Consider the following 108874-nt stretch of genomic DNA (forward strand, 5'->3'; position numbering starts at 1 on the left):
TTAATAGATACACGTCCACGACTCCGTGGAAAACTACTAGACAAAATTGAAGATGCTTGCAACAACAGTTATTTTGTTTCACGTCTCGAGATGGCTTTACTACAACTACATTGGTAAGAAATGTTTGTGGCTATAAAAAGTAAGCGAAAAAACTTTTATTCAGTGAGAAATTGTCAAAATATTCATGCATTTTCTGCATTTGTTTAATAGAAACAAGATCACGACTCCGGGGAAGACTAATAATAAACCCAAGTGATCCTGGGAGCTCTGTAGATCCCCCAAGCTAGGTCGTCCACAGAGGCCCAGGAGGAGACCATTAAGGAAAGAAAATAAAAATGATCGGTAATAGAGAGAGAGGGGGTGTGTTTGTATTAATATTAATTATTATTATTAAATAAAGTTTAAATTTTATTTATGTTATTCGAACCTACGACGTAAATGAGCAATCACAAGATATATAGAAATTTCAAAGTTCCGCTTTTATCGAAGAAGCAGAAGTCTTTGTTGTAAAGGCCTAGTGTTTACATCAATTGTACGAGGGTTGATCCAAAAGTAATGTCACAGCTTTGATAAAATTGCTATAAATCGATGTAAAACAACAAAATAATACCTGATGGAAGCTTTATTTATTTCAAGTCAGACCTGAAAAATTCAGAGGAATATAATGTTTACGTTCTTAAATATCGGATTTTAAACAATGTGCGTTTATGATAGTTGCCGCACCTAAATATCACGTCATATGACGGATATGGACCGTCATATTTTTGAGCGTTTCCCCTTCGTTTCATTAAAAAAATATTTGTGATTCGCAAACACTTTCACCAATTTTACTTTCAGTAGTCTTGGTACCATTATACACTCACTCTTTTCATAATTTAGCCTTCTGTTAAAGTTTTTTGAACAGTAGCGTAAGACAAACTTAAAAATTTACATGTCATTCTATCCGTCTGTCTTTCTTGACAACGTCAGACGCCATTGAACGTTTATGTCCGATCTCCTATCTTTCGGTCTTGTCCTCTGCTGATCATTCAATGACCCATCACCCGCCCAAAAATTGCTGAAACTATCTATAAAGAAGTCTCTTATTTACATTCTTTAATATGTGAGTCTGATTAATTAACGTAACTGTCGCCAGTGATGATTCCCATATTTTGAAGCAAAAATGCATTACAACTCGTCGAACTGTATTGTCTCATTTCGACAATTCCTTTGTTCAAAATTCAACAGAGTAAAACATCAATGTTTATAATCACAAATACCAGTGCCGTCATTTAACTAAAAAATGACGTGAATTGTGTCTTTAAAAAAATTGGGAGATTAGGTGCTTTTTTAAGAATCTTTTTAATGTGTTTGTCTTTTTCATTCTTAGAAGAAAAAAAACTTTAAAACGTGACGTTCAGTTGTGACGCGGCGACACCCCATATGCTCTATGTTTTTAACATCTATAAAATAAATTAAAATAAACATCATTAAATGACAGTTTCAATGTTAATTAGATTTGTATTTGTGCATCTTATGGAATATTGTATTTGATAATATGACGCCAAATATGAAGAAATGGACACTGTGACATTACTTTTGGATCAACCCTCGTATGTCAAACCTGTACTCTCTAATGTCTATGGGATTCTCCAAACAAAAATTTAAGGTCTAGATCTAGTAAATGCCTTTAGACTAACTTTTTGGTGCTAGATCCATTATGCCGCCATAATCATTTTCAACTTTCTTTTTCCCGTACTTTACGGTTCCAGTAGAATTATGCAGAAAATAAGATATTTTCTTGGAATTCAATTTGAAATCATGTGAAAAGTAATCCCGATACCTATATTAAATTTCATATTATTTAAAAGAAGAGACCAAGAACATACAAAATACCGTTTTCTGTTAGACTGTAGGCATTCTGAATACATTTCATTTGTCTGATATGGGAAAACTTCCAATATTCATGCCTGGTTTTCTTAATTTTTCATTAAAAATTACAGTTTAAAATATGGTTTTTCTTCTTATTTACCTACAAATTATGCCCCGAAACACCTTATTTGACCTAGCTAAAGTTATAAAGCATCATTAAAGGAATTTATTTTTTAAATTTGATAAATCTGTAGGCACCTCTCATTTAGTAGATCTTGACCTTAACAGATGTGTTTCTCGTTACAATTTGGTGCCGTGGCTACACCGTCAATTAAGTTTAGCAAAGAAATGGAACTACGTAAACTAAAAGTATGACGTACTAATCTATTCTAAGAATAGATGAACGGAACCCCCATTTTACGTGACGTCATATATGACGATTATGTAATGGATGCACATGACTGTCAAAACTTGTTACTTTCAATTTACCGAGATATAGAGAAAGAAAATGCATGTTTATTTTTTTATTTTTTACGGCCGCCATTTTGCGTACTGTATTATGGCCAGGTACTGTACGTAAACTAAAAGCCACCAGGGCAGCGAACAGAAGTGCTCGCTACACGACAAGAGGCACAGGGGCATTATATATAGGTCACCTGAGTATCATTCAATTGAAATTTGGTTCTTGTTTTAATCCAAAAGCCATGAAATTCACAATTTTGAAAGAGGCACCATTGCTTATTATAATTATACACTTAGCATGCTTACTTTGGTTACTTAATACCCAGAGGTAGATCAGAGTAACAAAGAGAAAAATGCCACTTTATAACCACCAGTTGTGCCCCCACCTCACAGGAACCACTGACCCTGCGGCCACATATTTCGAAATTTTATCATTAATTTTATTTCATCATACATGGTTGGTTAATACCAAAGAGCAGATTTCAAATCATTAATTTATTTACAAACAAAGTACCCTACCCCCTCTACCCCTGACCCGGGAGCCCTAAAATTAACCATTTTGAAAGAGAAACCTTTCTTTGTCATAAATATGTAATTAGATCATTGGCATATTAACCAGGAGCAAATATAATCATTAGAGCCCCGCCCTAACACCAGAACCCCTGACCCAGGGGCCCTGAAATTCACAAATTGGGAAGAGGCAGCCTTATTCAACATAACTATTGCTTGATAAGTTTATTTAATGCCCAGGAGCAGAGAAGAAGATTTTTGAAGAATTATATGTATTTTCACTATATAACCAATAGAGCCCCGCCATAACACCAGAACCCCTGACCCAGGGGCCATGATATTCAAAATTTTGGAAGAGATATTCTTGCTCATCATAACTTTGTACTTGGTTAGTTTATTTAATACACAGGAGCAGAGAAGAAGATTTTTGAACAATTTATGCAGTTTCACTATATAACAAATAGAGCCCCGCCCTAACACTAGAACCCTGACACAGGGGCAATGAATTTCACAATTTGGTAGAGGCAGCCTTATTCAGCTGCCTATGTACTTCATTAGTTTATTTAATACCCAGGAGCAAAGAAGATTTTCAAAGAATTTATGCATTTTCACTATATCATCTTTTTAGCCCCGCACTAGAACCCCTGACCCAGGGAAAAAATTTCTCAACAGGGGCGGGGGGTTGGGGGGTTCAACTTCAAGGTGAGTGGTGGAGTCGTAGAATAACCGACCTTGAAGGAATTCTACAATCGAAAACAACCCTGGCTATTTGTTGTAAAATACTGACCCTCCGGTCAATTCCACAGTGGTCACTGTTCGGCGTTACCCTTGCAAAATAGGTACTTTTCAAACACTGAAACATATCAGTATCTTAATAGCGAGCGCAGCGAAGGGGCGTAGACTAACGTGCAAGAAAAGAGGAAATTCCGAATTAAATTTGTACTTACGTCAGGCAAATTTTCCTGTGCAACATTCCCAGAATTCCTTCGCTACCAGAGTTCAATGCAAAATTGTTTGAAGATAAACAAGAGACGAGATTAACTGCATATTGTTTAACGTTCCTCTCTAGAATTTTTTACTCATATGGAGAAGCCACCACTTGCAGGTGGAGAGCTGCAAATTTTGTACTATATACTCGGCACTGAGCAGGGAGGGATCTTTTTCGTGCCAGCACCTACTGCAACATGGGACCTGGGTCAATACGGTCTCATCCGAAACGCACCGTGGGATTCGAACCCGCGACGTAAAGATCATCTCATTACTTTTCGACTCTAGAGCAGAAGCTCTACCCACTACGCCACGCGGGCGACTACAAGAGACGAGAATAGTTGCTCTTTACCAACTTTTTACTTTATTTATGTGCACATAAAAGTAAAAGCAACAAAAAATCCTGGGGTTATGAGATTCACAATTTTGGAAGGACAGCTTTATTCAACATAACTATGTATTTAGTATTTATTTAACGCTCAGGAGTAGAGAAAATTTTCAAAGAAGTAATGCATTTTCACTATAATATTCTATTTAGCCCCGCCCTAGCACTAGAACCCCTGACCCAAGAGCCATAACTTTCACAATTTTGGTAAGAGGACTCAATGCTAATTGCAGTCCGTTCAAATAGGTTTACTCAGGTGACTTAAAAAACTTGAGTGAGCTGCAGGAATTCGCCTCTGGCTAATCAAAATGACAAAATTTTCAGTCCTTTCATTAGAACTTAATGTCCAAAAATGGATAGTCTGTGATCATTGTCACCTACATATTAATTTGCCACACCCCGTGGATCCAGATTCTCTGTCTCTTCTCAATATACGTGAAAGATTTTCGGGTTATTAAGCTAAGTCTAACTTGGGTCATGGTTGACGGCAGACACGATTTGATGCGGCATAGTGAACATTCTTTCGTTTGTGCCATTTGTTGCTGGTATTACAGTGGGGAAATTAATTACAACTGAAATTTCGCTTTATAGTAATATGCCTTCTAATCTGTTTGATTGATTGGTTCGAATCCCACTGTGGGACGTGGAGACCAGTCCTTCAGACGGTCTGTCTAAACCGAGGTCCCGTGTCGCAGTAAGTGCTGGCACGAAAAACATCCCTCGGATCACTGTTCCATGGCCCCGAGTGTCGAGTCTAGGACAAAAGAAAAGATAGGGTAATGGCCAAAACTGGTCACTTGTGATATAAAAATCAGAACACTGGTAAAATTGTGATAGTTTGTAGTTAAGAAGTTAAAATGATGCTTACTTTGAAACAAGGACTACTTTAAATTCAAAACTTACATGGAAGCCACTAGAGGGTGCAGAAGTAGGACATTTTCCAGAATTTCCTCAATTCAGGTGGAATTTCATCATATTTGAGATACTTTTCTCTTCGGAAAACAGAGCACAAGCTTGCCTATCTGAGATTTTTACACATAACTGCATCTGATACTAGTGTATAAAATATATAAATTTGGTACAAAATGTGCTGTAAAATCGTTGAAAATTTGCATTAAAATGGGAAAATTCGAAAATTGACCTATTTCCTCACCTCTCTGTGACCTCTGTATATTCTTAGAGTCAATCTTCATTTTGTGACAGGGATGACAGCAGCTTTTTATGGATAAACTGTTGGATCATTCTGAAAGACACCCAAAATCGGGGGCCAAATAAGGTTCTTACCCTATCTTGTCCTTTGTAGCTCTCCATCGAAAAGTGGTGGCGTCTCAATATGAGTAAAAAATTCTTGAGAGGGACGTTAAACAACATACAATCAATCTTAGAGATTCTACAGTTTTTGTTTGTCTAATGGGTTTGCTAAGAGTATCGCTAGGGTCGTGATCGCATGGATCACTTTGTTATTTCACTCGTTACGTCAAGGGCATCTCGCATAATTGTAGATGCTTGAACAGCATCAGAACACTTCAAGTTAAGAACATTACCAAACAGTGCGAATTAAGAACTTTTATAATTCCACTCTTTGACCCTGCCATTGAGGCAGCCATAACATAACGTGTACTCCGTAAGTTATTAAAAGGAATATTGAACCTGGTCAAAATAGAAGTGATTGTAGAAAAGATCGTATCAGCTTTAATGTCGTCTTCTTCATAAAAGCCAACAAAAATTTGCTGTGGCACAAATTGGTTATCGATGTATCGGAGGCAAATAACGAGCTGTTCTCTATTAGAAATGCTAATACTCTCCTCAGCCATTATGGATAGAAATTTGACATTCTTTAAATCTCTCATATTTCTCAGAACATGATTCGCCATGACTTTAGGTGTGTCCATTTGAAATTGTACTGAACTGTGTTTATTTAGTTTTTTCTCTGAATCCATGTCTGCAAAACAGGATCACTCTGTCTACAGTTTAACCAACTCGTGAAAATTAGAACTCTCATGTTTCCCCCTGATAGGAATATTTTTTACTAGATATCTTCAACTCCCACGTATTTTCAGGAAACAATCTCTGTTGTCTTTTTTCTGTTGCGAGTGTTGTTTACTGAGAGATTCGCCAACATCCTTCAATACCTTTGGATTTATTGATAGTATATTGTTTCACGGCCCTCTCGAAAATTTTTCACTCGTATGGAGACGCCACCACTTGCCGGTGGAGAGCTGCAAATTTTATCCTGTACTCGGCACGTAGGGCCATTGAGCAGGGAAAGATCTTTTTCGTGCCAGCACCTTCTGTGACACGGGACATCGGTTTATACGGTCTAATCCGAAGGATCGGCCTCCACGTCTCACAGTGGGATTCGAACCCGCGACGTAAGGACAGGACTCTTACTGTGCGATTCTGAAGCAGACGTCCTACCAATTGAGCCACGCGGATCTCTCAACTGCTTCTCTGTGACACTTGCTGTCGGCATGCTTCTCTAAGCGCATTGTAGCTTTCTTCCAATTACGGAATCCCAATGACAAAAATGACTTCTCTTTATGATTGAAGAACATATAAATACACCAACCACCCTTGTAAGCTTGTCACAGCAAAACAACAAAATGCTGCATCTAATGACACATCTTAGTGAAGCCATTTCCATTTCTTGTACCAAGATCCCTGAAAAGATCCCCCCTAAACTTGATAAGAGAAATTTGAATTTAGTGAGTTAAAAAGATTTTTATATCAGGTGTAGGCCATCTGACAGAATGTTCCGAAGTTTTCTTTCCTGTTCTTGTCAAGTTTTCGCTTTTTTAAGCATTACTTGGACTATCTTCAAGCTCAAGTCCTCCCTCTTTTCATATCTCCATCAACCATTGTAATCGCCAGCGTGGCGCAGTGGGTAGAGCGTCTGCTCTAGAGTAGCGAAGTAGGGAGTAAATCCTTACGTCGCGGGTTCGAATCCCACTACTGGACGTGGAGGCCGGTCTTTCGGATGAGACTGTACAAAGCGAGGTCTGTCGCAGTAGGTGCTGGCACGAAAAAGGTCCCTCCCTGCTCAGTGGCACTGAGTCCCGAGTATAGGACAAAATTTGCAGCTCTCCACCGGCAAAGGGTGGTGTCTCCATACGAGAGGGACGTTAAACAATGTACAATCAATCAATCAACCATTTTAAATGTTATTTATAGAAGGATTTTTCGTGCCTAAACCGAGACTCCGCTTCATAACCGCTTTCCAAATCAGAGCCACTAGAGTCTCTTGAATCCTGAGTGAGAACAGCCGACACAAAGAACATCAAACATATTTCAGTTGAAGACGCATCGTAGTCCTTGACTCGCTTTATTAGCTGATTATGGCAGTCTCTTTTGATATCAGCATTTATTGTTTCTGGAAAAATGCTTCGGATGGAGCTACAAATTGCATTGCAAATACTATAGCATAAATGTGCAGCAATGTGGAATACTCGCCTAAGGGTAAGACTTTACTCTGCCGGTTCCGAGAAAAACGCGCCAACATACACATGATACATGCCGCCGAAGAACTTTATTTGAACTGGTTCATAATGAGAAATGATATTTGAACGCAGATATTTTAGGCAAAATGTCGGAAAGTGCATTCTTGATGCCGGATGGAGTATTTTAATGAGCATTCATTTTGAAATAAATGCAGGGTAACTGGTAATGAGACAAAATCTCTGCAGAATGAAAGACTTAAACCTGCAAAGAGTTACAGTGAGTAGAGTTTAAGACAAAAGTTATTCTCAAATCAAATATGGCCTAGTGTGAACGACCACTTTGACAGGACAAATGACGTATACGCAGGACAAATGACGTAGGCGTGTGCATTGTAGAATATAGAATGCCTCTGCTAAGGTGATTTTTTTCCGGATTAAACAATGATGCGAATATTAGATATCCTAGACGATAATTGATTCAGAGAATTGAGCTTCTCTCAGCCAAAAAAAGGGGGGAGCTAAGCCCCAATTTTCAATTCCTATATTCTTATGTCTAAACCCCGCCCCCGTTACGACACCCATGCGTTTACTTTTTTAAAAAAACTCATGCTGAAAAGTAACAAAAAATATTTTCATCTTCTCTTGCTCTGGAACGTATATCATTAAATTTTGCACAAGACCAGCGGCAGGTCAAGAAAACACAACCATTAACATAATTTTTAGTATTCCGCAATGTTTAGGTGACATCATGATCGGTTTTTCAAGTAGAACATTCTTGTTTACGCATGCGCATTCCGTTATTTACATCCTGACAGTATAATGCCCTGATTGACCTGATTACATATATACAACAGGTTGCATCAAAATTACTTTATTTTGGCGAGTATTGTAGATATTTTAGTTGTCAAAATTTTAAAGATGATTATATTTTTTCTGCCGTGGGCTATTAATTGGCACATGTCATTAAGTTAGATGATTGAAAACAGCTGTAGAATGTCATCGTATTCTGGATTTTTCTATGTCTGTATATTGCGATATTTCTTGCTGGGCGAAAACGTAGGGTGGTTGTAACACTAATTTTAAATTACGAAGCATGCATATTGAAATTAACTGATTTATTTTCTCTACACAAGCCCCTTTGGTCTTATGCTTCAGTGAAATACTGAATCAGCTGTGAAAGACAGTCAAAATCATTAATAACGGTTGTAGATTTTCAAACCATGCATGCAAGTGCATGGGGTCACGGGCTTTGTACGTTAATGTAAATATTAAGTAATTGCATATATGAAAAGAACTCTTTTATACATGCTCACACTCAATATTTACATTAACTCCAGGTGCCCATGAGTGGACCCATACTGGATTAAATTTCTGCATCAGGATTGTAGTGGCTAGAGCTACAATGTACATACAGTAAACTGTGGATAATCAATGATTAAATGTACCTAATTAGTATATGTTTGATTGTATTTCTCTGTTTATAGATATTCTCCTATGTATGTATGTTTCTGTTATTTTAGAGTTATCGATCCTTTTTGCAAAGTAAGTTTTGTTTTTGCAAGAAGACACAATAGTAAATTGCATGTTTTTATTGATACATAGATCTTTCAGAAGCTAATCAGCTAAAGTAGATGGCATCATCTGATTCATCTCTAGAGATTGCAAAGGCGGGCTGGCTTTGGAGACAGAGTATGTATAATCTGAAATGTATTGATTATCGACCTTGAAAAACAAGCAGATACAAGGCTCCAAGACTCTAAACTGAAAAAAGTTGGGTCAAAATTTCGATCTGGATTACCGGTACCTAGATTTTATTTGACAAAAATGTTGCAAGTTTGTAGAATATATTCAAGTACTTATAAAAGCTTTTAATTTTTTTCAGAATTGATTCAAATGTTAAAATAATTAGAAATTTTGACTTGAGTCTGTTCTCATTTTATGGTCTGGAAGTAATGGTGAATTTTTACAATTTTGCACACCATACAACAGAAATAATTTTAATAGCCTTTCAGTTGGTTTTAGTTTCAGGCAGTTTTGATCAGATACTGTAAACTAACTTTCATTCGCATGCAAGAAAATATACTATAGTGAATTCCACTTCCAACTTCAATTCGCAAATATTAATCTCCACGATTCAGTCATTTTGCTTAATTAGTATTTGTTGAGAATGTTACCTCAGTTGCGAAAGATTAATCATCATGAATTGATTTCAAACTGACAAATCGCAAAGAAAGGATGATGCGAATAATAGTTGGTTTACAGTACCACAGGGGATATTTGGCATTTGTAAATATGAGAAAAAAAAAATCGAAGTTTTCATTGCATGTTTATTTCTTTGAGCTGTCATTTTTGTGTGTAATTTCCATTTTAGCTTCTTTTTTGAAAAGATGGAAGAAGGAATGGTTTGTGCTGTACCAGAACGGTGATTTACGATATTTTGAGAATCCTGATAAACACGAATCTGAGGCCAGGATTTCAGTTCCTGGAGTTTGTAAATACATATCTACTGGACCAATGGTAATTTAGTACATGTATATATATATAGTTTATAGTAACTCAAAAATACCACATGTAGTAATATACACAAATATCTCAATGATTATTACTTATATAGTCCCATGATATAGCAATTTTAATGATAAGGAAATAAATAATAAATTGATTTCAATGAAACACTTATTGAAACACTTTGTATAAGTGCAAAATTCTGACAAATTTATATTACATACAATATGTCATATTGTCTCTTAAAATTCTAACTTATCAAATTTTGTGTCAATTTTCAGAGTCTTGCAAAATATAGACACATTTTGATATTAATATATACTACAGTAGCTTGCATATTGTAAACATATACAAGTATCCTGTATGTTGATTTAGGGCAAAAGGAATGTGTACTCACTCTCCCATGTACAAAATATGTGTTTATGCATTACAACAATATGTACATATGTATTTATATACACATGTAGCTGTGTACATTTGATATTATCTTAATCCAGGTTGATGCCACTCCCCCAGATGGTAAATCCAAGGACAGCCTGCTAAGTCTGGTGCTGAAGGATGGCGAGATGAATCTGTGTGCGGAAAATGCTGACGACATGAAGTATGTGGCCACACAATTATAGCTGATATATATTTTGTTGTTTGTTAAAAAAATTTACATTGGTCTGTAAAAATTGATCATTATAGGGCCTAATACTGCACCAACTTTACTTCATTTTATGGAAGATCGAAATTATATTTGTGTATTTTTGAATTTATGCTGTTACTTTACACTGGGTTGCAAATTGGTAATATAGTAAATGAAAATAAATGTAAGTAATAATAGCAACAATTAAGCTGGAGATGGCATTGAAAATCTTTTTTTATTTGCAATACACATGATATCTGATTAAATTATGTACATTTGAAATTGATATTTATTTTGTTGTGTAGGGCTTGGCAGATAGCATTGGAGGAAGCTCGTACTATACAGGGTGTCTTTAGGCAGCCTCCCCCCTATTCTAGTGGTATAATGTACCCAGGACAGCAGGAGGTCCAGCACCATTACCCTATACAGGTGGGAGGTCCATCTAACATTGTGTACACTACGTCCTACCCTAATGGAGGCTACCCGGGACAGATCATAGCTCTGCCTGACGGAACTCAAGGTAAGGTGTCATCAAAAGTCCGATATCCATTTCGTGTTTACAAATAGGTTGTACATGTATTTGGATACTGTATACATGGAATCAATCTTGTGTTTGCAAATTGATTGTATTTGGATATTTAAAATAGAGGAGTATTAATTGGTATGGGTGTAGAATCAGTGATTTTTTTGCTTGCGTATTGTGTTTACATTAGGACACTGTAAATGAAACACTGTGAGTTTGTATAAAAGTCAATTCAATCTTAATTTCACATGGACATGCATATATAGATCCATAAACTCAAAAAAGTGCAAAACACTTAACAGGAGTAAAATGCCATTTTGTATATCGCAAAATTGTATTTCAGTAAACGGAACCATCTTAATTGTTCAAATGTATTCTACATCATATAATAACACTGTAATGTAAACTATTTTTTTAATTCTTTTGACATTCTAAGCTCAAAATCTTACACTGTATCTTATAATTTTCTTTTCTTCATTTTATCATTATAGTAATGAGACCTGCGAATACAGTTTACGTTACCGACCCTTACTATTACCGGCGACGTTACGATGGATCAGACGTGGCACTCGGCATGTTGGCTGGAGCCGCCGTCGGATCTATGATGTGGGGACCACTTCTGTTTTGGTGATAGGGGAACCATTCAGAGCAATGAGAATTGTACTGGAGAAAGAATTTATCATAAAAATATGGGATTTATTAATTTCCAAAAGAGTAATTAATTTTTTAACAGCATATTTGCCATAGTGAAGAAAACATTTATTCTGGAATGCTATTTTCCAAAAAAAAAAAAAAAGGTTATAATACTTTTCACATGGTTTTTCCATAGTGAACATGGTGAAGCTAATTTGTTCAGTTAATTATGCTATCACAAAATTTTCAACAAACCATATTAGTGTTAAAATATGTAGCAAAGCAGTTAATGTGCAATATTCCAACTAATTAGCTTCTATGAGATTCCCATATATAGTTTTTTTTTGTGTGCTCATGTTTTTATATGATCTAGACTACGCTTTTTTAGCTCACCTCAACGAAGTAATTTAGTACATGTATATATATATCGGCGTTTATCGGCGTAACCCAAAAATAAGGTTAAGTTTTTTGGAGCAGTTTTCTTTTTATTACTTATGTGTCCATGATACTGCAATTAGACATGCATGGAAGATGGTTTTAGTGTGTTTTATTGTACCAGACAAAGTTTCAGATGCTGCAATTTCAGCAAATTTAATTACCAGGTTAATGTTTTTGGTCAGGTTAACATTTTTATCAATTTTGGTGTCAATTTTCATTTCCAAAATATAAGCACATTTTATATTAATATAACTTGCATGCTTGATATTGTAAACATATACAAGTATCCTGTATGTTGATTTAGGATGCAAAAGGAATGTGTACCTACATTTTCCAGTTGAGTGAACAAAAAGTTTTTGGTGCATTTCAATTTCCAAGTAACTATAAGCCCTGTGTTGACAAAACTTGCATGGATGATACATCTAAGGCTGCATACTACCGGGCTTGCTTCGGATGCTGAATCTGACCTACATTTTCCGGAAAAGTGAACAGGTTAAAGTTTTTGGTGTAGGTTTCATTTAGTGATATATAATTTTATGTTGACCAAACTTGCATGGATGATACATCTAAGGATGCATTCTACCGGGCTTGCTTCGGATGCTGAATCTGACCTACATTTTCCGGTTGAGTGAACAGGTTAAAGTTTTTGGTGCAGGTTTCATTTCCAAGTAAATATTAGCCCTATGTTGACCAAACTTGCATGGATGATACATCTAAGGATGCATAATACCGGGCTTGCTTCGGATGCTGAATCTGACCTACATTTTCCGGTTGAGTGAACAGGTTAAAGTTTTTGGTGTAGGTTTCATTTGAATTAACTATAAGCCCTATGTTGACCAAACTTGCATGGATGATACATCTAAGGATGCATACTATTCGGGCTTGCTACCCGGATGCTGAATCTGACCTACATTTTCCGGTTGAGTGAACAGGTTAAAGTTTTTGGTGCAGGTTTCATTTCCAAGTAACTATAAGCCCTATGTTGACCAAACTTGCATGGATGATACATCTAAGGATGCATACTACCGGGCTTGCTTCGGATGCTGAATCTGACCTACATTTTCCAGTTGAGCGAACAGGTTAAAGTTTTTGGTGCAGGTTTCATTTGCAAGTAACTTTAAGACCTATGTTAACAAACTTGCATGGATGATACATCTAAGGATGCACACTACCAGGCTTGCATTCGGATGCTGAATCTGAAAACATTTTCCGGTTGAGTGAATAGTTAAAAGTTTTTGGTGCAGGTTTATTTCCAAGGAACTATGAGTTTTTAAATGACCAATCTTGCATAACGATCTAAGGATGCATACTTCCAGGCTTGCTTCGGATGCTGAATCTGACCTACTTTTTGTAGATGAGTGAAAATGTTAGTTTTGATGCATGTTTCATTTCCAATAAACTATGAGCCCTATAATGAGCAAACTTGCATGGATGATACATCTAAGGATGCACACTAATGGACTTGCTTCGGATGCTGAATTGGACATACATTTTTCAGATAATAGACAAGGTAAAAGTTACGGTTGCAGGTCTATTACCAAAAACTATAAGGCTTATGTAACATTGTATAAACCAAACTTGCACAAATGCTGCATCAAGAGATGAAAACTCGCAAATTTGCTTCAGATGCTGGATTTTCATTACATTTTCATGAAGAAGAAGTAGTTTAAATTTTTTATGTAGGTCTATTTTAAAGTATCAGATCAAAATTGCTTTTAAAAATATTTTCATTTTTGGAATGTATACTTTTTGTTGGTTAATTGTGTGACTTTGCCTTACTTAAAGACAACATTCGTTGAGGTGAGCTCTGTAATCTCTGATTACCTATGTTTTTTTCTTATAAAGAATTTATTAAATGATGTTATATAATGTTACTGTTTAAATATATTGTTATGATGGTTATATGCTACTAAAACTTAATTGTTTCATTCACTTATGTCATGTAGATTTTTAAGGATTTTTTTTTGCTCAAATAGTGCACATTCAGTGCTAACAATTTTTTTTTCATTTGAAACATTGCTTAAATGAATCCATTATGTCATTTACCTTTTTGGATTTTGGTATTCAAAAATTACCTGTATATTTTTGAATGCATGGTTATAAAAAAGTATATTGGCATTATCACACCCAAAGAGTCCAATTATAGGCATAATAATTTTTTTTTTCTGCATCAGTGTGCAACAAAAGGAATACTATATTTAACTATTATTCCATTTCTCAAGTGGACTGTGGTAAAAGATGAATGGAAGGATTAAATATTTGAATATATAATGAAATAAAGGAAAAAAACAAACATTTTCAAATGAGATACATATGTAATCATTTAATTTTTGTGGTACATGAATTCATTTGTAAAATACACAGGCTGATCTCATTTGTGCTAGTAATTGAAGTCCATGAAGAATAGTGATAAAAGAGTTTATCATGTACAATGATGAATAAATTATTACCAGATTGCATCTTTATTTAAAAATATACCATAATTTGTATGAGAGGAAAGATAATGCATACCAAAGGGTATATATTATTGATCATCCTAGTAAATTCAGCTTAGTATACAATACTCTGAATTTCAAGTTCATATGTTATAAAATATAATTTGTTTCTTTTGTAGACCACTCGAGAGAAAATTTTGTTGCATAATTTTTTTCTAACGTGCACTGGAGTAGTGGTCTGTTTATATTTTGTTTATGTATACATTGAATGTGCCATATGTTGTATTTTTATTTTGTTATTTGAAACTGGCATGACAATATTAAATGTTAAACATTAAATCTGAATTACCTTGATATGTAATTATACATTACTTCATTGTCACTTAAGTCATTAAGTGAGAAGTGTGTCTTCCTCTACCAAACTTCCCATAACATGTGGCCGTAACTTTTGAACAGTTAGCACTACGACTTTCATATTTCACAGGTGTATTCCTTGTGACAAGACCTTCCTTGGAATACCAATAATTTTGACCTTGACATTGGACCCAATTTTGAAAAAGACAAACTTTTACCTTGGTCATAACTTTAGAACAAGAAGAACGGTGGCTTTTATATTTCAAAAGTATGTAGCTTATGACAAGCCCTGGCATGTCAGCTTATGATGAAGATTGAAGGTTTTCAAAAGTAAGTCAAAATCCAAGGTCAAAGTCAAAAGGTCAAAATTGTTGGTATCCAGAGAAAGGTCTTGTAACCTGTGAAATATGAAAGCCCAGGGGTAGTACTAACTGTTCAAAAGTTATTTTCAGGTTATGGCCAAGGTTAAAGTTTTTTTAAAAAAGTGGGTTGAACTCTACTAAAGGTCAAGATCAAAAAATATTCATACCAACTGAAGGTCTTTTTACAAAGAAAACACAGATTCTGTTTCTAAGAGTTGTCAATGTTAAGAGGGAAACAGTGCCTTATGCCAGTTGACTCCGGATCAACTTTTATAATACTACTATTTTGAAGAAAAAAAATTAAGTGGCTAAATTAACCTATTTATTAAACTTTTATAAACATAAATATTATCTTATATTTACACGATTTTAAAAAATAAAACACGTAAAGTTTGTTTGTATCAAATGACCTAAAACAACCTTTTATTCTTGTTTCCACTGAATATGAATGTGAAAAGGAACGAATTGTTTCGCATCTGTTAACCGGATGTTTATTGCAGATGGTCGTATGATTTTCATTTTGATGACAATGAGAGTGATTGGATTTATGGAGTGTGCATAATCAAAGACATTTTTTATGGGCAGGATCTGAGAAAATGAAGTGCGAATTGTAACATTTATGAAAAATTGATGACTGAGATATTTTGAAGGTAAACATAAACATATTCTGACGTACAGTCGCATAACGTACGTGGTGATTGAGCGTCTGATACTGTATATTGGTCATCGTAAAAGAGTCCGACACAATCACTGGAGTAAGCTTGAATTATTTAAGTTATTTGAAATGACTTGATTTAGGTTTTGTGTCCCTAAATACGCATTTTTAAACGTGATTGGCGTGTTAAAAAGGCTGACATAAATGGCGCAGTTAGGTTTGAACCGATCTGTAAACATGAAAAAAAAAAAATCACTAGAAGATTTGTTTCCTTCAGGGCCACTGCAATCAAAGTTTCAATAGAATTGAAGCCAAACACAAAAGTCAATTGGTGAAAAAAGATCAGGTCATGATAATCGATTGCTTATAACTCGGCACAAAGTGAAGAAAAAAATAATTACATGTGATATAGATAGTGTTCAGTAGAAGTGAATCTAGTTAGAATAACCTACATTTGTCGTGGAACAAGACCTCACCAAAGTCCACAGTTAGAAATTATGTTCCATATACTTGCAATGTAGCAAATAAGAGCAGATCTGCTCTGAAATTATTTTGAAAAATATAAAAGGGATATATATAGTGCTGAAAATATATACCTACCAATTAAATTAAAACAATTTTTTGAGATTGTGTATGCCTTTTATCCCAAAAACAATCCAAATAAAGTTGAAAATTCAACTAATTTTTAAACAATTTTTCTCGCTTCAAATTTATCTTCATGTTTACATAAGGAACTATTTGGAGAGTTTGTAATAAATGCACTGGGCCAGGAAAGATGAATCTCGATTGGAAACATTCCCAGGTTGTTTAAATTCAAGTTTGTTCTAATCATGATCCCCTGGGGATAGGTTAGAGCCAAAATGGACCATCAAAGTTTTACATATGATTCACCATGTTCACGTAGGAATATGTAGGAAAAATCTTTAAAGAACAGCAAAGCAGCCATTCTAGTTTTGTCAAATCATGACCCTCAGGGGTAGGATGGACCTACAAAGGACATTCAAAGTTTAACCTAGGAATATACTGTAAGTGTAGTTTTAGTGTACATAATTTGGTATATTAAAAATTTTGATCATTGTAATCACTGCACAGGTATGGAGTTGTTGGCGTAATCATAAATTAGCGCTACACATGTCTGTTCAGTGTGTTGTAGGGGTGCAACGATACGCCTACCCCAAGATATGATAATATCACAGTATACAGTTCATGATATGATACGTATCACGATACATGACATATTGGGTTAAAAAGCCACATGTTTGTCATCATATACTTTAAACTTAAAAGTTTTATTAAATGCTCATTACACTAACACTAGAAAAGTGATAACATCCTTCGACCCATTAAATATGAGGAACGAAACAAGTTTAACTGCCATTTCTGCAGTTTAATTGACCTCATATTTTGTGCGGAAGCCATTTTGAAATTGTAAACAAGGAACCAAAATGGACGATTAGGATAATTACGGATCGGGAAAGGCGGTTGAACCAAACTGTGATATCAGTTTCACATATCATGAATTGAACCATGGAAAAATTAACCACGATATACCATCAAACAGTTTATCGTTGCTCTCTTAGTGTGTTTTATATGTAAATGATTTCTTAGCGGTATTCTGGAATTAGCGCATTGTTGTCTGCACCAAAGCTGCTAAAATATGAAGCCCCCTTTTTAAAGCACACATACAGTATATTAAGAAAAATCTTTAAAAATCTTCTTCTCGAGAAAAGCAAAGCCATGATTGGTTACATTTATATGGAAGTATACTCTGACAGTAAGACATACTCTGACAGGAAGTGTACATTCAGATTTGTTTAAATCATGACTTCCCGGGGTAGGGTGGGGCTGGGCCACAATGAAAGTTCAAACATAGGGACCCCACATGGCACATTTTGTTAGAGCATCTACTCTAGAGTTGCAGAGTAAGGAGTTGATCCTAACATTGTAGGTTCAAATCGCACTGAGGGACATTAAAACTGGTTCTTTGGATGAGACTGTATAAATCGAGGTCCCATGTCACAGAGGGTGCTGGTAGGAAAAGATCCCTCACTGTTCAATGGGTGTAAGTATTGAATATAGGTCAGAATTTGTTGCCGTCCACTGGCAGGTGGCGGCCCCTCCATATGAGTGAAAATTCTCAAGAGGGATGTTAAACAAACAAACATTGAAACAAACTAATAGGGAAAAGCCACAGTTAGTCAAAGAAATTGGTAAGCATCCTTACTTAGTGTAGATTCAAGTTTGTTTAAATCCTAACCCTCCTCCCCATTTTTAGCTCTACTGGTCAGAGACCAGAAGAGCTTATGCGATAGTAATGCGTCCGGCGTCCGTCTGTCTGTCTGTCTGTCCGTCTGTCTGTAAACAATTTTTCAAAACGCTAATCCTCCTACAATTTTAGTCTGATTTCAATATAACTTAGCACACAAGTAGACTACACTAAGATACGTAAAATAATGCATCGGTTTTTGATTTCGATGAACGGTGTTGCCATGGTTACTAAAAATAGAATTTTCTGTGAAATTCCTTTAAAATGCTACTCCTTCTACAGTTTTGATCTGATTTCAATATTACTTGGCACAAAAGTAGACTACACTAACTTACATAAAATAGTGCATCGGTTTTTGATTTCGATGAACACTGTTGCCATGGTTACTAAAAATAGAATTTTTTGAGAAATTACTTTAAAACGCTACTCCTTCTACAGTTTTAGTCTGATTTCAATATTACTTGGCACAGAAGTAGACTACACTAAGTTACATAAAATAGTGCATCGGTTTTTGATTTCGATGAACGGTGTTGTCATGGTTACTAAAAATAGAATTTTCTGTGAAATTCCTTTAAAATGCTACTCCTTCTACAGTTTTAGTCTGATTTCAATATTACTTGGCACAGAAGTAGACTACACTAAGTTACATAAAATAGTGCATCGGTTTTTGATTTCGATGAACGGTGTTGTCATGGTTACTAAAAATAGAATTTTCTGTGAAATTCCTTTAAAATGCTACTCCTTCTACAGTTTTAGTCTGATTTCAATATTACTTGGCACACAAGTAGACCACACTTAGATACATAAAATAGTGCATCAGTTTTTGATTTCGATGAACGGTGTTGCCATGGTTACTAAAAATAGAATTTTCTGTAAAATTCCTTTAAAATGCTTCTCCTTCTACAATTTTAGATCTGATTTCAATATTACTTGGCACACAAGTAGACTACTCTAAGATACATAAAATAGTGCATCGGTTTTTGATTTGGATGAACGGTGTTGCCATGGTTACTAAAAATGTGAAATTCCTTTAAAATGCTACTCCTTCTGCAATTTTGATCTGATTTCAATATTACTTGGCACACAAGTAGACTACACTAAGTTACATAAAATAGTGCATCGGTTTTTGATTTCGATGAACGGTGTTGTCATGGTCACTAAAAATAGAATTTTCTGTGAAATTCCTTTAAAATGCTACTCCTTCTACAGTTTTAGTCTGATTTCAATATTACTTGGCACATAAGTAGACCACACTTAGATACATAAAATAGTGCATCGGTTTTTGATTTCGATGAACGGTGTTGCCATGGTTACTAAAAATAGAATTTTCTGAGAAATTACTTTAAAACACTACTCCTTCTACAGTTTTAGTCTGATTTCATTATTACTTGGCACATAAGACAAGTAGACTACACTAACTTACATATAATAGTGCATTGGTTTATGATAATTACAAACCAGTAGAGCTACAGTCTCGACAGAGACTTCTGGTTTAGAGTTTTTATGGTACGGTTTGTACTTTTAATCTTTTCAATACTGCACTGATTTTTGCTCTTTTCTCAGCCACAGTCCTCAGGTGAGTGATGTGGCCCATGGGCCTCTTGTTAAGATGGGCTGACCTATCTAGACAAACTGAATCTCAGCCTAGGTTAAGGGTGGGAATAAACTGTTACAAGTTTACACCTCATCAACTTTCAAGTCAGGTTTCTAGCTAAAAATTTCATGATTGAAGATTACATATATCCTGTCAATTTGAAATAAAAAAGTGTGATGCATCTTTGCTCACTTCCTTCAAATAAATGTCATTTATTGATTTTTAGCTCTACTGGTCAGAGACCAGAAGAGCTTATGCGATAGTAATGCGTCCGGCGTCCGTCCGTCTGTCTGTCTGTCCGTCTGTCTGTAAACAATTTTTCAAAACGCTACTCCTCCTACGATTTTAGTCTGATTTCAATATAACTTGGCACACAAGTAGACTACACTAAGATACATAGAATAGTGCATTGATTTTTAATTTAAATGAACGGTGTTGCCATGGTTACTAAAAATAGAATTTTCTGTGAAATTTCTTAAAAACGCTACTCCTTCTACAGTTTTGGTCTGATTTCAATATAACTTGGCACAAGTAGACTACACTAAGATACATAGAATAGTGCATTGGTTTTTGATTTCGATGAACGGTGTTGCCATGGTTACTAAAAACAGAATTTTCTGTGAAATTCCTTTAAAACGCTACTCCTTCTACAGTTTTGGTCTGATTTCAATATAACTTGGCACACAAGTAGACTACACTAATATAGATAGAATAGTGCATCGGTTTTTGATTTCGGTGAACAGTGTTGCCGTGGATACTAAAAATAGAATTTTCTGTGAAATTCTTTTAAAACGCTACTCCATCTACAGTTTTGGTCTGATTTCAATATAACTTGGCACACAAGTAGACTACACTAATATAGATAGAATAGTGCATCGGTTTTTGATTTCGATGAATGGTGTTGCCGTGGTTACTAAAAATAGAATTTTCTGTGAAATTCCTTTAAAGCGCTACTCCTTCTACAGTTTTGGTCTGATTTCAATATAACTTGGCACACAAGTAGACTACACTAAGATACATAGAATAGTGCATCGGTTTTTGATTTCAATGAACGGTGTTGCCATGGTTACTAAAAATAGAATTTTCTGTGAAATTCCTTTAAAACGCTACTACTTCTACAGTTTTGGTCTCATTTCAATATAACTTGGCACACAAGTAGACTACACTAAGATACATAGAATAGTGCATCGGTTTTTGATTTCGATGAACGGTGTTGCCATAGTTACTAAAAATAGAATTTTCTGTGAAATTCCTTTAAAGCGCTACTCCTTCTACAGTTTTGGTCTGATTTCAAAATAAGTTGGCACACAAGTAGACTACACTTAGATACATAGAATAGTGCATCGGTTTTTGATTTCGATGAAAGGTGTTGCCATGGTTACTAAAAATAAAATTTTCTGTGAAATTCCTTTAAAACGCTACTTCTTCTACAGTTTTAGTTTGATTTCAAAATAAGTTGGCACACAAGTAGACTACACAAAGATACATAAAATAGTGCAATGGTTTTTTGATAAGTACAAACCAGTAGAGCTACAGTATCGACAGAGACTTCTGGTTGATAAGAGTGTTGATCATGTTCATAAGATAAATGTTATTGACTCATGGTATATTTGATCTCTTTATCTGTACACCTTTACTGTAACTCACCATTTGTTGCAATGCTCCATCTGTTATATTGACATATTATGATGGATTTTGAAAACAAACGCATTTAGAATTTTAGAGATGCCACCTAAGAGAAAAAGAGGAAGCAGAGGTTGTTTTACTATAAGTTGGATTTAGTGTATTATTTACCCAGTCAGCTGATTATCAGCTGATTGACAAATTATAACTATACTGATATTATAAATGCTAAAAATATCAATCAGTTAATCATGGTAATTTATCTATTTTAGGAGGTGGACACACTTCAGTGATGAGCGCAAGAAAACGAAATCGGAACGGGGATGTCATTGGAGATGAAAATCATGCTGTGAGTTTAATATAATACTATTTATTGCATTCAAATCAAATCTCTCAAGATATATTTTCCTAACATTTTAAAATTTATTCTATTATCTGCATCATAACATCTGTTGTACACACTTATTGACAAGCTGTTAATAACAAACAACTAACAGTTTAAAGTTTTAAATATCATATTTTGGGCGAATTTTCAGTCAATATAAAGACCTAATGAAAATTTTTTTATTCTACTAATCCTTTAAAACATACATGTAGATAGTTTTTGTAGGAGTAGTTAGGTAATTTTATGTATTCCTAACATTCTCTCTCAAATTTACTTATTCCTGTTCACTCCTTGGGGAGCATTAAAGGACCTGGATAGAACACCCCTCTCTCCTTCTGGCCAGGTCCTATATGCTTTTTGGGCTACATTTTCAATTAGGCCCAGGTAAACCAGCCTCTTTTGCCTCCATTTTCCAAGGATCTTCTTTAGATTTGGCTGAGTCTTCTGACCCTTCAATTTCCACGTGGGTTCCAAATTCATGAGACTGTTTTATGAGCCTGTTGTGTGATGTCCAAGATTTACGTAAAGTGTGGCCTATCCATTCCCATTTTTTCTTCTTTAATTCATGAAAAGGAGCTGTAATTTTTTTTTGTCCAGATTATAATTTTTTTGAATTAATCCTTAAATTATATACATGTATACAGACTCACTGTCTGATTTTGTGGAAAATTAAATTTTCATATATAGTTATCAATTAAACAAATTCAATTTTCTGGGCACATTTATATACCATGGAATGTCATTGTTCATGCTTTATGAGAGAAAAGAAAATCTCCAACAAAGAAATGCCAATAAATAATTGCTAGTAGCAAAGCACAATTAATAAAAAGAAAGAAATCACTGCAATTGTAACAATCATATATCATAGAAATTTCACACTTAACAGACATAACGTGTGCATCACTGATTTCCTGTATGGTATGTTCACTTCACTTTTCTTCTTTTCCTTAAATTCTAATTTCACATCGTAGTACACTGTAGTAGCCCATAATTTATTTGGTGTTGACGAATTTAGCACATACTCCTTTTTATATTTAATTTTTCTATAAACATACTCAAATCATAACACCTATTCTCCCCTTAAGCATTGATAAAGTACATACATTATTATTATTTTTAATACCTTCGAATAAAAAGTTTATGCCCCTATTGAAAATGCATTCTGCATCTTTTTTTATTTGACTAATAAATGTACATGTGAACAATGTCATCACCATATTTTTGAGGGAGTCACTGTGAAATCATTTTTCAGCACATGTAAAACTGATTTATTGGGAAAACCCCAGAAAGTAATCATTATTATAATTGTCCTACCTTTCAAAAAAAAAACACATTAGTTTGACAGTTGTAAGAAGTGTTCACTAAAATACCCTGAGATATTAAACCTGTGTCTTGCATTGTCCTTAGGAGCTTCTCTGAACCCAGAACAAAAGATGAGAAAGTCCAAAATACAATGCCCCTAATCACAGGTGATTACAGTGTATATTTAGAGACAGACTATTTGACCTAAAGGGTACCCATTATAAATGATGATATTGGACAGATGTCACCCAGCAAAGAATGAAAGTTCAGGAGATAAAAGTTAGTTGACAGGGTAATTGAACCTTGGGATTTTGATGTTTGCACTGGGGTTCAATATTCATCTTTTTGGACCATAAATAATATATTATCACCAACTGTTTGAATACTGCACATATACATATAAAGTGCATCATTAGCAGGAGGGGTCTATTAAGTCAGTGAATTGTGTTGTGAGGGAGTTATTTCTCCATAATAAGACAGGGATGAGTGTCGTCACAAATAAACTGTGTCCTAGGCTGGACAAAATGCAGATAGAAAATCAAGAGAATAAGGAGAATATTCAAATTAATGGCAAAATCCAGCATAGTGATATGCGGGTAAGATGTTTAGATTGTTTTGGCTGATTTTGCTCATTTTGTGTATAACTCATTGTGTTACATGCAGCTTTTTAAATACAAATGAGTTCCTCTTTTTATAAGCAGAATGTTGGAAAGAAAGATGCATCCATTATACCTTTAATAGTTTAAATTTTTGATTGGGAAGGGTTTAATTTGCTTTTAGACGGAGATTTTGTATTACAGTTTTGTGACACTGTTGTGTTTTGTTAGTTGTCATTGATTCGTTGGTCTTCCTTGTGTATTGATTTGCATTTGAAATGTTCAAACCTTTATGTCTATAAAAAGCAATGTACACAATTTCTGTCCAAGAAATCTACCAAGAGTCCTGGGTCTAAGAAGGTCCCTGTACCCAGAAAACAAGTGCAGGTAACAATTTCTTTATAGAGAATGCTGGGGTGAAAAGTACTTGGTATTGGAGCTTCATCGCAGAATACTAGCTTTGTTTTAATATTCTGATGCATGCTGCATGTATTCTTTCAACTGACCTGAATATTTGTTAAAAGAATTAGTTAATTGAGATAACCTGCATTGACTTTCTGAAACTTTTTTTTTATTTCAGTTATTTTGACTTAATCTGTGTACAGTTGTACTGTACAGTTGTAGATAATGAAAATAGACATTCATAATTTTGTTGCCACTCATCATGCTCATCAAAAAAATTCGATATTACATGGTAACTACAGGGAGAAAAAATTATGAATTACCATTGGAATTTGATCTATTTGATATCTTTAATGATACACAAGCTACTGAATATTTGATAATTGTTTATCTCACATGTTTGACATACTTTTAAACCCCCAACGTGGGTATATAAATATAGCTGTGCACATGAGTAAATAATCCAAAGTCCAATTGCTGAATATGACTACATGTACTATGACATACATTACAAAGTTCTCAAGATTAACAATTGATAAATTTAGTGAAACTGAATGGAGCACTTTATCGTAGCGATAGTAAAGGCCTTTTTGTGACAGATACAGAAGGTGACGTTTACGCATGTTGAACTTTGTACTTATGGTACTTGGTGATTTGAGCTTTTACATGTACAATGTAGTATGCTAGATTAATTAAAAAAAACTATGTTTATTTGTATTAGCTCAGTGCAAGCTTGTACAGAAAATAAAAGCTTTTCGACTTTGCTAGTGCATCATTGATTTTTTTCTATCATCATGCAGTATAAACTGTACAAAAATATTGTCTGGTTTGAGCTCTACACCAGAAGAGCTTATGCGATTCTAAATATTTCCGTCCGTCTGTTGATTGTCTGTTATCTCACGTCTGTTTCCGTCTGTCTGTAAACAATTTTTCAAAATGCTACTCCTCCTACAATTTTAGTCTGATTTCAATATTACTTGGCACACAAGTAGACTACACTAAGATACATAGAATAGTGCATCGGTTTTTGATTTCGGTGATCGGTGTTGCCATGGTTACTAAAAATAGAATTCTCTGTGAAATTCCTTTAAAACACTACTCCTTCCACAGTTTTGGTCTGATTTCAATATTACTTGGCACACAAGTAGACTACACTAGGATACATAGAATAGTGCATGGGTTTTTAATTTCGATGAACGGTGTTGCCATGGTTACTAAAAATAGAATTTTCTGTGAAATTCCTTTAAAACGCTACTCCTTAACAGTTTTGGTCTGATTTCAATATTACTTGGCACACAAGTAGACTACACTAAGATACATAGAATAGTGCATCGGTTTTTGATTTCGATGAACGGTGTTGCCATGGTTACTAAAAATAGAATTTTCTGTGAAATTCCTTTAAAACGCTACTCCTTCTACAATTTTAGTCTGATTTCAATATAACTTGGCACACAAGTAGACTACACTAAGATACATAGAATAGTGCATTGGTTTTTGATTTCGATGAACGGTGTTGCCATGGTTACTAAAAATAGAATTTTCTGTGAAATTCCTTAAAAACGCTACTCCTTCTACAGTTTTGGTCTGATTTCAATATAACTTGGCACACAAGTAGACTACACTAAGATACATAGAATAGTGCATCGGTTTTTGATTTCGATGAACGGTGTTGCCATGGTTACTAAAAGTAGAATTTTCTGTAAATTCCTTTAAAAAGCTACTCCTTCTACAGTTTTGGTCTGATTTCAATATAACTTGGCACACAAGTAGACTACACTAGGATACATAGAATAGTGCATCGGTTTTTGATTTCGATGAACGGTGTTGCCAGTGCAATTTTCTGTGAAATTCCTTTAAAACGCTACTCCTTCTACACAGATTTCAATATAACCTGGCACACAAGTAGACTACACTAAGATGCATAGAATAGTGCATTTGTTTTTGATTTCGATGAACGGTGTTGCCATGGTTACTAAAAATAGAATTTCCTGTGAAATTTTTAAAACGCTACTCCTTCTACAGTTTTAGTTTGATTTCAAAATAAGTTGGCACACAAGTAGACTACACAGAGATACATAAAACAGTGCAATGGTTTTTGATAAGTACAAACCAGTAGAGCTACAGTCTCGACAGAGACTTCTGGTTTGTTGTTGTTGTATGTGCATGTAGATGCTCAAAAATCAACATATAGAGCTTATCATATTCAGAAACCCTCAATTCCTGTTGACAGATAGTATGTTAAGTTAAAAAGGAAATGTGATAGTGACTGGGGTTTTAGGATGTGCATTATCTCGCTATGAAATATTTAAGGCTTTTTAAAACCACTTCTGAATTTGAAATCAATTATCTTGCAGACTGAGACACATGTATATATACATCCCGTATCATACTGTTTGTCTAGACTACAACTTACTTGTTAATATTTAAAATACGTGAAAATACCATAAAGGACATTTTGGACATTCATGAATGCAGGTAGACTAGTGTTAAAATGTTTATTATTTTAATATTATCTTACGGTATACCATAACTAGACTGCATTCATAAGTTGGTGCACTAAAGATGAGTTGCATCATACAGAATATATTATTATTATATGCATGAAACTGTTGTTTAAAAAGTTTAAAAGTGATGTGATATGTTTACATTTTAATTGTGTCAAAAAGTACCAAACTAGGTTTTACTGTAATATTTGCATTAATTTTATTCAACAGCTAGCACTAAGTAGGCCAGCCCCATTCTCACATGATGAGGAGGCCATAGCAGAAAATGAGAACTGTGACTATTCCATAAAAATTAGCCTGGAGTTGGCAAAGTCCGGAAAAGGTAACAGCAGCAGCAGGCATTTAACTACAATGATTATTTATAACTTATCCATAGTCATTTTTAAAACAGTTATATGTCTAATATATATATAATAAATTATCCGGACGCTTTGGTTCCCAGTCAATTTGTCCGGATATTTGAAGCGTCCGGATACCTGAGTCACCAGTTAAACAAGACAAAAGGACATATAAAAATTCTGTGCCGATGAAAAATTGTCCGGATACTGAAGCATCCGGATATCTGGCCTCCGGATATCTGAAGGTCCACTGTATATAATAAAATAAAAAACTTTCAAACACTTTTTGAAATATTTTGACCGTGCTACCGGCCTTCATCAGTCGTGTTTATTTGAATGCATAGCAATAAATTATACATATAAAAGCAATCACAGGCATCTAAGAAGTTAAAGTTTTGGTATTTTGTAAAGATTTGTCCTTGGTGTGCATTTTGCAAAGATCACATTTAGTAAATGCCAATTTTACAAATTGTCTGTATGTGTGTCATATTTCAAGTGAAAATGCAGAAAATGCACTTTTGAGGAAGTCACAGTTGAAACTATTGTTCTTTTTGTAGCCCCTAGACCAGTTCGGGTGTATGCTGATGGTATTTATGACATGTTTCATTCTGGACACGCCAGACAACTAATGCAGGTCAAAATGGCTGTACCCAATGCTTACCTCATTGTTGGAGGTAAGGGAAACAACTCAGGATGTGGAACATTAATTTGAATTCTCATGACATTTTGATATTCATTATATCTTCTCTGTTCCATTTTCGTGAGGAGTCGTCAAGTATTGTGAATCAATATTTATGTTCTGGCTTTTCAAGCTATGCAGACAACCATTAAGTGCTAGTATTGGTAAAATTAATTGTTTGTATTTAACAATATGTTGGTATGCAGATTTTGCTCATCAATTTTCATCATGGAGATATGCAGAAGGGATTGATTTTATCACTGTAATTTGAACATGAATTGTCTATACAGTATTGCATCATTTAATGGACAACAGGCTATAAATTTTCTACCGAGACTAGCCGTAAGATGGTTGTAGGACAAAAAAACTTTTCTGTTTTACCAAGTAAAATACTGCAGTAATTATAGAAATGGTTTGAGATCTGTGTAATTTCAGAAAGTCATATTGTTAATGAATTGCTAAAATGTTCATGCAGAGGATAGATAACTTTGGAATGGATAAACAGTAGGATTTGCAGTCACAATATGTGACTAGGAAGATGATACTTCTCTTCTTAAAGTTTATTGGTTCTTGGGAAGTTAAGACTTCACATTTTTGCAAACATTAATTTTTGTATCAGGAATATATTAGATTTCGGGGTTTTTTTGTTTTATTTAATGGGCTGGTAAAGGATCTGAAATTGCAAATATTTCCACTCCAGAAAATTCTTAATTCATGAAGGCTTCTTCAAAACAAACCCTTAAGTTTAGGCACAGGTATTAATCTTTGTATGTGAAACATTAAACATAAATGTCCACAGTTTGTGATGATGAACTGACTCACAAGATGAAGGGCCGTACAGTTATGAATGAATCGGAGCGATATGAGGCGGTACGACACTGTCGTTATGTCGACGAACTTCTCACTGGCGCCCCATGGACGGTCACAGACGACTTCCTAGAAAAACAAAAGGTATCTTATTTATTAAAAAAAGAGTTCATTAATTTTGTAATGAGGCAATTAGAAAAATTGTTGCTTGGAAAGTTTACTGTAAAATGTAGAAATGTGATTGTACATGTATTCTTAACTATATAAAGAGAATAAAACGTGTCTAAAGAGAAGAAAATGTATGCAATTTGAAATACATCTATGCCAAAGAAGACTTCTGTTACAGGAGAGATAACTCTGCAATTCTTAATAATTCGTAATTTTGGAGTCCAAGGTAAGACATCCTTTCAATTTGCTTATGTTTTAACTATTGGTGTTTCAGATTGACTTTGTGGCACATGACGATTTGCCCTATGGAGCAGGAGGCACAGAAGATATCTATAAAGGTCTTAAAGAAAAGGGCATGTAAGTTTATGTATACATGTATATGTATGAAGGCATATTTATACCTGTATGTTTAAGAGACACCATCTCAAAATAGAAAATTTGCATGACACATGCAAATTTTGTTCAGTTCTTGAAGATATAAGGTTTCAGAAAATTACAGGTTTCATAATCTTAAAAATCTTTAATGGAGAAAAAAGTGAAAATAATTTTTGTTTATAATATACTCATATGTATGCACATACTTTTACAAGTCGAGTTAAAGTTTAACATATCTCTTGTGTGCTCAACTCTTCAGAAATTTACAGGTTCCTTGCAACCCAGAGGACAGAAGGAATATCTACCACCGATGTTATAGCCAGAATTATTAAGGATTATGACATGTATGTACGGAGAAATCTCAGCCGCGGCTATTCTGCTAAGGATCTCAATGTCAGTTATATGAAGGTGGGTTCTGGGTTGTTCACCATGTCACACTGTTTTAAGTTTAACTCTGAAGAGTAAGTTCATCAATAACAATATCCCATTCTTAGTATGTAGAATGATTTCAATTTAATTTCTTGTTGTGCAGCTGCACCAGAATAGTAAAGTTGATAACAGGAAAGTGAATGGGAAAAATTATGTACCCTCATACCACTCATTGATTATCCTTTTGATAAAATCGATAAACAGCTGACATGAGCATTATCCTGTTCTTGATAATTCTAGCTGTCAAAAAGAATGCAATTCATTATTATAAATCAATTTTAGCTCTGATGGTTAAAGATTACAGAGTTACCTGTAAAATCCTGTCAATGAGTTTTCATTTTATGCTTTCCCAATTTTTTCCTTAACTTGTTAAAAAATTAAAGATGAAAAGAATACAATTTATTAAAAATCTTTAATTTTATTTACAGGAAAAGAAAATTCAATTTGAGACCAACTTCAATTCTATAAAAGACAAAGGAAAAGAACTAATAGATAAGACCAAAGATAAGGGGCATGAACTCTTACATCGGTGGGAGGAAAGGTCGAAAGATTTCATTGGAAACTTTCTAGAAATGTTTGGAAGAGATGGTAGACTGGTAAGTGAATCTTTTAACAGCATTTTCTTTGTGACTCTGGGACCATAAAACTTTGATGAGCTCACTTCTGATCTCAGTCTCACTGTTTCCTTAAGTCAGAGTGAGGCTGAGCTCAAAATTGAGCTTGTTTAGGATTTATAGCCCAGAAGCCTGGTCTTTCATGCTTTGGTCACATTGCCTGCATATCCAGTGAAACAAATAGCAAAGTGCCGGGGATGAAAAATTTTTGATTCCTCATAAATGTAATTTATTATATCTGCAACAGTTTTTCTGTATGGTTTAAAACTGCAAGTAATGAAAATTTATTTTCTGTAAGAGTTGATTCATTATGACCAAATTCACAGTTACCATGTTTTTAATGTATAAAGATGTTTACACAGATGTTGGTGTAGTTTGTCTCATTGGTTTAGTGTGTTACATGATATATAATAAAGAAACTGAATGTCAATACGTACATTAAAATGTTTTTAAAAATTATACAGTCTTTTGATGAAATTATTTGTGTTTCTTTTAATAGAAAATATGAAGATTGGAGGTCAATCAAGTTTATTATTTGCTACAGGAAATCATTTTGTTTTAATTACATAGTCATCCCAAAGAAACAAGAAAATTACCCCCTCCCTTTTTTTTTTGCTTTTAGACAAAAAAAACGATGGAAAATATGCTTTAGGAGAGTGAATATATCATTTGCTAATAAAGAATATATAGCACAAACAAAAATTTAATGCATGGATTGATATATATTTTTTGACTGATTTTGAATGGAAATGACATAAATAAGCAATCACAAAATTATGAAGAAATCCTAAGTTGTGGCTCTTAGATACTGTATATTACTTTTATATGGTTTTCTATGAAGTTCTCTACAAAAATTTGCACATATTTTTGACATTGTGACAAATCTTACTAAAGTCTTCCACATAACCTGGAAAATATCATTCAGGCATCAGTGGATGAGAAATCTTGCTGATTTCTGAAAAAAGTTGGTTTGTATTATTTATCCTTACAAGTTCATCTTAATCTCTATCCTTCCAGTCCACATGGATTCGAGCCATTTCCCCTCCCGGCAGCCCCACCCCTGACATGGCAGAGGGAGACTTTGACGAGGAGGAGGAAGATATGGAGGAGAACTTTCTGACCCCCAAGTCATTTTCCCCGACCGCTAGTCCTCCCCTCAAACGGGGGCGCAAGTCACCAACAGAGGAGCTAGATGAAGAGACTTAATAGCTGCTGTCTAGTTTATTTTATATTATTCCAGAATCATTACGTGTATTATCTGTTTTTTGACATTTATTTATTGACATACATTTGTTGTTATAAACTTGAAGCATGAACTTTTAGTTTTCGGGTAACACAGAATTATTTTTTATTGTTTGAAGCATCTTGCCTAAGCTCTTATGCTTGCTGTCTCATATTTAATATGTAGCAATATTCATTGTTTTGTTTTATTTGTATTGTGTAACAATGGCTTCCAATTAGATATGTAGCTACATCTGTACTTGTAGAATACACAAATATATGTCTGAATATAATTTAAAACAAAATCAGTAAATTTTTATACAATGTGTGATATAAAATTTATGATAAATATTGCCTACAAAGCAATACAGGTTCACAATTTGATAAATTTTGCTTGCTTTGAGAAAATATTTGACACTCAATCATAGCTATGGATTTATATTTTCAGCAATAACTTGTATGAATAAGATTTTTATTTTTTTTATGCCAGAAATCAAACCTACATGTAGTCCTGAAATAAGGCTATCGTATATAATTGTGTTGAAAAAAAATGTTTCACTTTATACATAGAAATGGAAAGAAAAACTTTAATTTTCCTGAAAACTGGTTTTTCATGTCAAAGTATTAGTAATGCATGTATTAACATACTGGTCAATTCCTCTTTATGTTACTTTTGTGTATATACTTGTTATAGATTTGTAAACAAAACCTGAATATCATTCTTTTTAATCTGTTATTAATTGTACTTGGTGCTGATTTATAGTCTTTTATTGTCTAGTCAGTGATGATAATTTATTTCCTACAATTGGGTTATGTTGCATTATATAGAAAAGAGGGGAAGGGGGTTATCAACAGAAAATGTCTTCTCTGCTCTGAATTATGATGTATTTTGGAAGTAAAAATGACCTGTTTACATAAAAATACAAAATTGTTGCTTATCATAATGTAATTACTTAATTCACCTATATTACATTTTAAAATGAGTCAGGAAATGTACTCTATCAACTTTTTCACTATTACTTATACTAAACGTGAGAAAATGTATTACTGACTAGAAGAAATACATATATATATATGCATCACACACACAAAATGAAAAGATTACACTGGTTTGCAGAAACTGCTCATCATTCCGTGATATATGTATTTGTTTTATTAAGGAGAAATTGTATGCATATTAAATATTCTTGATGATGGCATAAATGAAAAACAATTTTCCTTCCTACTTACAGATAAATTTATTATTCAAATAAAAAAAAATCAATATTCCATTTAGTCATAGTATTTGTTTACACATGTGCATTTCAAATTGTGTCATAATACTGTAAACTATATTTTATTTGCGACGTCTTTATTTCGCGATTTACTGGAGTAAAAGTAGTTTGCGATGATTAATTTTCGCACTCAAGTCTTTTTTTAATCTGTTTTTAATAGACACAGAGAATTTAAAGACTGGTTTCGCGGTAAGGAATATTCGCAATGATGAGGCTCTCACGAACTTATCGAAAATTTCTAGCACACAAATAAAAGTTGGTTTACAGTAATTGATTTCTTTGCTAGGTTGGTTCAGTTTAAAGATTTTAATAACAACCATGAAATTCTCAATTTGTAAATTATCTTGCCAAAGTCAGGAGTCTCCTATGTTGGGAACAGATTGTAGAAGTGAAAAAAATGCTTTGTAAAGGGGAATAACTCCTGTACCTCTCTATGGAAAAGTGCAAATTTTTAATTGGATTGTCAAGTATTGGAATTTTTGAAATTTTTTACATTCAATATCAATCAGTGTGATATTTTAAATACTTTATATGTCAATTTGCAATTCAATTATTGTTGAATATTTCCTCTAAAGAATAAAAATCTAATGTTTGAAACTTGATTATTGTTTTCAATTTTCATTCAAAAGACATGTTCTTTCAAAAAACATTTTCTATAATATAATATTTTCAAACATAATGTTTTATAAAGGTAAAATGCATCATAATTTACACCATATCACTGAACCTTTTTAATCTATACATTTTGTCTTAATGATGAAGTTGATAGGGTCGTTGTATACACACAATGACAATCAGCTCTGAAGACAACACAGATGGGAGAAAAGGAAGTATTACTACATGTAGGTAAATATTAATTGAAATAAATATCAATATTGACTGACACAAATATCAGTAATGAATAATACAGACTAAACTTAATATCTCAAACTCGATGGGAACAAGAAAAAAATTCAGATATTTGGAGATTAGAGAAATCCATGTTAAAATAAATGTCATTGAAGAAATAAAGAGGTTGGGTCTATCAAATCCTCCCACCATATCAATTCGGATATTGAAAATATTGGTGTACGATATACAAAAAAGTTGAACTGTTTATAATTTGAAAGATTGAGTGGTTCGTGCATATTCATGAGGCCATTGAGAATATCTGCTGTTTTGTTTTTCTTTTGTCTCGATTTTTACCCTCAAATTAAGAATACTCTCATAGTTTTTGTCTAAAATAATTTATTAATCTTTTTTCAAAAACTTAAATATCAGAATTCCAAATAATGCAACTTTGAAAATTATATCCATGAGTGACACAGGAACAGCACATAATGAGGTGGCAATGAGGATTCTGAATTGTGCAGTGTACATACACACCCAATCTGAAGTTCGTTATCTTGAACGTGACAGGACTGAGAAAAAACTTGAAGACATCCAAGATTCAAGATATCCAGGGTAATATAACTGAAGAATATGTTGGGATTTCTAAATCACTTTAATATGCATGTATTAAAAGACATCAGTGTTTAAGATACCAAAACAGAACTGTAATTCATGATAGTCGCCAACAAAATAATTGCAATCACTGAATAATTTAACAATGTAATTGGACCAAATAATTATGATAATCATAAAGAAAATAAGAAAAAATATATTTGAACATAAAGCAATTGGTAAGAGATGCTCATCTTTTAGAGCACAAAAAGGCTGTAGAATAATTGTTGAAAGCATTTTTTACATGAGATTAATTTTCTTTTTTTTAATGATAACCTAGTTTCATTTATCTTGATAATTTCATCATCCTTTGAAGTTTTGGGAAATTATGTAACAGAAGGAGAAGCATATTTGCATAAAGGGGGCTTGTTTACCCATAATGAGAAAGAGACCCTGTTAAATTTCACTTAATCTTGCATAAAGTTTGTATAACCTTGGCTCTGCACTTATCTGTTTTCTTTTTTGTGCACATGTTTTCTTTACGGGCAAAATGTCAACATTGTTAAAAGTACAGATGGATGAGGTAGAATATGCGTAAGAATGAATATAATTTACCTAAAGGTACATGACTGCATATATATATAAGTAATATCCAAAATGTATATAAAGACAAATGGTTGTTAATGAGCATGTAAATATTCATCTTGAATTAAAGTTTTATAAATTAGTTTTTTATTTTAAAATTTTTGAATTCTAGAAATGATGTTTATATAAAAAACTTGATTCTTTTAAAGTCTTTAGAATTTCTAAATTGGTTATTTTCATAAACTACATTTATCATTTGTTTTTACAGTGTCCTTAAAGTTCCTTTTAATCTAAGCAGCATCCACATTGAAGTACTGATGGGTAGAACATGCAAATTTATAATGGGTAAGAATTGCTGTCTGCATAGAGTTCTAGCCATTCATCTGTATATTTAGAGAAAATGATAATTTAATGGACGTTGAGAAACTTTATTTCAACTGAAAATTATTTAACCTAATTTCAAAGCATGTTGCTACAAATATATATATTCAGCATGCATCGATGTAAAGTTTCACATATATGTGATTATTTTTCAATTCTAACAGAAAAAAATATTGGAATGGGTGCCAGCTAGGGGATATTTGTCTAGCAATTAGTACTATCAATATGGTTGAATATCTCTCGAGAAAGATTCATAATACAGGTGTGGAATACCTTCAGTGTTTATTGTTAGGACAAGAACAAATTTACTATTTCAAATATTATATGTCATGTATGAATTTCCCGACAGGTAATACGCAGTTTGTTGGCCAACTTCCCCACCAGTTATTCAGTTATCAGGGTTGAACTTGACTAAACAGAAACTGTTATCAATGTTTATCTAAATAATGAGCAGATAATTATGTTTTTATTTACACAGAAAGGTCCAATTTGATAACAATATGGGTTTCATATTTACATAAATTCTGATTCATGAAAACAAGCCTTTTCTCAGTAACAGTACAAATAGCCATTGAAGGAATCTTATTAGGAGTTGCATTATTAGTTTTGTAGTAGATTTACAAACCTTTTAGTTTTTTTGTGTCAAAATGTGAAAAAAAAATTATTTTACATGTAGTTATTGAAATGAAACTTTTAATTATTAATACTTTATAATTTGGTAACAGCTCTTGCTTTGTCCATCTGTTTGTTTGTCTGTTTGCAAAAACTTAAACGTTGACCACTGACCAGATTTTTTATAATAAGTAGGAGCTAAGGCTTTCATACTTATGTCACATGTGTATTTCTTGAAACAAGACCTCATCCATTGGAGAACAACACTTTTTACCTTGACCATGGAGTTTAAACTTCCCTTCTGATTAATAATAATAGTATATATTTCTTGAAACATCTTTGAGCATAAGGCTAGCGTGACTGATTGGCAGGGGATGCTCACTCCTCCATGGCACCTGATCCCACCTCTGATGTTTAAGAGGTCTATGTTTGCTCTTATCCTATTTTGTAATCTTTAGTGGATTTTGGAGCTTGAATACTGTGTGTTATCACTACTTATCTCCACATATTTCACTTTAAAATCATGTAATACATGTATAACATAATAGCTATAAAAATTAAAGGTTTCTCTGTTAGTATTCTTAGATTAATCCATAAAAAAAATAGCATATAAACCATTCTGGTTGTAATAATTGCAACAATTCTCAGCAATTTTCTGGATTGCAATAACTAATTTCCTCCATTGGAACAGTTTCATCTTTAGGTCCTGAAGGCATTGAGAAGTTGATATGTCAGTTAATTGATGCAGAGTCCCAGGAGACCATACAAGCCAATACAATTTCTAGTTAATTGTAGGTAATGTCACAATATAAAGTCTGTCCTCATAAAGTGTTAATGCTATTTTCAGGTCATCATGATGCTGAGTCACTTGAGTGCAGATTGTTAGCCATTTCTTACATGTCTTTCATTCATGATTTAACTTTAAATATTTCTAGATTCTTTTATGAAGTGATGCATTTGTACTGAAATATTTCCATTTCCATTTTTTTTTCTCTGTGATAACTGTTTGAAATTTGGGGGCATTTATTCCTTGATAATTCTGCCGGAATGTAAATTAGGCAGGTCGATAGGTCAGTAGCTAAGGAGGCCTAATACGCATGCAAATCTCGTGCGCGTCTGTCTCTGTGTCTGACGCTAAGGAGGCCAAATATGCATGAAAATCTCGTGCGGCTGCCTTTGTCTTTGACGTCAGTGTGCGAGGACTATTGAAATTGGCATGGAATGTGAAATTTTAGTCTACATTTTTAATGCAATTTTATTTCACAATGAAATGGAAATATGTCCTAGTTTTGAGAGTATGCCAGGGACATCAACAATAGTGGGACTCTCTCAATCTATGCAAATTAATGGTTGCTGGCATACTCTCAAAACTAGACAGTGATTCCTTAAACAAATTCGTGTTACATTGTAGGAAGCATTTCTCTGAGTATACAGATGCAAAATTATGATTTTCAAAGTCCTTGAGACTCTCTCAATCTAGCAATTAATGGTTGCTGACATTAACTTAAGAAAAATGTGCACATCTTGACTTAAAAAAGGTTTCTCTTGGACCTGATGTTAATATGTATTAGGGATGGGTATAGCCAAAAATTTCATTTTGCGATATATCACGATTTTGTTTCCAAAATATCACGATAAAATCATGATATTTTTACAAGCAATATTTACAGTGATTTTAAATGAATAGTCATTATTTTTCTGAAAAATATGCCTGAAGAACAAAATTTTAATTTTTTGAAATTTTTATGTAGTTACATAAAATTAATCATGTCTGGATGGTAAAATGCTGTTCTTTTCACCTTTTACAACATTTTTTAGACTTTCTATAATTGTAATTTGAAAGATTGAACAAATAAATGAATAATTTCTGGACTTTATCATATGAACCTAAATACTGGTATTTAGATCTCCATATCACGATACGTATCACGCAACAAAAAATCGCGATATATCGGTATACCAAAAAAAATTGCACATCCCTAATATGTACATGTATTATTTCCAGAAAAGGACTTGATTGGTCATTTATGGAAAAAAAAGGAAAGGAGAGACAGGTAAAACAGCTTCTTTATTACTGATCACAAAGCAGACAAACTCATAAATATTAAATGAGTCAGCTACTTTAATTGTGAAAAATTAATAAATTTAGATCTATTTGCTTCAAGATATTTTGTTTCATATCCAGCTTAACATTGTAAAATTGTTAGCTAATTCACTCACAAAATGCGTTTTGACTCGGAAGATTTACAAAAACATTCTCAAGGTCATTTAGACAAGTTCAAGAAGACATTTTCTTGGCAATGCTGCATGTAGTTCCATGGTAAGTTGAGAGGAAAATTAAAAATTTTCATACTTGACAGGAAAATTACTAATGGCAAGAATGATAAATATTAAGAACCATTCCATTGCTGGTTATAAAGCTAAAAAGGGGAAAAAAATTGATCTGACCTAGAATATAACATTAAGGAAGAATTGGTATCACCTGAGATATCCAATATGGTATCCAACTTTCTATTAATAGATCTGACAATATTCTCAATATTTTCCTGAATTGAGACATGGATAATTTTCCTGAATAGAATATGCTAAAACTGTAACCATGCTTGTTTTCCTCCTTTAAAGAGGAAACTTCTAAGCAGACATTGAATATAATTATGTAAATTTTACGTTATAGTTATAAAAATCTTGTTACTTTCCTTATATTACTTTAATTTACAATATTAACTTTTCATGGAATAGATTTTTGATCATTATTCCTCTTTTTCAGGATATGAAATACTTAAAATCAGCTTCTACTTACAATAAGTTTATTTTTCACATTTTTTATGCATGTCTGCTTGAGAAAATTTCATTCTCATGTAAATATTTGCATTTCTATAAAGATTATGTTGATCAATAACTTAAGTCTTTGATTTTTCCCCCTTATAAAAACCAACTGTTACTCATAATTAAATATGTTGTCTGAAATTGGAAAAATATTGATCTATGGTATATGATATGAACTTCAAGGCTTTTATAATGTGACATGTTGCTTTTATGTGATATAATGACACAAAAATTATGCATATTTTTTTTTCTTTGTAACTTCCTTTTAAACAGTGATTTAAATGTCCTTTTGTTTAATTACTTGTTCCTTGTTGAGAGGAACATAAAAATAACATTTTGAGTATAAAATGATTTTAGCTAATGTTCCTTGACTGAATTCGCAGATGTAAAAGGAGCCAATTTATACAAGGTACTTTTAACAAAGAAGTTATTTTTAGTCCTATTTATTTACTGTGCACAGTCATGCTCTGAATGTACATGTAATTTGTATGATAGAAGGAAGATACTCCTTTAATGTAAGTGCTTAAGTGCAAGGCTTATTCATTTTCAGACAGCTCTTTGACTGCGAAGTGATTGTTTTTTTTTTTGTTTTTTTTGAAGACGCTATCATGAAGAATTGAATTACATTTCTGACACATCGAAGCAAATTAAGTTATCACCATTGATTTTTCAGGTAGGGAAAATCCACTGATATTGAAGAGTCTAGAAAACACTGGTGTCGTAAACAAAGAACTTCCCCCTACACTTATTGGAAATTTACTGATTAGCTTGAATAAAAGAGAGCCTGACGTTCATTTTAAAAGGTAAGTTGTTCACTGTTTTATCAATGGTGCAGCTTTCTTTGTTCTGCCTTCACTTTCTTGTCAATTTTAACCGACATATTTAAAGGGCTCTTATACACTGTTGCTCTTTGTTTGACATATTTAAAATACCATCAGCTGATTTTTGTTTTGATTATTTGGCTTTTGCTGCATGCTTGTGATACTTGTGTGTATTTTCTGATATATATGCCACAGGACATAAGGTTTATAGGTTAATGCCATCAGCTGATCTCTGATATTTAGTCCAGACAATGAAGTTATAATGCTTCCTATTGGATTTTCTGTGTCCTGAAACCTGTTAAAATCAATGTTTCTATTGTAAGAGGGTGATTCGATTTCCATTGATTCAACATCAGTGGGCTATAATCACATGGTAGTCACATGACTTCGTCTGACATCTGCAGGCTGGAAAATGCATCAGCTGTGAATCACATGACTTCTTTATGAGAGGGAAAAGATCAGGGAGCATATGCAGTCTAGCCGAATCATTATCACATGGTAAATATCATTTTATTATGTGGATAAATATTGGCCTTTGCTTCCAAGTAAGTAAGGCTAATTTTTTTTTCTTTTGGTTAGATCCTGGTTTCTGATACGTAAATATCTCTTCTTTGAATTAAATTTTGATGATTGAGGCAGATATGTTGTGCCTATAAATAATTTATCATAGTGAGTGATCGTGGTGAAATAGGTTTATGTGTTATGATGCAGTGCCTGACCTAATGTTTATCTGAGTGCTGAACTGTGCAGTTTCTTTTCAACACTTGAGTGCTCTTTGATGTAAGGTAAAGTGTGTTTGCTAGCTTACAAAGTGAAAGATTGCATCCATCCATTAAGTTGAATGGGTCTACCTCTGGTACTTTGATCCTTTGCATCAAAAATTATATATTGACAATATTATAAGAGAGGGTGCAGTATAATTAATCCATAAACATTTTATTCTGAGTGATCAATATTAACTTTCCATAAAGAACTTAGTTTTACTCCTAATTGATAATAAGTGCACATCTTTTGCAAGTCATTGTAATGCATGGGCAGATATCAATTATGCACTTATATATATATATATGCATATATGTAAGATTTTAGGAAAGAATAACAAGAGGGACAGAATGAGAGATGTCTGATCCATCCATCATTGTTTCATATCTTTGAATGATTTTAGATGTTCGTCTACATTGGACATTATATTGACTTCATATAAGAGTCGATCACTATAATCAATCCATATATTTCATGGGATCAAACCACTTTCTGTAAAGATCACATATGCTTTCACTCAAATACCAGTCAGTGCACATGCAACTTTCGCAAGTAATACATAGGCAGATATCAGTTATATCTGAAGAAAAAAATAAAATAGCTATCAACAAAGTGATTAAAAAAAAGAAAATTTTAAATATGATACATATAATTTACTTACAGTAAATATGAGCAATACTAATTAATCATATTTTGCTACAAAGGCTGTATGCAAAAGGAAATGGCAAAGGTTGTAAAATTGCTCTGTGTTACATCAAGCTCTGTGTGTGTGTCAGAGTTACAAGTGTAATGGTTCGGGCCGTGGAACACATGGTTAGAGCACCTGATGATATAAATGCATTTTCTCCTTTCCTGTTACAGACCTGCCATGCCCTGGAATTGACAGGTGAAAGACCTCAGGGATGATGGAGGGCCAAAGACCTTTAAGGAGGGAGGAATGATGGTTAGGGCCGTGGATATATTAGTTGGTAGAGCACCTGACTAGAAACTTTAGCCATGCATTTTCTCCTTTCCTGTTACAGAAACCCCTGGAATTGCAGGTGAAAGTCCTGCCAGGGGCAATAAGAACTTGGGTTGTGTCTTCGAGGGCGAAGACCATTTAAGGAGGGAGGAATGTAATGGTTTGGGCCGTGGATACAAAAAATTGCATGTGTATTTTCTCCTTTCCTGTTACACAAGTAAACACATTTGTATATGCATAAATGTTTACCTCAGTAATACATATCTGATCACTGATCATATTATAAGACAGAAACTTTAAATAAAAATAATACATGTATTTTAAGCTCCACAAAAAATTGCATGTGTACTAGTGTTGTTGTTTTTTTTAATCACTCTTTTTTTTGCTTTAAGAATTTTGTTCAATGAAGCTAAAGTAAGGAAAATTCAAAGCAGAATTTTGTTTTTGCCCGAAAGAAAAAATAGGTTAAACTGCGTATATCTCCACGTAATTGTGTACTATATCAGCATATCGACTTTAAATTCAATTGATAAAATGCGCATGACTTTAAAAGGAGTAATATATTTTGGAAATATTATCAGCTAAACAATCTAAAACTCTATTTTTACCCTAAGATTTACTGTTCAGTGAATTATGGTAGTTTATGTCAATCTTTGATAACATTATGTCAACAAGGTCTTTTTAGCTTGTCTTTTTTATAGGTCTAACTTACTGGGCCTTTTAATTCTGACAGTTCTGAAGTACATTTGTAATGCCTCTCCAATCATGCAATTAATATGGAAGTTTGTAAACAAAACATTTAATATGCTTGGCATGCCTCAGTCTTTATGTTTTGAAAAAGAAGGCTTGTTTTGACTGAATGTAGAGATTTTGAACTTAAATTTTGTGATACATGTATGTCATTGGATTTTTTATTCTTTCTGAGAATTAACTCCTAATCGTTCCTATGTAGAAGTAAGTTCATTTTTTTTAACGATCAAATTTACACTTCTGAAATTTAAATTTTTATATTCTTTAGAAAAAAATAACGTCTTATGATGTCACATTACTTTTTTTTCTATTAGGACATTTTACTGTTGTAATATGTATTGGTGATCATGAGTCACAATTTTTTCTAAGGCAGTGATATTTTACATGGGTAATTGAAGTTTTCTTTATTTTATTGTCAGAATCTTCAATATTTAAAAGAAAGAAAAAATCTCTTTTTATAAGCATTTTAGATGGAAATGGTAATCCCCCACTCCACCCCTTCTCTCTTCAGCCTTAGCATCGACACTAATTGTTATCTGACATATAAAATAACAACAAAATTTAAATTTTTGCATTGCTTTCAATGTTAATAATTTTCTTAAAATTCTTATCAATAAAATTTTTCTCATTTTCCAAGATAATGCTTTAGAATTATATTTCCCCTTTTACATTTAACATGTTTAATGAAGTCTGTTTTACCCTGTTGATCTTGGATTGGCTAATTTGTAAGCAGCGTGTTTCATTGATATTAGTCTAATCTATGGACACGTATTGACAGAGGCCTGTCATAATCATTCAGTGTACCTGATCCGATGACCCCCGCTGTCAGTCAGTGTCCTATGTACCTGCTTGTTCAGACGTTTAACCCCTTTGTCCTGAAAATATTCACCCCTTTTGATATCAGATCACTGTAATAGCTGGCCTACTGCCGAAGGTGGTTATGATAGAAGCACAATGTTGAATGAAGCTTAGGAGGGAAATTCACTCCCAGTCTCTGTTACTCCCAAAAAGTAGCCTAGAGTAGTCATTTAACCATAATTAATTGATTTTTGTTCTTTTTTGCTTTTTTTTGTTTATTTTCCTGAGTTCTATTTTACTACAGGTAATAGTCTAAAGAGTCTAACTGCCATATTGCAATGAAGCTTTAAATTAGGAAAGTTCGATTCTGTGCTTTCTTTCCTCTGACAGAGCTTACATTTATTGGTTGGGCTTAAAAGTAAAACAGAGCTCTTGTATAATAAAATTATAAAAAAGAATATTTAGTGAACTCACTGGTATTTCCCTATAATGTTCAACTCACTGGTACTTCCGTATAACATATAAATAAGGAAATAGGCTGGTATACAGTTACCTCAATTTAACCTTAATGCATTGATTATCAAGTTTATGTTTTTTCAGTCTGTTTTGCATGGAGCTAAAGAAAACACTTCAATAGCACTTAAGGACCCTCTTTATTTGCGGTTATTTGTTCACATAATAGTAAATATAGAACAAGAAAGATGTCAGGGCCACGTTGTTGCCTTTAAAGATACTTTAATCAAGATAAATGGTGTCAAATGTATGAAAATAATGGGGAGGGGGGAAAATCGATGAATTAATCTTTCATTATATTTTTGATTACTTTATCGCCATTGCTCTTTTCCATTCAGAATTCTCGAGAAATCACATTTCAAAGAATTTTCTAGAAATTTGTTTCTCTCTATATGAGCAGAATTCAATGATGAATTCCTTTATTAATTAGGGTTACTTTATCGCCTTTGCTCCTATCCATTCAGAATTCTTTAGAAATCACATTTTAAAGATTTTTCTGGAAATTAGTATCACACATTGGCTGCTGAATTCAATGAATAAAAACTGCGGAATTGTAATGCTGCTGAAAATGTGACCTCACATAGTTTGGGTTTCTTTTGTAGACAGGTACATATATTTCGTATCATAACTCTGGAGAAATGCTGGATTGTTTTGTAAACACTTACTCATTACACCGATGTTAATTCTGACAAAGGATGATGGGATAAACAAGCTCTGTGTTGATATATATACAGGGAGTCTGCATATTTAGGATTTGGCATATATATGCACAGAAAAAATATTTGACGACATAATCGGGCAAAATATCACACATAATACAAAAGAATCTTTACTTATATGGTCTTCAAAATTTCATATCAAAATGTTGTAAATTGGTATTAATTTTGACTGATTTTTCAGGACATATCTTTAAGTCACGGAGCAGCAAAATCTTCGACGTCACAGGCATTATAAAAAATATGTGATTTATCTCTATTTTCTCAACTGTACATTTTTCCAAGAGTACCCGCACAGTTTGAGTTACCTTATCTACTCAACATCCAAACACCATTTCTTGTCAAGCTCAATATCTATTAAACAAGTAAAGAATATTCATTTTTTTGTTTTAAAATCAAAAACTGCAGGTACTTATGAGATATAGTGCGATATTAGTGACTCTCAATCACGTTCTTCAGAGTCCGGAGAAAGTTTTCGTCGAAAATTTTCTTACCGTCCTCCTGTATAGCTTTTTTACAGAGGTCTAACGGTCTAAAGTTTCAATTTGCTATTTGTGGACGAATTTCACGAAGACCCTAGTTTACTACTTGTTTTATTATGCATACAGTGTGCATTTTTGATCTACGTTGGCGATATTTTGAGCATATTACATTTCATTTTGTGAAAAATTATATTTCTGTTAATACTTCAAATATCACGTCAGAAACCTAAATACACAATAACAGAACAATTTAGAGATACATTTGAGAAAATTGTCGAAAAATATCGCGATTTGTAGAAAATTGATGAGTTAAATTTTGGATTCTGCATGCCTTTGCTTCAAATTTTTCGTGCTCTGTACCTCTCCATCAGCGATATCAACATACCGATAATTTTAGTAGAATTTTTTTAAAATACAGAAATTTTGCCTAAAATTTATTTGAATCTTTAAGATACATATTTCTGTGAAATGTCATAACTATATGACGTCTGTAAAAGTAAATAATAGCTCAGTCCGCGTAATTTTTGAACAGCCTTCGTATATGACATGAGACAAATACTGTAGCTATTCTTCAGAGCATTACTGTGCTTTTGGGGCTTAAATGAATCAAAATTGATATTTAAAAAAATAATAATTCATCATACAGGAAAAAAAATTGGATATTTAATGTATGGAACAAATTTATTGACAATGTTCCGGACCCTGGAAAACAGATCATTTTGATGTGGATGAGTTGGAAATTTTTGTGTTTCTTCATCTAAGGTAGGAGGGAATTTTGTTGTGTTGCATCCCTATAAAATTCATATTTTCCCTGATTTATTTCATTGATTCTTGAAGCAAAACATTGATTTTTCAGAGTGGTTCACTGATTTAAAAGTAATTGGTCATGAAGTACATACATTTTTCAAAGACTTCTTTAATATAGATGCATATTAAGTGCTTTGATCAACTATCCAAGCATGCAGTGATCCTATGGAAACACAAGCACATTAAAAATATGAATGATACACTGTAGAAAAGATCAATGTTTAATGTGCCTGTTTTTGGACAATATAATTATTCTATATTTTTATTAATATCTGTACAGCAAAACATGAAATTTCAATACATTTTATATGTATAGTTCTATTTGAATGAAACATATAGAGATAACGATGAGTATTCAAGATCAAAAGTCCATAAAACAATACAAAATAGGAGAAGAGCAAACACGGACCTCAAAAACATCAGAGATGGGATCAGGTGCCTTTGCGGAGTGAGCATCCCTGCTAAATACCGTAAATCTGGAAATTTTTACGTCGATTTATTTTTGCGAATTTAGGTCAAAGAGCTGTTGATTAATTTTTACGCTTCAAAATTTTGCGAATTGTCACTGGCGCTAAAAATAAAAATCACTTAAGATATTCATATCAGTTTATGTTTCAAATTAGTATGCACAATTAGAATACCACCAATATACTTGCAACGTGGCAAGAAATTGCAGAATCGCTCCGAAACAATTTTGAAGATAAAAGTACAAAAGGATTTGCACTGAAATGACTTCTAAATTAATTATAACAAACCTTTTAGAGGTTGTGTATGTCTTTTAACCTAAAATATAATCCAAATAAAGACAAAAATAAAACTAATTTTCCCAACGTTTGTTTTTTTTCTCACCTAAAATTTACATGCCGTGTTTACATTTGGAACTCCCTAGTAATGCATTGAGTTCGAGTTATCGCCCGTGTTGATACATGGTTAGATAAAATAACTGGTCTCGCTTTCATGGCAAAATAATTAAAAAGGGACATACCATTGGACGATATTGCATAATGAAGGCAATTTACACGCACGGGTATTTAGCTTATAGTTACACTAGTATAAACACTCAGGTTTCTTTTTAAAAATGACCAGTGCTTACCGAGGCCTATTCACTGAGTTAAAAATTTCTTTACATGTTGATTTATTTTTAAGAAAAATATTTTTGCGAATGCAATGCACAATTTGCTAAAAATTTATCTACAGTAAAAATTTCCAGATTTACGGTAGTTATTTAGGGTGACTCGATAAGGCAAAAGTGTACCTAGCACGATACATATCACTAGCTTACACCAAGGTTACAAGGTACAAGACTTTTATGTGTACCCTGATATCCAACAAGGGCATGCAAAAAAGTGTAGCAAAGAGCATTATTTATATAAATCAAGACGACATTTGACATCGAGCCTAATGCAAATTATGTCACTTCAGTTTTGCACAAGTACAAACTAACACACACAAACACACCCTTGCATTTGACTATATCCACTCCAACTCTGTTGCAAGGGGATAAAAAGGATTAATTTTATTTTAAACAAAAGCTGTATATGATTTCCTAGGATGAGGAAGAATTGATCTGATTCCAGGATTTAATTACAGCTCTCTATAACTAGATACCTCTTCCATCCTAAGAAAAAATCCATCTGACTATATCAATTATGAGTTCTGATCCCTCTTATTGATAAAATTAAGTTTTCCATATCTGTCCTTGCAGAGAATGCCTTTATGGCTTGCATCTCAATTTTGAATGTGTTCTGAAAAGGTATATCCATGTTTTTTTTTCTTCTGGCCTTACTCGTAGTGATGTCGTTGTGTGCCATCATGTTCTTCAATCACCTTTAAAATTTCTTCCTATTACATTGTATTTATAATTGCGATAATATGACAATGTGAAGTTGAATTTATTAGGTATATAGCTTTATAGACCTTGTCCAGAATTCTAGACAGAGTATTGAGCTATGGCCTCAGTTTTAAAAGCTCTACTAGTCAGAGACCAGATGAGCTTATGCGACAGTAATGTGTCCGTCGTCCATCCGCCTGGCTGTCCATCTGTCTGTAAACAATTTTTCAAAATGCTACTCCTTCTACAGTATTTGTCTGATTTCAATATAACTTGGCACACAAGTAGACTACACTAATAAGATACATAATTCTGTATATCGGTTTTTGATTTTAATGAACAGTGTTGCTGTTGTTACTAAAAATAGAAATTTCTGTGAAATACTTTCAAAATGCTACTCCTCCTACAGTTTTGATTTGATTTCAATATAACTTAAAACACAAGTAGACTACACTAAGATACATAATTCTTTTTATTGGTTTTTGATTTCGATGAACGTTGTTGCCGTGGTTACTAAAAAATAGAAATTTCTGTGAAATACTTTTAAAATGCTACTCCTCCTACAGCTTTGGTCTGATTTCAATATAACTTGGCACACAGGTAGACCACACTAAGAGACATAATTCTATGTATCAGTTTTTGATTTTGATGAATGTTGTTGCAGTGGTTAATAAAAATAGAAATTTCTGTGAAATACAATGTACTTTCAAAATGCTACTACTCCTACAGATTTGGTCTGATTTCAAAATAACCTGGCACACAAGTGAACTACACTAAGATACATAATTCTGTGTATCAGTTTTTTTTATTTCTATGAACGTTGTTGCCATGGTTACTAAAAATAGAAATTTCTGTGAAATACTTTCAAAATGCTACTCCAAATACGGTTTTAGTCTGATTATAATATAATTTGGCATGCAAGTAGACTACACTGAGAAACATAATTATCAGCTTTGTGTTTTTGATTTTGATGATTGATGTTGCCATGGTAACTTAAGATGAAAATTCTGTAAAGTTTTATTAAATTCTTCTCCTACAGTTGTAGTCTTATTGCAATCTTGCCACAAAATGAGACTTAATCAAGGATCATCATTCTATTTATTGGTTTTGTAAAGTTTTAAGTCCCAACTGCTACTTTTCTCTTCCTTTATTATAAGTACAAACCAGTAGAGCTACAGTCTCGATAGAGACTTCTTGTTTATCCTATGATATTCAGGTGACTGTGGAGGCCTATGGGCCTTGTGAGATAGCTAGTATGTGTAATGTTTAAATTGTTATGGATTGACATAAATGCTTTAAAGGAAAGATTATAAGAGAAAAAGTGCATAATATGATGATTCCTCCAAACAATTGACAGAATTTAAATGAGGTTTGAAAAATTCTCTTACTAATTAAGATAGATTAATTGATATAGTTGGACCATGTGAAATTTAATCTTATACAAAGAAAATTGCATATATTTTGAATTTTTCTAATGGGTCAAGTTGGTACATACGGGGTACATAAATATTTTACATACTGTTGATTATATAAATTTCCAATCCCTAAACAGGTGATGCAGAAACATAACAGTGCCAAACACAGTTAATTAAACATGCAGTGTTGTTATTCTAAGTTCTTACAGCCTGAGGTGCTATCTTCTATTGATTCTCTCTTTATAGTTAAATATGCATGCTTCTGTAAATAATGTATTGTGTGAATCAAAATATCCCAGTTCCACTTTTCATTCCACTGAAATTCATATATGGAATACTGTGTACTGTATAAATGGTGGATTTTTATTAAAAGGAACCATCTTATGTGAGTGATTTCTTATTTGATGAGGTTGAGTACTATTATTATTTTTTTTTTGTGGTTAATTATTTTAATTTAGCAAATACACAAAGAATATTAAAATTTTTATCCCAAAATATTAACTAATTTCATATTTATGAATAAAATGCTACAATTATTTGCAAGTTCTTCATAAACAAGTGTTGAATAAATAATATTGAAAAATTCAATTTTGAACAATATAGTCCATTATCTCAGCATTATTGCTAGGAGTTTTAGTGAAATCTTTAAGTCTCTGGTGTTTTCATTGATAATGTATCTACAAGTGCTTTATGTATAAAAATAAACATGATACCTGTTCTTCAATAATGATAAAATTAAATCAAGAAGTTGTGAAAATGAAGAAGTTGTTACAATAAGCATTGATTTTGGCTTAACAGTTTTTTATGAAAATGACTGCAGAAATCTGATTTTTTGGAGGAAACTAAATGATAGGTGAACAGAAATGTGTCCAAAAATGAACTTATTGACATCTATATCAGCAATATACATCTGCATGATGTATGAGAAAATTTTCAAAGAGTTTCATGAACTTTTGATGAAGGAAGTTTGGTTAATTTAGCTAATTAAATTTACTGCTCTAAAGAAACTTTTATATATTTTTTTCATTTGGCCATACTTGCTAAACATTTTATAAGTTGTATCTGCATGAAAAGAGGTTTGTTATGAATTTTGTACATAATTTATAGACTTTTGAGTAAGCAGATGCATTCAGCACACAATGATAATTGCTTGAAGAACAAAGAACAGTTTATTATATACTTCTGAATCCCAAATGCATTTTTTTTTGTACCAATACACTTTAAAGATAAAAGAAATATGAAGGATCAAAAATCATGAAAGACATAATTTTGTGGCTTTGGGAATTAAGTGTTGCAGACTCTGAACTACATTGTACCTCAATTGATGAAGAATTTCTTATCACAGTGTTCACACAAAATATTAAAGTTATCTTATTAATTGATAGTTTTTTTTCCATGATAATGCTGTTGAAAAAAAATTCTAAAAACAATAGAACCAAACCTTTAACATTACAAGTTTCATTTGCATGGGGAAAAAATATCTGTTTGTTTCATGACCTACTTTTACTTGCAGACATAGAAACCACTGACACTTTAACTAAATCTTCAGTTGTGAAAATTTATAGTCATGGAGGGATTTCAAACTCAGTCTGGCACATCACATATAAAAGTTGTCTTGAATGATAGTGGTTAAAAAATTACCTTAGTGTGTTACAGTGTAATGGGGTTAAAAAATACAGTAAAATTTGTTAAGTACGAACACAGATAGTGCAGTGAAGTTTTTTGAAATCCATAAAATTTTTATGGGTATATAACAAATACGGAATCTGATATAGTCATTTTTCAGTTATAGCAAACTTATTTTGTGTAATCCCCTAGAAGTCAAAAATTACATATCTTAAAGAAAATTTTTAAAGATCTTGATTTGAAAAATGTTGATTTAATATTTAAAACTCAATTCATTCAAAAACTTTTGAATTCAAAAGAAAGTTTGTATTTCCGTTTGTTTTAAGTATGCTTGGTTGTAATTCTTGAATGAAAACTGCATCTACATTGAGAATTATCTATATATACTTCAATGAATTCATTATTTGGATTAAACAACTTATGGGTATAGTGTTCAGAGTAAATTCACAGGTTTCCAAGACTTTGCTATAACTAAATTCTACTGTAATAAGTTCATAGAGTTATTTAAAAGGTGCCTATATATAAGTAATTTGGGAATCATAATTATTTCATTGCCTGATCATGACTTCTTATCCAAGAGATCAAAGTTCTAGCTTTAAATAATTATGCTTTTATATAGCTTCCATATATTGATTTTTATGCATTAATTTTCATATGTCCGAAAACCAGAAAATAAATAAAAATTTAATTAAAGAACATGTGATGTTTTTCATATAAATAAGTTGTTTGTTAAAAAAAAGTCTAGACACTGTAGGTGTTTAATTTAAGCCGATTGAAGTACCTGAGGTTCGAATCTGCTCAAAGAAAACAAATTTTTCACTTAATTCACTATGATATGCAAGTCAATGACATGTTAATCTTTACGAAAAAATGACACCATGGTATAATCCCCTCCTCTGCATGTCTCACATTTAATGTCACTCGGAAAAGATTACCAATTCTTTTATCAATGCTATTTAATGCACTGTTAGCTACAAGAATTGCTAGGGACTAAAACAGTAGGCATGTTTATTACAGCAAGTGTTGACAAAAAAACAGGAAATGTGTCCTTGAAAAGGAAATTTTTATTTTTTTTGTTTTGATGATAAAGAAATAAATATTAAGTAGATATTTTTGTAGAATTAACAATTTTTATATCCGCAACTTGAGATTTTTTTCCAAATTTTTTTCTGTTTATTTAGCTTAAATTAAAACAGAGAAAATATTTCACATCATGTTTGATTTGGACCGAATCTTGTCAGTGACATGTTGAATTTGGGGGAGAGATAAAACCACTTGACATGTGTAGAATATAAATAAGATGATTGGAGTCTGATAAACATAGGTCTTTCATTTGTTTGCTAATTTTTCCAGAGATAATCCACTTGAAAGTGCCATCCTCCTCCAGGTCATGCGGGTCGCCAGCGAGGGTGATAAGTATTCCGTGACCCTCCGCAGCCATTCCGCACCTTCCTCATCAGCTGACAAGAACGGATCTCTCTACTCCCAGTAAAGAACTAATTACTGATACAACTCGCTTTTATGAGAGAGCATCTTACTGAAGCAGATTGTGCATTAAAATGGACACTTAACTCTCTCTCGACAGCAGTGGATACTTGTTTGGAGTTTTGATAGGTTGGACTTGATATTTTGATATTTATTTTTTTTCGAGATAAGAGATAAACATTCCACCCCTGCAGACTACATGGAAAGTCACTTGTGGCATCTTTTCCTCGGAGATACTCACTCTCGATTGTCCAATCAAACTTTGGGAAATTTTTTAGAGCCTTCCAGTGATTATTTTCAAAGAGCCGGTGGTTAAAGTATTCCATTTCCAGTATTCCTACCAAAAAATACCAAACTCAGGGACCCAGTTATAGCATCGCTGTGAAATCCAAAGTGGCAGTTTTTACTAAACTGTTCAGTAATTGTGATATTTTCAGACTTTATTGATTTTTTCAATATTTTTCGGGATCTCATAATTTTTCATTTATCACAACTTTGACATCACGAGCAGAGATGGGTAAAGGCAGAGGAAAAGGAAAACATGGCGTGGGAACAGACATGCCTACTCCACCGGACGGGGGGTGGGGCTGGTTTGTAGTTCTAGGATCTTTTCTCCTTCATGTGGTGGCTGATGGAATTGTGTATTCTTTCGGAGTCTTCTACATGGAATTCCTGGAGTATTTCAAGGGAGGACGAGGGGAGACAGCGTGGGTCGGGTCTCTTGTTCCAGGGGTCACCCTCCTCGTTGGTAAGTCAATACTGTAATTTAAAATATATGTGACTTTATTTCTTAGGCTTGTGAAAGAGTTTGCTGATTAATAGAATTAATTGATCATTTAATTCAGTTTCAAGTGATCATTTATACTTACTCTGAGATTGGTACCTAGCAAAACAACTTGACCAAGCATGATTAAACACATCTACTTGATAGGGCCTAAATTTTTCCAATTCATTTATAATAGCAATTGGTAACTCCCTACCCCCCCCCCCCCCAACCTCCCCTAACTGTGGGATATGTACCCTAAGATATATATCAAAAGAAATTCATTCCTTTTGAAGTTCTTAGAAACTCCAGAAATTAGAAATGTTTCTACTGCTAGGTGCTCTCTGAACTCTTTAATGTAAGGATAGCATGATGATGTTCATTCGAATTAATTGCATTATTCAAGCTTTTCATTTAGTTTCCATCTAGTTTTATATCAAGCATAAAAGATAGATATGGTACTTATACATTCATCATTATACACTTTTCTTTTTGTTGTATTAATTAATTCATTTCTGATATTGAATGTACAGATTAATTTGAAGTGCATAATGACCTTGATTTTCTTATTTTTGCTCTTATCACTTGTTTATAAAGTTACACCTATACTTGCATAATGAACTTGAAAAGGTATTACACTACATCCACTCAAAAACAACACTCATGATTATACCATGGTGAATGAATGAAGGAGGACTTGATCTTTATCAATCTAGCTTTTTTTATAAAGTACTTTGAATTTATGCCCTAGATAAAACAGAGGATGATACAGCTCTCTGAGCGTATTGATTCAGCCATTAGGTTTTTTATTAATGTTATGGTAACATTGTTCTTTAATGTCATGATAGAAATCGCCATAAATTTTTGCAGTAACATATTGTTCTTTAATGTCACGATATATATTGCTACTGGGTAATTAACTAGCTGGCAGCATCACACCTATTAGAAGTAAAATATGATTATAAAATTCTTCTTTGATCTTGCATGCATATAAATACACTGTACCAAACAAAATTCAGTATAATGGTTTTAATCCCTTATACTTTTAGTGACATTTTTTTCAGTGATTTCGGAGAGACAGTTTGTGTGAAATAAGTGAAAAAAAATTTTTTTTTAATATAAAACATTTTCTTCCTATGATTTTATAATTGGTAATTTAAAAAAAAAAAAAAGGTATTTGCTAGTTAATATGAAATGCAGAAATTGAATATGATAAATTTTGTACATGTGTTAACTTAATATATGCACAGCAATTAACTACAATATAAGAAATTAAAAAGAATTGTTGATACTGCACCCTGCCTTATCCATTTAATTCTTAATATTTCCATTTCTAATTTTTCTGTCTGTGATAACTCTTTGAAAGTTGTCGGAGTTTATTTCTTGATAATTCTGCCGGAATGTAAATTAGGCAGGTCGATAGGTCAGCAGCTAAGGAGGCCTAATATGCATGCAAATCTCGTGCGCATCTGTCTCTGTGTCTGACGCTAAGGAGGCCAAATATGCATGTAAATCTCGTGCGGCTGCCTATGTGTTTGACGTCAGTGGGCAAGGACTATTGAAATTGGCATGGAAGTCCTCGTGTAATTTAAGTCTATGTTTACATTTTTAAAGTCTAAATCTACAATTTTATTTCACAATGAAATGGAAATATAAGGAATCTCTGTCTAGTTAGTATAGTATGCCAGGGACATCAACGATAGTGGAAAACATGGAATGATTTATGCATAACGGGCTTCGCCCGTTATGCAAATTATCCCATGTTTCCCACTATCGTTGATGCCCTGGCATACTATACTAACTAGACAGTGATTCTTTAAATATACATGTAAATGGAGACAATCATACTCTATAATAGTATATATGAGGAAAGACAATATTTCTTTGCAACACAACCTTGCTAGATGTATATCTCTCTCACAAATTACTAGAGTGATTACATCTATACAAATTCAGTGATGTTGGCTTAGAATAATATATATATTATATAACTGTTGATATTGGAAGTAATTGGCTGTCATTTTTACACTTTGAAGCCCCAGTCAAGTAGAAAATGGCTGGAATGAACTCTCTTTGACTTCCAAATTCACAGCTAATAAAATCTAGCAACATAATAGCTTTCTTGATTAACTCTGCTGAAAATAGCTTCTAGCAATACAAAAAGCCAGTTTCTATAACCATTAAGGAATTACAGTAATTGGAGTTTTCACTTAAAATACTGCTTTAAATTTTCAAAATATTTTCCATGTGACACATAAGTTCTGCAATGCAAGCTAAATCATAGGCATTGGAAGCAAATTGAAAGTGTGTGTGTGTGGGGGGGGGGGGGGGCTAAACCAACAAAAAAAGGTAAATTCCAATTTTCAATGACTATATAATGTATATATTTGCAAAAAAAGTGGGAGGGGGGGGGGGTTGTTAACCCCCCCACCCCTTCTGATGCCTATGTAAAAAGAAGAAAAGAATTTGATAAAAAGAACTGTAAATCAGTTAGAATTACAGGAGCATTAGTTAGAGGAGGATTTTAATATATGGTACTTATAATAGACAGTGTATTATTGTAACAAAATCTTTTTTAGTATGATTGATCATACACTATAATATAGTGACATTTTAATTGAACCCCTCAAAATGCAAAGAATTCATGAACATATATTTCTATCTTTGAGATAATTTTTTCCAAATCATTGCATGACTAATTAACAACACCTCTGGAGTCAAAGATGCACTAATTAATGAATTCATTAACAGTAAAAAAGAAAAAAAAAACCAAATTGTTAGCTGTATAGAAATGCACAATTACCAAGATCTTGGATGATCACTCTGTTACCAGCATTCTGTGGTTAATTAATCATACATCATATGACTCTTGAGTGCAGATATAGGGTGCCTACGTAATGAAGCTTTATAGTGCTCATACCTCACACTCGCATGGTAAAAATTGGTTAAAATATTCAAACGACAGTCTTTAAAAAAAAAGATTTTTTTCTACAAAATAGACCTTAAATTATAGTGCAGAAAAGGATCCAAATGAATGAATAATATCCTTTAAAAATCTTAAGAATAAAGCCTTACTTGTGGAACAACCAATAATTACATGGGCATACATCTCTTTCATTGGTATGGTAGAGCTGCACTCTCAACAAAGGTCAAAATAAGGGGCCCAGTGATGCATATGGGCCACAATGTTCACCAGAGCCATGGTTTTGCAAAATCTTGTACTGTTGAAATTAAATTTGTGGTATGTAATACAGTATACATCAAGTCATACAGTGGTGGATACATGCTTAAATATTACATGCAGAACATTATTTAATCCAGTTTAAAACTTTTTTACAGGGCCAATAGCCAGTGCCTTGACCAACAGATATGGATGCCGAGCAGTGACCATTGTAGGGGCTATCGTGGCTGCGACCGGTTTCATCCTCAGTCTCTTCGCTCCCAACATTTACTATCTCTTCTTCAGTTTTGGGGTTCTCTCAGGTGAGCAGTGTTACCTCGTCAGGTATTGCGATATTTATATAGGTATACAGTATTTTAGCTCACCGGTTTTGTTACATATATTATAACCAATTATTATTGGCAATGAATTTCATTTGTGATTTCTTACTTTTAAAAATCTTATCCAAGTAATGGTTTTGCAATTTAGGAAATGAAAAATATTCATAAGTTAGGAAAAAAGGTCACAAAACTCTAATCAGTATTTTTTGCACATGGATAAAAGTTGGTTTAATTGCAATATTGAAGACCTTTTGAGAGTTCTGCTTTAAATATTTAGATAAATATGTGACATTTTCTGCCCCCCCCCTTTCGGTTTCTCTAAAAAAAGTTCATTGAACTGCCCCATACTTGGCATAGCTTCAATATCCTCTTTAATGGAGTAGAAAATATGTATAATGTGGCAATATTAACAATCCATTTTCTCTCATCTCCCTTCTCATTCAGTTAATAATGTATCGATCAAAACAAATGTGATTTTCTTATTGATTGATTTGCCTCAATCCTTGCCAATAAGTCCATGCATCAGTAGACAAAAAAATCAAACATTGGAAGGAAAACATTGATTAGGTGCTAAAAATAAATGTTTTTTTTAGTGTGGAAAAATGATTTCAAACTGAATGTACTTCGTAATATTATAGTACAGTATAACACAGTTATAACGACCACTCTTAAAATGAATTGATGCTTACAGTGAATTGATTTTTGTTCACACTGGCTTTAAATATTGTATTGTTAACTATAAGACACAGCAAATTACATATATAGTGAATGAAAATGTCCTTCCCTGGCACTTCCTTACAAGTGTGATTTACTGTTATGAAATTCCACAATGTTTTTTTGTTTTTTTTTACAGGTCTTGGGTTTGGATTGATGTACCTTCCTGCCATTGTGAGTGTCAGCCATTATTTTGAGAAGAAGCGATCCTTTGCCACAGGCATTGCAGTCTGTGGGTCAGGCCTGGGGACATTTATTTTTGCCCCAGTTTCCAAACTTCTGGTGGATGAATACACATGGAAGGGGGCAGTTTTAATAGAAGCTGGAATTATCCTCAACTGTATTCTCTGTGGGGCATTGTTTAGGCCTTTGGTTGTAAGCCATAATGATGCAGATAATAACTATGATGCAGAAAAAGGAAAACTAGAGGAGAAGGAAAAACTCATGAACAAGACAACAGAATCTAATGGTGTTCAACATATGAACCAGGAGGATCTTCCAGATATTCAAAAGACAGGAACAAAAGACACACTGGCCATTCCAAGTAAAAATGTAAATAGTCTCAATGTAGAAAATGACAGTACAAAACTCTTCAGAAGTGAAGGAGCCATCAATAGAATCACAACCAATTCATTAGCAGCCTCCACATCCAAACACTCCATCAATCAACAGCACTCTGGTCCCATGTACAGGAAGGACATCTTCTATAGTGGAAGCCTGGTCAATATTCCCCAGTATCGCTCCAATCCCGATTTATACGTCACGAGTATTACCTCTCTTCCCGACGTGATCCCGGACGATCACGACTGGTGCCTGTTCCGTTTTCTGGGTCTCTCCCCCGAAATGAGGGACGCCATCCGACAGATGCTAGATTTCTCACTTTTAAAAGACGTCATTTTCTTACTCTTCACCATCTCTAACATTTGTACAAGTATTGGTTTCAACATGCCTTATATTTACCTCCCGGATCGTGCTCACGAGAAGGGGATCAGTAAAACGGATGCCACATTCCTCGTGTCTGTGATAGGGATTGCGAACACCATCGGTCGAGTGGTGTTTGGATGGATGGCGGACAAACCCTGGGTAAATCGACTGATGCTCTACAACACCGCCTTGTTCATCTGTGGGGTGGCTACTGCCCTCTCCCCCCTTAATGACAGTTATCCTTTCCTGGTGTGCTATGCTGCAATCTTTGGTGCATTTATAGGTAATTTTCACACATTTTCAAATATACCTTATTAAAAAAAGTTCTTTTAGAACCTGACGAAAAAGGTCAAAATAAGTTTACATGTTCTTTAGATTGCACATTATTTTGAAACATTGATAAGTGTTAAAAAATAACTCTAGTCTGGCTAACCTTTTAGGATAAAAAAATCATAAAAGCTTTTGAGATACTTGTTGCTCTGCCTTTGTAGATATTTGTTTCATTTTCTTTGACAGTTGAGTAGCACTCCCATCAATATGAGCTGGTTTTCAATATTGCCAATTTTGCTGTAAATGAGTTTTGACTGTACTTCTGTACTTATAGTCGTGAAGAGAAAACATTGACCTTCCCTTTGCGATGGTTCATGTTTGCTATGGATAGGTCTGTAAAGAATCATAATGTCAATGCCCAGTTGAGAGGACCCCAACAATTCTCTTATTCAAACATTAATTTTACACTGTCCATGTAGATTTATTTGTGATCAAACATTTAATAAAAACCCATGTACATATATTTCCTATTAAAACGTTAATTTTACAATGCCATGTAGATCTATTGTGTGAACAAACATTTAATGAAATACTTAGTTTTTTTTTTATTATCCAATATATTAATGTAGGGAGGAGTTGACACTGAAAACCCCTATAATTTAGTGTTTTAGGGTGTTGTAAACCTCGTTCTTATTCCAATATTAGGGCTCATAAATTTTATCAGTTTTGAGAACTTTTGATCTCCGATCCCTGCTGACTGCTCTTACACTAAATTCTAAATTTTTGGAAAATGCGAATCTCTATAAATATACTCTATATGACAGAATGACATCTTAACATCAGTACTGGCAGTCATATGATAGATTTATATTAAGATGATTTAGTACACTCAAGTATCATTTAGAATCAAGTTTGGATTTGAGTGGTGTACGTATTACTAATACTCTCATTTTTTCCATTTAATAGATAAGATTATGTGGACATGCCCGCATGGTTAAATTTTCCATTTTCACATTCACATGATGATGAGTAAAAGTCATATTGTTTTCAAGTACCAAACAAATTTTAACAACATTAATCATGATGCTACATAAAATGTTGCTTTTAATTACATGAAGTCACAAGTGCGAAAACAGTTTATGTTGAACTCATCTGTATAATTGTATAAAAGCATGCTGTACTCTTTACTTATGGTGCAAATGGTCTCAAAGTTTCCTCGTTATAATCACGAAATTCATGTACGTACATGCCCACATAGTTTGCGTAACATTTGATGCATATTATCTGATAACATCAAAAGATGTAATAGGGTGTAGGCAAAGAGCTAAAAAGCTTTATGTTGGAAATTGACCATGACCTTATTTCTTTCTTTTAGCTAACTGTATTTTATGCTTTGTGTGCAATATATGAAATGTCTTGACTTTTACTTTTACCTGTTACAGGTGTGTATGTTGGTTTGACTTCAGTCGTCCTGGTTGACCTTTTAGGACTTGCCAAACTGACCAATGCTTTTGGACTTCTGTTGATGTTTCAAGGTTTAGCAACACTCATTGGGCCTCCAATTGCTGGTATGAAATTTGATAAAAAAAACAAGTGATGTTCAAGTAATTATTTTGCCAATAGTTGAGTTCACATGTAATCGACAATTTTCTGTACCGGAATGCTTTGATGCACTAATTTAGATATACAGATGTAATGTTATGTATGAATGGAAACAGTTTACTTAAAGATGCAATTCTCATTTTTGCGAATGAAGTTTTATGACCATGTCATTTGTTTGTGTAAAATATTCTCATTTTGAGTGTCCTCAAATTAGTATGTTGCAATATCTAACTCTGTTCTCATGATTTATATAATTTCAGGTTGGCTGTATGATGAGACAAAAAGTTATGACGTGTCTTTCTATGTGGCGGGGACGGTGGTAGCCGTTAGTGGCGCCATGCTGTACAGCATTCCGTTCGTACAGAAATGTCTGGGCCACAGACCGCCACAAGACTTAGTAGAAATATCTGTCGCCGAGCAGGAGGATGAGATGAAAACTATGGCTGCCTAATCAAAGGAATTAAATGGCTTTCAGAAAGAGATTACAGATGACAGATATTGAAGATTGAAGAGATTGCACAATGAAAGAAGCATCGGCATCAGTTGATTCGTCCCCAAGAAGCTAATGTAGCACAAAAGTGATCTAAAAATGTCTCTGTGTTCATGTCCTAAAGATGAAGGATTAGTCTAAGATTTCTTTTGAATGTTCCAATTTGTCTGCTTAGCTATCAGTATGAGGACTCAAAAATGTCTTAACTTTCTAATAACTTGCTTTTGGTACAGGCATTCCATTATACAATAATAAATGTAGTTAACCAAAGCACATGTACTTTAACAATTATGCTTAAGCTCCTAATTTTTAAAGATTATTTCTAATATTGATTTTTCTCTTTACCAAGAAACTTTTTGCAAGAAAATGTGAGACAGTGCCTTCAGAAATTTGAATTGTGCGTAAAGGGAGGTAACTTATGACAGATAAACGAATGCCAGCTGTGTAAATCTTTGAATTATATGCCATTACATATCTTATTCTACGTAAAAAAGCTTGATTTCAAGTTATGATAACTTACTAGTACATAATATATATAGCTACATTGTTTATGTGAATGTTTACTTCAATTTATACTACAATATTGATTTGTTAATTATTTTCTTGTTTAAACATATTTTTTTCATTCTACAAATTGTATTTTTACCACTGTATATTGTTTTATGTAGCATCTTTTAATCATGTTTTAAGAGAAATGAAAATTGTACAACAAATTGAATAGCTTGATTTTATGATCAACAAAAATTCCCCTTTTTATACCATGACTAATATTTTTTTATGAATTAATTAGGTAAAATAATTGAAATCTGTTGACAATTTTAATCTTTTAATATACATTTGCTCATGTTTCCAAACAAATTTACTTATACATGTAATACTTTTCTTTTTTTCTAAATTAATTTTTAATAAAAATACACCAAAGTTTTGATGAAGAATTGATCACATATTCATATTTTTTATGTGCAACTGTGAACCCAGTGTTTTGACAGAGGCATTACATTGAAGTGTGAAGACATACACTATTAATGCGTGCAATATATCCATTAGAATTTATACCTAGTCAGAAGGAATAAAAGCAATAAATAAAATGATTTTTTTTGTTTGTATCAATGGTTATCATTTACAAATAACTCTTTATGTTCATGTATCTTCTCCCTCTTCCCTTTCTCAAATCACATACACAGGTTGGGATTATTTTTGTGTTTTGAAATGATGTTGGACTTTTTCTCAGAATTACATGTATTTCATCATTTTGGTGATGGAAAAAAATTTAAGTTATATTTTTATGCTTCAGTCTTCTAGGAGACATATTGTTTAGCAATAGGAACAGCTTACATCATTTTATATACATGTTTATGTAGTTACGAATGTTTTCCTAAGCTAGAAGCTAGAAATACACTGTGTCTTAATTGTTATGTATGTTTTTTTATTGAGGATATTGTACACTATACTGCACTTAGAAAGAGATCAAGAATTTAAATAGAGTGCAAATATTCCTGTATTACTTCATGGAAATGAAAATGCTTAGAAAAACGGTGAAATAATTTTTTCTAAGCAAGATATGTCTCATTTCTAACAAATTGCCCACTGAGATTTCATTTAGAGAAAAAATACAAACGTAATTTGAGAACAAGATATTAATTTACATGTACATATTGCTGATATAGCTGTGATATTGAGATGGTTATATTTGATGAAATGTAATAACATGTATTTGCCACATATATAATCCAAGGTATGCATACCTGACAAGAATTGTTATAAACCACAGCTAAAATGTACGATCCTCTCCCATTCTGGTAAGAGAGAGCTATATAATGGTCCAGACTATGACTTGTGAGGAATATATTCATTTTAGGATGAATTTACTCTATGTCTGTGACATAAAAATTGAGAAAAAAATCCAAATATTGTATATTTTCTTGATTAAAGAACTTCAAAAAAGCAATGTTTTCATTTTATAATTACTCAGATTACATGTAGGTACTAGTAATTTAAGTCCAGTATTATATGTACCAGGCAAATTAAACTTTATAGACATTTGATCAAAGGCACTTGTTTCGTACACTGGCATCCCCTACTTATTTTCACAGTGGTAAAAATAAGTACGGTAGGGGATGCCCTGTATATGAAACATGCCTGTGCATCTGATATCTATTGGTAATCCGATGAGGTTGTTACAAATTATGTACGTCTTGCATTCACAACAGTCTGATTTGTAGTTTTAATTACCTTGAAAGTATGATTCAGTGCAAGTTTGTTGCAGACTCCATATATTGGGAAAGTCAGTTCCAATGAGTTTCCTTCACGTTTAAAGGATGAAAACACCCTAAAGAATACTAGTACTGTAATAGTCAAACTACAAATAAAACTAAATTTCGAGTTAGACCTATACATTTGCTGAGTTTGGTAATGAAACATCTACTAAAGCTAGTTTCGAAATGATTGTTGAAGTGTTGATTAATCACAAATAAAACGTAGAATGAAATATAATTTCAAAATTAAATTTTGTATTCCTTAATCCAAGGTTACTTGTATCAAGATTCATTGAAGGGGGATGGCATGGTACATCCAGAAATAAACAAGTTAAATGCTTACAAACAAACAGACGGACTATGACGATGCATTTGTATTTAATGAAAATTTATGATATTTCAAAAAATATTGCTGTAAATCCCTCTCCGGTCAAAGCTTGATCCAGACCAAAAGTCATGAATTTCGCTCTGCAAAGTTTTGAGCAGGTCTATCCCGAGTTGTCCTCCTTTACGCGGATTGAGAACTTTGGGAAAAAAACTCGATGGATACAGAACAACTTTAATGATTCTCTTGACTTCACATTGAAAATATTACTGCTGAGTTAGTAAGTTTGACAATGATCCAATAAATATCCAATGATATTGTCCAACAATATAACTGACTTGTAAAGAGACTATTTTTTTCTTTTTTAAAAGAGATACTAGTACATGTACATATCTATAAATCAAATCTAATCAAGTATCTTCTCTTTTATAGAAGAGAATCAGATAAAGGTGCACTTTTTTTTAACTTTAAAAAACTAGCTTCGATTTAGTGCCTTGGTACTTGCGTCGCATAATTATTGAGAATTTGATTACAGGACCTTGTTTTCTTGCCCAATATTCAGAATGGTAAATACTTAATAAACTCGTTAGATTTCAATTGGTACTGTGCCACCTTTTAACATCGTCCAGAAATTAAGAATTCTAAGTTTAATAGGCTTCATCTGTGTGAAAACTTAAAATTTCTCACGAAGTTTTTATGCCTCTAAGTCTAAGCGATGAGATCAAAGATGTAGGTGCATATATATATATATATATATATATATATATATATATATATATATCTATATATATATATATATATTTTAAGGAATCACTGTCTAGTAAGTATAGTATGCCAGGGCATCAACGATAGTGGGAAACATGGGATAATTTGCATAACGGGCGAAGCCTGTTATGCATAAATTATCCCATGTTTCCCACTATCGTTGATGTCCCTGGCATACTATACTAACTAGACAGTGATTCCTTATATTTCCATTTCATTGTGAAATAAAATTGTAGATTTAGACTTTAAAAATGTAGACATAGACTTAAATCATACGAGGACGTCCATGCCAATTTCAATAGTCCTCGCCCACTGACGACAGAAACATAGGCAGCCGCACGAGATTTTGATGCATATTTGGCTTCCTTTGCGTCAGACACAGAGACAGATTAGCACGAGATTTGCATGCATATTAGGCATTCTCAGCTCCTGACCTATCGACCTGCCTAATTTACATTCCGGCAGAATTATCAAGAAATAAAGTCCGACAACTTTCAAAGAGTTATTACAGAGAAAAAAAATTAGAAATGGATATATATATATATATATATATAAAGCACATTTTACAACAACTCTTGAACTAACATGTTAGTTTAAGAGTTGTTGTAAAATGTGCTTTATAAATAATAATTAATTTCATTACAACATGTATTGGTAACAATCCTCTGTTAAAACTAATGTCCAAATAACTGTATTGTCTGACGTCACGGCGTCAGACAGTACTAGATTTAACCAGGGCTTATTTATGCAGTCGTTCCATGAAATTGTTTAGATAGTTCGATGGTGGAAATTTCGATACATGCATAATCTCCAAAGACGCATGTAGTTCGTCCCAGGAGGAAATGAGCTTTTATTTACATTACTGAATGATCTTGTCTTTAGTAAAAATCCGTGCTTTCATCTTTGAACGTGTCCGCCGCTTCAGTTCTCTATCAAAAATGTCTATTATATAAATCTCACTGTTTCGAGTTAAGTCATTTTACATGTTATGGCTAAATAATTGATTGCTTATTTTCAGTAAAATTATACCTTGACATTGTTTTACTAGTATGCAGTGAAAACAGAAAAAAATGTCTCATTCAAGTTCGCTTTTTATTCTGTATTGTGTAAATGTATGTTGCTGAAGTGTTATACTTCACTCCTATCAAACGATTATATTTTGGACGATATTACATTTTTAAATTAATATGCACCTTCTTGTTTCTTTCCCAGATGCTTCAGTTCAGAATTTCATCAATCAATTGCGTAATAGTGTTAAGTAGAGAATCATTGTACATCAAATGGTTTGAGAAGCAATGAAAGCTTTCAACAACAGCAGGGGAATGGTCAGCATGTGTAACGCTCTGCCAAGATTGTTATTGTTAGGATTGGGGTTAGGGTTATACGCGCCCATTAAGTGATCAAAGATCTTCCCATTGATTTCATCATTTACAACCTTCATTTTATTCTGTTTGTTAAATAAAAAATCAGTTAAGTCATTTAAGATATAAAACATATCTTTAGTTGAAAAAAAAACTTTGAAATTACTTGAAAAATGCTGACCCGGGATCTTGAAACATCTTAATCCTAAGTCGATCAAAATCTTTATTTTATAATAAATTGTTGTAAAAGTCAAGCAGACCAGAAGGGTTAGGGTTAGGAATATTTTTAATATTGTTTCACAGAGATGTTGGTATGTGCAAATGAAAAAATAAATTCCATAATTAATAAATATTTTATCGGCGATTAAAAAAATTTCAGTTAAGTTTTAGTTTGTTTCATGATCCTGGAGCCAGCTAGAGCTTCAATTTAAAGTTCTTTGTACAGTTATTGTATACAATATTATTATGCTTCCTGTCAGTTTGTCTCTATATATAACCCATACCCTACTATTCTCGCATAGTGGTCTAAGGATTTATATAGCGTAAACATACTATGCCGAAATAGTGCACGGCTTTATTTACTGAATAAAATTCTTCCATGCACATGCCGGTGATCGAACTAAGGACCAAGAGGTTGTCAGTCCGATACCTTATCGATTACGCCATAGAGACGATCACTAATCGGTACAATTTTATTAAATATATAAACTTAATTTATACAATTGACACAAGAAGGAGAGAATAGACAAATATTATTTGAAAACAGTTATATTATTCTAAGGAACTTTAGATTAATGTGTACAACAAACTTTCAAACTAATTACATACAGATCGTTAGATGAACTGATTTTATAGGGTCATTAAAACGCTTTTTTATATGACGCTTGATTGAAGGATGTAAAAGAAAATTATCAATGAGAATCGACGTCTGCAAACAAATAAGGCTTACTAACATAACAGAAAATGAAGATGTGTTGCTTTGGGACAGAAAATCCCGACTTATTTAGAGAAAATACTAGTAACCAAAATAACTAAGCATGCAAACAATTTTAGCATGAATATTTTGAATGAGTTCTTGCATGTGCGCTGTTTAAGCACCGATATTTTCAGGAAAAAGTCAAATAGATTGCCGCATAAATAATTACAACAGTCAGCATAATAATAACAATAGTGTTGCATTATGCATGTACTATGCCTAAATAGTAGGCAGGGTTTGACACATAGTGCACTCGCCTCCGGCTCGTGCACCATGTGTCAAACCCTGCCAACTATTTAGGCATAGTACATGCATAATGCAACACTATTATATAATTGATTACGCATGGTCTCTTGAAGATATATTATAGAACGAAAGAAATTATATAACATAATATATTATTCCTTTCCGTTTTATGATTTTAAGCAAACCACGTCAGACAAGCTTTTTAGGAAAGCTAATACTTGTCTCACTTCTATTCTCAATGACCGTGTAGTGTAGGGTAGCGCCGCGAGAATTCCATCAGCATCGAAAGCAAGTTTTTTGACTTGCCTAGATAGCCGAGCGGTCTAGCGCGCTGTTCCTGCACTGCTAGGAGACAGATTCCGAAGGTCGAGAGTTCAACCCCGGGCTGGGGCGGAAGTGGATATCCATGTAAAAGTGAATTTCTATGTGCTTTATATATATATATATATATATATATATATACACGTAGTTTTTGCTCTGTCCTTCTAGCGCGATCTACATGTATTTGTCGATAAAAACTTAATTATATCTCGTCCAGAAATTTGACTACTCAGTAATTGGTGCTACGGCTTTCTTATTTCAGGTGTATTCTTTGTGACAATACTACCAACATATTTCACTTTCAGACCTTGGTGATTGACCCACTTTTGCCTATCCTTTTTCGTAACTTTTGAATGGTTGACCAGTGACACATTTATATTTCAATTGATAAGATTTTTAGCTCACCTCAACGAAGTTGGGGGGAGCTTATGTGATACCCTCGGCGTCGGCGTCCCAGGTTAAGGTTAAGTTTTTTGGAGCAGTTTTCTTTTTAAGTACTTCTATGTCCTATATTGATTAGACATGCATGGAAGATGTTTCTAGTGTGTTTCATTGTACCAGTCAAAGTTTCAGATGCTGCAATTTCAGCAAAGGAATGACCAGGTTAATTTTTTTGTGCAGGTTAACATTTTTGGTGCAGTTTTTGGTGTAGGTCTCATTTCCGAGTAACTATAAGCCCTATGTTGACCAAACTTACATGGATGGTACATCTTAGGATGCATACTACCAGACTTGCTTCGGATGCTGAATCTGACCTACATTTTCCGGTTGAGTGAACAGGTTAAAGTTTGGTGCAGGTTTCATTTCGAAGATACTATGAGCCCTATAATGACCAAACTTGCATGGATGGTACATCTTAGGATGCATTCTACGAGACTTGCTTCGGATGCTGAATCTGACCTACATTTTCTGGTTGAGTGAACAGGTTAAAGTTTTTGGTGCAGGTTTCATTTCCAAGTTTCTATGAGACATATAATGACCAAACTTGCATGGATGGTACATCTTAGGATGCAAACTACCAGTCTTGCTTCAGATGCTGAATCTTACCTACATTTTCCGGTTGAGTGAACTGGTTAAAATTTTTGGTGCAGGTTTCATTTCCAAGGTACTATGAACCCTATAATGACCAAACATGCATGAATGGTACATCTTAGGATGCATACTACCAGACTTGCTTCGGATGCTGAATCTGACCTACATTTTCTGCACGAGTAAACAGGTTAAAGTTTATGGTGCAGGATTCTTTTCCAAGTAACTTTGAGCCCTATAATGACCAACTTGCATGGATGGTACATCTAAGGGTGCATTCTACTAGGCTGGCTTCAGAAGCTGAATCTGACCTACATTTTCCGGATTAGTGAAAAGGTTAGTTTTTTATACAGGTTTCAATTCCAAGTAACTTTGAGCTCTATGTTGAACAAACTTGCATGGATGATACATCTTAGGAACACACTAATGGACTTGCTTCAGATGCTGAATTCGACATACATTTTCCAGATAATAGACCTCGTAAAAGTTATGGGTGCAGGTCTATAACCAAGAAACTATAAGGCTTATATAAACCAAAGTTGCACAAATGATGCATCAAGGGATGAAAACTCTCAATCTTGCTTCAGATGCTGGATTTTAATTACATTTTCATGATGAAGAACTAGTTTTAAGTTTTTATATAGGTCTATTCCAAAGTATCAAAATTGCATAAATTTTGCATTTTTGGATGTACACTTTTTGTTGGTTAATTGTGTGACTTAATTTGCCTTACTTAAAGACAACATTCGTTGAGGTGAGCTCTGTAATCTCTGATTACCTATGTTTTTTATATAAACACGAAAACTTAAAATAATACATGTAGAATGTGTATTTATTGGCCTCAAAAATCAAATCGAACAAATGTACAAATGTAAAGTTACATTGTTTATTAACATATATTTCTACATTTACATTACATGTACATAATAAGTTGGACATTTAAACTGCAAATATTCAACATGTAAAGTAAAATCTGGAGTGAAAAATACCATCCTCCCATTTTAAGAGAAGGCTCCTGAGTTTGGATATTTTCGAGTTTAAATTTCCTTTTTTTTCAAGAACAGGTGTGTTATTTTTCTAGTAGTCCCCCTCACAATGAGAAACGACGTTTCGTACTCGTGCATGCATGCAAAGTCATATATACTCTCTTCATATATCCTTTTCGTGGTGATGTGCTTAACTTATTGCTAAGTGAGCAGTAGAGCGGGAATGTTGTTAATATCACTTCCGGTTCTGAGAGTCATCTCTATTTTGATTTTGCTCGGCCAGTGACACCCGAACACAGGCCACAGAGGACGCGTCACTTCCACGTTACTGAACGTATGAAGTTTCTTCTGATTGGTGCAGTCCACAACTGTCAACTTCCGCTGGTCAGTGTCCACCAGAAATCCATACGTAATGTCCACCACTGTTCCCGCGTCTATCGCTGAAAGAGGAGTGTGCGCATGGTTTCTGCCTCCATGGCGACACCACTGACAGAGCTGCATGTGCTCCTCACAGTGCTGTGCACACAGCGACCACGCATTGCTGTGGTCATACACATAGTGCCCTTGGTCAATGTCGCTTCGGCGATTAATGAGACCAACTTCAAACAAGAAGTTGACATTGTCTAACTGTTTATGTATCTGGAAGCCGACATTTACTTCGAAATAGTGTTTTCCGGGCTGTGGAAAAGGTCTACTGCCAATGGCACCACGGTACTTCTTCAACCTCCTCTCACTATAGGGGAGCTGGACGGTGTGTCCCATCGTTTGGTTTTTAAGGGATCTGAAATCGTCACTCAGTTCTCGGTATTGATGAACGGTGTCGGAGTCAAAAAGAAATGCAGGACCTAAAAGCAGAATATACATTTCATTTGAATTTTCTTTTCAATTAGAATTAATAGAAAGGAATCGAAATTGTTATTGTTTCTTGAGAAAAAAATCTTATTTGAAATACCTTTTATATACACTAACAAACTTACAGAAAATATCTCCGATTCGAACATCACCTTCAACTATAAAAATATAAAGAAGAAAGAATTAAAAACCAATCAATTCAAATATCGCTGAAGTTTTAGTTTTAATAAGAGTCTGAACCTGCATGATTATTAAATAAATATTGCAATATCTTACCAGATGGTGTTGGCGCTCCAGAGGTGCCAATGTCCGTCCGACCACGCCGAAAATTAAGTTTCCTTGTGTGAACCGTTGTGCTCAACTGTCCCATACTCCTGACAAGCCTTTCAAATTCGTCATCCATTCTTGCAGGATCGAAGATAGGCGATTCAACTTGGAACGTTTTCTTGATTTTTTGACTCGTTAACATTTTGAGACGGCGATACAGAGTCAAATGGAGAGGAATGAACTCGGTAGGATCTGTATGGTGAACGATGCTGTCACCAAACTCCTTCGCACTCGTGACATCATCAACAAATGTTTCCAAAGTCTTTGCTCTATATTGCATTGCAGATTTTTTGTTTTCGCAAAGTGCAGCCAGCTTGGATTTAAGTTCCTGTTTGCGTAAATCAAGCGCCTTTTGACACACCTCAAAGACTTCTTCGATTTCCTTTTCGATTTCAAATTCTTTTATGTCTATGTTTAACAATTCCTGTTCAGTTTGTTGACTGATTAGTTTTGCAGTATTCACCTCATCTTCCAACATCTTGAATATCTTTTTCAACTCCGTCGTTTTCTGGCGATGGATGTCCTTTACGTTCACGATGTTGTGGCCTTTGGCTTTATCATGATCACACACTGTACAGGCGGTGCACACCAACTTATCACACCCCTTCCGGGTACAGTAAAACATCAGAGGATGGCCCTCGTGACCTGGTTTCGTACATTTCTGTTTCTTCTGGAAGACTTCCGGTCCACTTGCTTGCAGCTGCTGAATATTCATGGTAATGTGACCACGTGATGCGAGACTCCTTTTGTGTGCACGCGTGCATTCCGTACACATAAAAATACAGCATTCCTTACAAAAATCTTCTGCGACATTGTCGTCTGGACAGTCTTTACACAAAATGTCAGAGGACCTTTTCCGAACTCTGAGAAATTCTATCAAATTACGTCGTGTAGAATCCTTTGGGAAGACATAAATGCCGTCGCTTGGTAAAGCGTATTCAACCTTACAGAAGGGACACACTAAGAGATTTTGTTTGAGGATTTTCCTCATACACGCCTGACAAAATGTATGAAGACATGGAAGAACCCTTGGTGTGTGGATTTCCTCATCAAACTCTTTAGTGCAGATAGGGCATAAGAGAAATTCTTCTTTCACGTCCTCGGCTCGGAGCATTTTGGGAAAAGCTATCACTCACAGAATGTAAATACTTATCAAATAAGACGGAAAGTAATTTATCCTCAGATATAGTCGCCCAAAGTCACCAGAAAAATATTTATTCATAAATATTTACACCTACATCTGGTTTCTAGTTTGAAGTGCACTTCCTTCTGGTTCATTCCATTGGAAATCATTGATTGAAAACAAAAGGAATTCTGGACTTTAGAACGGAATCCTTTGACTTTTAATCAAGCAATCAAGTCTAACAATTCAATTGTAAAATTATTATTTGCAAGTATCTATTGCTTTCGTTATATTGTCTTTCGAAAAGAAAACAGGTGCGTATTTCATAACGAATTAATGAACCGAAAATCAGTACACAATGAGTATTTTTTTAATTTAAAATATATTTAGTCATGTACCATGCTCACTCTTAATTTCTTATCCTCTGATTCTTCCAGAAACTTTAATAGATATATTTTTATGGCAGGTTTATTTAACAATTTAAATGGAATATATGCCTATGCTGATTACTTACATGCAGTAAAAAGCTTGTTCTTACGAACATACCGTAATATACATGTATAGGCTTAGTGTAGGAAACCCAACTGGAAGTTATTCGATCTACATTGTATATGGAAAACTGTGTGTTTTTGTTTTCTTAAATTTTTCTTTAATTTTTGCAAAAAAAATTATTTTCATCATATTTATTTAGAAGAGGAAATCTCACCCCCACCTCCCCTTTGGGAAAAAAAAATCTTGGATCCGTGATTAATTTTGAATTTCGGTTCTTATTCTGTTTAAAATACGAGTATATTGCGGGGATAATTAAACTAGACGACAAAAGTCATTTAGTATTTGAATTTCAGAGCATTTCGCATCTTTATTGTTCCAGTTAGAGGGACGGATAAGGGTATATGGCACTGAAATTTAAAAAAAAAATGTCATGAAAACTCATTTTGTTAAGAATATGAGAAATGAAACATGAATGGAAACAAGCCGTTTAAAACATGGCAAAATTTCCCAGTATACATATTGTAAAAATGTGTTTCCTCAATTATTAAACGGGTGTTATAACGAACAATGGTCGATGAAAAAAATAATAAAAACAAAACAAGTTCTTGAAAATGGACCCATGGAAATTCAAGAGGTCAGATCAAGTGCATTGGGGGTGAAAGCATCCCCTGCTGACCGGTCACAACCGCCGTGCGCCCTTTGTTTTGATTAAATAGATGTAACAATCCACAGTCAATATTAAAACAAAGGTCATGAAATTGGTATGAAAAAAGTCACTCAGACAAAAATACGAACCAATATTTGATAACAACTGTTAGGTCATTATACATGTAACGGCAATATAATTAACGAAATACTGATTTTAAACAAGATTGTTGAAATTTCTGAAACTTCAACTTATTTGACAGTAGTCTGTCCCGGATTAAATTGATCGTACTCGAATCATGAATATTAAAGGGGGAATCATTCTTTCCTTTTTATTAATCCTTTCTCTTTCACAACAGTTGGGTAGTCCTGTACAAATACGTGCCCTTTCCTCCATATTTTCAGATTTCCGAAGTGATAAAAAGCTGATGAACTTCTTGACGAGAAACCAACACTTACCTACAGCCATGTTATTGTGCCAAACCAAATCTTAAACAAATTACCTTTATGCATGTAATTATCATATTTTTAAACAATTTATGATGAACACATATGGCTTTACAATCAAGTTATTAGTATACATATTTTGTATTTATCGGAATGTACTATTCTGATTTCACTGATGATGGTCGTATGGACAAATCGTCCAAATGTAATATCCGCTATTAATACGGTTGAATAGTTTTAATAACAAGATTTCCTGATATGCTTTTATTCATTTTCATCCAAAGCGTCCAACTTTGTAGTGTAAAAAAAGTCTGCAGTCAGATTAATATTCCCACGCTGGCTGCAATGAATGAATGAAAGCTGATTGATGTACATGATACATGATATGGGTGCAGTATGGGAGTGGGAGATTTTGAGAACCTATAGAGAGGCACACAGTTTGTATCTTGTAACAGTTACTATGTAGCTGGATGTAGTTTGTAGCAGAATAAATATATGTATATAACGAACCCTGTTTTAGGTTATTATCTAACACAACATGGTGGCAGCAGTGTTAATACTTTTCTAAGTTAAAAAAGGACTACCCCAGTACCAACATGGCATCATTTCAATTTGCTCACCCGGAAAAATTTGACTTTACAGAGCCAGAGAGATTGGAAAAATGGTTCCAAAGATTTGAGAGATTCCGACTCGCCTCATTACTTTGTGAAGCAGATGAGGACGTACAAGTCAGCACACTGATCTATTTCATGGGACCGGAGGCTAACGACATCCTATCATCTTTAAAAATTTCCAGTGGTGATAGTGTGAAGTGGAAGCCAGTTAAAGAAGCACTATCAAAGTACTTTATTCCAAAAAGTGACGTTATATTCGAGCGAGCAAAATTTAACCAAAGGAAGCAGGAGGAATGCGAAACAGCTGACAGTTTCATCACTGCCCTTCATGTCCTCGCCGAATATTGCGACTATGGCGCCCTACATGATGACCTTATCCGAGACAGGATAGTCGTTGGATTGAAGGACAGAAAACTATCAGAAAAATTACAACTTGATTCAAAACTCTGTCTGGAGTCAGCGATATTAATGGCCAGGCAGAACGAAACAATCAAGAAGCAACAGCCGATTGTGAGAGAGTCAACAACCCCAGAGGTACCCGTAAACAACATGGACGCAGTAAGATTCCAAAAGAAAAAAGCAAATTCCAGACAACCAGCCCGGACAGCGAACAAAACCAACCTGACAGGCTGTGGCAGATGTGGAAACGCGACAGTACACACTCGAGACAAGTGTCCCGCCCGAGAAGCAACGGTCTCGCAGAGAGATGTTTTTATCCAACACAACAAACTTGAAAACTGGGAAATTCTTGCATAGAAATCTGTCCTGCAGAACGACTCCGGGAATATTGCTTGTGTGATCGTCAGCGACCATCTTTCATTTACTGTTGTAGGTCCAAAAGTTTTCATATGTGTCATCAAAAGATCGATTGCCTTTGGTTTTGGAATTTCCATAGTTGTTGCATCAGCAAGAACGGTGATATTCATATATTGAATATTGCGAGATCAAATATCCAAAACCGAAGTAAAACAAAGTGGCCAAAGAAGTAAACGCATGCAGCAAACTGAAAGAAACATTTTTGAGATCATGTATACATTATGAACGCCTTTAAGACATAATAATGTATGTATAATTAATGAACAAAACACTTCGTTCTTCAATGTATACAAGAATTGGTGTAAATCAAATGTAATTTCGTAGAAACACCAAACAACCATTAAGACTTCTGCTTCTTTGATAAAAGCGGAACCTTGAAATTTCTGTATTTTGTGATTGCTCATTTACGTCGTAGGTTCGAATAACATATTAAATAAAATTTAAACTTAATTTAATAATAATTAATATTAATGCACACACACACATCCCCCCCCTCTCTCTCTCTATTACCGATAATTTTTATTTTCTTGTTATGTTACTGTGACGCATCGCTCTGTACCATCGGCTCATACATTCACCAGTTGCGATTGATACATTCACGTGTCTGAGAGAGGAACGAACGACAATTCTGCATGGGAGATTGCCATTTTATACGATATAAAGTTACTGTACTTTTTTTTATCAAATCAAAAACAGCGTTACAACCAGAATTAATTTTAAAAATATACGACTGATGAATATTCTAACAATTTTTCCGCTTCTGCGAATGGAGAATCTACATGAAATGTCATATGAAACAATGTCCTGAGCATTTTGTTTGTTTGTTTGAATATTGTTTAACGTCCATCTCGAGAATTTTTCACTCATATGGAGACGACACCACTTGCCGATAGAGAGCTGCAAATTTTGTCCTACACTCGTCACTTACGGCCATTGAGGGATCCTTATCGAGCCAGCACCTACTGCGACACGGGACCTCGGTTTATAAATTCTCATCCGAAGGACCGGTCTCCATGTCGCACAGTGGGATTCGTGGGATTCGAATCCGCTACGTAAAGATCGCGAAATTAGAGCAGACGCGCTAAACACAGAGCCACGCGGGCGACTCGGAGAATTTTTAGCTGTAAACGGCAATGAGTTCCACGTACTGAGCTACTTTATGAATGAGCTTGATTGATTGATTGTATATTGTTTAACGTCCTTCTCGAGAATTTTTCACTCATATGGAGACGTCACCGTATGCCGGTGAAGGGCTTCAAATTGTGACCTTTACTCGGCACTCAGGGCCATTGAGCAGTGAGGGATCTTTATCGTGCCAACGCCTGTCGCTGACACGGGGCCTCGGTTATAAGGTCTCATCCGAAGGACCCGCAACTTTCACTTCAAAGTGCCGAGCGCATGGCGAAGGAACAGTTGCTACCCATTTTATCGACTGGGTCAGTCGCGGCCGAGATACGAACTCACGACCTCCCGATCACGAAGCGAGCGCTCTACTGACTGAGCTACCGTGAACGGTGCTTGATTGATTGAGCTTGAAATTAAAATCAGCTGATCAAGTGATAGCATATCAGAACACCTGATTTTAATCAGATTGATATGTAAATATCTAAAATCGAGAGAAAGTGATTTACCCTTACCTTCTCATATTTTGTTGTTTTTTATATTCAGCTTAATTTGTCATAAGGAATAATTAGGACAAGTTGATGTCCTTTAAGGGGGGTATTTTTATACCCCAGCATTTTGTTTTTGTCCTGTCTGTCTGTCTGTCTGTTTAGCTGTTTGTCTGCAATCTTTAACCTTCGCCATTACTTTTGAACCGTGAGAGATAGAAACTTCATATTTGATATGTTTACCCCATTAATTAAGCTCTTTCAAATGGCTTTTTTGAACCTCCGCCATGACTTTTGAACCATGAAAGATAGAGACTTCATATTTGGTATGCATACTCCAATAATAAGGCTATTTCAAAGGACACCAAAGTCAATGACCTTGTGACTTTGACTGAGACCTATATGCTAAAAATAGCTTTTAAATCTTAGGAGATATAGACTGCATATTTGGTATGCAGACTCCACTAATTAAGTTCTTTCATGTGGCACAAAGATCAATTACTGACCTTGACTGTAACCTACCGGTATATGCTAAAAATAACCTTTTTTTGGACCTTCGCCATAACTTTTGAACCACAAGAGATAAAGACGTCATATTTAGTATGCATACTCCACTAATTAACTTCTTTCAAATGACACCAAGGTCAATGTCCTTGTAACCTTGACTGTGACCTACTAGTATATGATAAAAATAGCTTTTTCGAACTTCGTTGCCGCCGGGCGCGTAGTGTTTCACAAACAAATCTTGTTTTTTTAATGTTTTGCACTGAATTTTAATATGGATTTAAAAAGTGTACATTTAGGTAGCATGCAAAAATAAGGATGGTTTTAAAGACAATTCTGTACAAAAAGTGTGTGTTAGCAAAAAAAAGCCTAACGATAAAAATATACAGATATGTTTATAAAACAAATACACAGACATTTAAAAAGTAAACATGTGATTATTAATAGAGGAATACCGTTTCTAACCGAGTCTGTACATCAGAAATTAGAAAAAAAAAGAGAGATGGGTGGGGGGAAGACCGGTGTATAGTACAAAATAAAAATGTACAGCTTCTCCTGGGATTACACTGTTACACTGCAGTCATCTTCGCTAGCCAATTGAAATCTGACTAAGTAGCACTTGAAAGTAATGATACAAAAAAATCTATTTTTAGTAACCAAGGCAGAACTATTTATCATAATCAATAACCGATGCACTAAATAATGTATCTTGGTGTAGTCTACTTGTGTGCCAGCTTATAGTGTAGAAGGAGTAACATGCAGGAGTGTCGTGTAGAAGGAGTGTCGCGAAGAAGGAGTGTCGTGTAGAAGGAGTGACTTGTAGAAGGAGGAGGCATGTCGAAGTGCATTGTAGAAAGAGTGGCGTGTAGAAAGAGTAGTGTGTAAAAGGAGTGGCATTTTGAAGGAGGAAGCATGTAGAAGAAGTGGCATATAGAAGGAGTAGCGTGTAAAAGGAGTGGCATGTAGAAGGAGGAGGCACTTAGAAGGAGGAGGCAAGTAGAAGAGGTGGCGTGTAATAGGAGTGGCGTGTAGAAGGAGTGGCGTGTACAGAAGGAGTAGCTTGTAGTTGGAGTGGCATGTAGAAGGAGTGGCGTGTACAGAAGGAGTAGCGCGTAGAAGGAGTGGCATGTAGAAGGAGTGGCGTGTACAGAAGGAGTAGCGTGTAGAAGGAGTGGCATGTAGAAGGAGTAGCGAGTAGAAGGAGTGGCATGTAGAAGGAGTGGCATGTAGAAGGAGTGGCGCGTAGAAGAAGTGGCTTGTAGAAGGAGTCCACTACTGCCAGATGGAGTGGCGTTTTGAAAATAAATTGTGTACAGACAGACGGACGGACATCTTACTATCGCACAAGCTTTCCTGTTCTTTGACCAGTAGAACTAACAACCAATTCTTTCCTCCTACTCATTTTATTGTTCCAAATCGATCCAGACTCAACTAACTTTTAATATAATGTTTCCAAGTAGAAAATGCATGGTATTTATACAAGCATTCAAATCTTTACCGTTTACCAATATAAGGAATGTATATAGAATATCAAAATTATTACATATTGATTTCACTGATGATGGCCATGAACTGATCGTCCAAAAGTAACCTTTGTCACAAGATTTCCTGATATGCTATTATTCATTTTCATCCAAAGCGGCCAACTCGAAAACTCGGAAATTGTTCCATAGAAATATGGTTTTCTATCCTGCAAGAACGACTCTTGGAATATAGCTTGTATGTTTGTCACCGACCATCTTTCATTTACCGTTGAAGGTCCAAATGTAATGCTCTTTGAATGAGTCATCAAAAGACCGATAGCCTTTGGTTTCGGGATTTCCATAGTCATTGTATCATCAGCATGAATGGTCAGATTCATAGATTGCACATTGCGAGGTATATCAACTGTGATGTGTGTCAAAGGATTATTGAATGACGTCATGACCTTGCCGTCGGTGACGTTTCTGTATATTCTTCTGTCTTTTAAAGAAATCAGGAAATCTCCATTTTGTGACTTTTTCATTTGAAACGATATTTGTCCCTCTACATTGAAAAATTTCACACTTTGTTGGCTGTGGATTTGAGTAAAGGAACTCCCGTTGTAGTTCAAAGTGAGCGTTTTATTCATCAAAACTTGCAGAATCCTCTCGTCTACAGTTGGTGCAATTGGTCTGTCTGGACGAGTAATATTAACAGTGGGAATAAGAATGTCAGGTTTTCCCTCCGCACGTCGCTGGTCGATGGCTTTTTGGAACTGTGTCCATGACGTTTCATTTGGTTCCTCATATGTTTTAGGTGCTTGTCTGTATTTTGGAAATGTAGAATTTATTAATTCCATAATATCACGTGACACACATGAAAGTGATTCACATTTCCATGTCAATGTGGTATAAAACAAAGATCCTGGTATTGTTGCCATTTCTAACCAAGGTAAAAACTGAGAATGCCTCGACCAAGTATTCACATCGTCAACACTCGAAGCATTGGTTGTTGCAAGAGCTGAGTAGTTAGCAAAGTACGAGAACAGTTCAACCGAGTTATAAAATTTACCAGCTGAAAATTTCGGATACTTCTCAGGGTCTAAAGCATTGGGGTACTCCAACACAAAATCCAGGTTAAATGCAACAACATTTTCCGACAAAAGAATAAATGGCGTTAAGCTTCCAAGCTGAAATTCGCCATTGACGGGGTCGTTAGAGACGTAGAAGACTTCATTCGGCACACCAGAAAAGGGATTTTGGAAAACCTGCAATATATGTCCGGTGTGAATGTCACGATAGACAAGGAACTCCCTTGACAGGGACATGTAGTTCCCGTCACCTGTTGGATATTTCTGGCCAATATTGTACCCCTCAAAATAGAACAACTTGGTGACAGTTTCTCCGGGTCGTCTGCCATAAACAGTGCCGTTTATATAGTTAACGACGTCTACATGGGAAGCCAGTGTTGCAGAAGTGCGGAGAACTGATTCGAGGTTGGTTTTGGGGTCATTTAGGTCAAATCCGAACCCAAGGAGAAACAAAGTCACCAAAGTAACCGCATGCAGCCAACTGAAAGGAAAGTACACGTTTCACTCACATTTAATTTGATTTAAATGAGGTCATGTACACATTATATGAATGCTATAAAACTTATATGAATTTATGATTTAATAACAAAAACGTCGCTCCACAAATACATTCAAGAATAGGTGTAAATCGAATGTAATTTCTCAGAAATGCCAAAGAACCTTTAGGTTAATTTTTTTCGAAAATCAATAGCATCAAAATATTTGTGTTTTCAATGGGTACGCTTAAATTTATACATGTACTTTATATATATTTTTTTCCAAGAAAGACTACTGCTTTTGCGATGAAAGTGGAACTCTGCAATTTTTATTTCTCGTGATTGTTTATTTAGAATTTTATCCTGTACTAAATGCATATGATAACAAGTTGAAAGAATACGATAAGGTTAGGAGAACGATCAATTTAGAGGATCTTTGAAATTCGTTCAAAAAGAAACTGTTACCATGATTCGAAGGAGAAACGCCTCTAGCAGAACCAGCGAATCTATAAGACGCCACCAAGAATTGTATAATGTTTGCAAAATGATAAGTAGAAATTTTTTGGTTGTTTTTGTATTATCTCCAGAAAACGTGTGCAACAGTTTGTATAGATTTATATAGTAGGTGACATATAGTCCAAAGAAATTCTACGTTCGATTTCATCCGATTCAGTGAAGATTTTTTTCTTTATAAAGTCAATGATATTGAAAATCAGTTTAAAAATTTAAACATCAATGTATGGTTTGTGTTTCTATCTTATCTTTAAGAAGTTTTGTGTTGATGTTGTTTTAATTTATTGTGGTGCAAAAAGAGTACAAAAAAGAAATAATTGCGTCCTCTGACTCTGCACTGCCGTATCTGCAATTCTATTTCTTGTTGCAATTAAAATTGCAATTCTATTTCTAGTCAATTAAAGGAAAACGCCTGTAATATGATTAATATAATTCTTACCTCGTCATTGTGTTTATAGCGTAGTATATATTTAGAGCGATAAGATATGACGGGTCTTCCATATGAGACCTTTATCATTAAGTCAAGAATTTCACAGTTTGACCAAAGCAGGATATGATGACACCAAATGACATTACCTTTGACATTAAAATACATGTCCATCGACCGAAATGAAGAAATTTTTAACTGGATTAAATGAAAGATGGAGAAATATGTAATCTTGATTGTTTTCTGGCAAAAAATAAAGGTCCCGTGGATCAAACTACAGGGCCCTGTGAGATATACTTGATTTTCAAATGATCAATATAAATCGTTAAATCAGGGATAATATTTACTGCCCTTGGTGAGTCCAACAAATATGATTTCAAATACGTTTCTCCTTGGGTTCTCAATATACCTGCAGATAAAACAAATGTCCTAGAGATAAAACCAGGGATTTCATGGATCTACAATAATTAAAAGAGGAAGCGTTTAAAGGACCTTCTTTCTCCTAAATATGATTTTGTGAAACACACAAGCTTATACTGGAGTCAAGGGTGTCTTATATGTGCGTCGTGTACGGGTGGAACATTAAAGGGGAAACCATTCTTTCCTTTTTATTCGCACGTTGGAATATAGTATGTGTTAGAATTATCTTTCTTTGCCAATGATTTGTTCAGGCCACTCATTGCAACTTCAATCGAACCAACATTTACAATGAAGAATAATCAATTTTCATGCCCCTGTAATCAAAGATTTGGTAATGAATAGTCTGTTTGTTTGTCTGTTTAACACATGCTTTAATCTTGCCAACAACGTTTGGTTGGTTGGAGCTTTGGCTTTCATATTACTCAAGTATATCCCTTGTGCCAAGAACTTCCTTTGGTTACCAACATATTTGACCTTGGACTTTGACGCACTTTTGCAAACTTTAACCTTGGACATAGTTTTTGAATGAATGTTTGTGCCAGGGCTTTCATTTTCACATGTGTATATTAGTTCATTCTGTCAAGACCTTTCCAACGGTTTAAAGATTTTTGACCTTAGAGTTTGACCACCTAAAAAAAAAAATATTAAATAACAAATTGTCTTTACTTTTGAATAGTTAGCTCTTGGGCTTTTATATTTCACGTGCATTTCTTGTGACAACAATTTCTTTTGAATATCAAAAGTTTTGACCTTTTGACCTTGGAGATCGACCTACATGTACTTTTGAAAAAAATGATCAACTTTGACATATCTTTTGAACAGGTGATGTAAGGGCTTTAAAAATTTCACATAAGTAATTCTTATGATACGGCCTTACCCTTGGTACTATTCATTTTGATCATTTGACCTTGATCTAGAAGTTTGACCCACTTTGATAAAAAAGAAAACCCATTAACCTTGACTATACTCCAGGTAACTTTTGAATGGTGCTTTGGCTTTAATATTTAAATTTTAATATTAATTTTAATATATCATTTTGATATTATGTCCTTTCTTTGGGTAACAACCTGTTATCGTTTGACCTTGAAGTGTAATTAGCATTTCAGAAATGTTGTTAGATGTTACATGCACGTTTATTATTATGAATAAAGAATAACTACAAAATCATAATATATTATGTATTTCAAATAACTGATCTAAACATTTCACATGACTGATCTAAAGAGACCTAAAGTCTGGGAGTATCTGTAGGCTTTACCCATGCAGGCCTGTTGCTCACCTTTAAGGTCCCTTATTGAAATGTAATGGTGTAATCATACTACTAACAAAAGAGCGAAATTCATACAGATATTCATATTTAATTACAAAATATATTATATAACCAAAATAAAAACATGCACAAATGATAAAAATGCACAAAACAAAACAAAACATTGTGGAACATTCTTATAAATAATAGATAAGTTTTCGCCATAAAATTTCATTTTTTGATCTTGAATCAAATGGAATTAGAAAGTAATGGTTTTTCTGTACAAAATACAAGGATTGATTGATACTCGATTACAAGATAATGGTTTTTTTTTTCTTTATTCTGTTTCATCTTGCCTATTGAATTTATATTCCGTTAATTGCTTGACGCTGCGGATTAGTCACGGCACCGTTGCAATGTCTGATTCCTGCAGAAGTTTGCACACCTGATCCTGCATTGCGGTGACTCAAACCGATAAAATGTCAATATTCAAGTACCTTCATCAGCTAGGCGACGCATTGACTCATTATCCGATAAAATATCAACAAATATCTATTTTTGCTAGCAATTTTGATTGATTTCTAAAATTTAATGAATGTTTTACCATATTTTTCTCCCCATTTGAGATTGGATACATGTATTTATCTAATTTTTTGATTGCCAAAAGACCAAGATTTATTACTAGTACTTTATTTATGTAATAAAATACATTTTTTACTGACCAGTTCTTAGCGAAAGTACATTTTTATGAATTAAATTTTGATAAATTCAAGATATATATTTTTAGGAAGGGGGGGGGGGTAGCCTGGATTTTATTCTTCACAATGTATATTGTATATAGGTATACACGACAGTATACTCTTTATGCTCTTTTGAAAAACTCTATGTAATAGGGCAATAACCTCTCAAACTAACACCTGGCATATTCGCCAAATAATGTATGCAAACATGTACACTTTCTAACAGTCTGAACTGAATGACATTAAATGAAATACATGTTATAAATTCTAAATAATCTGTATGATGTACGTCTTACATCACAGGCCACGCCTTCTCCAGGAAGCGTTCCTCCTAGCCATTGAAGTAAATCATTCCGAAAATTAGTCGACGCTAGGATGTGAGAATGGCTATGATAATTACACCATATTACGCCAGGTGTGTGTGGAATGATATGTAATTATTTATGCAGCAAATGCAGATGATGAAGGTGCACTTTTAAATATTACGCAAAGTTTAAGTTTTAATTTCAGCATTTTACATGATTTGAATTTTTTTTCATGCACTTTTAAATGTTCTGATGGAATTAGATTTTTTTTCCAGAAAATTAAAAAAAAATGTGACAAAAGAATTTAATAGTTTGAGATCCGATTTAAGGCAAAATTGGGTTCTATGATATATATTGATTTTTTTGTAAAACTTACCATGTTGATTATTTAAAAAATTCTTCTTTACACTGAACACATTGAACATATTGAACGTGTCTTGGTGTTAACAGAGTCAGAAACCTGTTGGTATTTAGTTCAAATAGGTGTTGCACTTCCTTTCGACCCCAAATGTCTACATGCAACAGTTCCTTTGTACACTTTAAGTAATCTAGGCATTATTTTGTAATTTGACAGTCAATAAAGAATATCAGCACCATGCAGTTATACATACACAGTGACTGTTTTAGTTTATTTTCGTCAGAATATAAATGTTTTTGTACGCGAAATTGTCCGAATATGACATCTGCCTTCAGAGACCGTCTGTCTTTGGTTTCTCAGTAATCAGAAACTTGCATCACTTGTGCCTCGTTCATCACAATAAAATGTAACGATACATGACCAACTGATTAATTTGTGGAGATTTCAGGAGATATAACTTCAAGTTGACGATAGTGCACTCTATAAATTGATCCGCACCTTATTTTATCAGATCATCAGCAATGCTCCATTTATGAGCTCGCTAATTCATTTATCTCCTCTGTTTTAATGTTGTTAAATTGTCCGACCAAGAGGACAAATCAAGGGATTAACAATTTACCTCATGAATTGTTTGACTGCCACATTATTACAAAACAGCTATAAACTGAAGGATAACTGTAGCATTTGACGATTAACAGTCAATAAATTGATCATTTCAGGGTATATTATCAATTTGGAGTAGGGATTCAATTTTTTATGCTTTTCATTGCCATAAAGAAATAATTATAATAGAATATCGCTTTCGTAATCTTGAATTGAAGAAGGCTAGTTTGTCAGAGGCTTGAAAAAGGCTAGTTTGAAGTTTCATTTTCTGGATAACACAAATTACACAAGAAAATTTTAAAAGTACTAATTTTTAAAACCACATACAACAGGCGCCTGTGCCACATACATGTATTTGAGATACTGAAGAAATGCTTCAGAAAAAGAAGACTGGTGCTTATTACGCTAAAATTGGTAAACAACAGGATGACTAATATAATTAATTAAGGTTAAAAAATCAGGATCTAATCTTGTGGTTGATCCCAGGCTTCTGAACAAGTTAATGTGAAAGTGACTCACACTTTCTGTTTGAGGACACAGGAGAGCGATCCACGGCAGGTAAAGCCACCACGTGACTCCATCCCAGAACACCCGGATGACGCCAGAAATATTATCCGCCACTGAGCCTATGGATGAGCTCTGGCCTTTTTGGAGACCCGTGTCTGCTGCGGCAAAAGAGATCAATGAAAAAAATGCATAGACTGTAAAGACTTAGTAATAAATAGTGATAGATTGTTTCATCCGAGGCTCATCAACTGTTCTCCAATTGGAACAAATAATTCCCACAAGCTCATTAGCAGCAGATAATGAAAATGGCGATAGCATCCGGTGATGAAGTGGGAAACACCTAGAAAATTAGCCAGTGCTTAGATAAATGTGAAAGTGATTGATTGTTTGGTATTCGAAAATTTTTATCTCTCTAGAACACATGCACTTGTTTTGGGAATAAATTTTAACCCATAGTATAATAATAACATGCTATGGGTCAAAAATTTATTACAGAAACAAGTGCCTGTACGTGCCCTAGAACCAAATTTAGGTTTCCCAGCAAATGCTATAAATGTTATTTTCTATGGGGGAAAAAACGTATGTGTTCATAGACTGCGTGCAAAATGTTTGTTTTGTTTTTTGATTTCCCCCCTAAAACTTAATTTTTCGTCAATATTGAATAAATGTCGTAATTGAAATAGAATTCTGAGAGCTGCGGTGAGCTGTTTGTATCTAGGAAATAGTGAGAGAAATAGCATTTATTCATGCCCCCAACCCCCGTTGCTCATTAGCCAAGCAGATGGCGCTCCAATGAGAATTAAATAAAGAGTCCGTGGTTTTGTTAATTGAAAATTCGAGGACACACGTTTTTCCCTTTGGATTTGCCCACCACCTCCCCATTCTCATGTCCACCTATTTTATTTTTTATTAGCTTAGACATGGATTTTTTCATATGTTAGAAGATAAATGTATAGCGAATAGTCTTTGATGTAAAAACCATTTTTATTTATAATTGCTGTTTTACAAGTGATGTCACAAGATCGGGTAATCTTTTGCTTTTTGTAAGCCGTATGTAATTTTTTATAAATTATGTTGCAGAACTAAAGTTTTCTTTGTGACCTTAGAAATAAATGTATTCATATCTTGTAAAAGTATATATTTATATGCAAAATGTTTGTTTTGTTTTTTGCTATTTCCCCCCTTGTTTGTAAAAAATTTTTATCATTTACTATTGAATAAATGAACAGATATTTGTCCTGTCGTAATTGAAATAGAATTCTGAGCAAAACAAAGCTGCGGTGAGCTGTTTGTATCTAGGAAATAGTGAGAGACATAAATGTTAATATAGCAAGACCGATCGATAACAATATATTACCATAGCACACCAATTGCAATGCTCAAAAGAAAAGGGAAAGACATTAACAACCAACAAAGTAAAAGATCACTCGTACAGTTCCAAATGTTACTTTCAACAAGGTAAAAGAAACTTGCACCTGTGAGCTGATGTAAACATAGGAATCTACTAAAGATTTTTCATAATGCTCTCTATCTTTCCAGATGTCAGTAACAGACATCAAACCAAAATAAAAAAGGTCATTTTATAATTCATGTTTGAAGCCAATTGCAATTTCCGCCATGACTCCCGATTTAAGTTCATTTTAATCGGCCAATAAAATAAGTGCGGTTCTTATAGGAAGTGAACAAAGTGAATAAATTTTACGACAATCTCCAGGGTGAACTTCATGCTAATCAGGATATAAACTACCTGACAACAATATTGATATGATGAAAAGAATGCCATGAAACATTCTACGGAACAAGAGTCCACTGCGTGACTCCTCGGCCTTATCCCAAAAGAAAAATGACCACCAAAGCAATCTTTCGGATTTTGATTTATGTGAGTTCTATCGATCATGGGTGTCTGTGTTTTTCTTCTTCTCCTGGCTACATGTATTATCAAATTCAAAATATTTTCAAAGGAAAACTTTGCACCTGTGCTTAAGTGTTCATCATAATTTTTACTTTCTATCATGTTTTATCATAATAATGCTGCATTCTTTAAGCTATGAAATAAAGATTGTGCATGTACTTAAAATATATGTACTCTAAGTTATTACAAATACTTCTTTTTAATGTAGTACAGAATATTCATGATTTACAATAAAGTTCATTTTATGTCCGGAAATTCAACAGAGTTTCTTCTGAATTAAGAGATAGGACAAATTAATTTAAGAAGATAAATCGACATATGTCTTACATATATCAACGTGCCTCTAAATTCAGCATTTCCCTAAGAGATGGCGTATATATGAATTATGAAGCTTGGCAAAGTAATATCTCCCTGCAAGTTTCTGGCGCCAGATATCGCACCCAAAACCAAGAAATATGGATAGTTTTTAATGTAATCATATCAACCAATTCGTAATTCTGTCATCGTGCACGATATAAGATATTTTTCAGACGCTTTAAGAACCTCTTATTTCTTGATTAGTTTCAAACAAAAACTAAAATAACTGGGAGTTTATTTTCATGGGAATTTATGCTGATTATTTTAAATCTGAAATACATCTCAAAATACTAGCTGCATGCTCTCTAAAATAGAACAGAATATAGACTATATTCTATGTGTTACACTCCTTGGTCAATGAATATGCAAGAATACATTTCTTTAATTATTTTTAGGACTAATCACAACCTCGTGTTAGAAATATCGATCCGCGCTATGACCTGAGACTGACCTCTCCTGGATCATATAGTTCCTTCGTAATCACTATTATGGATATACGCTGACACACAGGAGAGAGTATGGAGATTGTCCACACAGGAATATGTCTACATCGTAAATAATGAAAATTACGAAATTATGTAATGTAGTGAATCTTATGACAAAAATTAATTCTGAATCATCTATAGCTTTGGCAAATTCAGACTATGTATTTCAGACTTTTTTTAAATTATAAAAAGATAAGCTATTTCCAAAAATAGAAAAACACGCGAAACATTATAAAATTTTATTCTTTTTAAAAGAACATAACGGGATTTTTCAATTTTAAAAAATCCCAAAATTTAATATTTTGTTTGCGTGTTTTTCACCCCTTAAATATTAGAAATTTTTGCGAAAAAGTTAATAAATGTTTTAAATTGTACAAAAAATGTGGTCATGATAATGAGATGTCATGAAGGCATGATATAACAAAGCACATTACTATGAAAAAGGACATGTAAATTGCTTGGTTAAAAAAATTTTTATTTAAAAAAAAAACAAACAAACAAGCAAAGAACAAAGTAAACTTGTTTGAAACATCTTGGATCAAATGTAAATTGTACTTTAAAACAAGTATTTTTTTTTCGTCTCACGCCAGGTGTTTTAATGATATCAACCATATAAGGTTAATACAATGTAACACTTTACAATTAGGACATGAATTTAATTATTTTTTGTTCAAAAGTCAAATTTTTCGAAAACATGAACTGAATATTTCAGCAAGATGTTTGACCTTGGTATTTTGCAGGTGTGAAGTTAACGTAAATTAATATAGCACAATGTCTAAATTCATATGTAGAGATCGTATTTTCTCTGCCCAGGTGAAAGGAAACTTATACTTTAAAGGAAAAATGTAAAGAATTTAATATAAAACACCTGGTCAATCTATGCATTTGTATATATCATTGCCCTATCAATGAAAATCAGAAATATTTTTCTTCCCTTATGATTTTTCAAACAATTTTTAAAATTAGTATAGTTACACTGTACATGTACTTCTATATAAATTTATATATATATATATATATATATATATATATATATATATATATATATATATATATATATATATATATATATATATAGCTACAGATTAAAAAAGATGTTGGGTTAAGTCAAAGTGATGATATCCCTCTTCATATATACATGTAGCATACAAAAGTTCAATTTAATTCCACCATGCAGAGGTTTTCATATTACTGCAAGCAAACATACTGCCAAATATCAACATATCTTTCCCCATTAGAAAAATACAATTAAAGATTTTCTGATGATAATACTGGAAAATATTCAATTTTTTGATAGTATCTTTCTCCTGTGAACCTATAGAATGCCATATAATTACTCTGTTCTACATCTGATGGAATGGCGTTTACATTTACTGAAATTAACTCTTTTGATTGAGTTCTAATCTCTCATCAGTAAATAATAACAAATTTTTCAGGGACTAAATTAGAAGATCATTTTATGAAGATAAGCGGTCGTTGTAGGTCTTGGTTCTGACATCACCGGATGTTAGCTTTGGCTAATCAACGCCAAAGTCAAGACGTAATTAAACTCTTGGACAGGTTTTTGGAAACTGACTTTGGTAGGGAAAAAGTTGCATTTGTTCCATGGAGTAATGTAATATAAAAACGGAAAAAAAATATTCAAACATTTCTAAGCTTTTGGATCATTGCTTCGTACACTTTAACTATAATTATAACATGTATAAACTGTTGTCTGCTTCCAGGAACTGTTGATAAATTGGATTAAATATACATACATGTATAATTTTAAAAGCAATTGTCGACCGACTGCGGGTTTCTTATGACAACATTTAAAGGAAGAGAATATAAGTCCTTTTGTCATTCGTGCGTCAATGTATTTTCAGAAAAAATGTTCAGATTTCTTTGATAAGTTTTGGCATTCATTGCAAAATACCATATGCCACTTCGATAGAAAAATATACATGCTTATGGCTGTCTCTGATTTCGGGAAAGAAACTCTATGCTTACTATCAAAAAGAAAACAACGTTTAACAAATACGAGGAGAAAAGACAGGAAATTTTCTCGCCCAAATATATGTATTTTTATTTATTCTCGGAAAACGTTTCATTCTCTCTCTCTCTCTCTCTCTCTCTCTCTCTCTCTCTCTCCCGGACCCCCTCCATATCCATTTATATTTAAGAAAAATGTTAAATATTTTAAATTCTTGGAAAATGTAAGCCTCCACTTCAGTATATATCTATTTTACTTAACAAATATTAATCCCTTAGGTATATGTGTTAAATCAAAAGTTTAAATCTAAAGTTTAAATTAAACTTATCTATTACTATCTTTAAACTTTAGATCTAAACTTTTAATGTAATACATGTATCCGCGGAACATCTTCCCTCATACAAACATCTCATGCGTCGTATATTGTTGGATTCCTGATAAAGTCACGTGACAGGCGGATAACGAGCCTCTGTAGGTGGCATTGTATTTTATGCAGATGTGCGAAGAGGAGATGCACACAGGTATTCAAAATGTCATACACCAGGTATTAATAATAACCCACACCTGGACATGCGGCGAGTTTAGTTTCCCTGTTCTTTGTATCATATTGTCATTCATCATAGCTGCGCACAGCTATGTCTTTCCAGGGTGATGAAAGCAATTTCTTTTGATGCACGTATTTTTTTGGTAAACCTTAAATTTAGTTATTTTTATGTTATGAAAGAATATTCTCTTTACATAATTTTCGTCCACTAAAAACAGTTTTTACTTTATCGGAATGAAAGAATATAATATTCAGAAACATTTTCCCTTAAGCAGGTTTTTATTTCAATACTACATGTATAAAGTTTGTTTTCTGATACGCGTACCAAAGGATGCATTAGCTGTAATTTTTCTAGATCAAAGGATATATACAATTGTCTATGATTGGCAAAAAACAAATGTGTTTTGATCAGTATTGTCGTTAACTGAAGCTGAAACCGATACACACAATATGTTATATATTTAATTAATTTATTGCCAACAGTAATTGAGTTACTGGTTTTCAAGGAATTGATTTCTTCAAGCAATGTTTTGTCGATTGCATATTGATACTGGTTCGCTGATTTCCATGCTGTCTAATTCTATAACAGGAAATCTTGGAGATATTAAATGTTTCGAATATTGTCAATTTCTGAATAGGAAATGCAAACGAAATCCATGTATGTACTGTTTGAGAAATGCAATAGCTACATTGTATCGTACTCTTGCCTATATGTAAAACATACATGTACATGTATATGTTGCTCTTAAGTTCTTAACTTTTATGTGCAACTGACATGTACAAGGAATTTGCCCGTCTTTTGTCTATGACGTACCCCCTCGAAGCAACGTGGAGGGAAAAACTTCAATTGTACAAAAAATTCCAAAGAAATAAAATTACAAAAAACACTTTCCAGGTGGATAATAATATATTCGTAACAACGGCTATGACAATGCGTTCGGCCACACAAGAACTTTGATATGCACAAATCTGTTTTCTGCTGTTTTTGTGAGTGAGACACTTCTTGCTCCCCACAGAGACGAAATGACAGTGTTTCTTATATAATTCACATCGATGACGTCTAGAAAAGCCTGTTCTAAAACACCACACTGACAACCAACACTTAAGAGAAAATATGACTACCACGGATTTCAGACGTCTTTTAAATTATTCCCTTTTATCTGTAGAGTTTACAAATCCTTAAGGGTTCTAGAATAAATCTAATCGATTTTCAAAAACTTCAAAGATTTTGTGTGGTTTTACATACTGAGATCAAAATAATGTCACCCCATACTTCGGAAATTTTTATCTTAAAATCTCGTGTCCTTCAACACTAGGTGCACGAACCACTTTTACATTTCAATTATCTTGTTATTGCTTCAAGAAGCTTATGACAGGTGCATTATTTATCATTTTATTTAAAGGTTTTTCATTAATCAAAATCATACATGTAAGTGGAAAAAGAGGCATGAAGATTTGTGCGTGTCCATGATTTTTGTGTACATGTAGTTATTGTACCGGGGAGTAAGATTATAATTAAGAAGGATTCTTATTATAAAAGTGTTGACATATTTACTAGTATTTAAGAACAGTAAAATATGAATGAAAATTACAGCAATATAAACTGACACTGATATTGGACTCGTTGAATAAGGTAGCCTTCGTTAGTGCATTTAGAATAATTGTGCGATAAAATAAATCGTCACCAAATATCAAATGAACCAAAAATGATTAAAAAGTTTTAAAATATCATAAATTAATACAAGTGCAATGCATATACATAAGTTATAAATCAGATGAAATGCGTAAGCATAAATTCTTGAATCACCAAACTCAATACAAACACTGAAAAACAGACACTAAAAGTAATGGATGTATGAAATCCACCGTAAATATCAATAATGAATTTGATACAACCATAAATAAAATATCGACATTTCTGGTAACATTCGACTCGACTTCATTTTTACTGACAGTTCTGTTCATTAACGTGCATCACCAGATGGCGTTTCGCATGCCTGTTTCCGCCTTCTGTTGAGGGCCCGATACGATGCGGTGCAACATCTGTTCTTTTTATAGTTTTCAAAAGAGACAATGATCTTAAAGTGCACGCATTGTTTTTAAAGAATACACTGTCATAAAGCAGTGGGGAGGAAGGCTGATTTGTTTCTTAAAGCTTTTCTGTACTGATCAAGAACTGTGTTAATTACCATATAGTAAATTCAACACTTTTCAACATGATCTTCGACTGCCATCAGTGAGAGAAATTTTTATATGACAAAAAACTACCATAATTTATAAATAATGTAGCCCTATCGATTTTCAATTATAGACAAACTCATTAATGTTACGCTTTTGTGTTATGGTTCTGTCTAGCTGACCGAATTCTTGGCAGTTTGTAATACGGTCATTGTAAACTTAAATTACTTCCTCTAAAGTATAGTCTAGATGGACGTGGAGAATGACTATTGACAAGGAAGCAGGTGTTCAGATTACATGAAGTTGGTATCAGTGTTTTTGTAGAATAGGCGACAATATCTTAGTAAAAAAGATAAAAAAAAAAAAAGTCATGTTTCTTATCTAAGTTGATTGACAATATCTACGTTGTTTTTAGAGATCGGGTCTTCAAACAATCTATTGTGAAATTACATGGGTACTCATTGTGCCCCGTTATATATAAGTAGACCTTTTTTTGTTTTCCTACGAAGATTTTATTGGGAAAAAATCTACATGAGAAGAAAAGCCCTTGCTGTGGCCATCAACTCAACATTTCGGTGACGTTCTATCAATCAAATCATCAATTAAAAATATATATACATGTAGTTACTTTCCTTTATATCGAAATTCAACTCGAATTTTTTTATTAATTCATGTTTGAATATTTAAAAAAGATGTTAATGGTTACCGAGCGAAAAAAAAGCTGTATGACTTCAACTCTTGAATCGTCAATTTTATTTATTTATGTAGCAATAACTCTTACATGTATCAACTGCATATGGGTTTTATATCTCTTAGTTGATTCGATATGAAAGAGCGTGATCTACATATGAACACTTCCTAAAATGAGGCCATTGACAAACAAGTTGATGAAACAAGGATATCAAAAATCTCGTTTGAAGCCATTATTTTGCAGTTTTATGATCGATACAATATGGCCTTGCCAGCAAATAAAACTTAGCATTAATTCAAATGCAGACTGGCGTTTTTGTGGCTATTAGTGTGGTATTATTGTGGCTATTATTTACAAACTGAATTGTCTACAGATTTTTTTCGTGTTTCCCAATCGAGCACACGGCGGGTGAGACCGGTCGGTAGGGAATGCTCAATCCTTCATGGCACCTGATCCCATTTGTGAAGTCCTAATCCTGATTTGTATTGTTTAAATGAACTTAGAGCTTGATTACTGCTCTTTATCTCCAAGCGGTATTTCATATAGTTACTAGCAAACAACATTGGATAGTTAAAACTTTTTTTATATCAAGCTAATCAACAAAATCCTGAGACTAAAATATTATGAATAAAAATTCTATTAAAAAAACATATGCCGTATAATTTGAGGTAAAACAAAGCTTTTCATTTGACTTGACTTTGTATACTAATATTTCGTTCAGAATTAATTTTTGACTTAAAATAAAGACAGGTTTTCAAGTTACTTTCTAAGAGAAGAAAATGCTTAACATGCGTCATAGATTTACCAACCAGAGCTTAATGTAACATCAGAAGAATTGATCAGCATTCATATCTATACAGTAAAGATTTATGTATTCAATAGATCAACGTTTTATATATAAAACGGGTAAATTTCGTTATTCTGCCTTCTGTTTATGTAGAACAGCTTGAAAAAAGTTGAAAACCTTAATATTCGATATTAGCGTTGATATTTCATATCCCGGTATCTATGAAATCTTTATGGAACGCCAAATTAACATATATTCAAATATTTGTACCTATCTTCAAATAATTGTACCTATCTTCAATTGAATTGTACCTATCTTCAATTGAATTGTACCTATCTTTAAATCAATTGTACCTATCTTCAAATGAATTAATAATAGGTACAATTCAATTTTATCTATCTTTAATTCATTTGAAGATAGGTACAATTGATTTAAAGATAGGTACAAATGCAATGAATTGAAGATAGGTATAATTGATTTAAAGATAGGTACAATTGAATTGAACCTATCTTTAATTACTAAGATATTGGCAATAACAACTACTCCCTTTATCATACGTCATTTCCTATACGTCACAGCTGGCGCGAAAGTTTATTGGAATCTTCATCTGACTGCAATACAAGATAAACTTACATGATGGTACATGTGTATTTTATAAGTATATGATGCTTTTTGCACATTTTGAATTAACCTTTATTTTTCCTTTCATCCTTGTTGTCGTCGCTCTGTAGGTTCTGTGCGTTTCCTTCCATACTCAATATTGTCTCCAAGGGAACGTTCATTATTTACCAACAACATAAAACGAATTGAACCTAGGTATAATTGAATTGTACCTATCTTCAAATCCTTTGTGGATATGTCTTAATTGAACCTATCTTCAAATCAATTGTACCTATCTTTAAATCAATTATACCTATCTTCAAATGAATTAGAGATAGGTATAATTCAATTGAACCTATCTTTAATTGAATTGAAGATAGGTGCAATTCTATTAAAGATAGGTATAATTCATTTGTACCTAGGTATAATTATTTAGAGATAGGTATAATTATTTATACCTATCTTCAATTCAATTATACCTATCTTTAATTCAATTGTACCTATCTTTAATTCAATTGTACCTATCTTCAATTCATTTGAAGATAGGTACAATTCAATTGAAGATAGGTGCAATTATTTGAAGATAGGTACAAATATTTGAATATATGTTAATTTGGCGTTCCATAAATCTTTGCTTACAAATGATAAGGCAAAAAGCTGGCATGCTTCTAATTTTTGGAATAAAAACTGAAATGTCAGAATTTTTCCTTCAGATATAAGTATTTATATTACAAGATTTCCCCTGTTTAGATTTCTCGATACTTAGTTTACGCCAAGCCCAAAGTCTGCATGATTCTAGGTTACGGACAGATCTCAACTTGGCAACGTTGATAGAAATATCAATTTTCTTAATAGTATCCGGTAATTGGGATAAATAAATAACGAGTAACCCAGCTTAAATCACAGCGAATACAAGATATACCCATCTTCCAAAACAGAAGACCCACATGTAATTGAGAAAGATTAACAAAGGAGGATGCGTGTGGATTCCTGAAACAATTTTTCACACCATCTAACGGTAAATGTCGTACTTTGTTTCCCCACTCCTGCTTTAGTAGTCTGCCTATGATTTGAACAGTCATCGGAATGGATGTACGTCTGCAATAGATTTAATTTGTTGCATTCATGCAATTTCCTGCTCAGCATCCAAGACAGACGTTTTGGAATGATTTTCATGGAGGGGATTTCCTCCCACAAAATTTGCAAAAAACAGAGTAATATCATAAGACATGTTGATCTGTCTGGAAGAGGCTTTAGTACAGTTTGCAATTGACATGGACGTCTGCGAAAATTATACCATGATCTGACAAAAACACTTAGTGCTTCATGGTGATTTCGCTACAGTACAAAAAGGTTTCCTCCATCTGCCATCCTTCAAATGACATAATTATTATCTATTTCTAGATATTAGTGTTTGTATTCTTTTATCCTATTAGTTGACCCTTGCTTAGATAAAAAAAGAAGGATTTAATGGACTTATGGACAATTTAAGCTTTTGATAAGCTTTGAAAAGCTTGATCACTTTTAAACCAATGAAATGATATAATTATAAAGATGAATGAACGGTGGCTTAGAGAGCCTGATATAATAAAATTGGGTCTATCTTGGATGATACTGAAAATTCTGAGGAAAAACATATGTTTAAATATAATTCTATTAAATCCCTATCATAGAAAGCTTCCGTTGCCCTTAGAACTAAAAGCATATGCTGGAAACATTTCAGTTCTATTTATGGATATTGTTAACATATAATTTTAAATTTTCTAAACCTTGTCACAGAGTGCCTTGTACCAGAGACGTATATATATATATTAACTTGTTAGTATATATACGTCCCTGGCTGTATATCTATGTCGAAGAGTACTAACGAGTGAAGCATGTTGCGGGTACCTTACAATACAAATACTTATATACCACAAAGTCAACAAACAGTGTTCACGTCACTAATCATGAAAGTAAATCAACAGTTTAGATTAAAACCTATAAGCAATGGGAACTGGAACGCGAGGTACACCTGTCGGAGAGCTGATATTGATAACACAGGAACGCTCTGGGAGGAAACTTGGGATAAACAGAGAAACATTTGTTTTAAATTTGCATGATATCTATTAATGCCTCCATTGTAGACAGAAAGGGACCAGAAGACCGATTCTATCTTGTTCCCTTTTACTGAGCTTGTATTGACCTCATGGATTCTTCCGAAAAAAAATTGAACAATCCTTTTCATCTTTTTTATTTTTCCTCTTTATTTTTGAAATCTGTTCATCTCAGGAAAAGGATAAAGTAACTTGATCTATTTAACTTGCATAAAAACTTTTCTCAATCGGACACACGCAGATGTTGTCTTATGATTCTTTCGGAATTATACAACATTTAACAGTCGTATATATTGTGAAGGTGTCATATTTGACACCTCGGTAAAAACCATCCCCCATAAAAATTGGTGCAAATTCATAAAATCTTTTGAAATATTTGTGAGAGAAATATCGGAGGCCAAAATCATTCGCACTGATAGGCAAAACAAACAAAGACAATAAAACAAAAATACATATTAAAACATGTGTGAACCTCTACATCGCTCATATTACATTACATACTGGTATGAAAATTGCATCAATTTCATATACGGAAAAAAGAGAAATTACAGCAATTGGGTTTATGAGAAATAAATGTTTACAGATAGCTTATTCGGTAATGCTCTTTCCTTGTTTCGAAAATCCCCCTCTCACTGCAAATACTTCGTGATTTTGAACAAAATTCAAATCTCCGTCTTAATCCCTTAAGTGCTTAAGTGTCTGGGTATTCCTGACTAAGTTGACATCTATAATGAGATGTGAGAGGGGTAAGCCGGTGTCTATTTCAGTATAAACAATGTCACCCCATAAAGAACCAACAGACATATCGTACAAGTACCAGACCAAATAACAGAGACAACACGAAGCAAAGTGAAAAGGATACGATACTTGTCAAATCAACACAGACCTATATCTTATGTCGGATCTAGAGATGAGGGCTAAGGTGTCCTCTCATTATGTGAATCGCCTTATTTGCGTCCATCAACCCATTGTGTAGACATGTTCTCGAAATGAAAAAAAAGTCTTACACGGGGCATCTTTAAGTCTTTGTTTATTATGAACCTTGCATAAAAATTGTATCCTGACACATTAAGATATTTGAAACTTGTATTGCAAATGTCACTATCGCATGTTTCATTTTATACTTTGGTAGATTATAATACTTAAAGTTCGGATAATCGAAACTATGAACGCCTATATTTGTACAGCTTCGGGAATGTGGAGGAATGTTAAAATTCTACAGATCGAGAGAAAATCACAGATGCTGTGTGACTTTTTCTTAAGGATCTTTTTACCCTTGACCTTGAAACTTAGGTCAAGGTCACTGGCTGAATAAAATGTTGATATTAACTACCAAAAACTTGGTTCGAAGGGTAAAAAGAAACATGAAGTACATGTACAATACAGCCAGGTACTCGATTTATCACAATCATTTCTCAAAAAAGATTCTCAACTGACTCTTGTCATGGCATTATGCATTTCGTGAAAATCAATAGAAAATCGCCCCGGGGAAGAACTTTAGTTTCATCCACGCATCTGATAACCCTAGAAATGGCACTGTTTTGTGAATTGGTGTGTATTGAATCAGAAAATAACGCGTTGCGGGTTTCTTTTTTTGCCATTTCTATTGCATTCCCATGCCGCGTGGTTGACTTAGTCCTAATCCCGAAAACGTACAATTACAGTTAAAAAGATCTGCCTATCGCAGTGTGAGTTTATTTGCAAAGAATGAAACAAGCATGCATACAACTCCATTTTGATTTCTATCAAATGCAAATATCTTATTTATAAGACCTGATATATGAAGTTGTAATTAGGTTTAGTGACAGTACCCCGTTTTCATCCGATACCAGCCTCCAAAAGCCAGTCTCAAATAACAAAAGTAAAAACTGCCAATAAATGTCAAGTAAACACTCGTCTAGAAGCATCAGCTAATAGGATGACCATGAAAAATTCACAAACCCTTCTAAAGCGTAAACAAATTATGGGTCATAAAGCTGATGCCTTATTGAGATTATAACACGACTTGACAATTGCTTAAATATTAAGTGGACAGACGTTTGGGCTCTATCATTATTTATATACCGGCTTGATGGACTTTATACATATGTCGTAAATCATACCCTATTTTAGGGTAATCTTTGGAGTATTAAGGCACTATAAATATTTAGTGTATAAACGAACAATGTAGATAGAAACCATATAAAGATATACGTTTGCTTTATGTTCATCAAATTTTTGGATTTAAACTGGGTTTCGCAGGAGCTTGGTACATTTCTATTATAAAATTATATTTATATTATAATGTTTGACATTTACAATAAAAACTCTTTATGATTAATCAAGTTCAATGGTCTTTTTAATTTTTCACGCGCATGCTTGTGCGCTTCGCTCTGATTGGCTGAAACTAAAGTGTCTATATCTTTCTTGTTTTTCGACGAGATCCTATTTAATTTTTAATACAAGTACATTTAGGACATGATCACAATATTTAGATTCTTCCTTGTATTTTTGGAAGCAACAAATGGCATAGTGAGTTAATGTGACCATTTTCCTGCTTGGAAATTGATTACACATCTGAAACTATTGTTGTTACGTGTCAAGAAATGGGAATTACTAAATGCTTTCGAACCAAAAACAAACCAATATTAACTCCTTATTACAACATATAGCTGCAAAATTCTGATTATTTGAGATTTTGTCACACCACTAAGCTATTGAATGTTCAGAATATTGATCGTTAGTTTTTCCACGTTTGTTCCGATTCTGTCACACCAAGAAAAATAAATCGTCGCTGACAAGTGGAACCAATTTTATACAGCCACTTCAGCTAAGCTTCTCAAATTAAAGCGTGTTATCTCATATAAAGTCATTGATTTTTCAGGATCATAATTTACTTTGGCTTGGAATGAATTTTTTACCTCTGCGACAGAAGAGCTCTGATGAATCTGTTCAAATAGCAACACAAGTCCTTGCGTCTTTGAAAAGACGATTACTTGTTTGAAAACTTTGATTCCTGATCCAAAATAAAGACAACAAAGTACTTCAATGATAGAATCTTAATATTTATTTAACAGTTCAAACGATGATTCAAAAGATGACACTGGACAAACTTTGCAAATGATTGTTTTATTGAATCATTACTTAAGAGTCTTTATTTCAAAAACATAACCATCTTCAAAGACAGAAACGGATAATCATATAGTCATGGCAAAATCTTGGAATTCCTCTGGCATTTAACTAAAACGCGTGAATACAAAATTAAATTTTGCAATCCAAAAATCATGCAAACTCTGTTAGAATAAGAGGCTGAATATTCTTGCAGCTTGTTGTTGCTTACCCTAAGATTCTGCATCCGTGCACTTTGGACGAGATTGGTGTCCAATATCAAAAAGCGTGAGCTTTTCTGAAAACAACGCTGATATAGAAACAGACGGCTTTCAGTTGATTTTTTTGTATGAACACCGATGCTTATCATGGTAATGGCCTAATTGTCCTGGATTACCACTTTGGCTAATATCTTTTGTTTTGTGATCTTTAACAATGTTTTATTTTGCTCTATCGAGCACGCGATTGTTGTGTCATATTTTTTTCTACATTGTTTCCATAAAAAAACAGGAAAGAGGAATATTGGATGTAATAATACACTTAACATCGATCCGCGATGTCCCTGGTTGTTTTGGTTAAAAAGAGCTACGATGTTTGCTGGACTTCTTTATACATGTAATAGTCAATCTGCAGAAATGCAAGTTCTATAAAGTTCTAGAGAAACCATGTGAAGCACATTTAATGAAAATGCGCCCATTAATAGTATAGTTTTCAGAAAAGGGACGTTTACCTGAGGAAAAGTCATAGACCGTCCTACCTCATTGACGAATGATTTACGCTAATTGTCGTCAAGAAATTAAGCCATTTCGTCTGAATTTAATCGGAATAAAGACATGCAGAACTTTTATAATTATACAGTGTACATGTATTGATGACGAAAACCCCCAAATTAATAGTACCCAGATACGCTTTACCCTCTAATCCCGTTGTCTATTTAGGTCTGGACTGACCAGACAAAGATACACAGGTGTCTGGTCACTCTCCCAGCTTTAAAATGTCAAGAAGGGGGATATGACAGCCAAGATGAATAATTATAATCATCTAGTCATACACAAACACACTCGAATAGCTCTACCGGAAACTTGATGTGCATTGTACACAGATTTTTGAGACTCCATAATTCGCTCCGGGTATATTGTTGCAAACACTATTAATTCGAAATCTCTGAGACATGCACCAGGGTCTGTTCTTGTTATGCCCCTGGGATTTTAATTATCTCTTGAGGAGGTCGTCGGGTAATCTGGTAATGCGAATTTTTAAAAACGAATCTACGACATTGTTACGCGAGGAAATCTGAAACCAGGCCTGTCGAGAATGTCTACTAGAAATAGTATACCTTTGAAAAATATACAATTAATATTTGAAACAGAATACATTAAGATTTTTAATTTATTTTCTTGGTAGGTCTGAAAACTAGCGGCGTTCGTATGATGTATATTAGAGTTAGAAAATAGAAAGTGTTCAGCTTTATAAATGATCTGTATTTATTTACTATATCATTAATATAGACTTCATTGATTTTATTCAATTGTTATCTTTGTATTTGCCTAATCCTTTTCCCAAACCCAAGTCACACAGTTTTATTCATCCCCTCTCGTAATTCTGCGTGTGTATAAAGGCTTTCCTGAGCCGTATGTTAAGACATTAACTTCGTCAAAATGCAATTTCTGTTTCTCCTGGAAAGACTTTTATTTACAGAAAGCGTGCTTTTCGCATAGGAGTTTTCGATAGCAATAAGTTTTGGCAAAAGTACGAGTCCGATAAAGACCTGGCCTGCCTTTAGATCTGACGCCTGGAATGCTTTTACATCAGAAGAATAAGTTCATCAAGTTAATTATAATTAACTTAGTGACAGGTAAACAGACAGAATCCGTTCTTTTGTTTACGATTTTGCTGTGGAAAACCTTGAGAGCTTGAGTGAGGGTTTCATGTATATATAATGGTTACTCAAGGATCTACACTTTTATGATACTTAAATCATTTACAGACAAAACACGGAAATAAGAGAAAAAATATACGAAGTTTAAGTAGGGTTCAACAAAAGAAAATTGGGCGAAAAAAAGAGAATGCGATAAAGTATTTGAAAAAAGTTGTGTATTTTCTCAACAGCAAATGGATGGAATTTTAATCAGGTATCTATGAGGGTAACCACCTCTATACATGTACACAAAATAATGTGATGAATCTTAAGCTTTTTCATACTTTTTGAAGTTTCAACTTCATAAGTCTTCAAGCTTTATTACTCAGCAATATTTTACCATGAGAGTAAATACATGTACACACCAATTTATGCCTAACTGATATATAAGATAATTATTGATTTTTAGATTTAGACATATAAAATATATTATGTTTGCGGTTTCAAAGGGATATTATTGGAATTAATTACGAGATAAAAATCTTTCATTTGTAGCACTGGTTTACAAAACATACAAAGATTGTCAAGATATTTTTATTAATGATGTAATGTAACGTTAATTGTACCAGGAGCTATTGTTAGGAAACAAATTACTACAACGTACAGTACCAGCGAGATGACATTTGACATTGAAAAACGACCACACTAATAATCCTCATTAGTGACATCACAATAATGGGGTCGACATTGACACAATTGGTGACAAAAATCCGTGTTTCCCGTGCGATCTCTTTTGGTGCTTGGGGTGAGATATACGGACTTAGCCCAAGATTATAGAGGGGGACTTCAATGGGTGCGAGACAAATAAGAGTCCTTGAGCTTGCAGCACTTGTTTAACCTAGCAATTATTTGATTTTTATTGATTATTGCACGAGTACCCTATCCTTTTACTCGAGACTTTCATAATTTTTAGTTTTATGGAGAATAAGGAATTTGTATTGTTGTTGCTGCTCATGATATTGAAATGAGTTCTTTTATATTGCACATTTTCTTTCTATAAGACGATCAAAAGTTTGCTTCAAAGTATCGTTGCGTTATCATTTAAACACAACATGAAACTCTTGTATCTGTCTGTTGATACCTGTTGATAAAGTTTTCTTAAGAAGTTATTGTTATCGTTGGAATGGCAGGAATTTGTTCTGGTATCACTTTTAGATACAAAGTGAAGTCATATTTTTAGATCATTCATCACTCATGGCAGATTTTAAGTTCTAAACCCCATTGTAGCGATACAGCTCTTTGTATAAAGCTTTAAGCTTTCTTACACAAAACTAAAATAATTTCGCATGCAAGATATGACTCCACATGCAGAGAAACGCATGCTAACGCCAAATACCATCACTTTCAGACGTCTTAAAGTTTTAATCTACATGAAGCTGATGAAAAGCCCCCACAACGGTGATGAGTTGGAAACAGATGGCCTGATAGGTATGAAGGTATTAATAAGGTTTCCTCAAGGTATTAGTTCCCCCAAACCCCCCTGACAGGCGCTATTATCTGTCCGTTTTCTTACATAGGAAAATGGATGGAGAAGAAGAGATATAAATATTTAATTCCACGTAACTAACCCAACGCACACCTGTACTGAAAGAAAGGATAAGATTTTGCCAGAACTCTTTATTATAAATTTTGAGTTTAGCACCTGCGATATTATTTTCCCCTTTTAAAATTACAATCTTCTTCATAAGAAAAAGCTTTTGTTACTTTTTTGTTTGACGGAAGTTATTGCAAAAGGAATATTCAAATTTTTGGAATAAAAGGATTTATTAACATTTTGCAATTTGATTGCCCATCAATACTGCACTTTTCGTCCTCTGACGGACATACAGAAGTATTCTGTTTGATAATGGATGAAATCATATAGGGTTCATCTGTGAAGATCTGTCACGGAAAAGGATTTTCCTATAACGATCTGAAAGAGTGCCATGGCGTTTACATTTAATGATGAAGCCAATCGGAGCATGTGTGTGAGACCATTTCGCACACTGCATTTTGTTATTTCCTTTGCAAATTGTCAGTTGAAAAGATTCACAAGAGTAATTCTTAATCCGTGTGGGCGTCTAACTCTAACATGCATGCTATTAAAATTTTGAACAAGTTCTTATCCAAAAAACGTTTCCTTTTTATAATTAGGGTTGCCTTTGCTGAAATTAACATTGTAATTGTATGTTAATGCCGTGTCCGACTTAATTGAATAAAAAAAGGACAATTCAATATTTTAATAGAATAATTATTTATATTCTTAATTTTCTGAAATCGAGTCAATTACTTTCTGAAAGCAATTATTCTATATACAGAAACAAACATTAAAATCTTTCACTAGTTATGATATTTCATTTCATTTTTGTACTTTAGTCAGAAAAAACAAACAAAATAAATACATTGTGCATTCAGCCATTCCACACTAACGCTTCTATTCACAGACAATGCTTTCTCTCAAATCTGCTATACATTTACACATTTTGCTTCAAATATAACAATCAATACTCATTACATATTTACAACTGCCATTTTGCTAAACGAATAACAATGTAAAAAATACAAACAGAACACAAAAAACAGGCAGTAGTTAGTTCAAATTCGTAGTGAGCGCCATTAAATGCGACACCGTGACTTATTGCGTAAAAATCTTTCCGGAACAATGAAAAGATATTTAGTCGGCCATGTTTAGTGTCTACATCAAACAATTATCTTCCTGTTACTAAGTTCTGAATCTTCACACCATGAAGACATAAATATAAAATAAAATGAAACAACAAGCAGGTTTCCATGGAAAAAAATGACAATCTTCAGCCCGGGGCTGACATGTTATGCGTCCGTTCTCAGTTTATGAAGTCGGAAACAAATTAAGTCTCGTCAAGCCAGGCTTATCTATTTAAACAAGAAGAAAGCCATTCAATGAATGACTGTATATACATCAAACAAAATTTGTACAAGAAAGTCGATTTGAATTTGAACTGTCAATGTCTGAAATTAGAAACCATTTCCAGAAAAGAGAGTCAGGCCTAAATGAATAGAGAGTATGTAAATAAAAAATAATTTATGTTTCAATTTAAAAGAAAATTTTATCTTTAGTAGAAGATCAAACAAAACTTCAGTTTCTTGAAAAAGCTGTGGTTACAATTGTTTCTAGATGAAAATAAGCAAACACATAAAAGCAAATATATTGTTAAGGTCGATGTGTACAGAGGATTTAGCGTAGTATTATGGTAATTTCTAACAAAGACATGCCAACAAGATGAAATCTATGTTGAGGATGTCTTGTACAAATTTTAGGGGGGTTTAAGGGTTTTGGTATTGATTTGTCTAACAGTAAAGGTAGAACCAAGTCATTAATATTTCATGCAGAAGATGTATTGATAAATTGCCGTGAATTATACATTGGAACAATGTATTTATATAAGTTACGACTTCTGAAACTGGTTTTCTTAAAAAATACATTAGCATATAAATAATAAAAGTCAGATTCAACCCCCTCTCGAAAAAAATGTCTAGTCTTCACTCTCTTGAATTATAGGACACCGTTCGAGCGAAAGAGTCTTGCTGCATTGAAATGAACCAAACTGTATACAATTTTACTGAAATAATAGTTAAGGATTTAGAACTAAACATATACTTCTGGCTTCTGGTTATAATAAATTTGACATCAATCCAATGCAAGCTGTGTAATTTGATTTAACTGAAGGCTCATATATATATGTTTTCTGACGTACATGTACATGTAAATATTGAAAATATACAAACTGTCTGCAATGTCCTCATAAATTAGCAGGAAGAGGCCGCGTTTCTAGATTTACAAATGGGCGAAAATTAATGTAAATTATCTTCCGCTTTTCAGGCGAAATTTTACTGCTTTGTAATAAAGGACCGGGCAAATAATGAACTTAATTCTCAGAAGAGCGTGAAACTCGAAAATTGTCTCGATGCCGTAGTTTTGGATGTTAGAACTTAATGGCAGTTATTTTCAAGTATCAGCTAATGCAATTTATACGTAGATTAAGTAGCGTAAAGTCATCAATTAGGAGAGCAGACAGTTCATCTTAAATCAAGCGTATCTGAATGATTCGGATAATCTTATCTATAAGATAATCCGTTGATCTGTCTCCATTGATAAGTAACAGAAAAAAATAATTATAAACTGCAAAAAAGCAATTAAATAAGAACAATGTAACAATACCCATATTCGACCACATTAAATACATCGCTATAATTATTTGCCTTCTCAATTTACAAAGATATTCTTTTTATGGAATAAGTAATTGAAGACTAATATAGTATTTCCCCAAATAATTGCGTAATATTTCCGAAACTAAGTAAATACCAGTCTGATAGACGAGTAAAATTTCTTCTTATGGTCCGATTCCTATCTCGTGGTTTATTATAAGTTAATTGTAGAGTTTTAACCTCGTTTGTCCCCTATCTGTGTTTAGTTTGATGTTATCGCAATGGGCGGGTAAAGAGCCATAATGGATGTTCTTTTTGTTTGACAAAATAAAGCTTTCAAATCACTTTAAACCAAAATTTCAGTATTCATAGGAATGTAACTTAACCACAGCGCGCGTCTTAGCTCACAGTGTAAGGGTATCCCACCTTGTAATTTTAAAACTTTTTCTGCATCTTTTTCAGACCTGTATTTCATAACCAATATTCCCAAAAAGAAAATTAAAGGGTGTTAATGTAAACAACTGCAAACAGGCCTCCACTTTACGAACACTCTGGGGGTAATGAATTTTGAAATAGATTCCCACGAAATTACCACAAACTAAGTGATTTCATAAAGTGACGTGTTTAGATCTGATAAAATGGAAAAACATGCAAGATTAATGACACGATCGGTGTCCAATGAGAAATGAATGGCCACAGGGCTCTAATTTGTTCCTAAGCATACACAGTTAATTAAATAAGCCTGCAGTTTCTGCAAATACTTAAGCTTGCACAATCTAGAGACTAAATCCACTTTAGAAATGTTATCAAATTGAATTGTCAAAACTGTTCTTTGTTTTTATAAGGTTGAGAAAAAAAAGAGATTTCACTCAAAATTGCAAAATCAATAAAATTCTTTGTTTTCATCCATGAGATTGAGGACAACAGACTCTTCCACTTATTCAGGTTTCAAAATCCCACAAAAAAGGCGAGAAAATTCCCTTTTAATATTGCACATGATTCTCCTCTTCGTGAGGTGAACTTAAGGTTAAGCTCGGCTCTTATAATGACAGAGTTCTCCATCAGAATATAGTATTAGCTCACAATTCACAAGACACAAAGCCATCTTTACACTTGATTATTCTGAAGAAGCAGCTTTTCAGCAGGCGCGAGGTTCGTCACATGGGGCGACTTCTCGCCAAATGACGGTGGGTGATCGCGAAAAATCTTTTCATGATGACGATAAAATATATGAAAAATGACGACACATGCGATGAGAGTGAGTACAAATGTACCAACGACAGCTCCAATAATATCCACTACCGAATACTCCGAATTCTGATCAGGGGGCGTAACTCGCCGCTCCATGCTCATCCCTGCTTTGGTTGCATTGATGACATAAATTGTGTCTTTATCTTTCCCATTTTTGTCCGATTTGGTGGATATCGGAAATACCGGTTTGACATATTTCTCCTCTGGTTTTAATGGTAATGTAGTTGAATGCGTTGTTGGTTTGAATGTCTGTGGTTTTTCTGTTTTAGGAACATCGGGTATCCCAACGTCACGTGGGTAATGCGTGGGCCAGAAAACGTTTAAGGAAAGAGTGACGTTACCCGCCGGATTGCTGGCTATACACTGGTATTTGACGTTGCTGATCGAATGGGGGTTACTTATATACATAACCCCCTCGTTGTCTTTTACGTGCACAAGATTTGATTTTGGAGGATACGTTTGGGACGTATTGTCTGGTTTTATCCAGTGGATGGTTGGAACTGGGTCTCCACTGGCTAAGCATGTCAACTTACCAACACTTTCCTCAAAGATAAGGTCCACATTCTTAAACACTGGAAGTTGACATGCAAAATCGTCTTCAGTTAAAGAACCGAAGTCTTTTCCCCTAACATTGGCCGGAGATCGACACGATGGCGCTTCCTTTGACGGTATTTTATTCTCAGTACTCTGGTCCTTGTGGTAGAAATCGAAAAGCCATTTCATCTCACAATTGCAATGAAATGGGTTGTTTCCTAACCTTACGTGACTTAGTTTCCGGAATAAATACAACCACTCAATTCCAAATGATTCGATTTTGTTTTTATCTATCCACAACGCCTTCAATGTTCCATTCAACGGTTTAAAAACTTCAATTGCTAGATTAGAAATGGCACATTCATGGATATATAATCCCGTTGTTCTTAAGCCTCCGAATGCATTTTTGGACAATTGAATACCCGGATTGTCATTTAAGAACAAATGCTCTAAGGTTAAACCTCGGAACGTATAATCATCAATAGATTTAAGTCGGTTTTTACTTAAATCTAACCACTTCAATTTGGGTAAATCTGCAAATGTATCCAATGAAACATATTCAACTCCGCATCCTTTCAGAAAGAGTTGTTCTAATCGTATATAAAATGAGAAATTGCTTCTCTCCAAAGTTGTAACAGAAAACGGGTTGTCATTTAAGTTAAGTTGTATAGTATCGGCAGGTATTCCATTAGGTATAACAGGCAGATTTTTCCGGGAGCAGTAGACATTTTTGGTTAGAGACGGACAGAAACATGCTCCCGGACAATAAGCACTATTTGCATTTACGAATAATAATTCCCAGCATAGGAAAATCCACTGTAAAAACAGCCCGCTCCAAAATTTGAAATTACAAACACGGAACATGGTTATCCTGAATTGAACCTGTTATCTTCTTCATTGCTAATCGACATATTTCATTTAAACATACTTCTCTCCTCTCACGACTGAACTATCCTCTACTACGCTCCACACATCGTAAGCTTCAAGTGTGTGCCGTATAGATTTTCTACGGTGCGCTGCTAACGCCCTCTGTTGGCGGTTGTGGGATTTAATATATATTCATCATGCGCGCATAAGCTCTGTTTGCCTGAAAACTGTCGGATTATTATGTATCAATTACAGTTAATACTCAGTTCGACATCACCTGCTAGAACTGTTTGTGAATGTTAGTTTCAGCCACGCCCTCTAGAAAACTATAAAAGAAAAAAATAAAAGAGAAAAAAATTAAGACAGGTGAGATGGATTATTTGTTTTTCTTAAGACGAGAAGACAGATCTGTTTTGAAAAAAATTGACATCTTTTTCCAGAAATCAAGTTACAAAAATAATGTATCGATCTGCCTCATTATTCATTAATGTATGTGTTAAACATGTATATATAAATTAAAGTTGCCAACATCACATAATTTACGGTCAGTAATACACCTTTATTTTGAATGCATGTCGTTCAGGTGTGGGAATTTATTTTACTGCAATCTGTCAGCCGCACAGGTGAAAATCAGGTATAAATAAAAACCATTATGACTCAATTGATCCTAATAGTAATAAAAATCAATTTTAATTAAAATGGTTTTGTTACATCCTGTTAAGGGGGCCAATAATACCGAATTCAATAGAAATGAAGAAACCGACAACCCAATTTACAATTTTATTCAGTCAATACAAAATGCATAAATTTTGTTTAATATATTCTTAAGTGCATTTTACAATTAACTAACAAAATAAACACCTTACTGCGATTTAAACCACAATTATCAAAATATTGAATCGTTTTTAATGTATCAATGTATACATGTTTATCAATAAAATTTTAAGTTCGCTAAATTGAAGTACACAATCTCCCATGGTTGGAATAGGCTGTGTAAACAAATCAATCAATTGATGATACTTCAAATATCTTCAAGGATATTTTTTATTTATTCAAACTGATAAGGGTTATAATCAAAGACCACTAAGTAACATGCTATATCTCAAGAGGATCCATGCAACTGCATGTAAAATGTGTAAAGAGTAATATGTTTCAAAGTGAGCGCGATTAAGTTGTACAGTACCTTTCTGCCAAAATTCTATTCCTGATACGAGTTTTATCGTCTTCAGTACATTTTATATTGACTTTTAACAGCATTTTATATATCCCTTCTTCAAATACTCAGAGCTAATGAGATTAGTCGATGTTTAATGTTTAGCTTGAGGTGATTGGTCGACCTCAAAATTTTATTTTTATCCGTGAACATTACACAATTCTTATATTGAAAAGATAGAGAGATTTGGGAATTAATCTACTCTCAATATCCGAGGGGCTTGATTTTTAAAGTATTAAAAAGCCAGGCGTTATAAAAAGAAATACAGTTATTCTATTCCAACAATAAGTGCAAGTTACCTGTAAAATTAAGAGGAGATGAAAATCCCATGGCAATTCTATTGTTGTCGCCAAAACATTTTTTATATACACTTTGTAAAAATCTAAAATATACATTAACACGGGGTGGACACGAATGAAACCTCTCTTGTGTGGTCGTTGGTGTATAAATGACTTTGGGTAGATACCTGGATTTATTGGTGAGCGAATAATTGATCGGTAATTGAACGACAAAGGCGGACTTGTTTGTCAATTGTGGGATTTGTCGGTGTTTTGCCCAGCGGCTCTAAGATGTACA

General features: G+C 33.7%; 5 protein-coding genes across 8 annotated transcripts; 2 read left to right on the forward strand and 3 right to left on the reverse strand.

Moving 5' to 3' along the window:
* Positions 1 to 9234: 9234 nt before the first annotated feature.
* LOC134250511 (uncharacterized) lies at positions 9235 to 31496 on the forward strand. Its single transcript, XM_062732874.1, has 16 exons — positions 9235 to 9321; positions 10004 to 10149; positions 10635 to 10738; positions 11071 to 11285; positions 11780 to 11916; positions 19995 to 20007; positions 21921 to 21997; positions 23755 to 23931; positions 24262 to 24318; positions 27048 to 27159; positions 27733 to 27849; positions 28654 to 28805; positions 29104 to 29186; positions 29474 to 29612; positions 30062 to 30229; positions 31265 to 31496. Exons 1-16 carry the CDS (start codon positions 9264 to 9266, stop codon positions 31451 to 31453), a joined length of 1944 nt encoding a protein of 647 aa, XP_062588858.1. The 5' UTR covers positions 9235 to 9263; the 3' UTR covers positions 31454 to 31496.
* Positions 31497 to 39186: 7690 nt separating this feature from the next.
* Positions 39187 to 60889, forward strand: LOC134250485 (monocarboxylate transporter 12-like). Of its 4 annotated transcripts, none has more exons than XM_062732851.1 (6): positions 39187 to 39371; positions 51404 to 52283; positions 55638 to 55781; positions 56653 to 57720; positions 59150 to 59275; positions 59570 to 60889. In XM_062732851.1, exons 2-6 carry the CDS (start codon positions 52049 to 52051, stop codon positions 59758 to 59760), a joined length of 1764 nt encoding a protein of 587 aa, XP_062588835.1. In that variant the 5' UTR covers positions 39187 to 39371; positions 51404 to 52048; the 3' UTR covers positions 59761 to 60889. The 4 variants fall into 4 exon arrangements, with proteins under 4 accessions (XP_062588835.1, XP_062588832.1, XP_062588833.1 ...); XM_062732848.1 differs by lacking the exon at positions 39187 to 39371 and adding an exon at positions 39433 to 39887; XM_062732849.1 differs by lacking the exon at positions 39187 to 39371 and adding an exon at positions 39744 to 39938.
* A 7150-nt stretch (positions 60890 to 68039) lies between these two features.
* LOC134250460 (E3 ubiquitin-protein ligase TRIM56-like) lies at positions 68040 to 70458 on the reverse strand. The gene is made up of 3 exons (XM_062732820.1): positions 69192 to 70458; positions 69041 to 69073; positions 68040 to 68908 (listed from the first exon to the last, which is right to left on the reverse strand). The coding sequence occupies exons 1-3, from the start codon at positions 70354 to 70356 to the stop codon at positions 68265 to 68267; spliced, it is 1842 nt and encodes a 613-aa protein (XP_062588804.1). The 5' UTR covers positions 70357 to 70458; the 3' UTR covers positions 68040 to 68264.
* Positions 70459 to 76918: 6460 nt separating this feature from the next.
* LOC134250512 (uncharacterized) lies at positions 76919 to 79480 on the reverse strand. The gene is made up of 2 exons (XM_062732875.1): positions 79473 to 79480; positions 76919 to 78525 (listed from the first exon to the last, which is right to left on the reverse strand). Exons 1-2 carry the CDS (start codon positions 79478 to 79480, stop codon positions 77046 to 77048), a joined length of 1488 nt encoding a protein of 495 aa, XP_062588859.1. The 3' UTR covers positions 76919 to 77045.
* Positions 79481 to 102583: 23103 nt separating this feature from the next.
* Positions 102584 to 107282, reverse strand: LOC134250486 (leucine-rich repeat and fibronectin type III domain-containing protein 1-like protein). The gene has a single exon (XM_062732852.1). It carries the CDS (start codon positions 107080 to 107082, stop codon positions 105541 to 105543), a length of 1542 nt encoding a protein of 513 aa, XP_062588836.1. The 5' UTR covers positions 107083 to 107282; the 3' UTR covers positions 102584 to 105540.
* Between the last annotated feature and the right edge of the window lie 1592 nt (positions 107283 to 108874).

This window comes from Saccostrea cucullata, unplaced genomic scaffold (genome assembly GCF_032062105.1).
Source record: "Saccostrea cucullata isolate Sc308-1 unplaced genomic scaffold, CSIRO_AGI_Scuc_v1 ctg57, whole genome shotgun sequence".
In the NCBI taxonomy this organism is placed as follows: Eukaryota; Metazoa; Mollusca; class Bivalvia; order Ostreida; family Ostreidae; genus Saccostrea; species Saccostrea cuccullata.

What these genes read in the sequence shown, in the direction of transcription:
- LOC134250460 (XM_062732820.1), bottom strand. Translation starts at nt 70,356, where the DNA reads ATGCTCCGAGCCGAGGACGTGAAAGAAGAATTTCTCTTATGCCCTATC. An exon ending in TGGAGCGCCAACACCATCTG is followed by an intron (nt 69,074 to 69,191) that starts GTAAGATATTGC and finishes ATATTTTTATAG; the next exon opens with TTGAAGGTGATGTTCGAATC. An exon ending in TCGAATCGGAGATATTTTCT is followed by an intron (nt 68,909 to 69,040) that starts GTAAGTTTGTTA and finishes TTCTGCTTTTAG; the next exon opens with GTCCTGCATTTCTTTTTGAC.
- LOC134250486 (XM_062732852.1), bottom strand. Translation starts at nt 107,082, where the DNA reads ATGTTCCGTGTTTGTAATTTCAAATTTTGGAGCGGGCTGTTTTTACAG.
- LOC134250511 (XM_062732874.1), top strand. Translation starts at nt 9,264, where the DNA reads ATGGCATCATCTGATTCATCTCTAGAGATTGCAAAGGCGGGCTGGCTT. An exon ending in TCCAGCATAGTGATATGCGG is followed by an intron (nt 23,932 to 24,261) that starts GTAAGATGTTTA and finishes TTTCTGTCCAAG; the next exon opens with AAATCTACCAAGAGTCCTGG. An exon ending in TTGGAAGAGATGGTAGACTG is followed by an intron (nt 30,230 to 31,264) that starts GTAAGTGAATCT and finishes CTATCCTTCCAG; the next exon opens with TCCACATGGATTCGAGCCAT.
- LOC134250485 (XM_062732851.1), top strand. Translation starts at nt 52,049, where the DNA reads ATGGGTAAAGGCAGAGGAAAAGGAAAACATGGCGTGGGAACAGACATG. An exon ending in AGGGGTCACCCTCCTCGTTG is followed by an intron (nt 52,284 to 55,637) that starts GTAAGTCAATAC and finishes ACTTTTTTACAG; the next exon opens with GGCCAATAGCCAGTGCCTTG. An exon ending in CATTGGGCCTCCAATTGCTG is followed by an intron (nt 59,276 to 59,569) that starts GTATGAAATTTG and finishes ATATAATTTCAG; the next exon opens with GTTGGCTGTATGATGAGACA.